The sequence below is a fragment of the Homo sapiens genome, chromosome 3, assembly GCF_000001405.40.
Source record: "Homo sapiens chromosome 3, GRCh38.p14 Primary Assembly".
Classification (NCBI taxonomy): domain Eukaryota; kingdom Metazoa; phylum Chordata; class Mammalia; order Primates; family Hominidae; genus Homo; species Homo sapiens.
The window spans coordinates 102358275-102482426 of record NC_000003.12 but is presented as its reverse complement, the minus strand read 5'-3'; the positions used below and the strand labels follow the sequence as shown (position 1 = coordinate 102482426).

Here is a 124152-nt window from a genome sequence, read left to right as displayed (position 1 = left end):
AACTTACATGCAAATTTTTTTATAGATCTGAAACAATTAAAAAAATGCATATTTGTCAATCCAAGATGGTAAAACTTCTGTGGTTGTTACATTGCTGTCTGCAGTTTTCTATAAGTTTGAAAGTTTCAGGAATCAAAAAAAGAAGAAAATTATGGAAATTAGGGAAGACAAGTTTGAGGAGAATTCCTATGGGTCTGTGGAAATACCATCCTTGGGGAGTAGGCCACATGGATTTGGAAACCACTGCGATGGTAACCAGGCAAAGTTCTTTACACATCCAGCTGTGAATCCAAGGCCAAATGTGTGCACACTTCTTCAGCCTGGCATATCTTTGTAAAAATTACCATAGCTCCTACTGGTTTAATCACAATATTCATGGTAACTTTCAAAAGAGTTTCTGATCAAGTCTTAGAGGCACGAATCATCCATGTTGATGATTAATTTGTGAAATAAGAGAAACTCTCAATATATATCCATTGACAAGGTAGAAAGAATTACAGTTTTTCTTAATTTTTAAATTTTTAAAATTTTTAAATAGACACAGGGTCTCACTATGCTGCCCAGGCTGATCTTGAACTCCTGGGCTCAAGCATTCTGCCCACCTTGGCCTCCCAAAGTGCTGGGATTACAGGCATGAGCCACCATACCCAGCCTGCATTAAAGTTTTTAGTGAGCATTAGTGAATTGCCTTTGTTCCACATTGTATTTATAGAGTGAGATGAGATACCGAAGAAGCACCCATGTCTTATCTTTACAGGATTCAAAAGAAATCATTGGGTTCCATTTTCTTTACAATGAGAACCCTACATCATTTTCTGCCATCTCATTTTATCAGCCACAAAATATACATTAGCAAAACGATAGCTTTTAAATAAATGAGTTCTAATTTCCAAGTTGTAAATAATTGCTAAACACAACCATATTTCCTCTAGAGTAATTTTTCAGTTTAGCCAATTGTTCACTACTATAAAAATAAATAAATAAGTTAGAGAACTACATATAGGAGAAGAAATAGCTTCAGGACCCATATAACTTTGAGTCAGGGTTGCATGAAATTGTCAAACCACAGCTCTCCCAAGATCTTCTAGTGTTAGTTGATTAGTCAAACCAGCAGGATTATTCAGTAATGGATTTTGCTCTGGGCAATGCTAACACAGCTATGCTCCTGATGAAAACTAACCTAGAAATCGGGGCCGCATTGCCTTTGACTAAAGCTCCATGTAATGATTAGCACTGCTCGTTTTTACACTGAAAATGAAAGAGAAAATTGAAGTAATTACGTTGGCAGTTTAAGTAAAAAAGGAAATATCCAGATACTTGAGGCAAAGGGGAATTGGAGATTTAAACTAAGCAGATAACAATCTGAGTTCTCAATTTCACTTTGCCAAGAATATAAAGCATTTTATAAATGAAGATTACTGAGCAGAGATTTCTAAAGATTATGTCTAGTCCACATGAGCAGAAGTCCCCAAACGAATCCTCTTCTGGCTATCTCAGCAAAACACGGCATTCTTTTTCTCTGGGGAACACTGACTGACACCAACTCCAGCTCACTCTGATATTTGTTTTCTTTACTATCCAAGTATTTTTTAAATTTTTTTTCTAAATTATGACTTTAGATTATTTTATTTTAAATGTTTCCCCACTTGTAAATAATTGAAGAACCTCATTCCCAAAGGCAGTTGTTCTATAATCAGCTTTCTCTTTTTCTTATAAATATTAAATCAAAATAAATGTGAGCTGGCCCTCCAGCCTGTTGCAATTCTTCAAACTATTCTTCATACTATGTTCAAGACCCGTGTTCACAAAAAAGGGTCTCCCATGAACTTCTGCTCTATTCTAACTTCTGGAAGTTACTGTCTGTGAGGCTTCATAAAGTGGCCTTACATTTTCCACAGCTGACAATGTCCCTCATGAACCATCATGTCTTGTGACGCCCCCAAAGCTAATTGTCAATACTTAGGGTTCAGGGTAGTGCCCAGTTTTGTGAGATTGGATTATCTCTGGGTCAGGAAAAGGATTTTGCCTCAACACTGTGTCACTTTCCTACCAACCCTCCCCCAAGACAAAGGAGGACAGCCAGATCCTGCTGGCACTTAAGAGAGACTGTGAAATTCCGGGCAGAAGCCAAGTTCCTTGTCTTTCCAGTTTTTTTCTGTCCCTACCAAAGTTTTTAAAATTGTAAGTTCCATTTTAGTTAGAGCTCAAGCTCAAAGAAAAATGTACTTCCTTACCTTTAGCTGATATCAAGAATGTGTCTCCCAACACAGGGCTCAGTATTGAGAGGGCAGACTTCATCTACTTACAGAGATCACTGACCCCTGTTGCATTAGGCAGCTTATTTTAGACTAAATCTTTCTCAATACAGATGCTCCTCAATTTCCAATGGTGTTATGTCTCAAAAAACTTATCATAAATAAAAAAAATCACAGGTCAACAATGCATTTAATGGCCTGATAAACCCATCTTAAAGTCAAAAATTGTAAATGTAACCATCATAAGTTGGAGACCCTCTGTATTTGTGAAAGTAAGAATAGGATGTTGAGAGCAGGAAGGAGAAAATTAAAAAAAAAACAAAACAGGTAAACATTTTAAACAATTATTTTATTAAACGATCATCTTTTACATGTCATCAGACCTTACCCCTGAAGTGCAAAAAACAGTTTGAGGTATTAAAACTGAAGAAACATTTGCACATATTTTGTAAGGTTTTTCACACTATAATAACTGTAAAATTCAGTATAACTAAATACTCCATATAACTGCAGATTTATAAGAACAAAGTTGTAAAAAACAGACCTGGTTTATCTCATTATAACTCTGATTCTTCCATTTATGATGAAAGGGTGGCAAAAAATAATGTGATACTTACGTTGCTTCCCAAGTGACATGTGTCCATTATTCAATTCTATAAAATGGAGTATAGAATTGAAAAGGCCAACAGCTGAAACAGCAGCCGTTCCAAAAGCATAAAAATCAAATTGACAAAACAGCTTAAATGATATAATGTCCTATTCACAGAACTTAATCGTAGAATCAATGGCAATTCACTTAAAGTATCTGAAATAGATTTACCAGCATATTTCAATACTATCCATGTATATACAGGGTCACATTAGTAGTATGGTCAGTTAATCATGTTAACACAGATAAAGCTCAGAATAGTCACTTCAAAGTTATTTTAAAGTAACACAGGGAAGAGTAGATTGGCTTTTTATGTGATTTAAACTTTTTTTGTAAAGAAATTATCCAGAGACTTTCCAGATCCCACTTTACTTGGCAACTATACCTTGAAATAAAAAGTTGATGCAATTATATAGCTAATTATTATAATATAAACACTTCCTCCTGAAATATTCAGGCAAATTGGAGAAAAAGTGTTTTTCAACTTGAGGATTGATTTAATTATTAACTCACATTGTAGACATTTCCTTTGAAGCAATTGCTTGATGATTTGCATGCAGTATAGTAAATTAAGTCCGGACTAATGGGTCACAAATGTTGAATAGAAATTAGTGATTACAGCAATTGCTTATAGTTAACATGGCAATTCTAGTAACTTCACATGCTGGGTTTTGGTGTTGGCTATTAAATTGTTTTGTTTGTTCAGTGCATAGGTAGCTTAAACAAAGAGAATGTTGATTTTTTTTGTAAGAACATGGGCTGCTTAAAGCTTGCTTTTTTGCAAAACTGATAAAGGATCAGAAGCTTCTTGCAGTTTACTGTTAGAGGAAAATATTGTTTATTCATGGCAATTATGACACCTACAAGAAGATACCTTAAAAAGAAACCCTCTCCTGATTATTGCCTGGCATCGAAAATATGGGGGAAGGAATATCTTTTTATGTAGATTCCAACAATGTTCTGCAAACTACACTTAACCTAAGTTTCCTTTTTGTTTTAGGAAAAAGGGAATCTAAATTGTTAAAAACCCTTCTAGGAACTCTTTTCACAACTACAGCTTGTTTTCACATGTGATGATTCTTGAATTAAAAATAATCTTTGCATAGTTACCTCACTGCTGGAAGCACAGCTGCAACAGCAGCTGAACTGTTTACCTGGGAGGAGAGTTAACATGTGCTGGTGTTCTCACCTGAACCAGAAGAAGAAAACTGATCGCAGCCATTCCTATTCTAATGAATAATGATCTAGGGCCACTTAGCAGTAGCCTTGGAAGCTAACAACTATTTTCACTATCTTCTACACAAAAGGGTGCCCCAGGTTAAGAGATATGTCCCAAGAGTTTCTTTTAAAATGAATATGGTCAGACATGAAAATCGGCCAAAAACACAGGAGGTCATAGAATGAGTAGTTAAATCTCAGGTATCCAAATTGGCCAGTCCTATTAAAACACATCCTGAAGCTGGGAATATCCGGATTAAAACAAAAAGCAACATTTATTCTAGGACCACGTGTGCAAATCTAAATGCCATTAATGCTTAAGGGGGAAATGCAACACATTTCATTTTTTGTCTACTCCCACCTTTTATCTTTTAACCAACAATCAAAAGAAAACTGAAATAAAATGAAATATTACTGATCCTGTAAGCCCTAAGTCCTGAATATTTTTCACTTATTGTCAATATATTCACTGGTGGCATAAAAATACGGCTCGCCACGTACATAAGTGACAATAGCAATATAATAAACTTCTTTCACTATCATTATGCTGACAAGCTATACTGTGAAATTTATCAAACCTACAAATATTGAATGTGGACTGACATGAAATTCAGACGGAACACTGACTGCAGTCACACATAGTTTAGTCAGTGAAGCCTTCTCCAGAGAGCAGGAATCTGTTATAGTCAGTCAAAGACTGGGTTTCTTATGCCATTCAACACTAAACTTGTGGGTCCCTTCCTGTGCAGAAGGGCCAGTGAGCACAGAAGAAGAGAAAAGCTCGTAACTCCCAGAATGACCATTCCTGATATCAGTGCGCTGGTGATGGCGTTCAGCTGGAAGGGAGGCATACTTGGAGAACCTGCAAATAATAAAACACACCCGGTTGTAAAGGCCCCATATAATATTTATCTCACCTTGACCCAATTTTACCTGCAAAACATCTTTCATCAGCATCTCATAGAATAGCAGCATGGCACTGAATTGTGTTACAATCTATTTGACTGTAATTCAACCCAATACCAAAGGATTGTATGGTTTAGAGGCTGCCCATGGGCAGCCAAAATCAAAAATACCAAAAAGCTATCAAATGCTATAAAAATTGACCAATAGATCACATATGAGTTTGAAAACCCTCAGTGAACTGTTATCTAAAATGGACCAAACTTGGAAAACTCAAGCTCATTACACTTAGATGATTACAGCTTTGTAACTGATCACCAAAAATGTAAAAAACATTGCAAAATATGTTAATTATCTTACCAAGTTGCGAATTGTTGGTTGGAGTCTCATCTGAGGGGAAAAAACAGAAAAAGAGAAGTGACATCATCTCTCCAAATATTTACCTTTGTTTATTCTGATTAATAATTACATTGTACCTACATTTTTACCTGTTATCTCCTCTTACGTCCACCCATAATCTCCTTGAGTAAGGCAAAAATGAAAGTCCCCCTAAACCATTCTGCTTGTCCATGCCCTGTTTCATATGTCCTGGATTTCATCATCTTTCTATTCCCCAAGCCCACATCCTACCCCTGCCCTAGGTATACAAATGTAATAGAAAAAAATATACAGTGTGCTGTTTTCTTGCCTGACAACTTTGTTTCATCATTAGCTCTCCAGTCAGGCTGGTGGGGGCAGTAATCGTTAACAGCTATTACATTTTTTATGGCCCTATAACCTGCTATTTGTTATTCTGTTATACGGAATATTCATTATTTAGTGCCACTCTATTTTAAGTATTGCCAATTTGCCCAACGTAATCTGCAAACACATCATTTTAAGTTCCAAGAAGATAAATTTACACTTAATAACTATATGAAAGGAAAACATGACTCCTGAGCCTGAGTTGTAGTTTTATTTGCATCTGTTAAGTAAAAGATTGAAGCTGTTGATTTTTGACTTTTCCCTGCCAAACACAATAATAGATGCGATAAACATATTACTTGATTTCCCAATTTTTGTTGTCCAATTTGTCATCATGTTGCTATCAACCCTGGAGCTTGTACGAGCTCATATTTCATATTTGAAATAAGAGTAATTTCATATTTGTGTTTTAATATTTGTGTTTGTTATTTGAACCATATAATGCGTGCAATTGACTGTTTATTTCTGGAATATAAATATTATTACAATCAATATGTGTATAAAACCACATAGTTCATAAACTGCTGTTTCATATATTATCACATTTCATCCTCACAGAAGCCATATGGTTTGGATATTATTGCTACCCCCATTTTACAGATAAAGAAATTTCCATCTGTCACAGCCTTTATGACAGAGTAAACATGTGCTTAAAACAAAGCTCAGTTTCAGAGGCCTTTTTCTAAAATAATATAAACTGACCAATATGAAAAATATTTCTGGTTATGAAGATGAATATCTCAAGCTATGAATCTCTAGGATTAGTATTTTAAGCAAGTAATGGGAGAACCTGGTGAGATATTTATAAAATATCTGACACCATTTTTTTTCAGACACATGAATCTTGGCAGAAACGATGGTTCTGCTGTCTGATTCTGAAGTACAATGCTCAAAATTAATACAGCACTCATTCATAGGGTTCTTTAGAATGGTGCAATGCATCGCTATAGGACAAAAAGAAAAATAACACACATTTTTATTATACAACATTCAGAAAAATCCTAACCTCTAACCAACACTACTTTATAATAACACTTCCTTCTCATGGAAACAGGTGGGATGAATGGACTATGATCAATTCTTCCAAAATATCCATGTGCTCTTTTCCCAAGATGAGCTGCCTCACTGGAACATAGGAGGAGAATATATAATGCTAAAAATTTATTTTTGAAAGCTATTCTTTTTTTTAGAAATCACACTTAATTGCTTTAAAATATTTCAACTAAAAAATAGAAAGTTCCTTTCTAATAAGTGTTTCAAATAAGACAAGAGTGCTATGACTAGATGCCCTTTCTGCTATTTTCTGCATCCTAAGGTTAACAAAAGTCAGACTGTCCCCTGCACTCCCCGTATTACCACCAACACTTCCATAGAAACAGTATCTCAGTTGTCATTAATGAGGACTTCGCTGTGGACAAAAATCTCCGTGTGTGGGGAAAAGACACACCCTTTTCCAAATAAGACTGGAACGACAAAATCCAGGTTCCAGGACTCTGAAAAAATGAAAGCATACTACCTTTGGCAGGTGGTTGAAATCGAAACCTGTGATATTTGAATACTATTTGGAATTGTATTTGACAGTGAATAAAGGTAGAGAGAATTGCTTTATCTAGTTGCTATTTCTGGTAGCCTCCAATTTTTGTATTATTGCAAAGAAAACAAACAAACAAAAAAAATCAAAGCACTGTATAGCCTTGAAAGGGAAGGTAGACATTTTTTCAGGAGACTTTTATCCCACCACACTTTTTTATTCCTTGAACCCACTTGGTCTTGACATGTACATATATGCTAAAAGAAACACCTGAAGCCTTCTGGAATTAGAACTGATTGGAATACCAAACTTTTGGGGCTCTCCAAGAGTATATTTATCTATTTGAAAGCCTATAGGAGAAAGGTGATAGCAGCAATGCCACAGCCATTTGAAAGCCAGAAGTGGCAGACAAATTGTCATTCTCTGCTTTCTCATGTAAGTAGTTGAAATAATAATTTTAAAAATGACCACCAAAGATACATGCAGAATAATTTTTTTCTCTTAGTACTAGAAAAGTTTTTTTTTTAAAAAACTTTAATAACCTATGTAGTAAAATGGACCACACATCTCAAATTAATAAGCACCGACCTTTTTACTTTTCACAGTGTTACGTTCGTTCATAGTCTGTTTCTACCTCTGAACTCTAAGATCCCTGAGGACAAAGTCTGTGGCCTGTTCTCTACTATACTCCCAGTTCCTAGACGAGTGCCAGTCCCAAGAAGGGACAAACAAGTATGCTCAAATGAATTATTAACTACTCATAAAACTCAGCAATTCTAATCGAACAAGAATACGGCTTGGGTTTCTCCACAGGAATTTAAGTAAACAAAACAATTAGGTATTGTTTTCTGGTGTTGGTGCCTTTAGATTTCCAGAATTGTACTCTTTGATTAGCATTTCCCTATCCAAGCACTTTCAGCATTTTGAAGTTTTAAATAAGAACACTTCAGGAAATTTTTCTTGAGGGGTTGCATTATGAGGGTGTGAAGATTTTCCTAAGTCAAGTAACAAAACTATTAACTATGTTGGGTAAAAAATATCCAGAATGGATTTGATTTCATTAAAAAGCAAAACAAAACAGGAGTTCTCAGGTTTAACAACTTACTGAACTCTACCTAAGCTAGATGTCTAGGGAAAAGGAGTGGTTCAATGAGCAAATAGAGCAAAACTTCCAAGCATCAGAGAGCTTTGAAGAGAGCAAATCAAGCCTGAAATTGGATTTATCTATATAAAATTGGCCACAGGACCTGAAGAGATAAATTCTAGCTGACCTAAGGTAAAAATAAAGTGAAACTAAGGAAAAAAGGTAGTTCTGGTCATGAAGTTGAACATGAAGTTTGCACAGGATTTGCATGTGGATGGATATGGCTTGAGTTCTGAGTTCTGTGTTCATGTGGAATTTTTAAAAATATATATTTTCATGGATATCATAGTATTACAATGTAAACATCTTTATATGTATATGTTCCTTTAGGCAGTGAGACCACCATGATGATCAAAGAAGACCACGCCAAAATTGTATTTATCAAAATTATTTAAAAATAATTCGAGAGAGAATGAGAGAGGATTCAAGGGGACCCTGAAAGCATGAGTGTGCTCCTCTGGGGGCTCTGCTGGTGGAGAAACCTGAGGTGACCCTGAGAAAACTCTAGCATGTTGGGCAATAAGTGACATTCTTGAGGTGGAAACTGGTTGAAAATTGGAAAGAAATCCAGGCATGACATCAGAGGCATTGTGATAGCTCTTTGTGGTGTTAACATAGATATTTTGGGCAACTGGATGTGGGATGGATGAAACCTATAAACCTGGAGAGCTGGTTACTTATGTTAGAATTAGAGACTTCTACTTATTTATCTTTACTGGGATTTCGGGGGTCTTAGAATTTTTTTTGTATATTTAAAGATTATTTTACACTAACGATACGGTTTGCGTCCCCACCCAAATCTCATCTTGAATTATAGCTTCCATAATACCCACATGTTGTGGGAGGTAATTGAATCATGGGGATGGGTTTTTTTCCCATGCTGTTCTCATAATAGTGAATAAATCTCACAAGATCTCATGGTTTTATAAAGGGCGATTCCTCTGCACATGCCCTCTTGCCTGCCACCATTTAAGATACGACTTTGCTCTTCCTTTGCCTTCTGCCATGATTGTGAGGCCTCCCCACCCATGTGAAACTGTGAGTCCATTAAATCTCTTTTTCTTTATAAATTACACAGTCTCAGGTGTGTCTTTATTAGCAGCATGAGAATGGAGGAATACAGCTAAAAAATTATTTAAAATTTGTAATACTTAGTTTTGCATAGGCAAGAAGGAAGTAAGAAGGTAATTAAGGAGGAAAAGCCATCTACCCAAGATGAACAGAAGAAATGTCACTTTAAAAGTTCTTTTCTTATAGCAAACTGACTCTAGATATGCTCCATGGAAATAAAAATCTCTTTTATTGTGCCTACCCAAAAGCAATCCTAATTATTTGGCAACAAGAACTGAGTTTCCATTCAATGTAATTCTATGAGCCATTTCTGAAAGCTAGATAGAGATCAAAAATGGAACTTTCACAAGCTACAAACCAGTCTTTTTTTTTTTTTTTTTGAGACAGAGTCTCACTCTGTCAGCCAGGCTGGAGTGCAGTGGCACAATCTCGGTTCACTGCAACCTCTGCCTCCCTGGCTCAAGCAATTCTCCTGCCTCAGCCTCCCAAGTAGCTGTGATTACAGGCATATGCCACCACACCTGGCTAATTTCTGTATTTTTAGTAGAGACGGGTTTTCACCATGTTGGCCAGGCTGGTCTTGAACTCCTGACCTCAGGTTATCCACCCCCCTCAGCCTCCCAAAGTGCTGGGATTACAGGCGTGAGCCACCGCGCCCAGCCAAACCAGTCATTTTTAAGCCGGTCAAAGCACATACCAAAAATCTTCAGGGAGTATGGGCTAAGTTTGAAATTTCACATTTAATATATTTCTGCATTATTGAAAGGGCCTATTAGTTTGTTTTTAAATAATGTTAGGTCTACACAAACACAGGGAGGAAAGTAATTAAAGCAATTGTCTGAATTTTTTGGGCCAAAACCACTTTTTGCTGATTTGCCTATTTCAGGCAAAACTTTCTTTTGACTGTGGGATGGGCAGCATGGAGAAAAGATACCGAAAATGTAACTGAAACATAATAACAGCATTAAGGCTAATATAAAATGAAGAAAACATTATTAGCACATAGTCCAAATCAGAATTATTCTCTTTTTTGGGGGGAAATTTAGAACTACAGTGTTAGAAAAAATCTTAAAACTTTTATTTTAAAAATGAAGAAATATCTTAAAACTTTATAAACTTGTTAAAAACTTTTACTTTAAAAATGAAGAAACATTTTCCCAAAGAAATGAAATAAAGCCTCTAGTCGCATAGCATGTTAGAACAAAAGCTAAACCTAGAACCAGTTTTTCCGGCCTTAGTTTCAGAGTTTTTTATGCCACATCTCTGTTTTATCCAATGGACTCTGAAAGTCTCTGGGTTCACACTGACTTAAATCTACAAAATCTATATCCCTTTACATTGTGTGTGTGTATGTGTGTAGGTACATGTATGCACATATATTTGTATACATGAGGATATGTTTATAAAGAGTTATAAATAGTTGTGTCCATTAGATTATATGAATTCATGAGCACAAATGAATGCAGTAGATGAGAGTATGTAATATGCAGAATTCTGAAAGGAAACAAATGGTACTCAAACTGGGCCATGTACGGAGTGTTTAATAGGCTATTTATAAAGACGTGGAGAATTCACAAGAGAGAGTAGAGTTAAGGGATAAGGAGAGGGTTTTCAGAGTAGTTCTAGGGAGAGAATTGTCTGGGAGGAGCCCTGTGGACGCCACAATTTCTGTGCCCTCCCATCTGCTTACAGCACCACCTATTGGTCAAGCCCAACCAGAAACTAGAGGGCAAGGGAGCTAGAGGCTGCAGCGCACTCAAATTAGTAGTCATGGGCGACAGCAGGGCAGAGGACGGTGAAGCGGATCCACAGGGTATCCAAGCGGATACACACGTCCAGCATGAGCTGGGATCACGCCTGTAATCCCAGCACTTTGGGAGGCCAAGGTGGGTGGATTATGAGGTCAGGAGTTCGAGACCAGCCTGAGCAACATGGTGAAACCCCATCTCTACTAAAAATACAAAAATTAGCCAGGTATGGTGGCAGGCGCCTGTAATCTCAGCTACCCTGGAGGCTGAGGCAGGAGAATCTCTTGAACCCGGGAGGCGGAGGTTGCAGTGAGCCGAGATCACACCACTGCACCCCAGCCTGGACAACAGAGAGACACTCCGTCTCAAATAAATAAATAAATAAAACAGGTCCAGCATGGCCTACTCGTGTGTGCGTGTGTGTGTGTGTGTGTGTGTATGTGTGTGTGAAAACAGGAAACGTAGTAAAGACAATATTGCCCTTTGTGTGAAAGTTGAGTAAACAGGGAAACTACTGTGAAATTAAAGTTGCTTAGTAGTTTATCTTGTCTCACAATTAATTAGTGCTGTTTAGGAACCACTTTGAGTTCTCGTTAGAAGCCAAGTAACGAGGCATTTTGGAACCGTCTATTACTACATACAGAAGGAGGAGCACACTTACCACTCCGAGTAATGATGGGACCAGCAGAGAGCACCGCGCTGCCAGAAGAGCTCTGGGGGCTCCAAGTCGTCCTCCTCCCAGCATCTCTCCTTTCTCTGTGGCTGCAAATCTGAGGTGTTAATGAAAACAAATGAAATTCCACACCGGCGCAGAATTGTTTCTTTATGGCCATTTGGAAAGCAGATTCTTTTGGAAGAGATACCACATGTTTAATTTTATTCATTTCCTTCCGTGCATTTATTTAATTACTTTGCATGTAACTGCTACAGTGTTTCTTACCCTGGCTTGGGCCACATTTCTTATTTCCTCCCGCTGTAATTGTGCACTGCCTCATTAATTTACATAGCTCAATGGCTCTCTTGAAAAAGTGCTGTGTTTATCAAACTTTTCTACTTTTATTTCTCTCAAGCCTTTAATAAATCCTTCCCGGAAATGTTGGTCAGCATGGACTCAAGGTAATGTGGACTCTCCATTTACCCCCATCTGTCATAGCTTATTAGTCCAAAGGGATCAATGAGTATGAAGAAATAGCTTCCCATTTATGCATAAATTGAACATAAATATAAACATATTAATGGTATTTCAAATTAAAAAAGGGCATGCATTTTTCTCAGGTTAATAATGATGTGGCCCTAGAGAGCCGGTCAGAATAGAATTTTTTTTATTCACTACTTTAAATGGATCTTTATTTTAATGGTGGCTGTATGCAATACAGATGCACACCTTTCATTGCTTTTAACTTTTAAGCTCAGTGATTTCCCGACCATCTGGCCACAATCTACCTTTCCAGCACCAGCCCAGTCCACTCCCTGGGTTTTCCAATCATCTCTACTCTGCTCTACAACCCTACTGAAGAACTAGAAGCTCTCTGATCACACTAATTTATGTGTCTCTGTCTTTGACCATCGTTTGGCCAGCAATGTCTCTCACACTCTTGATTTTGGTTCTCTGGGGTTCAGTCCTCTTCGAAGTAACAGCTGGAGTTCATCTCTAACAATCCTCTCAACCTCTCCTGCTTCATCTCTCTCACAATGGTGAATACTGCCTGTTACTACAACCCATATATTTGTCTGCCTTTGCACCATAAGATTTTTGTCTTGATTTCTTCTGTGACTAGCTAATGATCCTAAAGAATAATCTAATTAAATTCAGAATTTGTGCACACCTCATCTCTGTATCCTCGGTATAATGCTTGGCACAAAGTAGGATATTTAGCAGATCTTTACTAGACAAATGAATAAATCCTACTTCAAACTATTTGATCTAACACATATCCACTTTCTATGCAGAACTTAGTTTCTGACATTTGATAACCTTTCAGCTTAGATCAATTCAACAACTTAAAATGAAGTTCCTTAAAAACATACCGGCATAAGGAAGGGGCAGTCATCTGCTCTGCAGAGCTTGGTAACGCAGTGCAAGAAGACAGTGGACATTTTCTGATTCTTGTGTTTCACAAATCGGAACACTTCAAAAGAAAACCGGCCCCGCTGGCTTCGGCCATTCTCAATGACGGTGGTCTGAGGGTCCTTGTCACAGCTAAATTTTAGGGAACGTGAAAACAGGACATCACTGGAAAGTACCAACCTACTGGGACTTGTAAATTAATTTCTACCGTATTAAGACTCCGCCATTACATTAAGAGCTAACAGAACCATGCCACGTTACAGATATTTAATCATAGCATAAGCTAATTCAACAGATATGACAATAAAACCTGGATCACAAAATTTAAACAGATCAGTTTCTGATTGCATTAATAGTTAGAAGAATTATACTTTCATGTAGTTCAAAAATCCAAATAATTTAAAATACATAGAAACCTGCCAGAGGTGATCTCACTTATTTTCATTCTCATTTATTTTCATTTATTTTCACATCATTCCCAGGGTATATGAAAATAGAAACAGAAGCAATGTATTCTTATTGTCCTCCCTCCTTAAACAAATGATAGCATATTGTCTACACTATGTGGTACCTCGCCTTTTAAAGATTTAGCAGTGTTAGAGATCTTTCCGTATCAATATTTAGAGAGCTTCCTCATTTTTTTCCACAGCTGTATAGTATTTCATCATGGACATGTTTCAGAGTTTATTTAATCAGTTTCCTATTTATGTACATGCATTGTTTTTGAATCTTTTGCTTTTTAAAAACTAATAATGAATAATCTTACAATATATCATGTTGAACATGTACAGGATTAACTACAGAATACATCCATATAATCATTTAATAGATATTGTCACTTTGCCCTATATAAATATTATTCAATTTTGGACTTCACAAGCAATATATGAAAACAATGCTTACTTCTCCAGAGCTACATCAGCGAAATGTATGGATCAAATTTTTTATTATTCCCTATTTGAGAGTAAAAATGAACTATCACCCTATAATTTTAACTTGTATTTTCTTATAATTAATGAGTTTGTGTATCTTCACATACCTTATAGTCATTTGCATTTCTTTATCTGAAAATGGTTTGTGTCTTTTGATCAATTCTGTTGTGTTCTTGGCCATTTTCTTTCTGATTCTTATGAGTTCTTTTATGTATTAAGAAAAGTGGTTACTGGTTGTTATATAAGTTGCAAATTGTTTCCCTTTGTTATTTGGCTTTGGACATTCCGTGTGTGTGTGTGTGTGTGTGTGTGTGTGTGTGTGTGTGTACAGTTTTATTCTTACGTAGTTAAATTTTCAATATGTTATTTTGTGGCTTCTAGTATTTACACTGAAGCCAGTTTCCTTACTCCAAAGTTTTAAAGGTATTTCTCTTGTTTTATTCTACCAGTTTTAAAGTTGTAGTTTTTACCTTTAAATTAATAATCTATTTAGGTTTTATTATGGTATATTGAGTGAAGTATAGGTCCAATACTATTTTTTATCTTACTGTTATCCATGTCCAACACTGTTTTAAAAAATCTACTTATCCCACTGATTTGTGGTACCACACTCTATCTTACACTAAATTCCCATATGTTTGGGGATCTATTTCTCAGTTTACTGTTCTGTGACTTTTGTCTATGTGTCTAGCTTTGCATAATATCACATTCCTTTAATAATTGTGACATTTTATTGATTGTGATATCTGATAGAACCATACTCTGCTCATTTCCATGTTGATTCCCGGCTTATCTTTTTGTATTTGTCATTTATCCCTTTTTTTCTTGACGTGATTAGCTTGTGATTCTCTATTAATGTATTTTTTCAAGGAACCAACTTTTTCTTAACTTCTTCCAAAACATTGGTTCATATTTTCATTTTTGATACAAGTCTTATTTATGGGTTTTACAACTTCCAAGTGGTGAGGACTTTCTGGTTTTTGATATCGTTATAAATTGCTGTCTCTCTGTATATAGCTTATTGCGTATGTCGTTTAGATTTTCTGTATCCTTACTTCCTTACTTACTTGTTGGCCACCAGAAGTAAGTTTTGTAAGAGGTAAAATTCTAATTTTTAAATTTTATTTCTATGTCTTTTTATATTTCCCCTGGTTTCCACTTAATGAAATCTTCAATTTCATCCAGGGCATCATTTCATTATATCAATGTAAGATTTTTTTTTAATTTAGGAAAGTGTTCCTGGATTATATTTTTAAACAATGTGTTCTATTATTTTGGCTTTTGGGGGGACAATTCTAATTATGCATATTATACATATATCGAATTCCCTTTCTCACCTTTTTATTTCTATCTTTCTTACTTAATCCTCTTTTTATTTTCCTTCATATTTGTTTATTTTTATTTGTATTTCTTATACTTATCTTTCATGTCCCACACTGTTTCTGCTGTGATCTGCACTCCTTTGAATGCCTTCTAATTACATGTCCCTTCCTCTCACACATTTTTTTGTATTTCTGTTTATTTTCACTTATCCCAGTTTCCTTTACACATTTCCATAGCCATGGCTTTTACTGTCCTATCCTTACTTACCTAAGTTCTCATAATTCTATCTTCATAACCATGATGCTTTTTGCTTTTTAAAAATTAATGTGGGAATGTATATATTATATATTCCATGGCAGCATTTTTCTGGTGAGTTTAATTCACCTTTAAATTTTCTTTTCTGCCATTTTCGATATTTTTCCTGTAGAATATTGGAACACTGCAAGAAATACCTGCATCTGTTTATCATTCAAGTTTGAAAGAGTTGGATTTCCCTAAACCTAAAATTTTTAGGACCCCTAAGGCAATGTGGAATGGTAAATACCTTCCTTAAGGGTTTCCCCAACTCAAGGGCTCCCTCCTCTGTTTTTCAATAACAACTTTCTTTGAATATAGCAGAACTGTGCAGCTGACTGAACTTAAAAGATATTCACAGGGTTCTACCATCAGCCCTGGGTTCCTGAGGTTTATTCACCAGCCTTGCCACCAAGGACAGAGCCCCTGCCTTCCCAGGCGATTCCTTTACCTTTAGAAGGTATACTTTTCCTGGTACTTTATGAGATCTGCCACTTCTGAGGCTCTGAGCATTCTCTACTGTTTTTTCTTCAGATTCCCCAGCCCTGGGGATAGCAGTTTCCATTCAAAGTAGTGCCCTTTCCTTCTAGGTGTGTATTTCTCCAGCTGCTTCTGGGAGCTGACTCCCTTAAGACCCCCTCAGCACCCACTTTTCTTCCTTGCCTTCCTTACCACCTCTTCTACACTGCTTTTTACAACATTTTCTCTTGATCTTAACTGTTTTCACCAACACTAGCATTTACTTTAGAATTTCTAGGTTTTCTTTTCCTCCTAGATTCACAAAAAAGGACATTTGGGAAATTTTTTTTCTTTAGTTATGCATTTCACTCTGAATGGTTTCCAATAAGAAAACTGAAAAGATTCAGAACTAAGCTGCTTCTATATTCACACTAGAAGTCTGATGATCATATTCCAGATTATCAATATATGAGGATTATAGAAGTTTGGGAAAATAAGAGAAATGTCAAAAAAAATCCATAACCCTACCAAGCATAAAAAACCACTGTGAGCCTTTTGCTGTTTCTCTTTACAGTCTTTTCTGTTATATAAATGAAGTTCATTATATACACAATTATATATTAGGTTCCTTTTCCTTGATATTTTAATACCTTTAAATGTTAAAGAATCAATTATTTTCAAAGATAGAAATACCAATAGGACAGAAAGGGAGAAGGTAGGAGAAAGCCAACCATTTTTTTCTATCTAATACATAACTTTATATGATTGTAGTGCCTGTATGGACTCTCAACTTACTGGTTGTCCATAATTCACCTAGCTATTTCCTTATTGCTGAATGTATAATTTGTTCCCATGTTTTACTATTTTAAATATCACTGATAGACCAGAATGTCATAAATATTTTAAACTATATTTCCCAATTTGTAAAGCTAGAATCAAAGAATATGAAATTTTTAAGTATTTTGATACATACTGACAATTTTTCCCAAAAATGTTGCTCAAATTAACATTTCCAGAAATAGGATATGTAAGAATAACAGTTTGACCATACCCTCTGAACATCATCTTGCCCTTGATTAGCCAATAAAGTGTATTCTTTTGGTTTCCCATTATATTACTTCCATCATGTGTCAATTAGCTGCAGTGAGCTGAGCCAATTGCAATTTATAAGCATGATTAGAAGACATTGCTTGACTCTCAAGTCTGTTCAGCTGTCAGATAAAAAATGCTGAAAAGGAACTGAGATGATTGAATGGTTTTATGATCAATGTCCTTTTTTCCCAGATATATATTACATTCACTCTATATCACTGTCTATTGGGGAAGGAGGATGAAGTTATTGGCTCTAATAAGAAAAGGAGTGGTAGGTTATATTATAGTTTTATACTAAATACTGATAAATGAACAAAAGTATTTTGGGGTCTAAATTATCCAGACCATTACTTTAATTTTACTCTCCTTTTGACATATGAGACAGTCTAGTTGCAGATAAATAGTAACCTCTATTGCATTTCTTTTCCTGCGAATAATATCCTAACTATGCGTTTCCTAAGACAGTGAAATATTCCCATATTCCTAAACATGAATAAAACATCTTTGGTGGACATAACTTACTTAGAACTCTGATTCAACAATAGCCTTATCAGCATTTTGTGTTGATAACTGCTCTCAAATTTTATACTTTCAGCTTTATAAGGACTCAAAGTTCAAAATGTAAAACTTGAAATTCAAAAGCTATAATAGTGCTTTATAATTTATCTGACTTAGATATTCCATTTCAATTATCTACAACTGGGTCATTGGTATCAATATAATACTTAGACAGCTAAGTCTTACCTAAGGAAAAGATCATATCGAATGTCATCATTTGGGTTTCCTGATGGGGTAGTATAGCAATAATCCATTAAAACATTCCATCTGAAAGAATGTAAGCAAACATAATCTAGAGTCAGAATTTCCTTTTGGATATTAGTTACTAATACAAGGGAAGTAAATATTGAGAAACTTCTTTTTCCTTCTTTCTTTCTTTTCTTTTTTTGAGACGGAGTCTTGTTCCGTTGCCCAGACTGGAGTGCAGTGGCACCACCTCGGCTCACTGCAAGCTCCGCCTCCTGGGTTCACGACATTCTCCTGCCTCAGCCTCCCGAGTAGCTGGGACTACAGGCGCCCGCCACCAAGCCCGGCTATTTTTTTTTTTTTTTTTTGTATTTTTAATAGAGACGGGGTTTCACCGGGTTAACCAGGATGGTCTCAATCTCTTGACCTCGTGATCCACCCTCCTCGGCCTCCCAAAGTGCTGGGATTACAGGCGTGAGCCACCGCGCTTGCCTGACAAACTTCTTATCTCATGGAATATAATTGTTTATTACTTGTTATTTGCGGAAGTTTATTGTTCATTAAAACTTTCTCTTATTCCATCCTGCTTATTTCACATGCATGCCTGTATCAAAACATCTCAAGTACCCCATAAATATATACACCTACTATGTACCCATACAAGTTTTTAAAAAGTAAGAACTTTCTCCTGAACTCAAAGTGTTTAAAAATCTGCACCAAATTGTCAATTTCACATTAAGGGGAGTCAAGTCTAATGCCATAAAATAATTGTGTACAAGACAACTGAATGGTCAAAGTCTGAGAAGTAAACTTTAAAATGAGCTACATAGATGCTTATATGTTCACTATAAACAATAGCTTTTTGTTTCTAGATATTACTGTCTCTAACAGAATCAGAGAATGTTATAATACCAAATACAACAAAGGAGTTTAGAGCATAAATTGTATATCAGAATCAGTGGTTTGGCGATTGTGGAGTCCACAATAGACACTGTGTTAGGGTGAAGAAAGCCATGAGGCACATACATATCCACAGCCTTCCTCCACAAGGTTAGATTTTGCTCACATTTATACATTAGTCCATTCCAACTCCGATGTTATAAAAAAAATACTAATCCATGGGAAGCGAATGCCAATGAAATGGAAAAAACTCCTGCATTATTAAAGGACAATTTTAAAGACTCATACAAGAATAGAAATATTCTTCAGGACAGGAAGGGAGAAGGTAAAGAAGAACTAAATTTATAGAGTATACCAATCTCTTCAGGATGCAAAGTTTAAATAGTAATACATAAGCAACCCAAAACAGGCCATTTTCACATTACATTTTTTTATAGGGCACGGTTAGAGCTTCAGCTTTTGAGCTCCATTTTAGTTTGATTGCTCTGAATTTTCTTAAGTATCATCTGAAATTTAATAGTTTTTTTATAGAGATGTTTCTGGAGATCATTTTATGTAATTTTGACACACTCTTATGCAGAGTCCTTTCATTCTTTAATAAATTCATATTGAAGAGTAACATACATATGGAAAAGCAAGCAAATCAAGTGTTCACAGAATGACTACATTTGGTTAATCATCTTTCTGATGAAGAGATACAACATTTCGGCATCCCAGATCTTCCCATGCCCCGTTCCAAGAACCACCCCCCTTCTTTATGGGAAGACTTGTTATTCTCCAATTAATGACAGAACATGAGTGTAACCTCTTAAACTTTGTAATCTGTTATTTCTTTTTAGTAGCATGCCTAAATGGTGTGGCAATGATAATATTTTCAAACTGAATTTAAAAATGAATGGCCCAACTTTATGACTCATGAGGATTTAGGCAGTCAAAGAGTTTTAACCTAAAAAAGACAAGAGTTTGAAATTACCTGCCATCCAAATTAGTGGCTTGGACAGCTGCAAATACTTTGGTTTTCAAAGGTAATCCTATACTGGGGATAATTAACTGCTGGTTGTAGGTTGAATCCTAATGATGAAACAATAAAAAATCTATTATTACCTCCCCAACAACAGCACACTTACTACTTAAAACAACAATATTAGAGAGAGAAAAAAGAAAGTAAATCAACATAAACCTACAGAATCAATCCAAAAAGGATTTACGTGACCCTCTGGTTTCTTGGCAGAACTGTTATTAAGCCATATCCATGTAACAAATTGATTCCATGTGTGAATCTTTTTGTTTCCATAGTTTACCATATATGGTGGCTAATGTTCACTGTATCTAAATTATATTCAGTGGTCACTAGTTAATATTCAGTTTGGTTAATATTCAATGGTCAATATTTAGTTTACTTAAATTAATGTTCCATTTATTTGATTATATTAGAGACTAATATTGAGTTTATTTAAATTATATCTGTTTAAATTTAAGCCCTTTACTGTAGGCACTGTAGTTCTTATACTTCTGATAATATTTTATTTACCAAAAATCACTTACCTGGCAAATTGAAATTGTTAAAGTTTAATTGAAAACCAAAGTAAGACCATTTTAAAGTCACAGAAGAATAGAAATTTTCTTCTAGGGAGAATAGAAGAAACTACAGGAGAACCAAATTTCTAGAATGTATCAATATCTTCAAGATGCAAGCTTTAAATAATAATACACAGAAAACCAAAATGAGACATTTACTCATTACATTTTTTATAGGGCAAGATTCAGCTTTTGAGACAAACACAGACTCCAAGCTGCTAAAATACATGCCATATGGTTCCTGCACAAATTCTTTAGAGGTCACTTATAGAAGGGTATCTCAGGACTTCATTTTTACTTTTCTACCCTTATTTTGGACCAGTTCTAGAGAGCTTATTTGTATCATTCTCAAATCCACAGTAGATTAAAGCATCGGATTAGAAATTAAGAAGTAGCAGGTATAATTTGATAATGAAGAAAACCAGAAAAAATAGAGTGCAAAAAACAAACCAAAAAAACCCTCCAAATTTAAGCAGTCACATCATTTAACAGAGGCCAATTGTTTCCCTAAACTTAGTAATTCTGAAGACATTGCTGTTTGGCAGAAAAGTTTTAATGTTCATTATAAAATCTTAAAATCATTGGGAAAGACAACATATCAACCATAATATCTTTAGAAGGCTTGGAAGAAAGCAAAATATTTTGAATTTTATAATTTAAGACAGTAATAGTTGGGATGCTTCATTTTTGGAAAAAAAGTTAATACGAAACATTTTATTGCCAAATAAAGCCAAATATATAAGAGATATACTTAAAAACTGATACTCTTCAGTCTTTTGTTTTCTATATTTTGGTGATAAATGATTAGCTCCTCTAACCATGTCTGATAGGTAGTATTTTTATGTGATTATCTTTCAGGCTCCCTTTTCCAACTTCTCCAAATAATCTACACTTCATTAACTATACAGCCCTTTCATCTTATATTTGCATCATTATTGTGCAGAAGAATGCTTACTTTCTTTACAACATTATATTGCTGAGTCATTTTGCAAATGACATATGATCCACCTGTGATTTAATTATGAATCATCAATTTTTTCCTACTGGAATTGCTTCTAAGAGGTAATTTTCTGACTTTAATTTGTATGGTGGCTTTTACTCATTAGTAATATATTGTCCCTAAAATCAATTATATCCATTTTAATTTTTCTCCAACATTTAAAAAATGTTCATAATTATAATAACCTTATTTAATATTTGCTGACTCTCCACACTCTCAGAAGAATCTAACATTTAGGTAGAATTCCAATACACAAAGGCATCCTTACTTTCCATTTCCACAATGAACAAAACTGACATATTTATATTGCACAAAATAAAGCCACAGTTCAACTGGTAATCTGCATATATGAAAATCACATAGCTGATAGAAGTCATTGGTTTTCTAAATATAATTTCCCCTCAGTATACTTACTGAATCCCAGAGCACATAAAAATAAACTATTGTGCTACATCGAACTGAGTGCAACTTTTCCTCTCCAAATAACAAATCAGAAAATGAAAGTAGTTGGGATGTAATATAAAATTTCATTATCCTCAAGGGTTAGAAATAAAAAACATTCCATGTGAAATAGGAATTAATGGCTTCAAAAGATTATAATATTTTATTTGGAATGCTACAATAAAATTACATCTGGCTAGCTACATGTTAATATTTCAAAAATAATAAGTATGATTTTGGATCAACTAATGAAAGTATATCAAAATTTTTTCTAGGGTAAATTACTAATTTTTAAAAATCCTGTAAAATGGCAAAATACTATGATGACACTGTGTTAAAAAATTTTTAGTTTGAGGCATTGAAACTCTTCTGTATTATACAGCAATGATGAGCAAATGCCACTTTATATTTGTCAAAACCCATAGAATGTACAAGAGGAAGAGTAACCTAAACATAAAAGAAATGTCAACTATGGACTTTGGTTAATAATGTATCAATATTGGTTTATTAATTGTAACAAATGTTTCACACTAACACAAGATGTAAATAATAGAAAAAAATATGTGCAAGGGGAGGGGGTATATGTGGGAACTCTGTACTTTCTAATCAACTTTTCTGCCAAACTAAAACTGCTCTATAACTGATTTAAAAAGAGAAGTATTTTGGCACCATCTATTTCACTTGTAGTCTAATATCAAAAAATTGGTTATCGTATAATTAAAATATTAAGGTTATCATCTAATTATAGGCTTTTTTAAGCATTACAATTTCAGAGATTCTTTTAAGGATTATACCTTGTTAGCAACAGAACTACAGTACCATCTCTTAATGATAAAAGAAAGACCTTAATAACAAAGCCTTCCTGAAATCCACACTTCAAAATTTTGATTTTCTGCTATTTCAGTGAGAGAATAGTTTAATTTCACAGAAAATAATAGTATCATTACATGTCATATGGATCATATTTTTCAGTTTTTTAGAATCAGGAATTCTCATCTTTGTCTCACTCAATTAGAACAAATAATATTAAATCCAACTAGTAATCTCAACTCAAGCTCAGACAGCTTATGCATATAAATTAACAGACGGGAATTTTCCAGTTTAAAGTTATATAAATATTGTTAACAACAATAGTAAATATCTGACCATATCAAAAGTGAATACTGGCACACGCTTGCTGAGTATTGTAGAACCAAGTATCTTGGCAGCTTCCTTTTTTTTTTTTTTTTTTTTTTTTTTTTTTGAGACGGAGTCTCGCTCTGTCTCCCAGGCTGGAGTGCAGTGGTGCTATCTCGGCTCCCTGCAACCTCCGCCTCCCGGGTTCACGCCATTCTCCTGCCTCAGCCTCCCGAGTAGCTGGGACTACAGGTGCCCGCCACCACGCCCGGCTAATTTTTTGTATTTTTTAGTAGAGACAGGGTTTCACCGTGTTAGCCAGGATGGTCTCGATCTCCTGACCTCGTGATCCACCCGCCTCGGCCTCCCAAAGTGCTGGGATTACAGGCGTGAGCCACAGCACCCGGCCGACAGCTTCTCTTTGCAGAAGAAAGTTTAGAAACGACAGAAAGGCAATCTTGATTCTAACACATTTTAATTTGTTGTTTAGAACTCTGTGGTGTCAGACTACAAACTTATAAACATGATTTTTTTAAATGCCTTTGGAAAATGTCCTACTACAATATTTATAGCTCATTATATTCAAAGTATAAAGCACTGACTTTTAAATCAGTTGCATGAATTATAACTCAGTGCCATGATGACATGAATAATAATGCAAAAATCCGATTCATAATTTACAGAAATGTTGGTTGATAGATTGAAAAATTGATATTTAAATCAGGCATTTAAAATGTATGAATAAAAATTTTTAATCAACATCAAAATATCATTTGGGGGATTAATGTCAGAGGTATAAATAGAAATCCATGTATTTTTCACGTTTTGCTGCCAATGTCGATATTTACATGACAAAAATTTAGATAATGCTATGTAGTCAATCCAAATTATTTCAGATGTGACAGAATTGTCATCAGCCAAAACCCATATTGAAAATATTAACACATTCATCACCAAGGATGCCTCCAAGGGAAACACCATTTGTACTGTTAAAATCTTTGTATCACACATAAAAAAAATATATATTTCCTAAATCTTGAAGCTAACTGTAGCTACTCACACACCCCTACCTAAATAAACAAATAAATACATGTAAATGTAGGTAGACATTTGAAGTAATTATTTAAAATCACACTTACGATATAAAATTTAAATCTTATATCAACTTTTAGAAAATTTAATGGAGATATTATTATACCTTTATCACTAAGATATATGAAAATGGTAGCAAAAATAGATAAATGTTACCAAGGCATAACAGGGTTAATGTGGCTTTCAGTAGATTTTTATATAAAAGCCATTCACATAAATGACTCCTCACAACAGTGAAAGAGAAAATAACATCCTTCACCCATCAACTTACGTTATAAAGGAGCAGGTTCAAAGTGCTGACAAATGTGCCATTGTTCTCTCTCACAGAAATAGCCGCTGAGGACCTAAAACACATTTAGAAAAAGGAAAGCACTGATGAGATTTTAGAGTAAAAGTGATACCTAGATGTTAGACTTAAAGCACTAAAACTCCTGAATAATTCTGACATACTGTTAATTATACCTGGAGTTGCTATACTGTTTAAATCTCTGAACAGATAAAATACTAAAAAAGCAAGAGGGAACAAGTAAAGACAAGCTATTCTTTATGATCATTTTATTTTTAAAGCAATCTTTTTTGTTTGTTTTGCATTACTTTTAACAGGCTTTTGGCAGATAAGGGCTTGAATCTAATGCAAATACACTTTCATCAATTCCATTAGAATAGAAGTTTCATGAGATCAGGGAATCTGGTTTACTTTGTTCATTGCTAGAACATTGGATGGTAAATAGTAGGTAAATGATAAATTGAATAATCAATGAATTTCCATGGAATTGAAACTCAAGAATGTGTTCAGTGTGTGGACTGGGGGCAGAGTGAGAGATGCTTCCCTGTACACCCATATTGTTTTGACTCGAGGCCTTTCCTTTCTCATTTTCCATGTCAAAGTCTTGCTTCTGACCAAGGTGCTTATCATTACTGTGCTATTAAAACCAGCTATGAATATTTTTTCAATGAAGTAGAATGTGGCCTCCACATTTCCTCATAACTAAGATTAAGCAATAACTAAGACTTAATAATAGCAAATCCTAAAATTGGAGAAAGCGTTCGCTTAATCATCCCATTTTGTCAAAAATATTCAACAAATCCAGGTGATTATATTTTAATGTGGGCATAGCCCTCTCCTGGAGTACGTGCTTTGGAAATAATGCATACGTGAATATAAACAGAAGGCTACACCCTCAGTCCGTATTTGGAGCTCCTTGCCTAAAGGCCATGCCATGTTTCTGGGAGAATCATGAGCACCCTTCCAGGTGACAGCTCAACAGAGGAATGGAGATCCCAGAATCTGGGGTAGCACAGCCCAGCAGTGAAAGCATATGGCCAAGAGGGAAGCCAAGCAAAATTCAGCAATGTAGTTACCAAATGTCGTACACACTGGAGACGCCACAGGGCCTCCAGGGCCATGAAACACCCAAGGCTCTTGGGCAAAGGGAGTGAAGAGAACCCAAGGCAGACAACTGGCTAGTTTGAGTCAGCTTGATTTGGGGGAAAAACTGGTTTGGGTCTGTTATGGATCATAACAATTAGAGATAGATAGATAGATAGATAGATAGATAGATAGATAGATAGATAGATATAATAGATAAACAGATAGAGGTAAATATATTAGACATAATATGTTTCCCATTACATTGTTTGAATTTAACTATTTTTAATAAATCCTGCTATCTTTCTAAGTCCCTGAAAGATACGAAATGCCTGAAGCAAAAATGCAATATGAGAAAGCAGGAATAAAATGCAAACTTACGAAGCAAGCTGGGTATTATTAACCAGGTATTCCAATGGATAACTACAACTAAATTTGTAAAGAAGCCCAGGTAGATAGCTGATGATTGTTGGTGGGTCTGGAGTATCAATATATCCTGAAATATTTCCTACTTGCACTGAAGTTGCATTTCCATAAGCACTGACTCCAGGAATTGTGGATACCTGTTAGAATGTTAGATGCAGTTTAATGATTAAATGGCTATATATACATCTAGGCACTTCATATGCAAAATAAAACATTAAGCAAAATCTATTCTAGAGTCTAGTTCAACTATAAAATGAGAAGGTTTTGAAATATCAAGTTTATAAGTGAGAAATGCAATTTATAAGTGACATGTAAGTAAATGAAACTTCATATTTACCAAAGACACTTTACTCATACTTTATAAAAAAGAAAGGAGATTATAGGTTCGAAGGGTTACAATAAGTAATTTGAAAACACTCATGGATGAAGCCAAAATTCTCTGGCATGGCTGAAAAAAACCCTGTTAATATGATCCTTTTCCCTTTAGCTTCATATCTCCAGGCTCCAACTCTTGATGATAATGCTGTCACTCTCCCCACTTTCCCATGATGTATCCTACTCCTCCCCAGGATCTCACCTTCCCTAAGAAATTCCCCTGACTCCCCATATGCAATGTTTATCTCCATCATATTAGTAGGCAGAGGAAGAGCAGCCTGCTCGCTGGGCAGTTCCCTCAGCCATCATCAACACCCTTTGTGGGCAGGGACCATCTTGTCCACCTTTGCAAACTCAGCATAGCACAGCGATCAGCATTTTGGGCCCCAGAAAGGATTTTCAAACAAATGAATGAAGATCATAAATTTTCTGAGGATTAATCTTCTCAGGGTCTTCCTCTCTAGTTCATAAAGATACTTATCTACTTCTAGGACAATAGCTTATAGATGGGTTTTGGGGGTTCAAGAACTTTCAGAAGTTATGTAAAAATGTTGTCCATGTGTATTTTCTAGGGTCTGCTTAGCTTTCCTTGAATTCTCCAGTCTTACTAAAATTTAAGATCCACCACTTTAGGAATAATCAATAATTTTTTGACCTTCATAATACCAGAGAGTTCTTCTAGCTTCTTCGACCTTGTCAAATACAAGAGAGCACTCAATAAATATTTGAGCAGATACTACTATATTACTAAGACCTGTGATAATTTTCAACAATAGAGTAAACTTTATGCATGAACCTAACAGCACATGGGCAAAGCTGTGGCAATTATCTAGTTAATTGATAAATGGGACAAGAATCTTTATGAATGAAAACATCATTATTCCAATCCAGAGACTTAGTAGCCAACTTAATTTTTTTCCCATGAAGGAATGATCTTAGAGCAGTTGCCAAAGCTGGTAGCACCTAAGGCAAAAATGAAAGATAAGCAAATCTTCCCCTCCTCCCACTACTTGCTTTATTTGATAGCTAAACCAACCAATTCTGTCTATGAAAATAAAATACATACATACATGTATATAGCAATTTTTTGTGTGTGTGTGAGACAAAGTCTCACTCTGTCACCCAGGCTGGAGTACAGTTGTGTAATCTCGGCTCACTGCAACCTCCGCCTCTTAAGTTCAAATGATTCTCCTGCCTCAGCCTCCCAAGTAGCTGGGATTAGAGGCACACGCCACCATGCCCAGCTAATTTTTGTATTTTTAGCAGAGGTGGGGTTTCACCGTGTTGGCCAGGCTGGTCTCGAACTCCTGACCTCAGGTGATCTGCCCACCTTGGCCCCACAAAGTGCTGGGATTACAGGAGTTAGCCACTGTGCCCAGCCTAGCAATTTTTATAGCGGACTTATTCAGCTTTTTAAAAAGGTAAACAGCACACACATTGCACACTTTTCCTGGCTTTTCTCCTGAATCATTTTCTAGGCAGCAGGGCAAGGTGACACATCCAGACAAGAAAGGGAAGGAAAGGCTTCAGGGCATGGTGGGAGACAGGGAAATGCTGCTCATCTCCACATAGGCTCTTTCCTTCCACACAGAACAGGGACTTGTAATAATCAACCTGCATCACTCTCCCTTAGGTCCACTTCATAACCTCTCTGCACACAACTCAGAGAGTTGAATAAACGTTTTTAATAAAAAGAGTCAACAATACTCAAGCTGCAGGCTTGGAAATGGTCACGGGCACAATATTCTAACTGCCCTCTGGGAAAAGATAAAGAACAAGATTCAAAGAAATCTATTTTCTCTGTCTTCCATCTCCCACTGAGTCTCAGAAACCCTGGCCTTGGAATAATCAATCCTTTCTCCTTAATACAAAATAATAATTTGTGAAGAGTAAAAGTCAATATCTCCTTCCCTGGGCTAAGTGGTTATGTTTATTGCACTTCCTTTTTATATTTGCAAATTTACCAATAAGATTATATTTAAATAAGCAAAATAAAAAATAGTACTAAGTGAATTTCAGTATAACTATTTAACTAATACTCCTGTCAAATCACAATATATTCACTTCTATTAATTTTAATTCACTGGAGAGTCAATTCCTTATTTAACTCTATTTTTGGTGTTCAATGCATTAGTAAACAAATGAATGCTACAAACTAGTATTTCTAATTCAGGGTGGAAATGTTTGAAGAGATGTTTCAATTTTCACAATGACTAGAGAGAGTGTGCTACTGGGATTTCATGGTAAGACTGGATATGATAAACATTTTGAAATTCAAAGGACAATCCCACACATTTAAGAATATTATACCAGAAATACTGACAGCCCCTTTTTACAAAGCACTAGTGTTGATCATTCAATGGTAAGCATGAAAGAAGATTACAAGCTTCCCATTCTATCTTTCGTCTTTCTTTACAAATGAGGTCACTGAAAGAACAGGCCAAGCGGTTCACTGCCAGACTCACTGGAACAAATATTGTTTGAATGGTCAGATATTTCTTATAAAGCCTGAGGAATATGGCTAATGCTAAACTGTAGAGACAGATCCGTCAGTGTCACTCACACAAAATAATGCTGCTTAGAGGGGCACAGCTGACCTCAGACCCTTTGACTGCCCCACTACTATAAACATAACCATTATTGGAAGATAGAATTGTATATTTGCTAGTGCATGCCTCAAACAGGCAAAGGAAAGTGATTTGTTCAATTTTATTTTTTTTCTCAAGAGATAGATTGGGCATCTTATTCTTTCATGAAATGGGGAGATTTTTATTTATGACCCCAGACCTAGCACACAATGTCACACTAATCTTACCACCAGGTTGTTTCCACAGCCCTCCAAGGTGCTGAGATTGATGATAAAAATGACCACTGCTGGAAAGGTGTTGTTATTGATGAACCCTCTGCAGTGGGAGTCCCCATGCCTTCCATTCAGTGCCAGATCTGTTTCCGAATAACCCGAGAAAAGTACCGTGCAAAAATTAATCTTCATCGTAATAGCCTGCACTCCACAATAGACACTGATGTCTCTTTCAGCTGAAATAAAAATATATAAAAAACAAACATAAGTCAGAAAAGCAGAAAGATAAATAACATTAACATCCTACTGATATATTTATTCATCTCCTTTGTCTGTTTAACTCATTTTTATATTTGATACACCATAATCCAATGTGCCAGCTATTAAGTAAAGTAGACAAGAAAAATAGCCTTTTATTTAGTTATTTAAGGAGAGATCTTTGAGTGTAGAGATTACAGTTCACCTCTGTTTCCTTGTGCTTGATGTCCAGTGGATGTACATTAAGTGTTGATCAAGTATTGCCAAATGACCAGAGAATTGAGTGGAAACCAATCAGGTTACTGAGGAAATTCAGACCTAGAGCAACTGGATTATTCAGATCACCTGTCAAGAGTAGTGAAAATCACTACAAATGATGCATTTTCCCAAGTATAAGGAGAAAGCAGTTGAAATCCACCCTAAACCAAATTGTCAAGTACTTTGGCATTTGGTAACCCATCTTATGGGTTGTATAAATAAAAGCCATCCATCAGATTTCAATTTTATTTTGCCTAAATTAAATAACACTAGAGAGAAAGGGAATAAAAAAATAGTGTTGATATTATGAACAAAAATGCACAGCTCACTGTAGGAAAATTTTGCCAATGACTATGCATGCCTCAGTAAAAAAAAAAAAAAAAATGACCTAAACATGGAAATGTAAAACACAATTTGCATGGTTCTCCATGACTCCATGGGTTATCTGTGACGAGGTCTAGTCCATGTCTATAGAAGTGAGCACACACACACACACACACACACACACACACACACACACACACGGTCTTCATATCTCTATTTGGTTATTTTTCTACATGTAATGTAGAAAATGTATAAAGGAAATGGGGAGAGTGGCTGGTAGGTAATTCCCTAGTGGTAGATTATTTTACATTCATCAGTTTTGGTAATTGCTATAGGTTGAATTATGTCCCCCCAAAAAAAGATATGCTGAAGCCCTAACCCTCAGTACCTTAGGCTTTATTTGGAAATAGGTTGTTGCAGATTAAATTAGGTAAGATGAGGTAATACTGGGGTAAAATGAACCTGTAATTCAATATGACTGGTGTCCTTATAAAAGAAACATCCAATGAAGAGACAGAGACACGGGGAGAAACCATGAGAAGGCAGAGGATTGGAGTGATGCATCTACAAGCCCAGGCACACCCAAGGTTGCTGGCAAACCACTGGAAGCTAGGAAGAGACAAGAAAGGATTCTTCCCAGACTTTCAGAGGGAGCATGGCCCTGCCTGGATTTTGAACTTCTGGCATCCAGAACTGAGAGGCAATGAATTTCTGTGTTTTAAATCACCCCAGGACACAAGTTTCTGTTGTCTCAAATCACATCATTTGTGATACTTTGTTACAGCAGCCCTAGAAAACTAAGAGAGTGACTTTACCATTTTTTATTACCTTATTATACCAATTAGATAAAAAGCCTGAAACAAGACTCAAGTTTTCAACATGTAGAAACAAACAAAAACTGATTATGCTTTTCAATGGGGAAATGACCTTGATTGTCCAAAAGAGGAAAACCAAACAAAATAACACATATTTTTGGTGAATGATGGCATGTTCACCTAAGTAGTATGTAAATTTCATTCAAGTTTTTTAGCATAGAATTAATTTGCTTAAATAATTCAGTCCTAATTTAACAGTAGAAATGTTCAATAGCATTATCTCTTTAGAGTGTTTATTCTATATACATACTGGGTTTTTTTCCTAGCAAAGTGAGTCATATTTGGGGAATGTGAATAAGCAATATGGAAATGTCTATGTTTTGTAATAAGTTTAAACTCATTAAAATTACCTATAAAGAAAGATGAAAAATCTTTTTCATGGCCAAAAGGCAAACGGCTAGGTGTTATAGGAAATTCGACGCAATATTTCCTTTGTTGGTGGAAAAATAATGAATTAATTATGAAGTATACTTTGCCAACCTAGAAAATAATAAACACTACTTAAAATCAAGTATCTTCATACTTCGGCAACATTAACTATTTAAATGCAAAGATAATTTCTAAATGATACTTTTTTCTAAAATAATACAGTTTATTTTAATAAATGTTTATGAGTATCTATGAACTATATCTTAAATCTACTGATTTTTCTCTATCTACATGCTATTCCTTTGCTCATGACATCATTATCTCTCCCCTGGACTATTGTACTAGTCCAGGAACCTAACTGGTTCCTTTATTTCCAGTCTTAATGTCCTTCAATTAGTACAGCTGTTAATATATTAATCCAGTCGTGTCATCCTCATGCTCAGATTTTCAACAGCTACTTTTTGACATAGGCCAAAAGACCAAATCTTGAACTAGGTGCTCAAGTCTCTCCATAATCTGTTACCTGCCTACCTCTGCATGCTCCTCCCTCTCTCTCTCTCTTCTATGAATCTTGCTTCCTAAATTTGAATCTGAACATTTTTCATGTCTTTAAATGCATCACCTTGAGTGATAGAAACCAGAAAAGTAGTTACCTCCTGGGGTGGAATTGCCTACAATAGGAGCACGAGAACAATTGGGGGAAAGATAAAAATGTTCTCTATCTTGATTTGGGTGGAGGATATATAAGTATGTACATGTGTTAACATTTCAAGCAGTACCCTGAAGATTGGCACATCTTATTATATGTAAATTATTCCTCAGTACGGCATTTTTAAAAACATAATACAGGAACACACACAAAGTACATGTATCAGTGCTCTTTCTTCTGTTTGGAATGCTCCGCCTACCCCAAAGCTTTGCCTAAGTAACTCCTACTCATTCTTCAGGTTTCAAATTTTATTTACCCAAATACTTGACCTGATCCCAAGTCTAAGGTATGCCACTCTGTTTTATGCTGTCGTATTGCCTTAGAATCATATATGTATTTGTATATTTTTCTTAATAAACTATAAGTCCCATAGGCAGGAAAGGTTTTATATTAACCAATGTACTCCAGTGAGTAACTAGCTAATTAATCATATAAGGTACTGGAGCAACAGAGTGCACTGAGGATTCAAAACATAGTGATCATATTCCCAAGCACAGGAGTCCTCTCTTGTCTTCTAGGGATACATTCCAGGACTCCCAGTGGGTGCCTGAAACCACAGATTATAATGAAACATATATAGTATGTTCTTTCCTATATATACATGCCTATGATAAAGTTGATTTTTTAAATTAGGCACAGTAAGAAATTAACAATAATGCTAATAATTATTATGAGTAAATATTATTAAGTAAAATCAGGATTACTTGAACACAGCAATGCAATGCTGAGACAGTCAATCTGATAACCAAGATGGCTCCCAGTGACTAGTAGATAATGGACCATGGATAAGCTGGACAAAGGGATGACTCACATCCTGGGCAGGATGGAGCTGAATCGCGTGAGATTTCTTTACACTACTCATAACGGCATACACTTTAAAATGTGTGAATTGTTTATATATGGAATTTTCCACTTAGTATTTTCTGAACACAGTTGATTGCAGTTAACTGAAACTATGAAAATGAAACTGCAGATAAAGGGAACTCCTGTGTATTACAGTCCATTAGAGGAGACAGACACATTAGCGTGACCCACATTGACAGAAAGATTGCGTGGAGAGCTATGGAGTAGCGTAGAAGGCCGGCTTTGCCCAGACCAGCTGGTTAGGAATGGCTTCCTGGAGAAGATGGCATTAGCTCAGTCTTGAAGTATCAGTAGGAGTTAGCTAGATAGAGGAGTGGAAATTTTATAACACAGAGGGGACAAATGTGAATAATGAAATATGCTCAGGCTGGCTGGGAGCCAGGTAGTTCCCATCCATTTGTAATTAAAATGCAAAAGAGGAAATAGCAGGCAATGAGGACATGTGTTAGGCACAGGTGAGATTGCAGGGAACCTTTATACATAAAATGGCCTAAGATACCATCTACCTGGATGTCAAATCAAATCCTCAGCTGTTAGAGAGTTCACTACAACTTCACTTTATGCTTGGTGAAATAGAACAAGTATCATTGCACTCCTTGATATACCATAAGTATACCAAAGTGAATACCTATTAATGAATATGTCACAAAAGAGAGGTATCATTCTTCTTAACATAAACCAACTAAAGACCAGTTTCCTCAGCTCTGTTTAAGGGGATTAATTAATGCTTAGAATATCTCAACAAATGGCAAATGATTACTGTGACCAGATGTAGTGCTCTTTTCTGTTTTCCTATAACCAATTTGTAACTCCTGCAATGAAACTGAATTTGCTACAGGCTTATCCCACTTTAAGATATGATGACAAACTAAAGGCTTTCTGCAGTGTAAGAAAAGAGATCTGTCCAAATCTTTCCTAACCCAGTTTTCTAAGGACTTTTCACTAGTGTTCAGAGAAACACATTCTTTTCCTGGTTGTAGGTACTAAAGACATCCATTCAGCACAACTTTACCATTTGTGAGGCTTTGAGAAGGAAAAAAGAAGGATACCTCAAGTTGCCAAAGGGCAATTTCTGCCAAAAGGAGAGAGAGTTTTTTCAGTCACTGAATAACAGTTGCTCTCAACAGCTACACTTTTTAAGCCTTTTACTGTCCAATCCCTGGCCTGAATTATGATGTTCAAGACTACTAAACAACCTAATGAGTAGATATCTTTAGGGGTTTGATTTTTAATGTTTTATGCTTAAAGATACTAAGTATGTCAAATGGCAGGCCTGCAGACAGAGTTTATGTGCAGTTACATTGCCAAAACAGCAATGTTTTTCCCCTGATATTAATCAAGCTAAGCTTTTCATAGAAATTAACAATAATTGAATATTCAACTGAATAGGGTAAAAATAATGTTCTGTACCCTGTCGTCCATCTATCGGGCAATGGTTTTATGTATCTCAGATTTTCTAAAATTTTGCAAATTTTAAATATCCTGTCACATTATCAGCCATCTGTCTCTCCGTGTATAAAATGTGTCCTGATTTGAGGTTCATAGAATGTGGTTACTATATAAATGGAAGTAAAGAAGGTATGGATCCAGTTCTATATATATAAATAAGGATTCATTCAACTTCTTTACCCCCTATAAAGTTCTATTCCTAGAACATTTAATTACACCTTTTCCTTTACATACAATTACTGAAAATATATTTGCATTGTATTATTTACATATCTAATAATATATCTAACTTTGTTCTTGTTTTAACAATTTTATACTGACCTTACTTAAATCTAACAGCATTCAACTGAGGCTCATGGTGAGGCTTTTGATAGACTGCATCATTTTCAGTTCATCTCAGTACTGTTGGAGCCTTCATTTCCCTTCACTAGCATCAGAATGCTTAATATTTTCCAGTTATTTTATAGAATAATGAGTACAGATTAATAAATTATTCAAAGAATTTGCACATATGTATTCTGCAATACAAAGATGGCAACACTCCAAAATTTGGCTGTAGGCTGGAACTCAGCACTGTAGTGCAATGACTCAAGATATTTCTTCATCATTGATCTGAAAAAGTAAACATCTGTATGAAACGAAATTCTGGAGGTCAGTGTATAGTGTAAAAGAAAAAGGATGGGGAGGCCAGGTGTGGTGGCTCACGCTTGTAATCCCAGCACTTAGGAAGGCCGAAGTGGGTGGATCACAAGGTCAAGAGATCAAGACCATCCTGGCCAACATGGTGAAACCCCATTTCTACTAAAAATACAAAAATTAGCCAGGTGTGGTCACGCATGTCTGTAATCCCAGCTACTTGGGAGGCTGAGGCACAAGAATGGCTTGAACCCAGGAGGCAGAGGTTGCAGTGAGCCGAGAGTGTGCCACTGCACTCCAGCCTGGCGACAGAGCGAGACTCTGTCTCAAAGGAAAAAAAAAGATGAGATGCACAAGAATCAAACATGAAAAATCAGTACCATAAATTTTCTACTAGTCTAGAGGCAATTGGTTTTACTTATTTTCAAGATCTAAACTACATGCCACTTCATATCAACAACGTGTTTCAGGAAAGCATTTATTGTGTACATATCATGTGCCAGTCTCTGTGCTAGACTTTGAGATAACAACATTAACAAAAGACCCTGTTTCTTCAAGGAGCTTACTGAATAAAGAAGACAGAAGAAAAGTAAGCAATTACAATACAGCCTGATAATGATATACTAGAGATTTGTAAACAACATTATAAACAAACTTGTCTTGGTAGCAAAGAGGTGTTTGAAAGGAATTGTTAGGAAGAAATAAAATAGTTCCAACTGGTTAGATTCTATAAGGAAGTGATTAGAAGACTGCATGAAGAAAAAGGGATGTCACTGATGTGTAGGTTTGTAGCTTTGATGAGTGGGTGGATTATGCCCTAAGATAAAAAAATTCAGGGAGAAAGATGATAAGCTCAGTCTTTGAGAGGCTGAGTTACATATGAGACATTCAAGCAGAAATGTACAGCAGATAGTTGGAAATATGAGTCTAATATTTGGGGACAGAAAACAAGAAATACAAATTTGAGAATCACCAAATATTCAGTATATCAATAATAATAGTAATAGCTGAAATTACCAATGAGAGTATTCAGATAAGAAGAGAAATAAACTTAAAACAGAAAAATAATTTCAAAGCTGACCTCTGATGAGCCTTTCTGTAATTTTCCCAATGGAGTGTAATCATCCCGTCATGTTCTATCCTATCTCACTTTAACTGTGGGTCTACTGTCTCACTTACATTATATCGGAGAGTGGATATTTACTTTCCTGTTAAATTATAAACTAATAGAGTGTTCTGGGTTTTCCTAGAGTGTATAACAAATACTCAGCAAATATTTATTAAAATACATTTATTTCAATGGTGTGTAAGTCTTTAATATCAAGTTCCAACATTTACAAACAAAATATGTATACAGTTGATATGGGTTCATCTTGAATGTTCATCTATCTGTATTCTGCCAACTGCCTGAGATGATGCCTCTGTTTTCAGTTTTCAATGAACATCAAAATCCTTAATGTCTACCTTCAAATTGAGAAAATGCAACTCATTAAATAATATAAAATTAATAGATTATTGCAATTTGTTTATTTGTATTTTATCTCTTTAAGTGTATTAGCCTTGGTGACTAGTTATCTTACCCCATTAAAAATGAATTTTTAACAGTGATAGGTTTGTTGATACCTATTACTATTAACAGCAAGCAAGTGCATGATGGCCAGCTGGGGCTAGTGTAAATACTGTGTGGTTTTGTAACAACATAAAGCTAGCAGACTATCATGGGTACCATGTTCTAACCAGCACTTCTTATACTTTACTGTGCAGATGAATCACCAAAGAATCTTATAAAAATACAGATTCTGATTCAGTGGATCTGAGCTGGGGCCTGAGTTTTGGCATTTCTTACAAGCCTCCAGGTGATGCTGATGTTACAACTTCTCAGTCAATTCAGGTGCTAAGTCACAGCTTTGTATTTTGACTGGACAGAAGATAGCTCATAGGTGGATTTCACCTGGTGAGTTTAAGCCTCTTAACAAATATCTATTTGTCTGATTTACATGCTTACAAGAGAGAAAAGTTTGGTTGTAAAAGGGACGGGAGGGAGAGAGACAAGAATCATGAAGGGGTTAGAACTGCATCTGACTCCCTCTCTCATCTGAAGAACTGACTGGTTTTGAATCTCAATGAAAGAAGGCTCATAAAATGCTCGGTAAGGCTAAGTCTAAGTAAGCCTCCTTTAGTGCTCCAGTGGCAGTGTGTGAAACAAAATTGGGAACAGGATCAGCCTCTTCTCTTACCCCCATCTCTGTCTCATTCTGTAAACCATAGCAGTTTAATACCCGGAGGAAGCAGAGCAGTCCACATCAAAAGGCAGCTACACCAAGCGGGGCAGTGTTTTCATAAAAAAGCATTTCTGGCAGTGGTGGTGCCTGTAGCACTGTGGTCAAGGAGTCCAGAGCAAAGAACCTAAGTGGACCTTTCCTGAGCATGTGTGACATGCAGTCTTGGGGAATCAGAAGCAACTGGAGAGGACGGGGGTAGAGTGGCTAGTCCACAGTGAGCAGGCAGGAGGCTCTGTACGGTTCAGATGCAGAGATTCCTGTGAATATCATCACATTAGTATTGATGTACTGGTTTGCATATACTTAAAAGTAGTATTGGTTTAAAACTGATAGTATAAACAGCAATCTGTTCAATATAGTGGGAGAAAACTTTTCTGTATGCTGCAGAGTGCTTTGTGGCATGGTAGAAAATCTCACCTGAAAATAATTTACATCCTGGGCTCCGATAAATATTCCAATACTAATTTATACCATCTTTTTAAACCATAATAATAATTTATATATCAGTTCTGCTTTTATCTCTAAAACAAGAGTGGTGATATTTGGCACTACATGGGCTTACAAATTGCCTAGAGAACAGATGCTACATATGTTGTTTTAATTCATTTTTGAAAGTTAAAATTTGCTCTTACCAAGTTTTTATATAAGATTGAGGTTTTGGTGCTAAAAGAGCTAGAAGTCCTAAAGGGGTATTGATATTTCATCTACACGAAATACCAACAGCTGATGAAGAACTTAAAGTGGATTAGGAATTCAAGTTTCCTCTGTATATTGAACAGGTTTTGTGCCACCTCAGTCTTTCATCACAACATCTGTTTCTCGTTAGCAAATGCAAGCTGTTGTTTCCAGTGCTCTAGGAAGTTCATAAGCAGTCTGAGGCAAACTTTGCAGACTTATAATCACACTTGCTGCTCCACATTCTTTGGAACCAGAAAAGTTTGGTCATCTTTTTCAGGCAGCAAAAAAAGCAAATGGGTTTTATTTATAAAAACAAAAAGTGAAAATTCATGCAATAAAGAATGCTGTTATTAAAATATGGGAGAATATGGACCCTGAATTACTCATTGAATTTGCTAATTGCTATCTTCTCCACTGCACTTTATCATTGTAAATTAATCAGAATGTGATCAGCAATAGCTGCCTGGATCTGTTCTTCTGCCTCATCTGTTGTAGTAATTGCTTTCACAGGTGCAAAGTGGAAAGCAGGCATCCTCTTGACAACTTGGAGACCAAAGCACTACCACTAAAAAGTAGGAATAAAGGAGAATTGGCCTTTCCTTTCTATACAGAGAACCAGAACATATTCCCTGGGATAACTATTCCACTAACCTCTCTTACTTTGTCTTTGGGCACAGAAAAATGCCATGGTTAAGCAAAGCCTAATATAAAATTAGACAGTTCATTTTACTGAACTCACTCATGAATTCTATTGATTAAATAATTGATTCTCAATTTTACCTCCTGTGGAACACTTGTGTTCATTGAATATTAAAATATTAAAAATATTACCGAATAAAAGATTTCCTTAGTCAAGCAGGTCTTGAAAAGACTAAACAAATTCCCCCAACACATGACTTTTCAGATCCTTAGACGTGGCAATTTCCATTGAGAATCTCCACACATACATCATTTTTAAAACTTACTATTCAAATTTCATTTTTAGACATCATTGTTTGATGGAAAGAATCTCTATTAATTTGCAGATTTGCAATATTTAACAAATGTATATCCTCAGTTTTCCTACTGTAAAGGGGGTATTTAAAAAGATTTTGTAAGTTTATTGTAAGAAATGAAAGAATTCTGTGAGGTGCCTGGTACTCAAAACATGGAACTTATTGCTTGTTTCCTTATTAGTATTATTTACAGCATAATACGAAATCACATGTTATGAAACACTGACTCATATTCAGTTTCCCATGACTACTTAGTTCACCATAAGACAGTGTCAAGCCATAAAGTTTATTGTGCTATAAGGCCATTTTCCTCTTTGGATGTGCCTTTATCATTAAAGATTTCTTTAGAGGCCAGAAAGTTTAGCCTAATCCTCATATACTTCCAAAGAAGGGGGCCTGGCTTCGGAAAATATACACTAGTCACAAAGGCCAAGTACATTCATCTGTATGTTTTACTTTAACCAAATAATTCCTTGGTACTCTAAATTCAACTATACTTTGAGTTTTATTCTAGAATCATCACAACTGTAATTTTAGTGGTTCATGAGTCTGCTTTTTGCTATTAGCTTGGATAACCAAGAGTTAACCACCTCTAAAATTAAATGGCATTCCTTTAAATTTAAATGAATTAGACCATGGTGCTTCTCTTGGTCCCAGGATAAATGCCATGGAAATTAAAGAAAATAGTTCTAATGTCATGAAACAGCAAAGGTCACATAGGGTGAGATGATTGCTCTCATCATTATTAACATTGCTTTGCATTTAGATAGCCCCTTTCCTTTGCCAGACTCATTCTCATTCCATCCCATTGCTTAGCCTCCGAGCAGCTTGTGGAGCTCCTGATGACATCAAGGGTGATCGTGATGTGGAAGAGATACTGAGAGTCAAGAGGGCAGTAAGCAATTAATCTTTAGGCTTTATTTGCTCACTCTGATCTTCTTTTTGCAAACAACCTCCAAAAAAATGGGTTAAATAATACCCATCTAAATATAAAGTCTCTCCCGGGACTTCAGCGTTATTTGGATTTTATTAATATTTGTGTTATTAAAATACAAATTTAGTGTTTTTTAAATACAAATTTTAAAATTGTAACTGTGTGTGTGTGTGTGTGTGTGTGTGTGTGTGTGTGTGTGTGTGTTTATGGGTGTATGTGTTTATGAATATATGTCTGGAAAGTTTGGGTGTTTGTTGCCTAAGCCAGATAGTACCTAAAGTGCTAATGTGTGTAAGAAAAAATACAAACAAAACACAAATATAATTGAAAATAGAGGAGGAGACTTCCTCCCTTTTTCTGACAGCATTTACTTTAGAAAACTTGTAATTAGAAGTACTTTCTCCTCTCTTTGAAGTGTGTATTAATCCTTTTGAAAACTAGATAGGATTCTTGTAAGCTTTGTGACCCAGGAATGTCTTTCTCAAGGATCTGAGAGTCATCTCTTTGAAATGTAAACATCAAGGGAGATGGTAGCCTTATGTCCCTGTTTCTGCGCTTAGGGTAGGAGCCTAATTTTGATGTGAGCCTTGCTCCAAATTGCAAAATTACCTCCTGTCATAAAGATATGAGAAGTTACTTTTTCCTCTGGATAAAACAAATCAGCTAACACAGATGGTCACCCTACTTACCAGGTAAAGTGAGGATTCATATGTGTGACAAATGGTCCTGTCAAGTCCTCTTACTTGAGGACTAGTTATTGTCTATATTGAAAACATATGTAATGAGTTGTCTCTGCTTGGCTATATATAAGGGCGAGGTTTCTTTCTGTTTTTGTAATCTCTTACTGATTACCTGTGATGTGAATCACATTCTGGTTTAATGCTTATTTAATGATAAAAGTGTTTTTATTTCTCTACTACCTAGGCAGAGAGGATTTCTAGGTTGGGAGAAGATTTTGTTTTTAGTTATATTTCCACAACAAATAATTGTGCTTTTAATTGGAATAATTGGCTCAAGAAAATGATAGAATACACTATCAGTTGTTCTTAACCATAAATGTACATTAGATTCATCTGCAGGGTTTAAGATACAGATTCCCAAGACCACATTCAGAGATTCTAACATCACTTATTTGAGGTGAAACAAGTTGAGTCCCCACTTTTAACAACTAGCCCATATGATTTTGATACAGGTGGTCAGTAGATGCCATTGTAAACAGACTTTTTAACATGATTTTTTAAAAATTCACCATATGATAAATACTTCGTTTTCCTGTCATAGTTATTTCATGGCTCTTTAACATGCCTTATTCACCTTTACAAGTATATAACTACCACACCAGTCAGATCTTCTCTGTTGAGCAATCATTTTATTACTTGGCCTTCTTATCCATCCATAACAGGGTCATGGCTTGATCACCCTTCCCAGGCCGCCAGCGACTCTGATGAGAGCCACTGCCTCCCACTACACTGAGGGACTGAACACAATTAGCATCTCTCACCTTCTCCAACTGTGGCTTTATCTCTCCTTCTCACTTAAATCAAACAAACAACTACACTTTTCCAAGGTTAACTCCTTCATCTGTACCATTGATTGCTTCGGTATTTTCTTTTCTCATTTCATCAATTATTCTTTATTTGAATTTCCATTTTTTTAATACTCTCCCTTTACTCATGTATGCTCAGGCCTCTATAGTCCCAGGAATTGATTTCAACTCCTGCCTCAGGTTGCTCCTTTCTTTTCTTTCAATTCCTGGCTCAGGTTGCTCCTTTCTTTTTTTTTTTTTTTTTTTCCCAATCACAAAAGTTATCTAAATAGTAGTCTATTTTCATACTTTTTATTTTCCTACTCCCTACTCATTGCTTATCCATTGCACAGGGAATAAACTCTCATACAGCAATCTTCAGTTTTGATCTTTCTTCTCAGACCCAGCTCTGTATTTCCTACTACTGAATAAAAGAAACTGCCACTATATATTCTAAAAATGCCTCAAGCCCATCATTTCCAAACTTGAACTTCCTTTCTAAAACATGCAAGTGTCCTATGTTTTTTTTGTCAGTTAACAGCATCAACATCCAGTTGTTCCAGTTAAAAACATCCTTTAATCTTCTCTTTCTCTCACCTCCCAAACCAAATCAATTCTCCATTTCTGCTGAGTCTACCACAAAAATATCTCTTAATAACTGTCCCCTTGTAATGCTTCCACTGCCACTGCCTTCAGGATATTTCTCTCTGCCTCTAGTCTATTCTAACTTGATTCTATCTTACACACTTGTCCTAATGTCTCTTCCTAAAACAAAATGTGACCACATCAAACCTCTTAAAAGATATGTTTAAAAAGACTCAGTGACTCTTGATTGCATTCAAAATTAAGAGAAAACACTTTTATTACACTACATAACACATGTTCTCACCAAAATAATTGACTTGAATTTACTTAAACTTCTAGCTCTCATTGGTTTACAGGATAGACAGGAAAAAGGAGCCTGTTCAATGACACCTCAGAGTTGCAGTTGGCCAAATCCGGTGTCAGAACTCTACAAGACAAATGACCAAACTGCTCAAAGAGATAAACAGCATTTTGTAAAAGCAAAGGACAGAGGAGAACTGTTATAAAACAAAATGAAATAAAAGATATATCAACAAATACTCTATGTGAAGATTTTAGAAGCAACTTGGCTGCATTTAATGATATTAAGAAATTACTGTTGGGCTTATTAGACGTATACGTAAAGGATAATGATTTTTAAGTTCTTTTCCATCACATATAAACACCAAAGCATGAATAATGCATTTATTTTAAATATGCCAGAGATGGGAGTGGTAAGGACAAAGATCAAACAAAATTTATAAATGTTGATAATTGATAACGCTAGATAATCAATATGAGTGCTCTTTCTACTAACCTCTACTTTTGTATGTTTGAAGTTTTCCATAATAATAAATGTAAAAAAAGCTCATTTTTGATATTCAAAGCCATTAACAACTCTGCCTTAGCAAATTTTTCTTGAATTCCTTTGGTCATTCCCACCGTGACCTTCATATTTTACTAACAAACCAAGCACTTACATCCTAGGTCTAAGTTCATGAAGACATTCAGACAATTTCTGATGTGGGCTCTGTTGTAGAAATCGCACTTTATCTATGTAACTACCTACTGATTGCTCTATGCAGGTTTGCTGTTTCATAGCATGCTCCAAACACAGGAGGACTGGCAGGTTTTGAGAATGTAAACCACGGCCAAAGAGATTCCATTTGCATGGCAGACTTGGAAAATTGTTTCCAATTACCTAATATTTATTTTGTAAATGTTGAACTGTGGTTCCATTACTTTAGCTAATATAAAATGATGAATACCTAGGTAAAACCTTGAGTAACTTATCATTGAATGCAGGTTTTAGAAACCTGTGGGACATGCCCATCAATGTTGCCAAATCTCGTATTTGTCACAACGTTGATGGGTTTCTGTGAAATTCATTCTGAAGCTCACCTGTGTCCTTTGTGGTAATCATCATTTCATTGAAATAGCATTTTTTTGTATTGTACAATATTTTACAATCATTTTCTTAAGATTATTCCTAAATAAATATTAGCATTTAAGAGCAGTTCTTTAAAGTCTAAATTAATTTATGAGAAAAAAAGACACAAATTTTGAATGAAATTAGTCTCTCCCAATTTTTTACACAGTAGGCAATATTTTTCATATCTGTGAGCAGCCATTATAATAATATTAACTATGATGAACACTTTGTATGTTAATATGGATATAAATTACAGCTCCAGAAAAATGTCTTGTCATTTGCCATTTGTTAATATCCACTTAATGTAAAGAGATAGCCCCCCGTTCTCCATATATATTTAAATGACTTGCTCTTCAAATATAATCACTCTTCCAGAAACAACTAGAGAATAGATTAGGCTTACACTTACCAGGAAATCTACTGTGGAGGTTGGCATCACAGTTGTAGCCGTTGAACTGAGCAGACCCCGGAAGCACTCTAATTGTTAGAAGCAGCAGCAACCATATTTGTTCCATTGCAAAACCTGGAAAAGAGATATCTATCATGTGGACACTCCCACTTAACTCCTTCACTCCTACTTACTGGAAAAACTGAGGCTGATCTCAGCTCACTGTTGGATAAGCAGTTTACATCCATGCAGCCAAAGCTCACGAAATAACTGAGGATTATCGGTAGTAAAGGCAGATATTTGGGTTACAACATTTCAATATTGTTTTCATCATTGCCTCCTGTTGGCTAAGGGTGACAAAGCTAGATTTTCATAGTAGAAGAGCTAAGGTATAAATCATAAAGTTTACAAAAGGAAACTTCTTTATTATGCATAGGAAGAACGCAAACCAAGTATCTAGCAGATTGGAATAGCATAACTAGGCAGACTAATTTGGAGATGAGTCTACTTTTTACAATACCAACAAGTATATAGTCAGAGGAATTTAAATGTTGGATACTTGATTCTAAGAGGAATCTCAATAATCTTAATGACCAAATAACAACTTTCCCTTAACAGAAAACAGAAAAAAGTCTCCCCCAACAGAAGAATTCCAGACTACTGCAACTTTTCAAAATCAATGGTTTGTGTGTCATTTTCTTAGGAAACATAGTGATAAAGCAAAAGGAAGAACAGGAAAATACTCTGTGTGTGAACAACATTGCAGTTCCTCCCACAACTGCTCCTTGGTGGGTAGTAAGGACTGATACAGACATAAGAAAACGTTGAATTCTTAGGATAAAGTAATGGAAGATTTTTTTAAATGTATCAGTGTGGGTTGAACAGTTAAATAGAAATGGACTTTTACTTAAACACCAGTCAGTTTTGCGTTTAATAATTCTTTTTCCTGGATGCCCATTCATTGGCCTGATAGAGTTAAAACATCTTTCAGGAATACCTAACTTATTCTCAGAGCATAGTTTGTACACTGAAAAGAATCTTTTGGGTTGGTGGTCTTGGTCTACGCATAAAAAGCAAAAAGAAAATAAAATTGCAAGTGGTTTACTCAAATAATTTAGTGGATTTTAAAAGCTTGGGTTTTGGAAGGAAAATGGTGTTTTAGCTGTCCTTAAAAATCTACCCTTAGATAATTAATCAAGTCTTTAGGAAAAGGAAGGAAACACATCTTGCTTTTGAATCATCATTTCAGAATAACAAGTTTACAGTGAATAAAGTCACTTTGGTGAGGATGTGGGAAAGAAAGTCATGCTCACTCTCAAAAATCGACTGAAAAAAAATATTAATTCAGCAGGAACTTCCTTCCTTTGGCACTATCACACAGTACTCGGGCACAGATCTAAAGACTTTGGAGAGAACAGCCATATGCCTAGTTAGTTCTGATTGCCTGTGACAGTCCATAAGCAAAAGGCTCACACCAGTGGCTGACCCAGACCCTAGGAGCTCTTGGCCATACCTGCGCCATCATTATCTAGCTCCTCAAGATACTTCAACTAGAATAAGACAGTCTTGCTCTTTTGGAGTCTTTGGAAGACACTAGAAAAGAAAGAAGCCTGAATAAGCAATACACTCCACTGCACCCACATTTATTCCATGCTCCATGCTCCACCACTTCCTTCTCATGATGGGTCCCAAGAACTCCTGGAAGACATTGGAAACTCTAGACCCACACTGTTGTCCCCAACACAGAGGTGTATCCTAAGAAATTACAGAATCAGGAATTTAAGTTGGTGAGTTATTTTGTGGTTCTGAAATGCTTTCTAGCTAACATATATTTTTCACAGGAGAAAATAACATTTACTGAATGTACACTTTGCACAAAGAAGGCACTTTGTGCCAGATAACTTTCCTATAGCTGCTCATTTATATTTTTTATAATGATGGGTGAGGTTACAATTATTACTGCATGTACAGAGAAAAGAATGAGTCTCAGAAGGTTTAAATGACGTGAAAATGAAGTGGAGGAACTAGAATTCAACCCTAAGTCTTTCTGATAGTAAAGTTTGTTGAACAAGCTACCTAAATTTCATCTGTTATTAAATTTAAGATTTTCTTTATTGCCATTTATCATCAGCTGTTTTCTTTAGCTTTTTACTTTGTGTATCTTTTAATAGATCTGTTCATTTATAATGAGTAAACAATTTTGATGTAATTAATACAATTTTCTTTATAGATATATTTTATAATGGGGCATTATGAGAAATAAAATTATTTTTAAAAAAGAGACAGAGAGAATTGTTTATTTCTCATTGTGAAAACAGCAAAAAAATTATTATTGACTAAACTAGACACATTTGTGTTGGCCAAAAATAAATGAAAAACTCATGTTAATTGAAACAGCTCACTGAGAACAAGTAGTAAACTCTTAGCCTTAAAGCTTTAAATCACATCTCAGGTTGTCCCAAAAAGGCATGACACTGTCCTACTCTCCTTAACAAAACCTACAGCACTTTCATAGTGATTAATACCCTAACCATTTTTTAATGAATACGAGGTGGAAGTAGAAGGCAGCTTTCTTTAACAGAAAATATATTGATTTTTATGTTAGCAGGTATAGATTCAGATAAATCCCTTCTCAGCCATTCTGTAGATTTGTCATTTAAAAATCAAGATAATGGCCAGGCGTGGTGGCTCACGCCCGTAATCCCAGCACTCTGGGAGGCCGAGGCGGGTGGATCATGAGGTCAGGAGATCGAGATCATCCTGGCTAATACGGTGAAACACCGTCTCTAGTAAAAATACAAAAAATTAGCCGGGCGTGGTGGCGGGAGCCTGTAGTCCCAGCTACTCGGGAGGCTGAGGCAGGAGAATGGGGTGAACCCAGGAGGCGGAGCTTACAGTGAGCTGAGATCTCGCCACTGCACTCCAGCCTGGGCTACAGAGCAAGACTCCGTCTCAGAAAAAAAAAAAAAAAAAAAAATCAAGATGATGATCATAGACTTTACAAAGTATAAGTGCATAAAGTATAGTATAGTTTGGACATACAGAAGGCATTGAAAACTTAGTTTCAAGGCCACCACATATTGATGTGCAGGTCGTACCCTCCACAAGGGCATCCAATGCAGGAAAACAATGTCTAGGTCTGAACTTCTTTGGACTAGCCATGTACTCTAGAGCTAAGCTACAATACAAAGTGTCTCATGGGCTAGTGACATCCCTAATTGGTTGAATCTCTATTTGAGTTACAATGATATTTGTGCTGATCTGTGTTTTAATATTAAGGCACATTAGGCAAGGAATTTTAAAAGGACACCCATATCTCTTATAAAGGCAGTATCCCTATTTTGAATCTCTATAGTCTTGGCAGGGCTTACGACATTTTCAAGCCTTCTTTATAGTTCAACTGTAAGTTAAAACAAACTGATGAACTATTATCTTGCAAATTTCCCATCCTCAACCTTACCTTCATCATTTCCCCTGCACATGGAAAACCTGAGCATCATCTTGCCATAGCAAGCTTGGAGATGCTATTTTAGCACAGTCCCTAAATACTTTTCTGAAATTGAATTGTATGGGATTGGGGGATTATGTTAACACCCTTTACATTCCTCAAAAACATATCATCCTGGCTGCTCAGGCTCCCTAGATCTTAGGCAGGTGCAATTCCAGACATGTGTATTTTAGCTCTGATCTGGTTATAAAGGTTTAGTGGAGTTTCTTTTCAGAATGTAGAACCTGATTCTGTGGTTTACTCTGGAATAATCTAAGGTGCTTGCTGTCCCACTGTGGCTCCAGCAAACTCTTGACAGAGAATCTGAGCAGAAGCATTTTTCACCTTCTCCACCACATCTAAGTGCAGCAACCAATGTCTCTGCTTGGATTTTAATAGTGGTTTACAAGAATGCCTTGTCTAATACATCCAATAATACAAAATATTAATACCACAGTCTGAGATGATAATGGCCTTGAAGATATGTGTGCAAAAGAGTTTTGTATGTGTTTCTTATTTAGAATCTTCATAAGTTTAAATTGATGGGAATGGGGAGGAGAAGGAGGATTATAAGTAAAATGTTGAATTTTAAGAAATTCAGAAGTGTTTGTGTAAAAAAAGAGACATCTGTATCTCATAAACTGTTACTAATAGAAAAGGAAGTCATATGCTAAGTGATTTGCTGTCAAATATGTCAATATTTCTCATACTAAATTTTCTTTTTAAAATGACTTCTTCCAACATATAAATCTCTAATTTCTTTGCTTAGAATTAAATTTGGAGTCAGAAAAATATAATGCACTTTTAATTCCTCCTCAATTTTATATTAATTGGTATAGTTCTGTCACAAACATTGGTCTTTAGATTTTAATATAAAATAATCTTTGTTTAATCTTTTTATTGAGATCTGTTACTGTATGTACCAGGCACTGTGCTATGTTTAATATTCAACTAATTACATAGATTTAATTTTTACTCATGTTAAAAATGTGAAAACCAAAGCTTAAATATTTTAATTGACTCGCACAGGGTCACAGACATAGTAAATGGCAATGCAGAATTCAAAAATGAGCTTGACATTTGGAATTATTACATTATTCTCTTTGACTTGATTGGAGGTTTTCAAATAAAATTAATGTCCTACTAATTTTCAGAAAGTAAATTATATTAATAATGTATGCTTAAGATATGCTCTGAATTAAATAATTCAGATGATTGAGACAAAATATTTTTTAATATCTACATAATTTTCATGACTCTATTTCATTAGGCAGTGAGTGCATAAAGAACATTGTTCTTGGCCAGGCGCGGTGGCTCACGCCTATAATCTCAGCACTTTGGGAGGCCGAGGCGGGTGTATCACGAGGTCAGGAGATCGAGACCATCCTGGCTAACACGGTGAAACCACGTCTCTTCTAAAAAAATACAAAAAAATTAGCCGGGCGTGGTGGCGGGTGCCTTAGTCCCAGTTACTCGGGAGGCTGAGTCAGAAGAATGCCTTGAACCCGGGAGGCGGAGCTTGCAGTGAGCCGAGATCACGCCACTGCACTCCAGCCTGGGTGACAGAGCGAGACTCCGTCTCAAGACAAAAAGAAAAAGAATATTGTTCTTTTCAAAAATTGATTTAATGTAATACTTATAAGTTTTAAGAGCTGACTGTGTACCAGAGTGTTTTAAATACTTTTATATGTGTTTTCTAACTATGAGATAGGCAATTTATTCTCCCTATACTGGGGAATGAGAAAACTAAGGCACAGTAATCTGAAGTAATTTGCCCAATGCTAAGCAGACAGCCACTGTTAGAATCAGGATTCACGCCCGGAGCAATGACTACAGAAACAACCCTCAACTATTATGTGGCACCGCCTTCCAGAAAATGATGCATATAATGCTAAATCAAATGGAAATTTGGCAATTTCTTGGTAAATTTGATCAGTATTGCTTTATTCTTGTGTATACTGATCAAATAATTATTGAATGTTTATATGTGTCTGGTACTCTCCAGGGAGTGGGGGGATGCTGAGGTACAGCAATCAGAAAAATTTTTATTGCATATCTGCATAGAACTTACATTCTAACTTCTAAGTCAGAAGGAACCAAAATCTACAAGTAAAATATAGAGTATATTTGTGATAAGTGCTATGGAGATGAATAAAGCAAGAAGAATAGTAGGAAGTTCTAAGGTGGAAGGAAGAAATATTGAAGTTTTAAATAAAGTGGTCAGAGATATATAACTAACCCATATAAATGAAGCTTGCTGGGGGGAACATTGATTATGAACAACCCAGATCTATGTGTCTATAATGTATACCTCACTTGCTTTTTTTTTCTTGCCATTTAGCTACTTCTCAAATAAAATAGACTTTCCTAGTGCACAAATTACTCTTTGGGAATAACTTGGACACTTTAAAAATCTGCATTAACCTTTTCAGATGAATAAAGGTGGCTCTTAGTGCCTGAGAAAAGTAATTTATTAAATAGCACCCCTGTGACCTGAAAAAAAAAGTGAACATGTTCGAAAGTGCCTTTATCTGCTCTCAAGAAATAACTTTTGCAGAGACAAATGACCTCAACAATTTATCAAACTTTTAAATTTCCTTAATTTCATTGCCTTGATATAGGCTGATCTGTTGTTATAGTTGGAAAGAAAAATAGAAAATTCAAACTAAATATCATCTCTTCAAATGTTAAACATCAATCTGAGATTTATGCACTTTTCCCCACTAAACTAAAGCTAGTTTTTTATCATACAGATTCACAAAAATGTGAAATGAGTTCTTTGGCATCGGTGAGGCCCCAGTCCTCTAATTCTTGGCTCTCCACTGCATTTACTGAGCAGCTACTCTCCACAGGCTGCCATTCCTGTAGGGGCATGGCCTCATACCCAGTGCTTCTGCATCACTCACTCAAACCTGCTCTGCAGAAAAGATCACAACAGTTCATTAAGGTTTAAATTACTGGAAACATTAAAAGATCTCAGGAAAAAAGGAGAAAAAAATGTGTGTATTTTAACAGAGATCAAAGTTTAAGTTAAAGGATGAAACTCTACTCCAGCATTGGACAACTAATAGATCCTAGGTAAACGGGCACTAAAGCCACACAGGTAGGCAACTGTATTGCCCAGCTAAGAATCATGATGTTACACAGTCTTCTCTCCAGGAAAAGTACATATTAACTCGCCCTTCAAAATCATTATTGTTTTTTGTTTGTTTGTTTGTGAGACAGAGTTTCATTCTTGTCACCCAGGCTGGAGTGCAATGGCACAATCTGGGCTCACTGCAGCCTCTGCCTCTTGAGTTCAAGTGATTCTCCTGCCTCAGCCTCCTGAGTAGCTGGGATTACAGGCAACCGCCACCACGTCCAGCTAATTTTTGTATTTTGAATAGAGACGGGGTTTCACCATGTTGGCCAGGCTGGTTGCGAACTCCTGACCTCAGGTGATCCACACACCCCGGCCTCCCAAAATTCTGGGATTACAGGCATGAGCCATCATGCCCGGCCCTAAATCATTAGTTTTAAAGTGCTAAGGATCACAACTCCTTAATAAAGAAACATGTTCTCTGATGGGGTGTCTAGACTGAAGCTCTATATTCTTTATCTTTATCTTGCACTTGCACATTAGAGTCAACATATATATTAAAAGAAAAATGAAAATATATGACCTTCATTGGAAATATTCATTATTATGTACATATACATTCATTAATGTAGAATGTCCTTGTCTTGCTAAATAAAGAAAAAAACACACCATGTACTTTCAGAATAATGCCTCAAACAAAGAAGGAAATATGTTGAGCCAACAAGAAGACATTCAGAAATTTTATGGCTCTTAAGATGCTGATGTATACCATAAGGAAATATGAATGCTAAAGGCTGCTCCTAAGAGAAAAACCTACTCCAATTTTCTCTGACACAAAGTGAGTGTTCATTTATTTCCCTTTGCCTGCCTTCCTCATTTGTCTTTCTGTTGAGGGTTTTCTTAAGTAATCTACAGCATTTAAATGATCTACAGTGTTTAGTTTAGAACATTTATTGTACAATCTGAGTTTTGGGGGAGTAAGTGAAATGATAGGTGGAACTAAGTCACTTTAAAAGCTTTCCCTTAATAATTCACCAGGTTCCTTTTCAAGATATTTGCACATTTTATTCTTCTGAAGCAGCTTTGAAGATATGCTAGCATATTGACTTCCTTCCTCCTTTCATGAAGTGTAATCATAACAAATTAATAATAAAATAATAATTTTACTAGTTATCTTAATTGCTCATTTCCCTCCAATGAAAACTTGACTATTGGTATTATTACATCAGAATAAAAATATTTCTTTCTCAATAGAGATGATAGGCAAAATATTTATGAGAAGGCACAGCACAGGAATCAATCACAAGGGACAAAATGCCAGTATCTTTTGGCTGAATATAAACCCACTCCCCGATATTCAAATGTATGTTCATGGGTACCAACAATGAATAATGGCAATATAATTTCACATCTTTGTCAACCCTTTCCTAAGAATAAAACAGCTCTTTTTCCTATAGTACTCCTCTCTTTGAGATTTCTGTTAATTAATTATTTATTTCACATATTTTTGGTGAGCAGTTTCTAAGCATTGGACTCAAGGTCTTGGGAAGTCAGAAGTAAGCAAAACAAACATAAGCTTTACCCACACAGAGCTTATAGACTATAGACAGAGGGAGTTATTAAATTAATAATCAAGCACATTAAAAAATGTTTGCAAAATATGTTAGGAAAGTGCTATGAAAGAAAAGTAAAGCACAGTAGATCCTAATTTAGATGGCAGGTGTCAGGAAAAGACTTTCTGAGAAATGCAACAGTTGAAAAGTATTGAAGGACTGAGTCAAGTTAGTCAGATGAAGGCTGGAGCAAGGTGAACTAGGTAGCATTCATCGCATGACCACAGATCCTCAAATGTCAAAACAGTCAATACTTTGTGAAACTTTTTTGGAAGAAAGTCCATCATCCTGAGCTAGGAGGAGAGGGCCAGAAGTTGTCTCCCTGTAGGCAGCAGGGCCGGGCTACACCTTTTCTCCTAAGTGGAATGGAAAATCATTGAAGACTTTTGAATTGAGTGCTACTGTTATAATACTAGGGGTGCATTAAAGTAAACATATTTAAAATATTATTTTGAAAAGGAAATAACAGGACTTGTTGCATTCTAGGTGCAGAGTGAGTACGAAAAAGGAATCAAGAATGACTCACAAGTTACATTCTCAGAAACTAGGACTATAACAGAGTCTAATACAGCCTTGAGATGTGGAGATTCCAATTAGATATTGCATTTCTCATCTTTTTTATCTATGTATTTATCCAAACATATGTACATCTATCTATCTATCCATCCATCTATCTGTTGTGGTGGTGGTGGATACTGAGTCATTTGGAAGTTAGTTTTAGACATTTTGATCCATATTCCAGCACACATCTCAAGAATAAGGGCCTTCTCCACATAACCACAATGGCATTATCAATCGCAAGAAAGTTACAATTAATTCATAAGAGCATCCAATATCAAGTCATAGTCAAACTTTCTCAATTCATAAAAAATATATTATATAACTTTCCCCCCCAATCCAGTAAACCCTAAAAAGAGTCCAAGGAGATAATACAACTAAGTGAAAAGGATGATGTATTACATTTGGTTGTTATATTCCATTAGTCTCTTGTAATATAGAAATTCCCCCTCGTCAGATAACATTTTAAATCTGTAAGAATTCCATGGTCCTACCAGACCAGAAGAATGGGAGAAAATGCAAGATTCTGTCAAATCAGAAATAAAGTGGCATGACAAGTTATTCAAATATGTTAAGAATCAAGAAATGCAAAATTTTAATCAAATATTAAAAGCTGCATGGTTGCAGAGAGAATTGGGTAATGTGTCATTTGCATCTAAGGGATGTTAAACACTTAGATTACATGAGTTAGATGAGTTGTGTGGGCTATAACAACAATGACATGAACTTCCCTAATTTATTAAGCCCTTACATAGACTATAAATAGGATTATGTTGCATGATGGCTGCAAATAAGAATCTAGCCATAGTCCCAGCCAAAACCTTTGACTAATAAGTAATTTCAGTTAGTTTAGAAGACAAATGTGTTTCAAGTGGATAAGTATCACTTAAGCCCAGGCATATATAAGCACATGTTTAAAATAATCAACAATTAGGTAAATGTCTTAATGTTAAAGAATCTATGCGTGTTGGTTTTTTTAGCAGTTCTAATGTGTTAAAGAATTTGACCTACTTAAGTAACCGGTTAGTCTTTTTATTATGACTTAAAATGTGTAACAAGTAAACAATGGAAACTTCTTATGTAAAACTGAAATGCTACCAAGGTTTTATATACATATATATATATATACACACACACATATATATAACATATATATACATATATGTTATTTAATAAACCTAAGATTGAACAAATTTATTTTTTTAATTTTTAAGCATTAAATGCTTGAGATTTTTTAATAGCAGATAATTAAACTCCTGTAAACATATGAAACTGCCCCTACTAAAAATGTAGTATATTTGATTTCTTTTCAGTACATCAATCAAATGCTTTTGCATATAAGATGAAACATTTTTCAAAGGCCACTTAAAAATTATTATTGAATTTTTTAAGTCAGAATTTAAGTTAGAATTTAAACTTAAAATCTTGAGGAATGACTAGATTTGAGCCTAGCTATTTTATTTGAATATTAATTCTTAAAACTCTAGAATATATTTTTAAACAATTCAATTTAGGGAATCAAAAACATCATAGTGAACACAAAGAAAAGTGGTTGCTTTGCTTCAGAAGCCATGTTAGATGCAAGATTCACGTCTTTAAACCGTAAAATCATAGACTACAAGGTGAGATGCTCACACTGAGTTATATAGGAACTAAAACCAATGGAAGAAAGTCAGTTTGATATTGTCTCTCACGTTTATACAGGGTAATAAATAAAGTCATTGACCGAAACAATAGAAAGACTACACATACTATTTTTATTAATTGCACTTCCCTCTTTTTTTCTGAGACTATATAGTTGAGTTTGTTAATAAAAATGCCAGTTTGATGTGACTTTACTAATTGCATAGAATATCTGTTTCTTCCTCAAAAACTTTTTAATCAAAAGGAAGCACTTCAGCTTTATAATAATTGCATTAAAAACAGTAAAACTTACAGAAGTTAATATGGGAAACTATCTTTATGATCTAGGGGTAGTGAAAGTTTTTTAAGAAAAAAAAATGCTTTACCACCATAAGTAGTGGGCTGAGCCTGCCAACAACTTCTGGAGCCTCACGGAGATATTTGTGTCTTCATGTTGTCTGTGTATTTCATGTAACATGTCATTTATGCCACATAGTAGGGCTGACCCTTGAATAAATATAACTGTAGGTTTGGGCTCTGGTTCTCATTCTGTCACGAATTGTGTGTGTGCTCTTGGGGATGTCATATGCTGGGCCTTACTGCCAACTACTTCATATGTGAAATGAAGTATTGCCCTAGAGATAAAGTACCTATGAAACTGTGATGTTTTAACAACTGGGGGATAAAATAGTAATACACTCCCTGGGACCTGCCTTCAAATATCACCTCCTTTATCAGAATGTAGGCTTTACTATTCCAAAAGGATTTAGAGATCTTCCATTGTCTTCTTGCTTTATCCATGACAATTGAAGAGGTGGCAAGTGATGCATCCCCAAAACCCTCATATCTACCTCTGGTCATTGTATAAGAGATAAAATCAGCAAGAGATCTTACAGCCTAATCTCCATGTTGCTAAAGAAAAACATTAGCCCTTCCACTTTTGGATGATTTTGTCCTTCCTTCCAGACAAAAATGGTAAAATTAAAATTACATGAAAAAAATAAGTCGCTATTGGTGGTATACTTTTATTTTATTTCTTTTTGAGTCTACATTTTTGTTTCTCAATGGCCTTTAGGAAGCAATAATCACGAAATAAAATAGGCTGCTGGTAATTTATAATAGTACTTTATTCTGTCCAAAACACATTTTCACCCCTGTTCTCGTTAACGTTCATGATTTTTTAAAATTATTTATTGACCTGTTTGGGAGGATGTAATATTAAACTTCATGACATTACTCAGGAAGGTGTTGAAGCAAACAGAGCTGCCTTTGCTCTTTAGATCTGGAAATTGATGTCAAGTGGCTGAGTGTTTTTCTTAGATAGTTGCATTATTGCCATAAGTAATATAAAAGGACAACTAAAAACATCTCCTGAAATAATAATTTCTAAAATTTATAGCTTAGCTGCTTGTGAACAATAAAACTACATCCACAAAATATGATACTTTTGGACATGATGAAATCACATCCACAAAAGTTTTAGCCAGTTGGATCAAGTAGCATATATACTCAAAAGTATTACTTAACAATCAATATTGAAATCTAGGAGAACCTAAAATTTAAGCCCTTACATTTAAACACTTCAATTAGCACCATATTAATTGCTTCTATTTTATGGATTTCATAAAATTACTCATAGACAAATGAAGATAACCATTATACAAATCTTTACATTGGAAATTAATAATTAAAAGGAAAGAATTAAGCAAGAATTCTGAATTTTTTTTTTTTTTTTTGAGATGGAGTTTCACTCTTGTTGCCCAGGCTGGAGTGCAGTGGCACAATCTTGGCTCACTGCAACCTCTGCCTCCTGGGTTCAAGCGATTCTCCTGCCTCAGCCTGTTGACTAGCTGGGATTATAGGCATGCACCACCACACCTGGCTAATTTTTGTATTTTTAGTAGAGACAGGGTTTCACCATGTTGGCCAGGCTGGTCTCAAACTACTGACCTCAGGCGAACTACCTGCCTCAGCCTCCCAAAGTGCTGGGATTACAGGCGTGAGCCACCGCACCCGGCCCAATTCTAACTTTTAAGTAGTGGCAGTATTTCTGTTTTGAAATGGCTCTTTAAAAAATGTTCGTGTGTGTGTGTGCATGTGTGTGTGTGTGTGTGTGTGTGTGCATGTGTGTGTGTGTGTGTGTAGGAAATATGTCAAAATGTTAAAGATTATACTAATTATACTATTTCAATGTTTGTATATTTGAAATTTATCATAGTAGAAATTTAAAAACAGGTGACCTATAGATAATTTATTCTGTGGTATCTTGAATAACTCACTTTACCTCCCTTGCTATCTGTAAAATAAGGACCTACATCATCTAAGTGACTAAATAACTATAACTATAACTAAGTTATAGAACTTTGCAAAGGATATTTCATCTAGTAGGCTTAAGGCATAGAAGTAAAAATAAGACTAACTTATTTAAAGGATCAAAGTAAATGTTGTCAAGATATTGGAGAATGAAAGCATTGAAAGGAAGGAAAATTATTACTTAAGAAGTTAACACGCTTTTGTGTCCCGGATGAGATGAACATAATCTAAGAAAATTATATCCCTACCATAGTCAAAGTTGGGGATGTAAGACATAACGCTAAACACAACTTTCAGCTCCTATCTCAATAACCAAAATGTTCTTTGGGATCTGAAACACCAGGCAAGCTCTAGAAATAGCTGTGAGCCACAGTAGGCAAAGTAAGCTGTTCTAGCAATGATCTCTGTCAAAAGAAAAGTTGCTTTAGTGAGGCTGGGACCAGGGACAGGGAGGAGGTGAGCAGAAGGATGTATTATTTTGGTTGAGATTGCAGATAATGTTGCATTATAACTAATAAATCAGGATTTTTGGCAAATTTGAACATAAACATTTACGGGCATGAAGACCCCCACCTTTTCTGTATATTATAATATATAATACATTTCATAGTATTTTGGTAAAAGTTCTATCAAGAATAGTATGAAAACCAAGATTCATCATGGCAAAACTGTCTCTACCCAAAGACTTATACAAAAGATGTCACCCAGAAATACATAACTAGTTGCCAATTGAATGACAATAGCTGTTTAGTTTGGTCTATTCCTTGGTCAGTGCCATAAAACAAAGATGAAATATAAATGAGGCTTGAAGAAGAGCAGAGATTAGGTATTTGAAAAATATAAAATAGTTGCATTTCCTCCTGTATGTAATATTTGAACTTCTAAATAAATTAGCTTTCTTCACTAAAAAGAAATCAAAGTAATGGAACAACAACAAAAAAAAAAACCCCAGCTATTTTTCAAACTACCTACACAGCCTTGGAGAGTTTTACTAATTCCTTGTTCCACAGGCCCTGCTGAAAATCATGGGTTTAGATTAGAACAATAATTTGCAACAAATAATGTGCTAGAATATTGGTTAATGAGTCAAGAGCAGCATTTTTCATGAAATAGAATAGGATTGCATAGTATAGGAGCAAATAGAAAGTATTGGAATGGAAGGGAACATCTTAGAGAGCACTGTGTATGTACTGTACTCGTAAAATGTATATGTGTTTTGTATGCATTTATAGGTGTGTATATATTAGATCACTATGTAACATATCTTACTGTGAGTCATAGTCAAAAAGTATAAAAGCTACCAGTTTAGAACAAGACAGCAACATGGTACCCATGGGCCGAATCTCCCCACCCACAGACAAGTTTTGATTGGGTTCGCAGAAGTAGCAAACAAGAGGAAATTGGCATTCCAAGACAACACTCGCAAGAACAATGTTGAGAGAAAATGTATTTCCCAAGTTCTAGGTAAAGACCCAAAGTTAGATTATAGAGTTTGATTAATTCTTCATTTGTGTGTGTCTTGGGAGGATGCTTGTTATAAATATATAGTATGGTAAGGAATTAGAGGGAATAGATATAGGACATTCATTTGTGAATGAAAGGAGAAAAATATGAAGATACCTAGAAGGAAATTTGTATCTAGAGGAAATTTTTTCACAAAGGGAAAACTTGATGGCAGAGAAAGGAAATGCAAAAAATATGTATATTCAAGAGACTGGAGAGACGAGGACAATTTATAACAATAGTGTTTTCTCTTTTGCTCATTGATGCAATGTTGTAATTAATTCATAAGGAACAAAGACTGAGCCATCGTTTCCTTTCTGTTTCCTGATGGATAAAAGAAAATCATTCCCTTACATAGAGCAGTAATTAATGACTATTTGTAAACAAAGGATTAAGACTGACATCTTTGGTTCCTTTTTACAAGGATGAATTAGCATTGGTACACAGTTTCTCCTGTAGCACTCTAGTAAGAAAACCCCCATTTCCAAAGCAGCTACCTGGAATGGAGTATGTGATCTACAGCTGAAGAGTAGAGAATGGGCTACAGGAAAAGCAAACTCCTAGCCTTTCCATGGCTAGCACGCTGCTTATTGGTCATGTTAACCAATCAATTACAGAGCTGAGCAGCACAAAATAAGACCTTTTAAGACTATGCATGCCACCATTGAAAAACTCCACGTTGAAATCTCTAGTTATCTCTCTGCTTCTTGAGGGAGACTCACCTAACTCATGAACATTAGGTGAGAAATCATAGTCGAGGTCCCTCTTGTACTGTAATAATGTCAGAAAGCTACTCTTTGAAAGTTAGTGTATGCTTAGAAAATGCAAATTTATTTTAATTTTTAATGGAAATTAGAAGGTAAATTTACTGGAGAAAAAATATTTTTAAAAATCATTATGGAGCCAAAATAAAATTGTAAGATTAATATTCTGTGTTTATAGGAGAGTTCCTTGAGTTAAGATAATATAATGGTCTGCATCCTAACTGCTAATTTGAATTACTTGAGGAGTTTTAAGAAATATGAATGTCCAAATTTCTCCTACAGTGATTCTAATAAGCTTTTGAGATTACGAACCACTGAGATAGAGGAATAAGGTTTTGCTATACTTGAGATTCCATTTCTAGTTGTCTTTTGTCATTGGTAAGCATATTTTCTTTTTCCTCACCATGACTCCAGAGCTGGAATCTGAAAACAGAACTTCCAAGAAAGGATAATGCTCCCTGATGCTACAACATGGCAGTTTAAGCCTGAAAGAGTCAGCTAATCAGCAACATAATGCATTTGTCAACCCAATGAAAATGAATTCAGTTTGTATTTCTTTGATAGAGTCCTTACAAATGAAGTGAAAAGTTTTGGACCAAAAGTAAAACAATTGTAGGGAAAAAAGGAGGGATCCTTCTTCCCACTGACAGACTTGTTCTCCCTGTGGCTCTTTCCTGATCAAATGATATAAAATTTTATGCTTTCTTAAATAACCATGACATTTCACACCAAGGTTGATGAATCCTATAAATAGACTGCCTGATCATGTCATGTCCCTGCTTGAAACCCTTTGTTAATGTCAACACCACTCAGGAGAAAGCTCCAATTCCATGACACGGCAAAACAACAACAACAACAAAAAGTTCCTATCTGCCCAATCACATGTTTCTATTCCCTATGCCCATCATATCCACTCTAGACTTGCTACAGTTCCCAAATTCAATAAGTTGTTTTATATATCCATATCTTTTCTCACTTCACTGCTTCCAGCTATAAAGCAGCTCTTCCCAAGCCCACCAACCCTCCACAAAGACATCTCTCCATTCAGCTTTTCAAAAACCTTCCCATGCTCTTCTTTCAAGACACTCTTCTATCAAAACAACCCCTTCGTGCTCATAGAATTCACTACTTCTTCTGTATTTTCCTCAGAGTCTATGCATCATTCTATAATAGCAGTTCTAAAAATGCTATGCATTTAGATCAGCATTTCTCAAAGCTGGCACTATTGATGTTTTGGGCCAGATAATTCTTTGTTGTAGGATGCCATAACAACATTGTAGGATATTTAACAGCATCCTTGGCTTCTATCCACTATATACCAGGAATAGTTCCCCACAAGTCATGACACCCCAAAATATCTTCAGACATTGCCAAATGTCTCCTAGGGGGCAAAATCACCCTTTGGAGATACAACTTTGTTCTTTCCTAGTAAACCTCTAAGCTTCATGACAGCAAGAGTATGATATTCATCTTCGTATTTAGGAGCTACTAGAGTGCAGATCCACTGCAGATTTTCAAGTAATGTTTGTTAAATGAATGATTATCTTGCTACAAAGGGGATAGTGCCATATCATCAAAATGTAGAAAATTAAGTGTGTCAACATTTAGTCCTCAAGATAATGCTTTACTGTTTAAACATTCCATTACTAATTAAACTTTTCAATTTCATCTAAACATCAATCAAACTAAAATCATCAAATCAATCTATCCATCACTAGAAATAATTTATATTTATTTTTGTATGTTTTTAATACAAAAGAAAATGGGACTTGGGGGTCTAGAAATTGATTTGAAATTATACCTAGATATATAAAACTCACAATAAAAATTGCTTGAATTTAGTGAGTTCATTGGTTCAGTTTTTTTTTAAGTCTCACTAGTATTTTTATGTTCTGTAACTAGCTTTAATTAATTGGTTCACTTTCTAAAACAAGGTTCAGCTGTACTTTTTATGCCCTGTAATTAACTTTGATTTTTATAAACTAAAAAAAGCAAAACAATACAATCTTTTACCAAGTCTCCTTTTCACTTCACTGACAGTGATGGCACACATTTTAATAGAATTGATAAATAATTTTAGAAAATAGAAATATATTACCTTCATTTTAAATATTTATTCAAGAGATTTCTAATTAGAATTTCTCTGCCAGAATTCAAATACATGAGCACAAATACATAATACACAAATGCACCAAAGTTTTTAAATGTGTGTACCTATGGATAACAATTTTAAATCTCTAAAAGATGAGTAGTTTTTAAAAATTATTCAATTATTATAACTTATTACATGAAAATCATGATAAATTACATTTGAAATAGAAAAGTTGGTCACAAATTATTTCCAATTCCACAATATTTATTATATAAAGAAAAATGATTTAATTTCAAAGTACAACTCATGTAATATAAACAAGATTTATATTCTGTCATGTAATGATGGTGTGTTCAACTGAGAGATAGTGTAGTTGTAACTCTGGCTTTTCTCAGATAAGCACATATGAGCAAATATAATACTTTAAATTCTAATAGATGACAATAAGCGGTCTTCAGTCTCTCTTACTTTTTGAATGGTTAAATTTTAGATTCAAGAACTTACAATGTTAGTGAAAGGTTCAAGTTAATCTCATTTTATAGAGAATCCTAACTTTACAAACAAAGCCATTGACATTTTCATTTGGCCTTAGGTGACTTTTATCAAACTAAATATACTTTTTGAATTTAGCATCTGTATTTTTCACAGATACAGCAGTAGAAATAACAAAATTATTATATTAGTATAACTTTACTCTTCTTGTGGCTTAGCCACTTTAAAATATTTTGGTTTCATAATTTTTAAAATATTTTTGTCACTTTCCAAGAACAAATCCATAAAGCTCCATGTACAAAATTTGTTTTTTAAATATATTTCTTCATGTTCTAGGATATCTTATTGTGAGTTCCAGAAAATTAAAATGTAAACCAAGGGATTGGTAAACTACAGCCGGCAAGCCAAATTCTGCCAATCACCTATTTTTGTATGGTCCACGTGCTAAAAATAGTTTTCACATTTTTCAAATGGTTGAAAAAAAATCAAAGGAAGAATAACCTTGCGTGAAAAGTGAAAATTATAGGAAATTCAAAGTATAGTATCTATAAATGAAATGTTATTTTAACCCAGCTTATCTGTGTTCAAATTTTCTTTGGCTGCTTTTGAGATACAGTGACGTATTTTAGTAATTATAACAGAGACCAACAAAAACTAAGATATTTGTGATCTGGCCCTTTACGGAAAAGTTTGCTCACCCTGCTATAAACAATTAGAATATGACTATAAACCACAAAACATATAAATCTGGGGGACAGGACACAATGTATTTCTAAGGAAATTCAGCAAATATTGTCTTTCAGTACTTTCTCATTAATATATTTTTCTGCAAGCCTTGACAAAGGCCATTTTCCATTAGCAATAAAAAACCATGTTCATTCAAACTGGTGGAATTGATCAGCTGCTTTTTTAAGGTGTACCTTTCTTTGCCTCATCATTGAGGTCTTGAGAGTTTGAAATTCCTATAATTTCCCACTTGAAATCAACTTAGACATCTAATAATAATCAGCAGTGACTCTGAATCTGTAATACTCAGTCTAGTGCTTTATCATATCTTGGTAAAGCTGTTGTGTCTGGCTTCCAGCTACACCATTTTACAATGAAGACAAACACAGCAAACCAGATCAAGCTTAATTAATAGCCTTGACCTACTTTACATTCCAGCTTAAATACAGAAAAAAAAAAAGGACAAATTTGGTAAATTAACCAAAAAAAAAAAAATGAGTTCCTTGCAAGCAAACATTTCTAATAGGTACTTAAATGAGACAAAAGATTATCATTCTCTACTCATGAACTTAAAGTTATTCAAGCTATTGAAAAAGCTATGAAAACATGTATCTTTAGTCATTTACTGTTTGATATCATAACTGAATAGATTACAATATGAGCATCTGCTCACAGTTCAGTGGTTCAAAAGTTACGTTTAGAAAGAGATTCCTTGCAAAAAAAAAAAAATCAGTCGTTTATTACCTCTGCATTATTATAGGCCCTTTTAAGGGGAAAAGAAGCTTTAAATGTCTTGAAAGAAATGTAGAATTTTCCCTTAGTTCCCAGAATCATGAAAAACAAGAGAGAGAGAAACAAAGAAATGTAGAATTTGTTGTAATGTCTACCATGATCTTGTTACTATGTTATGAGGCTATTAACAATAATGATAACTTTTTTTGAGGATGTTTCTGAAAATCTCTAAAACAAAAATATATACAACACATTTTTAGATTTTTATATTTAGCTAAGTATTATAATAGTAAAGAAAAATAAAAACTTACATAGGGAAACTTAAAAATACAAAACTAGGCACAATTATTCAAATGAAAGTTCTGAAATGTGTCACATGAGAGAAAGCTAGTGACTGAAAAATGAAATAATAGAGATTTTCAATTATGTATTAAGATAAATATTAGATGTTTAACTAAATTCAACCTCTTTGTTGTTGCTACCTAATTTATTTAAACTGACAGTTTAGAACTGTTTCTGATTTTCCTTTTTATTTGACCCTTAAAGTGAATTATAAGAATCCAATTCAAAGGAGCAAAATGAATAATGTCATAACCCTGAAAACCAAAAAGATTATTATCTCAAATACATGAACATAGTCTCTTCCTTAACACCAAAAAGTAACTGGCTTCACCAAAGGCAAAATAGAAGAAGCCATTAGAATGGAAGGAAACTTAGAGATCACCCAAGAAATGGAAATCACAGTGTTTCCCCTTATTCACAGATAACTTCTCCCAGGTTATGGGAGATTCTGTGTCAATTTTAACAATACTAGGCCAATCATTAGAATAATTTTTATTTAAAAGAAAATCACACCATAATTATTTTCAATTATCATATCATCATTGTAATTAGAGATGATGCCACACATATCTAGCCAGCTTCTCTGGTGCAATAGAACCCTGATAAGAAATCTAAAATATACACTGTTTGCTTCCATTCATGAAGCATCTGTGAGCTGTAGCCGGCTGGCAAAGTCTGTGGCTGGAATTCATGTCTGAAGCACAACGATGTGGCAAATCCTGCACAACTTTTGACCTCAAGTCTGAACCTCAAGATTGAAGAAACTGCCAAAAGACTCGGTCCTTTCTCCAAATATAATAAAAATATTTGGGATAAATTGAAGTTTACAAAATACAATTTTGTTTCTATCTTCCTGCACCCAAGTAGGGGAAGATGTTTTTAACCTCCTTTTGCTATATTTAAGATACTTCCCAGGCCAAACATTACCCATCACTGGAACCACAACAACAACTACAGGAGTTTTGCGGGAGGTTGTCTTGTGTGTTAAAAAGAAAACATTATTAAATTAAACTGAGTCTTCCATGCTTAGTAAAAAGGCAGCATTTTTAGTCACTTCAGGTGGCTTCAGTGCTGGGCACTTACCCAAATCCCTGGTTCTGTGGAGTCAGCTGTCCTCCATGTGCTAGGTTCTGCCGCATGTGACTGAGTGTTCAAATGCCTGACCTTACCAAACTTTTTCAGAAAAGAGTCAAGGCTTCAAATGAGAGAAGAGCTGCTCTTTTTGAAATGTCTTTAAAAAAAAAAGAAAGAAAAAACTGAATTTTAGACAAGCAAATGCTTCCACAGGTCTCACAAGGTTTTACAAAACTAATCATCACCACCATGAAATCTGAGCTCATCTTTTAGGGACCTTTGTTTCCTTCTATTTCTCTTTGTTTTCATTTCATTCCCTTTCTCTTTTTTTCCCCTACCTGCGTTTGATCTTGTATTTTATACTGTACAGATGTCGTGAGTGGTATATGTGAAGTGAGCTATCATCAGCCTGATGAGGGAAAGCCTGCTGGAAAAAAAATCATAAAGTAAGAAACAAGGCCTGGGATTGGAAGGGGAGCTAATCTGCACAGTTATCAATGTCCTGTTGTGCTTCGTGAAAGATGCCGGGCCCTTTCAATACTACATTTCATGCAGTGATGAAAACGGGATATGGAATATCACCGTGAAAACTTGTTTGATTGGAATAATAATAACTAAGAGGCTGACAATGCAAGCAAACCCAACAGGACCCAATTGTCAAGAGGAAGCTAGACACTGAAACTGCTTCATAACCTCGGCTTTTGTTTAGGGGCCTCCAAGCACCTCCCACCTCCACCAGCCTTTGGAGCCTGGGACCCAATTTGGAAGTCATCTAAGCATTCCACTCCATAAGCTATTATGATTCCTCTTTGGAAAGAAGAGTGGGAACCTGCGACACAGGCACCACAGCGAACACTTTTCAAGATGTTTTGGCCGTAGTGAAGTAGTGAAATACTTTGCTACTATTTTAGTACTGAAATGCACTACTGTGCTTAGGGATAACTGTGTGGAAGATTGAAGCCTTTTGTATTGATTTATATTACTCCGTCTGCCATTTAATAATGATGGCTACCCTGAAAAAAGCACATTGCGCTAACGGTAATTCCACTGGCCTACACCTTTATAAGATTTCATTTTATTCTATTGGCTCAGGGTACTTTAACAACATTTACGTTCTCAATTACCTCTGGGATAGAGGCAAGTTGCCTATGGTTACTGCGAACTGAGATTAAAATCTAAGAGTTCGGCCTCTTAAAATTTCTAGTCAACCCCCTGGACCAAACTCTTTCCCTAAATGGTAAGTGATTTTAAATCTAATGTAACCACTAAAAATATAATAGCCAGAAGCAATTCACATTGCCTTCTATCTTCTGTTTAGTGTTGAGTGAGAGCTTGGTACTTTCTACACCAAACAAATCCAGGCTCATATTCTGCAGGGAAGTGTCAGCTTCACGAAAAAGCATATTTATAATACTATTCTACCCACGAATAGTGAAGTGCATGAGTCCACTGATTTTTCAAATACCTTTAATATAATCTGTCTTGTATTTGAGGGGGTTAAGCACTCATTAAAAACATAAATCATTAATGTATCAAATTATTGCATGTACCCCCAAATATGTACATTTATTATGTATCAATAATAGATAAGTAATTTAAGTGATCATGATAAACTTTTTTTAGGTCTTCCTAATTATGTTGACAGTAACTGCAACTTTTTCTCATTCTCCAGAGACTCATGTGTGTTTTACTCTATAATGAAGCATCAAGCTAGATGTTTTCAAGCAATGTTTCAGGTTTCGCTTTGAACGCATATCCATCATGTCTTCTACTATTTTAAAATTTAAAATGAAAATGCAACAGGTTCAAGTAGGAATTAATAAATTCTGTCATTTATAGAAAAAATCAGTAGCTCTGTCCTATAAGAAAATGAGCATTTCATAAATATTGAATACCACTACCCATATACCCTACAAGTTGGTTAGCTAAAAAGACAGTAGTAATTCCATTACAGGCTTTCAGCAAGGAAAATATAAAATAGTTGAGATAAAGTAGCTGACATTATTTGTTACTATTTTGCTTTTAAAATGTGATGAACAACAATGTCATACATCCCACAAAATTTCAAAGGAAATTTTACCAGTTATTGGAAAACATTGAGCCCCTTATCAGGGAGATTTCTTGTCTTACAAGCTGGGTGACTTGGCTGAATATTTGATTAGTTGTACAAGTAGCATATGCTTCTATCAGGGAATAATTTTAGGCATATAAAATATTCATCAGTATCTGATAGCACCAGAAGTGGAAAGCTGAGGAGTTATCCTGTGCAGAAAAGGACTTAATGTTTCATAATCAGAGAAAAGTGACCAGTGCCCTTTAGTTCCTAAAGAAGGTTGAATTTAGATTAAGGCAGTCTGACTGGTAACTATTTCTTCAAACTAAATGGTTCATTCCTGTCATCCTTTAAAAGTCATATAACTAAACTCTCAATGACTGAATTACTCCAGTTAGAAAATGAAAGTAAAAAGCCCTCCTTGTCACAGGGAGCTGTAAATTAAGCATCGTTAGTAAGTCAGTACTTTAGGATCTTGCTTATGGGAGAATTATGTCCTTTATATTATTCAGTATAAGCACCTTTTCAATATGGGAAAAGCAGATTACATTTTTTCTTTAAAGCAAAGTTTTAGCTTCACGCTAAAACATTTCATTATAAAACAAACATAAGAAATTTTTATCTCTAAACCCCTATGCTTCATGAAGTTTGTAGCATCCATCCAAATGTTTGGCCTCATTTTCAGAGCTCCTTTTTTTGCTTTACAATGGGCCTAAACTCAGCAACATAAATACATATGTACATTGATTTTTCACTTGGATTGAAATAATCAGTTAATCCAGCAGCCAGAAAATAGTTTTGAACATCAGAGATCTCACCCTCATCCCCCACCCTGGCCCAGATCACTTTACCTTTTATTTTTAACTAGTATGTTGGTATCTCATAGACACAGTGTAATGGCTTTCTTACTGCAGAGCTAAATTATAGGAGAGCTATAGGCTTTTCAGTTACTTACAAAATGAGTTGTAGTCGAGATACTCTTATTATACACAAATAAATTGGCTCTATGTCCTAATGGGATTTCAGGCCACATAGCATTGTAGACGAATTATAAGAACAGACTCAGCCACACTTGAAAGAAGGCCCAAACAAGCTTCATACATAAGTACAATCGATTTCCCAGCTCAACAAGTAATTTACCCAAATATTTCTAATCTCAGGAGTCTAAAAGCTGAATAAATTAGCCTTACTTTTGATCAGCATGAATTGTTAGTTGATAAGTTAGCAAGCAGCTATGAGGCTAAAGTTTTATTGTATTGTACATATTATTTTACCACAAAAAGAGAAAATGTTATTTTGAAAATGCTGAATTTATTACTTTAAGACCATTACTGGAAATACTGATATATTGTTCATATATGGCATGATACTTAAACATCTGTTTGTTTTTTTTGGGTATTTTCAAATAATTCCCCTTATATATAAGATTTACTGATACATTCTCGATGGTTTCAATGAAGAATTAATGGTGAATACAGTATTTATTGTACTATAATTTCTTCGCAGTTATTTATTTACACATGATCAATTCCAGGAACTAGCTTTACTAGGTAACTGATATTGAATAACTTTAAGAAAGCTTTTAAATCATCCCCAGATTTGTAAGGCATTTCCTTATTTCTTGGATTACTTAAGCTTACTTATTTCTGGAAATGCCTAATCAAAGCATTAAATTTAAAATAATTGTAAATTGGAGTGCTGATGGCTATTAAAGCGCAATTACTGTATCAGCTCACCAATACTGTCCTATTTGACAATAAAAGCACTGAAATTGTGGTTTGTATTTCCAGCAAATCTTTGTTGAAAGCCACAAACTGGATAATGGTAGGAAAAATTGTTCTAATCATATTTCTATTGTCATAGATAGTGCTATTCCTTTTAAAACCAACAATTCTAAGCAACATGCAAGCTAGAAATAGGCTACTGCTATACTTTCAATACACATTATAGAATTGTGGGAGTTTGTCCTGAACCCAGTAGTTAAATTGAGAATCCCTTCTTCTCTAGAACAGGAAACAAACTTCAAGGACCACCAAGGCTGGAAGGTGATATAAATAAGTGATAAGAGCCACCTGGTGAATGGGCATGTGAACACATTCAGCAAGTAACAGGAATCATGTCCAACTGGAAAGCACACAGCTCGCCTCCTCTCCTCAAGGCAGCAATGGTTGGCTACACTCTTCCAGAAGATTACTGACATCCAGGAATACATTATCCAACATTGCCAGAAACTTCATTTTTTTTACAAAAAAAAAGCAATCAAGGTTTTTATTTGAAATCACCCAAATTTTATATGAATTTTATATTGAAATCACCCAAATTTTATATGCTGCTCATGTTTTTTAATCATTTGCACATATTTGGACTGGATTAAACCTTTGAGCTTCCAGTTTTCCACCTTATCTAGAAGTCTGACAAGTCAATAATATGTTCTTACTATGGGATCATTTTCTACTAAAATCTCATTGCTTTTGGACAGCACTACCCAGCTGGTCAGTACTGGCATTCTCCTGAGTTAAAGAGTAGGTTTTGTATGCCCATTTATAGGGAATGTCCATTGGGCCCAGCATCAAAGTTGCATGTATATATTTTCAGCATATAAAAAGCACCATATACTTAATTTTTGTTTCAGGATAGTCATTGTCTAACAGATTTTATAAAACCATTGTCCATAAAGGAGTTTTCTAAAAAATTAAAATACAGACTTTTCATAAGAAAGAAAAATCATTTAATAATGTAAAATAAGCACTACCCTATTGATAAGTAGCAATGAGGCTACTAAATAAATATGAATAAGTTTCCAACACAAATAATTAACTTTTCAAATTGATTTGGAGAAAGTGTCTATGACCATCTTAAGATCATTGCCTGCACTGTGAACCCACTCCCAGAAACAAACACAACATGGTCTTAGTAATTTAATTTTACTGTTAAAAAAATAGTCTTTTTAAAAATTTTATGACTTAGTGTGAACTGTAGAATGACATTTAATTTTAATCATTAATTAATATTTATTTGTTTGTTTCTATATATATTCTTGATAAAAACTAAGTGTAATACACACCAAAGGACAGATGACTGAGGTGTAGTCTAGCAGAAGTCAAACCAGTTTCTATTCTAGCTCTGCATAGCCATGTAAAATCATTATAGGCTTCAAATTTTTCAAATGTCAAATAAAATTCATAGAATTATTTCAAAAATCATTTGAATAATGATAGCGGCCATATAATTAATCCAATACGCCCTCAATGCTTGAATCTCTTCTAACCATTCATGTACATAGTCTTATAGTGTCTCTCCCTCTCTTGCACACACACACACTCATATATATACACATATGTGTGTATATATAGGGATATATACATATGTCCCTGTCAAATGAAACCAGTCAATCTGTGCTTGTAAACCTGCTACAGAGCTCACAGTTCTTGATAAGGGGTAGTCCATTTTATCTTTGGAGCAACTATGACTATCAGCAAATTCATCCTTATGTTGAAGTAAACTCTATCTTTCTGTTATAGTTACTTATTCTTCCTCCTTGGAACAATACAAATTATGTGTGACAGCACTATATATTTCAATACAGTAAACTGAATACAGCTAATACATCATCTCCAAGTTTTCCATTTTTCAGGCAAAACAACTTAAGTTCCTTCAATCATTCTTATAATAGGTTAAATCCTCCCTAATATCATGTTCACTTCTAAATACCCTACAGCTAGTGTAGCAGCATCCTCTTCTCTATGTCTGGTTCTAGAATCAAATATAATCCTCTAGGTGGGAGTTAGTGAGCACACTGCACAGAATTGAAAAGAACTACTACTTAAGTATTCCAGATCCTATGCCTCCCAAAACATATTTTTGTTAAGCAAGTATGACGATTAATTTTATGTGTCAACTTGGCTAGGCTATAATGCCCAGCTGTTTGTTCAAACACCAATCTAGATGTTGCTATGAAGATGGTTTTTAGATATGATTGTTATTTACAATCAGTAGACTTTGAGTGAAGCAGATTGCCCTCCATTATGTAAATAGGCCTCATCCAATGTGAACGCCTTAAGAATAAAGACAGAGGTTTCCCAAGAAAGAAGCAATTCTGCAACATAGAAGCCCTACCTGAGGTTCCCACCTGCTGCAATTTCAAGCTCAGGAATACATCAACCCCTCACTGGATTTCTAGCCTGCCAGTCCGCCCTACAGATTTTGGACTTCCCCACAATTGCATAAGCCAATTTCTTTCTTAAAACATTCCCTAGATAGATATATAAATTGATAGAGAGACATTAAGACATTGAGATCGACAGAGATATACCCTATTGGTTCTGTTTTTCTGGAGAATCCTGACCAATACAGCAAGCCAGTTTTATACATGCTGCTGCTAAACTCCATCTCTCCTATCCTATAATTAATTTTATTTTTAGTTTTTATTTGTCCATACCCAAAATGAAAGAAATTATATTTATTCACAATAAACTTCATTCTATTTGAGTTGACTCATTATTCTTGGGGGAAGGATTCTTTTGGAGACCTAAATCTGGTCTCCCACGTATTCACTATCTGTCCAGCTTTATCTCAAATACAGATGATAGAATCATACTTGCTTCACCAAGCCCAGTTCCAGAAGTTCAATCCATATAAGAGTTACCTCTGTAAGAAAATAGTTTAACACCAGCAATAACCAATGTGAGTGTTATTCTTGTTTTTCCAAAGCATAAATAACTATTTTTAAATCACACTAGAAAAATTATAAAGCTCAAATTTAGTAATACAGTTTATTCCTACCCAGCTTACTAAATTTTCAGAAGAGATCATACCCTTTGAATGAATAATCCCAAATAAGTATTGAATTGAGCCTGTGTACCCCAAGGGGATTTAGACCATCTGCTAATTTTGCTGGGCAAAGGGTTTTTTGGTACAGTTTTACATACTTTCAGCTTTGGAAAAATAGAATCCAATTTGCCTCCAGCTCTCATCTTTTTTTCCCACAGTTAAATACTTTGTCTATTTAAAACAAACTTTTGAAACCACTTCGTGTTATTTAAAACCCAATGTATTTCTTCCCCACAATGAACACAGCTGGGGATATTAAGGCCACTAAAAGACTATTTTGCAAGCAGACACAATTCTTTCTTAGAAACTGGTGTCCTTTAAAAATTATTTCCTGAAACATTTTTAACCTTTACATAAACAATTATTAGGTCAAATAATATTTTTATTTGGTCCAATAAATATTTTGGAAGGTGAACAATATTACATTTTGAAGCATGACACAAATCTGTTGGAATTTTTATCTGACCACCATTCCCATCTCCCTACCCTCTCTGTGAACACAGGCATGTGTAGCAAGCCTTTCATGAACAAGAAATCCATTCAAGATTTGGATTCCTGGGCCAGTTCTCAGTCAGCAGGTTTCCTATGCACTTGTAGGTGCCAAACAGCAACTCTCCTGTTTCTCCAAAAGAATTCTTAATAGAGGGGGGAATAAACTTTAAATGGCTTCCTGATTTCACCATTTCTAAAGACCAATGTTAGGTTGCTGAAAGACTACCTCATTTGTGCCTTCAGGTGTCTAACAAGCTTTAGAACAGAGTAAATGATGTAATGATTTTTTTCTTTCTTTTTTGGTGGAATAAATATTAGAGTAGCTAGCAATCTGTTGCATTTTTGTGCATATAAATTTTTGAGCAATGTTTTTTTGAAAACAGCACTTCTATGGTGTTCTAGTTTTCAGAATTTCAGGCTTTCATGAGAAATTAAAGATTAACATTATAGTAATTCTAATAATAATCTGTGTAGTAATAGAAAAACAAAAGTAAAGTAATGCATGTGTTTGCCCCATACTGATTCTGAACTCCACTCCAAGCAAATATTTGCTCATTATCTGAATACAAAAAGTAAAATGTCCTCAGGGTGGGAGTGCATCCATAAACTCCTAGTCTACAGATGTGAAAAGCCAGTTTGCAGCAATAGTTCCACATATTCATGTCCAATCAGATCAATATGCAATCAAGATGAAAAAGGAAATAAAATTCACACTGAAAGGAAGACTCTCCAATTGATCAAATATGAAATTAAAACAGGAGGTAAAACACTAAAACTATTACTTTTATGAATATGATCAGTAGTCTGGAAAATGAGTTTCATACAGATATAATGACCCCTCAAGAATAATTTGTGCAAAACCTAATCAATGTTGTTAGCCTTGTGTAAATCATGCCTCTTGGTTATGATTTCTTCTCCTAAAGAATGTCCATTATCCCCTATGCTTTCTGAGGCACAAGACTACCAAATAGCCACACTTGAACCATGTGATCCTGCAAGTTTATTTGTGAAGATTTATTTGACTTCGATCCACAGTGGAGCTCTAACCTTGAAATCAAGGTAAGGCATTACTAAAATAAACAGCTTTATGGAAGTCAGCTTTTAATCACTGTTTCAGCAAAAAATGGAAACTCCATAGGTAATTGTGTTTACTGATATTCATCCTAAGGAATTTTCCTTCTTTTCAGAGGAGGTGTTCCTTCCTCAAGTTTTAAGAAATATAAGCCAAAAGGATTTAGAAGGATTTGGAAACAAATACTCCATATAATCTGAAATTAAGGAATTAGATTATATCTTTGATAGTTTAACATGTTTTTAACATAATTTTATTTTGTATAATTCCTACATTACACAGGAAATATTCTGGGCAGTGATATGTGTGGGTATGTGCTATGGTTTGAATGTCTCCTCCAAAACCCATGTTGAAATTTAATTGCCACTGTAACAGTATTAAGAGGTGGTGTTTATCAGAGGTGACCAAGCCATGAGGGATCTGCCCTCATAAATAGATTAATGCCATTATCTCGAGAACAAGGAGTGTCCTCCTACACTTTATCTTAGCCAAATGGTGGAAAAACGATGGAGTACTCTCCTGATAAACACATAAATCTGACCCCTATTTTTCTCTCTGTCTCTTGCACCTGCTCTTCCTCACCATGTGATTGTCCTTCTGCCATGTTATGATGCAGCCAGAAGGCCTTCACCAGATATGACTCCTTGATCTTGAACTTTCCAGCCTCCAGAATGATAAGCCAAGTAAACTCCTATTGTGTATAAATTGACCTGTCTGCCATATTCTGTTGTAGCAGCAGAAAACAAAGACAGTATGTTTTTGTCAACATTTGTGTATTCTGTTTATTGAGGATCTCAGGGTCCATTGTACTAGATATCTGGTTAATAAAATATTTTAAGAATCAAGTATGTTTCCTCAAGCTCACTATGCTATCACATTTGTTTGTTTAGATTATTATTATACTTCCAGACTGATTTAAAGGATCTTATAAATAAGAAGAGTAGATATAATAAAGGTTTTGTGACAAATTTAAAGGACAAACGTCAAACAGTGAAAAGGGGATTTAGTGTATAAGAGTGTATAAGGGACCATTGACTAAGATATGAACAGTGTTTTTAATAGCAACTCACAGAAAACAAAGAACACAGCCATTCTTTTTTTAGACTGTTTCTTATCATTGCTTCTTTAAAAAAAAAGTTGAGAAGCAAAGTTAAATTGCAAGAAATCTCTCTTTCCTGTAAGTCTCTAGATGGTCTGCTGATAATTTTTCTTTCTTTCATTCTCAGTTTCTGCAGAAATCATCCCTGTGCTAGACATTTTTAAGTGCCCTCCTAATATCTATTCGCTAAATTTTTCTTTCTAATAGAATAGAAATTAACTTAATGGCTAATGTTTCTGTTTGAAAATACTTAGCTTTCCACAATCCCATGAATCTGAGGATGGGCGTGTGATCCAGTTCTGACAAATAAGTGTAAATGGCAACTACAGGGTTGGGCTTTTCAGTGTTACTGTCTTCCTGAGAAATGGAGCAAACCTACTCAGTGTATCTTTTGCCCTTCATTTTTTCCCTTTTTCTCCTTCTAGAATTGAAACATAAGGTCTAGAAGGGTAATAGGTTTTTTGTGCTTGTGAGCATGAGGAAAACAACATTGGTGTAAGGATGGCAAAACTAAAAGCTAGAGGGCATCTGGGACATCGATGTGATCATATCACCATAACAACCCTGGACTTTCTGCCTGCAGACTATTACATAAAGAATAAGATAAAATAATAACATAAAGCACTTTCTTTAAGTTTCTGTGACATACAGCAAAAAACAAACTTAATTCTTGAACTTCCTTTATGTGTCCCAGTCCCAGTCTGGTTTAGGTGCTCCTCCTTGCCTCTGTGACATTTCATACAAACCCAGTATATTTAGAGTGGCACCTGAGCCTCATTGCATCGTGCTGAAAGGTGGATACTGGAGGATAGGAAAAACAGCATTTTATTATTTGCTATAAATAAATAATCATAACTCTGCTCTGTTCCAGAACCCTTATGTTGGCATTCAGGACAATAAACACAGTATTAAAAACGATGTCTCTCTTATTTTTCATAGCTCTGATCATTGCCTGATGGTACTGGGTATCTGTGTCACTCTGTGGCAGTCCATGAGTACAGAGCCATGACTGTGTTCATGACTACTGCCTAAAAGAGTTTCTAGTAAATAGCAAAATATCAATAAATACTAGTCAAATATATAAATTAATCAATCATTGAAATGAAATTTTTTGAGAACTGAATATTGTAGCTTTCTACTGATTTAATTTAAAGCAGAGAATAGATTGTAAATTTTAAAAAATTGATTGTTTATCCCAGTGGACTCATAAAGGATGGCATATGTGTGTATATATATATATATATATATATATATATATATATATATATATATATATATTTGAAAATCAAGGCTTCTATAAATACCTGAAATAAAAATTTTAAATGACTTACCTATTAGTTATAGAGTTGGTGAGATTTGAGATTTATTTTATATAAATATTGAATAACTTATCTGTATTCCTACCCAGCTGCAAAACAATAGAGTTGGGAAGAATGAAGACTTTTCAGCAATTTTAGTTCTTTCCAAGGTATGTTCAATAATGCAGTTAAACCCCTGGAGCACAGCTTCATCCATTAACTAAAAAACAACTTTAAGAGTATGCTTTAATAATTTTCAATCTCTAACATGTGAGTGCTGAGAAAAACTTAAATTTGAGGAGAATCACACCTTAATGGCATTTCAAGATGAGCTACTCCCACAGAACCTGCAGAATAAACTTGTTAAGCATCATCCACTTGGATATGTAATCACAACTTCAAAAATGATAACTTTCATTTTGTTGAAGTTGATATTGAGCTCTTACTTCTGATAACATTTGCACGATATGTTCAAGCTGACCACCTCATTGTATAAATAAAAGAAACATGTTGACACCATAAATAATTGGAAAATGCAATTCTGAACGATTTCACTCAAAGAGAAAGATAGGCTCTGAATTACAGCAGTGGATTAGAGGATGGCTAGAGGTAGTCATTCTTTTTAAAACATTTTAAACTGTGGTTTAGAATAAAAATCATTCATTTTTTAAGAACTTCTGAATGTAGCAGGTATTTTTAAAGTTCTAACATAAGAAATTAGTAAAAATTACCTAGAATTTGAGGAGAAAGTAAGCAAAATATAAACTTCTACAAGTGAAGTTAACCATAATCGATATATTTGATCAACCATTTAGAGAAGTGTCCATCCTAAAAACTTGTATATAAATGTCTTGGTACTGAGGATAAGGGTGTATAGACAAATTCCACAGAGGAAAGGACCCCAAAACTATAAGCAATAGAAGATCAATTACATATCTAAAGTTGCAATACCCAAGGTCTTCAGAAGGGTGAAATCCTGGTAAACAAGAGTTGAGAATTACATATTGCAATTACAGGTTGAGATGAGGGTAACTTGTGTAGTTGTGTGTCAAGCTTATGCCATAGAAAAGGGTGCCCTTCTAGGTTTAGAAACCTAGCCTTCTCAGCAGGTTTATTTCTATAGTGAAGAAGGATGCACAGCAATCTATTAGCATGGTTTCAAAGTTAATTTAGACTTTTCTCTGAGTTTTCTGAGAATTATCTGATTTTCCAAATGGACATCTCTTCTGTGAAGAGATCCTTAGTGTACAACTGTATGACTGCCATGCCTGGTCATATTAATTATAAAAGCAATATATTTTGAAAGCAAGCGTTTCTGTCAGATCCCATCACAGACTTACATTTCCAAAGACAGTTAATTGTCATTGATTAGTATTATATAATTAAATAAAAACAAAATAGCTTTTAAGTGATGTAGAATAGAGAATTTTAGAGCTGGGAGGAATCTCGGGAAGCATACAGCCCAACTCTTTCACTTAACAAAGAGAAAACCAAGGCCCAAACGGGCGAAAGATCCAAGGTCACCGGCTGGTTAGCCCAAGGGCAAGAAATGGAGCCAAAACCATCTCACCCCCAATCCAGGCCTCTTTTAAAGAAATTGAACAGGACAAAGAAGAATAAATTTTCTTTTACCAATGATTCAGACATTTAAAAAAATCAGAATTAGAAACAACTGGTCTATCTGGTTATAGCTGACACTGATGGAACATGCTAGTATAAGTTTAGAAGATAATTTGGCACCACAATGAGTAAGCAGTTACCACTTTGATGGTCTCATTTAACACACTTTACATTCATGCATTTGAATTCAAAGCCACCTGGAAGAGGTGGACCTGTTCCTCCCAAATTTTAGGTTCTTGTTCCTTATACCACATGACCTCAAGCCTTCTGTTAGTTATCTTGCTTTCCTTTCTGCTATTGATAGTCAACATGTCTATCTGATTTAAATGAAATATTTAAGCAACTAAAACATTCTACTTTTATGAGGCATAGATTTGGAACAATAAAAATTGAGAAATCACCCTTCTCTTTAGATTCTTAGGTAAGTATAAATAGGGCAAGGTAACTCAAAATGGAATCTTGTGGGTGTTGGGTAAAGAAAAGGTAAGGAACTTCATCTTTTCCCTGCAAATCAGAGAATGAACCAAATGTGTAACTCTCAACAATCTACTTATTTGGAGAAATGTATGGATTATTAAGTGCACTTATTATGACTCTTGCTTTGGGATTATCATAAAACAAACGCTTTTCTCATGACTCTACTCCACTTTACAATACTTGTAATATAGCAAATAGTCATCTATTAATCATAATTTTCAGTTAAAGGAATATCACAGCAGCTGTTACAAGCTCAAAGATACTAATATCTTCCTAAAAATATGTTGTTGTTTCAAGGACTGGAAAAGTGTATAGTACTATGCTGAGTAACTCTGTGGGGAATGTCTCTGAGAATATTACAGCTTTGATATGGCTTTTCTGTTATATAATACGTAACCTTGTGTCCCAGTAAACCACTTGGCTGATGGAGTTATTCTCATCTGCACATTTTGATCCTGAGTGCTGTCTCTAGGAAGAAAATAAGTAGAGAACAACTTTCTAGTGTCCAAGCACTTAGAGTTGAACTGGAAATACAGACCATACACAAGAGATAGCCGAAGAGTTAATACATCTTGCTCTGCATTGGCTCTGGCCTCTACTTACAGTTGTGCTGCTTAGAACTAGATCAATTGAGTTTTGTTTATACTGGAAGGGAAAAATTCACCATCATATGTTACATCGAATCCTAATAGAAACACCTGGAGCACAAAAGCAAAAGGAGATTTGCTATTCACTGACTCTCACCCGAAACATTCATCTCAATTCGAACTTAGGTTAACATATAGGCACTGGTTGTGTCCTCTGGGACAATTCACACATCCTCTAAAATTTAGAATTTTGAAATGAATGTTTAGGTGAAGGCAGAGTATCCAGGCAGCCTACATTTTAAAGGCTCAAAATGAAAAAAGGCACAGAAAAATAAATCAGCGGGACAACTTAGTGGTAAATACCTCATTTTCTTGTTGTGTTTACCCTTCTGATCCAAAAGAACAGTAATGTATATCCTCTTATTGCATTCTTAATAAGGTTATTTACACGCATATCCAATGAGTTTATGCTGCATGCAATAAATTCTCGGCTCTGAAATGTGGGTGAGATTGTAGACATCATTATTGGAGGAATTAACCTTGTAAATAAGGAGCACTCTTATTGAAGCTCTGGATTTTGATTATTCAAGAGTGACACGGGAATATAGGCAGTTTTCTGCAGAATTATAATGATCAGCCTCACATAATACCACTCACTATGAATAAGTAATACCATCTGGGCAACTAGTGAAGAATTCTGACTTCATTTTTTAAATGTCTAGGTACTACTTTGCAATTTTCCATGCCAACAGAGGAAAGAAATACTGTGAATATCTCTGATACATGGAATTAAGGTCTTGTTCATCTGTAGTGATCTGTATCATCAACTGGTTGGGCTTGACAAAGTTAGGAAGAGGAAATCTAAGTAGAGTAGAACCTTCTCAATTCACACCGCCTGTTACTCACATCCTCCAATATGCCCCAGAGATTCCTTTATGGCCCACCTACCACTCAACCATACCTATGTGACTTCAACTTCCACAGTTAAGACACATCAGGATAAACTAGAAGTTTATTAATTTCCTGATTTGTGAAGAAGTTATAGGAATCTAAGGGTATGATTAAGCTATTGAATTAAAGCCCAAAAATGGGTTACTGAGATCAAAAGGAAAAATTAATATTTTCTCACTTAGGTAAAAGCCTCAGATAATGTTATGTGAATTTAACTCCAGCCAGTTTTCTAACAAAGAAAAGCCTCTGAGGATTAACATGGGACTGAAGATTCTTCCACTGATTCTTTCTCCACCAATTCATGATAGTTACATATATGTTGAAGAGGTACAAGAAGAGGATATGTCAGAGAGTCTATAATTCGGATGAATATTAAATTTTTTCCTAGTAACTTGGAAACAAAAGCTCATCTATCTGTTGTCTTTTGAGCCCATGTATAAAACCTAACCACCATGCCTAAGAATCAGGGAGTAGATGGATGGAGAATTTTTTTTTCTCTCTCTCTCATATGAATACATACAGAATATATCGCATCCACAATAGTAAATATAAATCCCATTGCACATTATGGTATAGGCAGGGTTACAGAATGAACGTATTTGTGAAAATTGTAAAGCTGCTATTTGTGCACTTTAATATCTGTAAATTATATCTCACAAAATAGAACTGTAAATAATAATAATAAAGTAGGGGTGGGAAGTGGGCAGAAGCAAATATAAAACAAGAATGGCTGAATATTGATACATTTTGAAGCAGGATGATGGGTGCATAGGGGTACATTATGCTATTTTGTTTACTTTGAATAGGTTTGAGATTTCCCATAAGAAAAGGTTTTAAAAACACTAATAGTTTTAGTTTCATTATCCCACAGTCACAGCTTTTATCGATATAAGGACCATGATTAAAATCCACTAATATCTTTGACATTTAACAATGCAGACTGAAGACATCACCTTCACACAGCCCTACCTGAAGGAAACAGCTTGACATTTTCTAACCTCTGGGTTTTTGCTTGAATAAAGATGGGACATTTAAAAAGCATTCTCATTGTCATCAAATATTGTTCTATTGCCTTGGAAAGTCAGGGATACCCAAGCAACTCTACACAGTTAGGATTTTTAGGCCTGCAATGTTGTCGCCATTTCTTTCCACTACCTTAAATAGACTGAGCTACTTGGACTTACCAATGTCCTCTCACTACCGACTTAGCCTTTATTAATTCTACTACTGTATTTCTGAGATCCTCAGATTAAAAATACTCTGTACTATTACACAGCATCCTACTTAAATTACTGATATATCAATACTGAAGTCTTTATAAAAAAGTTTAGTTGATGTTCAAGCTTTGGTACAATTAAAAGTGAAGGTAAAACTGCTTTACAAGCACAGATATCTTGAAATTATTATGTAAGAAATGGTTAGTGCCCAATAAATGTTTAGTGAATGAGTGAATGGTAGAAGAGAGATATTTAAGTGATTTAAAATTTTTTCTAATTGACTTTGAAGACAGAAGTAAAAAAAGAGCAGTAAAATACTTAAACTAAAAAAGAGCATTTCAAAGATTTCATATTTAGTGTCACTGGGAAGCATTTATGGACTTCTTGTGGGCTAAGAAATGCCTCATTTTACTGAGGCATTTTTAAAAATACATATAGCATTTTTTAATTATAGAAAGGACTATTGGTCTAATAACTGCTAAGAGAAGCAGTCAAATCTCTAGGGGAAAAAAATGCCTTTACTTACAACGCATTTATTATGAGGATAGCCTTAGTTTGCTAAGTTTAACTTTGGTGAAAACTGGTTTTAAAAGATCTAACCATTGAAACCTAAAATGAGACAAAAAGCTTTGTGGAGTCTAAATTAGCTGAATAGTTACTTTTTCTCTCTTCTTTGCTACAGTTTTTGTGCCAAATACTAAGTAGCAACAGCTTAAGAATTTAAATAATCCTAACCACTCTTCAACAAAGGGGCTATACTAAATCTGCACTAAGCATTCTACACAATGGTTTTCTTTTTGTAACAAAGAGTAGCAAGTCAATCATTATCAACATCAAAAGCCAAAACTAGTAAATTAAAATTTAGACAAAATCAGCTGGTTTTGCTCCTGCCATATTGCAGTGCCTAAGTGCCCAATCCTTCATTTCAAAGAACATTAGACAGTGAATGCTCTTCTTTCTAGAAGCAAGCCAAAAGAAGTATATGCAAACTTCTAAGGTATCGTGTGAAGACAAAGCACCAATCCAATGGACTGAGTGCCCATAATCTGTGAGAAATTCAGAGGAGATGAGAACAAAAGCTTCACATTGTATGCACTTCATACACAGCCTTTGAAACACTAAGCTTTGCAGCAGCAAAAGCACAAAATTGTGCAGTCCTGTCAAATGTTACATTGCCAGAGGACGAAAATATCAGTAAGGACTGCATCTAGAAATTGCATTTTAGCAGTCTTTTGAGATGCACACAATGCACATAAACACACACATACATATATATGTGTGTCTATATGAGAGAGAAAGAGATCTCTCTGCATAGCTCATTATAGAGCAGGAATATTGTAGCTGACATGTCATTCATATGACTAACGATATAATCCTAATTTTCTCTCACTGGCAAGTTTTTGATGCTTTTTTCCTTCAGGGCTACACCTTGTTTTCTTCTTAGAGTCAGCTTAACAATGAGTTGTGATGGAAATTTTGTCCTAAAAATGTTTAGTCATGGGTGCAATGGGTTAGAAAATGCTAAGAAAGCAGAGGAAATGACTCATATTGGTTTGAAATTCATGTGGAATGAAAATATTCCACACCTGTGGTCAGCTCCTGGTCTGGGTTAGTAGCCTCATGCTGAATATCATAGGCCAAAGGGAGACTAGTTTGAAGAGTGGTGAGAGGTCCATTGCTACGGGCAGTAATGGAAAGTCAGCAGGATGACCATTCTTCCTCTTTGTATTTTTTTTATTAGTGTATGGGTTGCTGCATCAGGTGTGGAAATAGGAAGAAGTGTGGGACAATATCTCTACCCTTGAGCATCACACTATCCCAATGAGGGAAACAAGACACATAAATTAAATAAATAATAAATGATAAAGTACAGTATATTTCAAGGACCAAGTAAATAGTGCAGTCAGTAAGTGTGGAAAGAGTAAAGAAAAGGGAGAGATATAGTCAGGGGAAACTTCTGAAAGAGACAACCATGGTGCTAGCCCTTCTGAGCATGGAGAAGGCAGAGGGTGGGTATTCGGCAAAGGGACCCCCGGCTTATCCCCATAGAGAAGCCTGGGACCCTCCAGCCAGGGAAAAACACAGCTCAGACTTTCCAATGTGCGTAGCAGGAGGTCAACTCTTGTTTTTATTCCAGTACCTCTAAGCCTACGACTCATCCTTTAGTTAGCGACAGGAAATGTGAGAGACTGTGTTCAACATAAAATTTCCTACATAAAACCCTGCTGAGAAAAGTGCACATCAAGGAAAATCATTCAAGACATTTACTCCTCAAGGATTTCTAAGCTCTATGCTTGCATCAGGTTAGAGCTTCATAAAGCTACACATCATGACTACCTTAGCTTGGACTAAAAGGACTAAAAACTTTCTTTACTGAGTTATGCTTTAAAATTAAACTCTCTGGCCAGGCGTGGTGGCTCACTCCTGTAATCCCAGCATTTTGGAAGGCTGAGGTGGGTGAATCACTTGAGCCCAGGAGTTCAAGACCAGTCTGTCCAACATGGCAAAACCCCATCTCTACTAAAAATACAAAAATTAGCAGGGCATGGTGGTGCACACCTGTAATCCCAGCTACTCAGGATACTGAGGCACGAGAATTGCTTGAACCTGGGATGTAAAGGTTGCAGTGAACCGAGATCACACCACTGCATTCCAGCCTGGGCGACAGACAGAGACTCTATCACAAAATAAATAAATAAACAAACAAACAAACAAACTCTCTGACTTGGAAAAATCTATCAAAAATAATAATCCCATAGTCTTTGATCCAGTAATTCTAATTCAAAAAATGGTTCCTAAAAACAATTTCCCTCGAGTATATTAATGTGTATACATGATCGTTTCGGTATTTTTTATTTTTTTCTTTGTAGTTGAGAAAGACTGGGCAAATAGATACACCTTAATGCAGTTAACCCATCCTCTGAAAATATGTATTTACCATGCAGACATTTAAAAAAGAATAATTTATCTGTCCATATACTGACCGAGAACTAGCAAACTAGGAGCCGATATCTACATGATGAGAAGGAATCATACATACGATGATCTTGGATTAGAACATAAAAGCCTTAGGTGACAACAAAAGCAAAACTCTGTAGACAAGATGTCCTGAAGGATCATAATGAAGGCCACCCATGACTGAAGTGAGGTGGATAAGGAATGAGAGGCGATGAAGACTGATATCTGGGCATGGAGAAGATTACATATAGCCCTGAAGATTGTGGCAAAGAATGACATTGTAACCTAAAAATAATGGAGCCAGCACAGTATTTTAAGCAGATACATGGTTTATCTTTTAAAATAGTCACTCTACCCTCTGTATGAACATGAAGTATACAGGTGTAACAGCAGGGTGGGGATACAAGATAGGTGGCCATTGCAGCAGTCCACGCAAGAAACAGTGTGATCACAGGGCAAATGTGGTGGAGTAAATGGTGTGGGGAAAGATTCTGGAGATAAAATGCTTGCTTCCTCTTCCTTTTCATAGTTCTTGTTTTGCTTCATTACTAATGTACTAGCGTTGTTATACATGTGAATTTTATTGTTCCATCTTGTATCCTTTTGGAAAACAAGTGGGGCATGAATATAAAGTTATAAATAAAAGTGTGTGCGTGCATATGTGTGTGTGTGTGTGTGTGTGTGCGTGCGCACGCATAAAAGCACAAGCTAAGTAGCAGCAGTATAAATATGCATGTGGGAAGAGCATGAGCCAAGAATCCAATAGACATGCCTTCAAACTTGTGTTTTTAAAGATTTTATTTTCTTTACATTTAAAAGGCATGATCTTTACTAAATATGCTCATGGTGGTGTGAAGATTAAGAGTTAATATTAAAAATGCACAGCACAGGCCACATTGAAGATGGTCAGTAATTGCTTGGGATTAAAAATGGGAAGAACCCTGGATATTATGCCACAGAAAAGATCTAGGGATTTTTGCACAGAGGGCTACAGTGCAAAACAGTGTTTTAGGAAGATGTCTCTGGAGGTAGTATATAAAGGGGAAAGGCCAGTTAGGAGATTATTGCATTCTTCACAACATCTATATTAGAAAGAGAAGGAAGAGATCTCATTATCACCCTTGACAGACAAAGAAGAGAATGACTCACCTTAGGTCAAACAACAAATCAGGGGTAGAAATGAGACTGGGCTGGAACTCACACTTCCTGATCTAAGTACGCTAATTCCCTAGACCTCTGCTGCCTACATTATTCAAATATGGTATGTGAATTTGGCTATTCATATGACCTTCTTCAAATATTAAAGCTAGCTGCAACCCACTAGATAAATAATATACCAAAGGTCAAGAGTATATAGGAAATAGTGGTTTTCCCTAAGTTCAAAAAAAATCCCCTTCCTTGAGAATTGTCTCTATTAATTTTCAATTTTTTCTAAAATCAAAGCTTTTATTTAAATGGCATCAAACCTCCTCTTTGCTACTGCTGAATCTATATGTATATATGAGTGTATATTATGTGGGTGTGCATTCACACACACATTTATCTTAAGTGTTAAAGTGATCTGTCTCCATTAACTCAACTGTGCAGAAAACACTTTTAAAGAGAAATTATTACTTAGTTCACCACATCTTTAGAACAAGTAAAGGTTTTGCAAATACCTCAAGGAAGTATTATACTCAGTAAATGTGGGAATTTGAAAGCCCTGATGATTAGTGAAGGCAGCGGCCTAGACTATGAGAACAAAGCACAAAGTCACGTAAGATCCTTCATTAGTAATAAACTGCGATAATTGCATTAAGATCCAGTGTATATTCAGAACAGGGAAAGGTGAGTGAGGTGGTATCCTGAACAGGTGGCAGATAATGTCATCTTCTAAATTCGTGCAGGAGTAGCAATGCACAGGACTCCCTGTCCTAGAGAGGCACCTTCTGAAATAGAATACAAGAGACTGACATAACACAGACCAAATATCACTACTTGTCAAAATTTAAGGCTTTAATTTTTAAAATGCTTCATCAGAGTTCTCCTACTCACTTCCAATTTATAGCTGAGAAAGGCACCTAGATTATTTTTGAGCAGCGGGGCAGTACTGGTTGACTTGTTGATTGAAGAGTCTCCCATCAATCCTCCTTCTCCAAGCAACATTCAGTGGCAAAGATGGGGCTTTACTAAGTCTACCCAATTAAGATATTCCAAAAATATTACGTTAACTGAAGCAGTAGGAGGAAAGAGAGAGCAAGAAAAACAGGACCATTGCTCACAGTCTGTCTGCCATTGATTCTGGTGTGGGAGCTCTCCCCATTGCACAGCATTCTTACATATCTTGTAATCCCTTAATTCCCTTGATAGTGAAGCTGGCACTGGGTATGCACAAAGTAGATGATCCAAAAATTTTTTTCTGACTGTAATCAAATTGAAGGATATGAAAAATTTTCTGTGAGGAGTGGTGGAATTTATTCAAAAGCAACTAACATAAGCATCAGTCCTTATTTTCTTCCTCTCCTCCTTTTTATTAAGTAGAATTTATTGTGTGCCTGTAATTAATACTAAGCACTTTACCTGCATTATTTCATACAATCCTCACTGCAAACCTATGCCATAGGTACCAAGAAATCTGCATTTTAGAAATGAGGATACCGAGGCATGGTTAGTAAGTAGTGGGGCCAGGGCTCTAATCATTTAACTTTTGAGTACATATTTTTAACCACTCTGTTTAGAGAAATTGCCAGATGTGGAAATTGAGGCTAGAAAGAGAACAGCATGTTCATAGACCACCGAGCTGTTCAGTATAGCTGGTGGAAAGAGGAAAGAGCGTAACAGAGTGCCGTGGTCAAAGGCTCAGGCTTTAGCCAGCACCACTCCATCTGAATGCTGCCTCTGCCACCGGCTAACCCTGCAATCTCAGAAAAGTTACTTATCTTCTCCCAGCCTTAGTGTCCTCATCGGGACTGTGCTGTATTAGCTATTATTCACAGTATTACCACATCTCCTTGATGCTGATGGGCACGTTTTTTCACAGTTTTATGTAGCTAAAAATCAGGATGTATTATGTAATCAATACCAAATAATCTTTTCAGCTGAAAGATGTAACCCATTAGTTTTTGTTCTGAGTGTAGAAAACTAGTCTGCGTGAAAGGTGTTTGTTCATTAACTTGTCTGAGTTCGGTGCGTTGGTAGCATCACATGCAATTTAATTTTCACTGAAATATGAATACCCAATTGTCACTTAAACGTCTTCAAAAAAGATTACTCTATGAGGCCTATGAAGCAGCTTGCATGTGAAGACTGTTACAAACAGGTAATGCAATTAGAGGCAAAAGATATAGACAATGTTTTAGAATAAATCATAAGACTTTTAAAAGTAGTGAAGCACAGCACGGCTGATTCATGCATTGCGATGGACTATCACTGAGGCACCAACATCTGCCTGACAAATGCTTCTCCTAGGTTTTCAAGAGAAACTATTAAACTTCCAACAACATGTAATTCAATTAAAGAAAAAATTGAACCATGAATTAACAAGTAGGAAATGCAAACAAAACATCTTGAAATGACAATATCTGTCTCTAAAGAAATCATGAACATGCATTATTAAAAGCAGCATGTCAAGACCAAAATACATAATTTCTAATAGCCTGAAGAAAGTCAGAAGAATCATTAAACTTTGACTGTAAAGGAAACTTGAGCTCCAAGTTTAATTATGCTATTTAAAAGGATAGGAATATACAATTGATACAAATTATTATTAGTTCATAGAAGAAATGGTTGTGTTTTGCACCCACCTCCAAGTCTTATGAAATTAGTTTTGTGTCTTAAAATAGATGACACCTTGGAGACAAAGTAATATGATGCAACTGTTATGAATGTGCACAGGTGCATTGGTTTTCTGTTACGAATTACTCCAAATATCGTAGCTTAAAACAACACAAATTTGTTCTTACAGTTCTAGAGTTCAGAAGCCCAAATTGATCTTATGGGGCTAAAATCAAGGTGTCAGCAACGACTGCATTCCTTCAGGAGGCTCTGGGACAGAATTCATTCCTTGCCTTTTCCAGCCCCCAGAGGCTGCCTACATTCCTTAGCTTGTGGCCCCTTTCCATCATCAAAGCCAGCATTCACATAACTCCAACCTCTTCGTCTTTCATCAGGTATCCTCTCTGATTCTCCTTATCAAGACCCATATGACTACATTGGACCTACTGGGATATTCCAAAATCATCTCCCTATGTCAAGATTTTTAAATGAATCACATCTGCTAATTATTTACATATACGTATATATATTTTTATATATGTGTGTGTATATATATATATTTGGTAAGTAAAGCAACATAGTCATAGGTTATGGGGATTAGGACATGGACGTTTTTGGAGTCTGTTATTTGCCTACCACTGGAGATAAACAGGTGGTAAATTGGGGTAGGGAGATTTTGTCTGCCTTGTCAAGCATTTAGACCTTAAGCAATGAAGGGTCAGTAAAGGTTATCATCTACTTCCTGATCCCTCCTTCTACTACCCCACTGATGCCATCTTCAAATCTCTGATTTAAGTTTATACTCAGTTTCTAATCTCAAAACCCATGTATATTTTTGCTGCTGTGCTTTGCACCTATAATGGCTTTACCTTTTTCCTTCCTTTTAATTGCCCTAATTAAGAATAATCTTTTGAAAAGGAGAGTCTACCCTCTTAAAAAGCCTTCTTCAAATCAAAATTTATCAGATGTGGTTACATCACCACTCTCAATTTCTTTCCATATTGTACTTTGTAGGACTGAGAAATTTGCAAATGTGACACCAAATCAATTTGTTTAGGGAAGACAGTTCCATGCTTAAATGAAAGGGTCAAACCACAGCACCAGGTGATGTTCAGAGACACAGATGACCGCATCCTAAGGAATGTAGGCCATAATTCTGGCTAATTTTACCAGCCCCATTTTAAAATAACTTCTTTGGAAAGCTATATGGAGGCTGAGGGTAATTCTTAACACTGTTAACATCAGTGATCAATGGAAACTTTTTTTTTCATTTTTTTAAATAAAGGAAGGAAACAAAAAAAGAAAATCTATGTCAATGAAACTTTTAAAGTTACCAATTTAAACATAAAAGCCAGGACATTTAAGTATCCTAAGGGAACATTAGCTTGTTCATATTTCATGTGCTTCATTTTAAGGCATAACACTTAACAGTATAATTAGCAATCAAAAATATTTTATCTGTGTACTGTGGGTGTTTGATGTTATTATGAGATCCTTGAATTTTGCATTTCCTGACTTCTATGTTTAAATGTATAACCTTAATGTTGCATTATTGTCATGTCTTACATTAGTTATTGATAGCTTCTAAATGAAATAGATGCCCTAGCAGGTCTTTTCTACCTCTAACTTCCGTAGGTAATTTCTGCAGACACACATTTTATGAACCAATGTTACAGAAGCTCTATAAAAACTGTAATGGAAAACAACACAATTCTTGCTGAAATGTATGGGGGGTTCTAAAAGGTTTTTCACTTTGTAACAATTATGTTGAATATCTTTGAAAGGTTGTTACTTGTTTTGCTTCTTTATGTCATTACATCAATTTTACCTTGCACTGAAAACCTATTTCAAAAAATTAAAGCTCCACAGCAATTTTCAACCTATCAAAGATTTAATGTAGCTTTATAAAGCCTGCATTATGTTGTTTTCTCTAAAAATCACGAAGATCTCAGGTAAAGGACAGAGTGAGTCAGTACTCAAATGTATTCTAATTGTGAAAGTCATTTCTTTCTTTGATATTCAGGATTTTCCATTGCCACATTTCACTGGCAATTGGCAAAGTGATAGTAGCTTAAATGCCAAAGATATTTCTAATAAAATTTTTACCAACTCAAAACTAGCTTTCAAACCTAAGTGTTTTATCCAGAGTTTTTTTTTTTTTAATCTACAAAGCAAATGTAATGTGGGAGTATGAATCAATCTCAGCATACATCAGGTTAGGTAGATTTCTGCCATGCCTTCTTGCCCTCAGAATGTCACCCCATTCCCCAATTCACTGACAAGTAAGCAGAATTCAAAATTGCAAACTCTGTTAGTTCCCTGTCTAAATCCAAACACAATTATACCAAAATACTCTTATTCTTTTTACTGCACTGGTAAAAGTTTGGATATCCGGAGTTGTTGAATCTGCAATTGAAGATAAGATTTTTTAAAATCTGTTTAATGGAAGAACGACTTGAGAAAGTGACTTTTCTAGACAAAAGCCTGTGATTTCACTGGTACAATGAACACACGTAATAGCACAGTTAAGCGCTTAATATACTTCTGGGCCGGTAGTTGGCTTTGACGTGGTGTCTTAAAATTTAACCAATTCAGTCACCTAAGGAAAAAGAAATGCTAAAATTTTTGGTGTTGTATCTTCACACCCTCTAGCTCAATTTCCACCTTGGAAAACTTTAGTTCCAATATATAATTACAACATACATTACATATGAATACAAAATATTTGTGTTGACAAATTCATATTGTTTAGGCCTTAGATAAGAAATTATAGACGTACCAGATACATGTGTTTGAAGGAAGAGGAAAGAAGATAGTATGCATGTAAACAGATATCAAGAAAATGTTTTCAAATTTCAATTTCCTGCTATTATTTTTGATTCTGAGTTATATAACATCCAAAATATATTTTCTTGAACTATAGTCTATTACATCTTAATGGGGAAATCAACATGTTTGCATGAAGGTACCCAATAAAAAGTGCAACTGTTTTTGAAACTCAGTTTGGTTGCTACGGTTTGAATATTTGTCCCCTCCAAAATTTATGTTGTAAATTAATCCCCAATGTGGCAATATTGAGAGGTGGGACCTTTAACAGGTAATTAGATTATGAGGACTCTGCCCTCTTAAATGGATTAAACCATTCATAGATTGATGGATTTACAGGTTAAGGAATTAAATGAGTTATCATGGCAGGGGAACTGATGGCAGAAGAAGAAGAAAGAAGGAAGGGGGAAGGAGGAAGGAGGAAGGAGGAAGGAAGGGAGGGAGGGAGGAAGGAAGGAAGGAAGGAAGGAAGAAAGAAAGGAAGGGAGATCCACCTGAGGTAACATATTAGCACATGTGATACCCTGCACCACCTTGGAACTCTATAGAGGGTTCCCACCAGCAAGAAGGTTCTCATCATTTATGGTCCCTTGACCTTGGACTTCCTAGCCTCCAGAACAGTAAGAAATGAATCCCTTTTCTTTACAAATTACCTGGTTTCAGTTATTTTGTTGCAAGCAACAGAAAATGTATTAACACAGTGGTGGTAGAAGGACAGTTATGATAAGGCCTTAAGAAAAAGACCTGAGAGTTCTTACCGTTGCTAAGCTTGTCTTCCAGCACAAAACCAGTTGCATCGGTTTATACTAAGTGCCTAAAAGAAGAGGGTATTGTGGAACAACACCATTATAAAGCAGAAGTCAGCAAACTTTTTCTGTAAAGGGCCAGATTAAAAAAATATTTTCGTCTTTGTAAGCCACATATAGTTTCTGTCACATATTCTTTGTTGTTTGTTTGGTTGATTGGTTTGTTGGTTGGTTGGTTGGTTAGTTGATTAGGGTTTTTCTTTTCAATGGCCCTTTAGAAATGTAAAACTTATTCTTAGCTATGAGCTCGAAAAAGCAGGTTGCAGAGACTATTTAGCCTGCACATTGCCCAGCCCTGTTACAGAGGAATGGAAAACACTACCAAATTGAGTGCCCATAAGGTTGTCTGATTCCCTGATACAGTTATCCCTTGCTGCCTAACAAAGCACTCCAAACCTTGAAACTACAATTATAATCACTTATTTTGCTCGCAAATCTGCAATTTGTACAGGTCTCAGTGGGGATATCTGACTGCTGCATCATAAAATAGTCAGTTGGAGTGGTTCAGCTGGGGCTGGAAATCAACTTCCCAGATGGCTCACTTAGGGCTAGTAAGAAGGTTCTGGCTATTGGATCCTTCCCAGTGGCTCCTCCACGGGGTTGCTTTGGCTTCCTTATAACATGTTCCCAATAACATGACTGTGTTCTCTCCCAAGAAAACCAAGCAGAAACTGTATCACTTTTTATACCGAGATTCAGAAATCACATCATATCATTTCTGCTATTATCACAATCTCATTCAGATTCAAGAGGAAGGAACACAGACACCCCACATCTTGATAACAGGAACATCAAGGAAGGGAATGGGAGATGGGAGACATTGTTGTGGCAATTTGGAGGATATACAATCTGCCACCCAAAAATTAAGTTTTCTCTCTTTGCTTTTAGTCTGGGGCAGGTTTGATCAGAGTTTAGTAGATAAAGTATACTTTTATAGTTTAGCCTTAGAGAATCTTTTTAAATACTTCATAAAACTTTCTGCAAGTGTGATGTATTTAGTTGCAGAATTTAAGTTTAGAAGCTAGAATCCATAAGCTCTCTCTCCAAAGAAACTGGCAGGAGGTCGGCTCTTTGGGTTGTATAAAATGAGTTAAGAAAGCCAAAATATATCAGCATACCAAAAGCAAAGCATGTGTTAAACATATCATTTCCCTTTCTGGATAATTTTCTAAGGAGACTAAAAATTTACTTAGTCTATAACTTAAAAAGGACATGGGGTCCTTTTCTGACATTTTTTTTTTCTTGGGAGCCTAGAATATCACTGGGCTTACATGCTAATTATTTGAGGTGCTTTCCAATGTCAGCAGCTTAAACCTACCTTGAAATTGTTTCAGTTTGCAACATTCCAATAATCTCTCACATGTTGGGATATTGGTCTAGACACATGGCTATGAGTGGCCAGTTAAGCAACGTGTGGCAAGGAAAAGACAGGCTGTGGTGTGCACCACTGCTCATCTCAGCAATCAATTTCAAATGCCACAACTTTATCAGTTGTTTAGAGATCTATAATCATTGTGAAGACTCACAGCAGCAAACCATGCACTTCATGTTTGTCGAGCTTTGATTTGATTTTCTCTGTTCTGTAGAGGAACTGACAGGCTTAATAGAGGCATCTGCATCATGTTGAATTGATAGGGTGAGGCAATACCTTCAAAACATACTCTTTGCTCTAAATACCTGAGTAAGCCAGATTTAACTGAATAAAATATTTTAGGATATGTTTTTATGGATTTTAAAGCACATATGCCCTATTTCTCAGTAAATCTTGTGAACGCAGATAGAAGTATAAAATGTGGTTACATGCTGTTTTCATATTTCCATTGATAGTATGGTGGTACTAAGACAGATTCTAAAACGGAGAAACTTAAGGGTAGAAATCCGGTTGGGGGTAAAAGTTGGGAAGCTGCTTTGAAGTTAGTTAGAGTAGAAAGCACGCTGTGTGTTTATTTGTTAGGGCCTAAAATTATCTTTTTGAGTAAAGCACATGGTTTTAATATAGATTGTACGTTTATTTGAGGTGCCTTGGAGAAATCTCACAGAAACTACTGAGACCTAACTCTCTTGCCTCCATCAAGTTATATCTGGTTATTAACTCTGATAAACTCACCAAAATCATAAGGAGGGTGTAACACATTAAGTATTTCTTTTTAGCCTACTTTACAAGTATCCCTTCAAAGGTCTTCCTCCAGTCCAAAAATACACTTATATTTTTTCAATATCCAATATGCTATCAACCCTACCACCATCACATATCCAAAGCAAATAATTCTTAGTAATTCTTCTTTCAATCAGCATCAGAAAACCATGACACTCAGGATCCATCTGAGAATAAGATCATTAACTCTCTGTTGCATTAGCTAATGGCCTGAAAAGAGAAATGATATTAAAAGTGACCATCTAAGAATATGCCATCCATCGGATCCTCAGGTTATATATTATAACTCAGCCCTATCTTTGGATAAAGCTATACAACCAGAAAGCTATATAAATGAACCACGTTAACCTAGACCCATACAAAATCACTTTCTCTGAGTTATGTCTCAATATTCAGCCCTAAATTTATATCTAGGGTCCAAATGAGAAAGAAACATGAAACATGCTGCCATGGTACTACAAAATCAAGGTAGAATTACTGCCTTTTAGATTATTCAGGGCCTTCTACATTGAAGTTTTTTTAATAAAAAATAAATGTTTCATTTTTGGTATGCCTTGAGGTTGCCTGTGCATGGCAAATACATACTTTTACCTAGAACCTTTGTTCATTTAAGGTAGCTTAGAGGAGTCTGACAGAAAGTAATGACTTAAAGCCCTCCCACTAAGAAGTAATGAATTCATTTTAGAGTTTAGCACTTAGCACAACTCCTGAGTCAAGATGACATGTCAACCATATGTGTTGATCTTTTTTGCCTCTGAAAATTTCACCAAATTAATTGTAAAAGAATAAATCATAGTTGAAACAAGTAGTAGCACTCTCTCCAGCACCAGGGCATACTTAGTCCATTTTTATTTTTTAAGGACCAGCCTTCCTCATTTACTTAATTACCTGCCTGGGCCATATGGGCATTTGAGTGTGCAAACATTATCCACATCCTTGAAGTGAACAACAAAGGAAAGATAGTACAACAAAAATGATGATGTGGGGATAAAGAAGAAACAGCCCAGAAGAGTTAAACTGAAGTTATACAACTGAGGGTGAAGGTTGGGGTTTCTTAACACCAACACAAGAGAAAAATTGAGTGAAAAATAGGAATATTGATTAAAAGTCAAACTCTTGCCTTTCTGTATCACATTGTAGCACCCAGACATCTATCACTTGGACAAAAAAATCAGAAGTCTCTTCTCTAAAGGATTTCCTGATTCCTCACCCCCCCAGAAATATTTTTTAACTGTGATATTTTTAACAGTTGTAATAGTCACATGCCTGCCCAATTGCTCTAAAATAAACCTATCAAAAACCACTGTGCAGAGAACTACTGATGTGCTTAATATTGCTTTATTTTTAAATATATTAAGTAGCAAAACATCATAAGGTATTGGAGGCAAGACTGCACCACGGAATAGAGAAACTAGTGGTAAACAGGAAAATGTCATTCCGGAGGAAACTGACATAATTTAGGGAGTAGAGGAGAACATTAAAATAATGAAAATAACATCCTCAGAGATAAATTAGTATTATATACATATAACAGAAAGACACACACACACACACACACACACACACAGACAGAGAGAGAGAGAGAGAGAGAGACTCCAGGAGAGAAAATCCAATAATATAGCTTAATACGTTTTAAAAATTATAGCCCAAATAATAAGTTATAAAATAATTGAAGATAAAGATTGTAAAACATTGCCAAAAATTACAAATATGAGAGAAAATATACAAGAGAGAGTATACTCTCTCAGTATATCCTCCAGGAGGTCCAATAACTAACCTACAGTAGTTCGGATGATCAGAGCAGAGTGGAAAAAGATGTGAAAATCACGACAGAAAAAACGAGAAAGAATTTCTCAGAACTGAGGCCGGGCATGGTGGCTCACGCCTGTAATCCCAGCACTTTGGGAGGCCGAGGCGGGCGGATCACGAGGTCAGGAAATCGAGACCATCCTGGCTAACACGGTGAAACCCCGTCTCTACTAAAAATACAAAAAATTAGCTGGGCGTGGTGGCGGGCGCCTGTAGTTCCAGCTACTTGGGAGGCTGAGGCAGGAGAATGGCGTGAGCCCAGGAGGCGGAGCTTGCAGTGAGCGGAGATCGCACCACTGCACTCCAGCCTGGGCGACAGAGAGAGAGACTCCGTCTCACAAAAAAAAAAAAAAAAAAAAAAAAGAATTTCTCAGAACTGAAGGACATGAATCTTAAGATTGAAATAGTGGGTGAGTGCTTAGGATAATTAATGAAAAATTACAACTAGACACTTTATTGTAAAATTTTGTAGTGCCAAATATAAAAAAGAAAATTCAAAAAGTTTCAGAAGGGATTAAAATTTACCAGGTCAGAAAAAATGACCAACAGAAGACTTAACCATAAATACTGGATGCTAAAAAGCAATACAATAATGCCTTTGAAATATGAGAGAAAATGATTCTTAACCTAGAAGGAAGTCCCAGGATTTCAACTTTGATCCAAGAGCCAGTCCTGATTGTTAAGAGTATGAAAAAGGGCCCATGATTGAGTGTAGTGGTCTCTGACAAAGAAAGTCAAGAAAAAATACCTAATATAAATTTTTTTAAATGATGACAGAATACAAAAGAGGTGAAGAAATGGGAGAGCATCTCAATATACAAATGTCTGATAGGCTTTACTATGTGTAATTCTCTATAGTCAGATGAATGTGAAAACTATATATTAGCTATCACATTTTAAAACTAATCTATAGGTAAAATACAGAAGACATGTAAAATGGAATGTGTTTTTATCAACTGTGATGATGCAAAAGTAAAAATGGTAGATTTGGGGAGACTTGGGACAGTGGAAGAGAAGGCCACAGGCAGTCACATCCTCATCTTATAAAGTGAAGAGTCAAGAGACCCAGCTCACAGTTAATTTACAGGAAAGAATGATGGAGCTATATAATTAAAATCAGAAGTAACCAGTACACAACTGAAAAATAATAATGTAATTTAATGGAAGGATGGAGGAAATTATGGAGGAGAATAGATAGCTAAATCTTTGCTATCATAGCAGAAAAGAAATAGACATCAAAAAATATTCCATCAAGAAATAACAGCATAAACATCTTATTAAAAATGCTAAGATAACAACTGGGACAGCCAAAAGGATTAAAAATGGATACTTCTGGAGAGGGAGTCTAGGGTTGGTAAGTTTTGTTTTTATTATAAATAATTGTTCATGACTTGACTTTCTAAATTGGCATATATATTTCTTTAATAACTAAAAATATGTTTGAGTAAAACCTATAACTACCAAAATGTAATAATAAATGTACTAATATTTAATATACTAACCTCCTAAATATTATGATTTCAATTTGTCTTTAATATATTCACTTGCTTCAGAAGCCTAACTTTGGGGTGATGAGACACATACACTATTTTTAGATAACATTTTATCTTATTTATTTTCAAAATATCTGGGAAGCCACAAACAACCTCTTAGGTTCTGAAATTACTAATCAAATTTGGAAATTACTGGTTAAGAATACATTTTCAAAAGTAAATTAATTTTCCCATAAAAACTTACAAACTATTTAGAAGAATACAAAAATAAATTTGCCTGTGATGAAAGAATTAAAAAACGCTTTTAAGTGTATTCTTAGAAATGTAGAATTTATAGAATGGAGAGTAACCCACTGGGGCATTCCTGGAGGAAAAGTTCTCAAACATGGCTACACAACAGAGCCACCTGTATTTGGAAAAAAAAAAAAAAAAAGACCCCACTTACATCAATTTTCTGGGGGTGGAGGCCCAGGCATAGGTATTTTTTAAAAGTATCCAGGTGAATCTGAAGTGACACCAAGGGTTGAAAACTACTGTCCTAAATGAAGCTATTTCCTAGTATCATGAGGAATCTCTTTCCAGCATTTCTTGGGTAATTTATGTGTTTTGCATTGGGAGAAAAAAAATCAGTCAAGGAGTGGAGAAAATGAGATGTGATGATTTCTTGCAAGAGATAAAAACATAACAATCAACACAGAGACACTACCGGTTCGAAGAAACCCACTAGTCAAGTTTACTAGTCCAGTGGAGAGCAGAGAGGTTGAAGTTGACATTTCTGGGAACCAGACAAGAGGAAGGAGGAGAGAAGTTTCATGATCTAATCAGGTGTCTTGCTTGTAGCTATTGCCCTGTTTTAAGTGTATGCTCATGGCCCTGTCTACTACTAAAACTAAATCATGCTTGCAACTAAAATTTATATTAATAAATTTAATGCATAGCATAATTCAAACAAATCCTGTGAGTGATGTCCCAAGAAATAAGTTTAGACAGCAAAATAAATCTTAACATTGGCGATTTTGGCACATGATTCTGTGTAGTGCTGTTAACTTTGTTAAGGTTCAGAATATTACATTATTTAGCTATAACTCAGTAGTCTTCACTGGTGTATACACAAGTATTTAAATATGCACCATAAGCTACAGCCCTTTGTAAATATATAAAATGTAACATTTCACTTATCTTTGTAATAATGTGTTTAGATATTCATAAATACTACAAGGAATGTATTTCAAGGATTATTTATGTTTTGTAGAATTCCTGAAAATCTCCAGGAATTCCAATTACTCATTGGAAAAATCCAAAGATTAATGTATGTCAGAAAGTTTAAAACATTACACCTTTCTTTATAATTGTAGTACCAGTTGTGGGTGAGTGCTGTCAAAATCAAAAGTCTTCACACTTACTTATTTCAGGTGAAGAGGACTCCATGACTGATGCAGGCTTTTGGAAGAGGCAGAATGGGGGTGGCAATAGCATTGACGGAGCGTTGGCATTGGACCAAGGAGGAAACAACTGGACAAATGTGGAGACTTTTAGAAAAAGGTCTATGTGGGTGCAGTCACTAATGGAGTTACTGAGTCCCGAATTCACTGAACTGAAAGAAAACAAGCATCAGCTGGTCATATGTTCTTCATTTAGTCAGCTTTTCTTTTTCTATCGTTTCTACAATAGAATAAGCTTCAGTGCAAACCTTGCAAACATCTTCTACCAAGATTCCCTTTATTTGCTAGCAGTGCCTTTTTTAAAGAAAGAGGTGCGGACAGTGCAGTGGCTCACGCCTGTAATCCTAGCACTTTGGGAGGCTGAGGCGAGCAGATTGCCTGAGCTCAGGAGTTTGAGACCAGCCTGGACAACATGGCAAAACCCCGTCTCTACTAAAAATGTAAAAAAAAAAAAAAAAAATAGCCAGGCCTGGTGGTACACGCCGGTAGTCCAAACTACTCAGGAGGCTGAGGCACAAGAATCGCTTGAAACCAGGAGGCGGAGGTTGCAGTGAGCTGAGATCGAGCCACTCACCGCACTCCAGCCTGGGTGACAGAGCGAGACTCTATCTCGGAAAAAAAAAAAAAAAAAGAGGTGGCCATATTTGTATCACAGGAATATCCATCTTCAACTTTTAAGTAAAAACTTAATGAAATCTGAGATACAGAATAAAAGTAAAAGTACTTAATACTGAATTTTAAATATGTTGGTCCAGAAAAAAAAAATCTGTCTTTTTTTTTCTCAGCTAGTGGCAATAATATAACCTAGTGTGTTTCTCTTGTCCCCTTGTCCATTAAGAACCTGATAGCTAAGTACTACAATTAGTCACAGTAAAAAAGATTAGGCATTTCTTTAGCCTAATTGTTTTATCTTCCTTTGTATTATTCTTATTTTGATAGTTCTGCTGCAATGTTATTTTTTTTCATATTCCTGTGTTTGTGGTAAGCCACCACAATGGAATACAAAGAAGCAGAAGAGAACACAACTTATTACAAGCATATAATATTCCATATACTTTATATACTTAATATTTACAACAACCCTCTGAGGTTTGTATTATTCCCATTTTACAGATGAGAAAACAAATTCAGATAGGTTTAGTGAATTTGCAAAGCAAATAAAAGTTAATTATCTGTGAATCCACAGCTGGAATTTTAACTCAAATGTTCTCAATACCAAGCCCATATCCTTTTTACTATAGCACAACACCGTTTTCCCTTCTACAGGAACTGCAGTTACTCTATGAAAGCTGGTGAAGGATGTTTTACTTGGTCGTGATTATAATATAATTACAGTACACACATACACACACACACACGCACACACACACATGCACACACCTACCCTCATTTGATGAAAAAACACAAGGCAAGAAAAACTTGAAAATATTCACATGACTAGGTTCTAAGCCCCTTCTTGACTCCTGTTACAGTGACTTTTTTTTTCACCCTGAAATCAACCAAGGAAAGTTGCACAAATAAATATCAGCTCCAAGGGACCATCCAAAGCAAGAGAGAAAGTGAGGGCTGTCCCCATTTATAACCTCTGAAACCAGAGCTGGAAGACTGGGATCCCAGGTCAGCTCAGAGGTTTCCCCAACATTCTTGTATGTGAGAAGACTGAAATCTTTTAAAATTATCTCTACACTGCAGTGGATTTACCAAAAAAGAAGAAAAAATTGAAAATTTATCTCTACTGCTATACTGCCAAAGAAAAGTGTAATCATTAAAATTTGTGAGGGAGCAATTAGAATGGGTGGACGTGTAATATTAAACTGTTAATAGATAAATCTTAAATGTTTTGAGTGGGGTAAGGTACTTATGAAATATAAATTTTCTACAAGTGGAACTTCTCCAGATTTCTGACTATTATGATCTCCTCCTAGGGACAGAAAAGAAAAGCACATTCACATAGATCCAATTATCCTTCACATTACTGGGAAGATACTGTAAGGTAGATATTGGAGCAACTTGTTAATTGTGATAATGATACAATCAAAACAAATGCTATTAAACAAAATGAAACATTATCAGCCATTGTAATTAGAGAGCACAATTTAAATAATCCATAAAATTTTTTTGAATAATAAAGCTGTTCTTATAGGATTTACAGTTTCATCTGCTCCTTTTCCCTCCTAGCTGGTAAATTCATCTAGCTATCATTTATTTATTAAAGTGCTTTAATCAAGGGAACTGCTCTATCGTCACATTTTATTACAGTTGGTCCTGAGCTGAGCACAACAGGAGGTTATAATTGTGCTATGGAGCACCCCTACAATTAGACACTAAAGTAAAATCACTCTATTGCTGATTAAATTGATTTTTATAATTAAATAGTCTTTACTTAAAATAGTAAAACTGACACAAAAATATGTTCTGCCTTGTTCAGCATTAGCAGGTCCCTATTTGCATCCTGAGTTTTTCATCCAGTTATGCTTAAACATGTCTTTAGAATTTGTTATTTGCTTTGCCTATATCCAAAGCAATTATATATTTTAAGGTACTCTATAAGGCTCAATTAATCTTTTTTTTTTTTTGAGACATAGTTTCACTCTTGTCATCCAGGCTGGAGTGCAATGGCTTATTCTTGGCTCACTGCAAGATCTGCCTCCCGGGTTCAAATAATTCTCCTGATTCAGCCTCCTGAGTAGCTGGGATTACAGGCGTGTGCCGCCACACTCGGCTGATTTTCTTTTTTTTTTTTTTTTTTTTTTTTGTATTTTTAGTAGAGATGGGGTTTCACCATGTTGGCCAGGCTAGTCTCTAACTCCTGACCTCAGGTGATCCGCCCTCCTCGGCCTCCCAAAGTGCTGAGATTACAGGCATGAGCCACTGCACCTGGCCTCAATTAATCATTTTTGTTGACTCCTCTGGAAAGTGGATCGAGACTGTCACTTCATTTGCAAGTGGAGAAGAGGGCACAGTAAGCATAAGTGAATTATCAAGGTCAAATCCCAAGAATAATTATAAGTACTGTCTTAAAGTTTTAACATATTCATCTTAACATTTGTCTTTAAATTTTAAGTGGTATCAAAGTGTTTAAAAGTAAGAACTGTGTAAAATGAAGCCATTTCATTATTCTTTTAATGAACGTGGTTAGCATGATGTCTCAGAACCAAGAAGTTGAAGATGGCCAAAATGTATAAACATTTAACAAGTTATAGGATTAATAATCAAATCAAGTTTTATGATTAATTAGTTTAGGATTGAGTTATAGGATTAATAATCAACCAAATACCGAGATCAGAACTAAAATACAGTTTGTACCACATGGCCATGGTTTGGTTGAGGAGTCACAGACTAGCATGACTTTCATATGTACTACTCATTAAGTAGCTTTGCAACTCACCCTATGAGCATATTTCATGTAACTCACATAGTTCCATCAGTGTTGTCAGCTTTGACAACATACAAGAGATTATTTTTTGAAATTATTCTCACTGCAAGAAATAATTTAAAAAATAGTATACAGTAAAGAACCTTACAGAAGCAGTGAAAATTATGACTCATCCAGCTAGATATGGATTCCACATTTCAATGTGCCCCTAATTACACACCTTAGAGGAGTCTGGTTGATGATATCCCATAAGGAAAATACCCTCTTAATTGATTCATTACCCAACCAACCCCAATCCGCTGTTGGCAATGACAGCCACAGAAGGCTGTGTGAGTTATTGACAAGGATTATTAAATTACTCTAATCCAGATACTTTTCAGTTCTTTACAGTAAATTAAAATAAGCTCACACGAGTTGACAAGAACAAGACAAATAAAAAAAAGAATGAAGGTCACATAAGAAAAAGCAACTAAAAGTTTTTACATCATTCATTCATCTCACAAATATTTATAGAGTGTGTGTTTTGTACTAGAGGTAGACTAGGTGTCTCAGATACCATGGAGAGAGTAAACAGGCATGACCTTTGTGCTGGTTAGCATTATCATTTGAATGAGAGAGAAATATTTTTTAATTCTACTTATCTGCTTTTGAAAGTAACACTAGAGAACAAAATAAAATGAAGGCAAACTTCACTCCTCTTCTTTCCCCTTTCTTGCTAGTCATCAGACGCTGAGGCTCTGAATCTAGTTAGTGTGAGCTTGAACTCATTATTTAATTTCCGTGTGCCCGTGTCTTCGTTAGTAAAATGAGGGAAATAATGGTACCCATGTTAAAAAATTATTGCAAAGATTAAATGAGTTAATCAATGTAAAATGCAATGTAGAACCATGTAGGGCCTACAATAGGAAAACAAACGTTAGCATTTGCTATTATAATAAAATTTTTGTTACAATTTATCTGACTTGTAGCCTTAAGTGGTTAAAGTAAAAATCTTCATAGGTAGTGACAATGTTGATGTTACAAAGCCATGGTAAGTAAAGAGCTAGCTTATTAATGGAAACCACTATATCAAGGGTCAGGTTGTTTTGTCCAGGATTAGGCATGTCTGCTCCAGATTACTGGTGGTACAGAACAGCCAAGGTTCAGATTGAGGACATTTGTCCAGGGCGTTGAGAAGTCCTTTCAGGGAGAAGAAGTAACTCATCAGTAAAAGATCAAAGCTATGAATCCAGGATGAGGATGGCAAGGTGAGGCTGAGCATTGAAAATGTCACTCAAATTGATGTTCAGCCTAGTCCTTGTGCTCTTGCTCCAGGCCTAGAATGGGGCATTACCAAAGAAAGAATGCAAAGTAAGTTTTCTTCCTCCCAACAGAATCTCCTTAAGAAGTTTAAGGTGTCAGCAATGGCAATGTCAGCAATCCCTGTGAGACTTGAGCGAGCACTAGGGACAGTAGCCAGGCACTCCACAGACTTGACTGGTCCAGCTGCCACTTTTGCTTCTAGCACGCATAGAAGCTTTCCCACAAGAAGCCAGAGCTGGACAGGACACCAATAACAGGTACCACAGGATGATCAAGAGCACTAATTTACAAAGGCTATATGAAACATCCTTGTTAGGAAATTGAATACATTTGGGTGAAGAAAGTGAGAATTTTTAGATTTTTGGCAAAATGGGCATTAGCTTATCCAGAGAAATACTGGTTGTGTGTCTTACTTTGACACTGTTGTTAACTCTCAATTTGTGCTTTTTAGGGTATTCTAGTTCTGCTACTCTAAAAAGCACTTTAGAATTTTTTAATGGGTAAACATTTTTTAGATGTGTTGTTAAAGTGTTTAATCCTACCTGTAGTTTGGAAGCAGCAATATTTTTCTTATTTTCAACAGAGAATAAACCTGACTTCCTTTCCTGGGAAGTAAAAAGTGCTCAGTATCATTTTAATAAAAGATTAGGTTTACTCTCATGAGCAATCATTGCATCCTGCAATGATTTTTGGCACACTGATACTACTTTTAATTTGAGTTGAAGTTTACTAACTATAAGCACAAAAGATGTTGTTGCTTTCTAACACATAGCTCCAGGGTAATATGAATTAATTCAGGAAACAGATTTCATCCCTGAGCAAAACATCACTAGTTCTAGATTAGGGAAAGTTTGAAAGTTCGTATCAGACAGCCTCAGCTCAATGTCTAACTTTTGGTTTCCTGCTACACTGAATAATTTTTAGGTAAGTGAGTTTTTAGCAAACATACTGAAAAATGGTTCTCAGTGAGTGCTGTTCTTCAAAAATGAATTCATATATCTGAGAACTAACAACTCATTCCAATGAAGGTTGCTGTTACTCAAAACTTGATTAGAATTCATTCTGGAAATTTTTTTCAGAGCTACTTTACAAACTGTACAAAACACCAGATCTATCAGTATAAATTATATGGTCCCATCTATCCTGATCCTCAATTTAATATCAGGTTTGGTTCAGAATTCCTTCTGTCCTCTTCCAAAGCATCAAACCCAACAAAATGAAAATAACCTCTGCTGAAGTTTTTCAGGAGGAAATTCTCTAAAGGTTATATCTCATGAGAGTTGTAACAGCATCTTGAGCAATAATAGGGTAGTTACAATATGTTTATAATCTCCTCAAAAGCTGTAAGAGGAAAGATTTTTATTTGTATACAATTAAAAATGTGCATTGTGGAATACATGTAATTTGCATACTTCCACCCAAAACATGAGTTTCAGCAAGGCTGAAGCAAAAAATTGTATTTTGGAGTTGGTCATTTTGAAAATTGAGTAGCAAGCAATTACCTAATACCAGTTCTTCATAAATTATTTTCTATGATTAAGTTTTATTTTGGGGTATTTTCTGATTTTTTTTTAAACAGGTTAAATCAGTGCCATTCCACTACATCTAAGCTCATCTCTGCATTCCCCCAGGACTTCAGGTTTGCTATGCTGTATTTTACTAGTGTATGGTGTATACATGGTGGTCTGTGTATGGATGAAATTGTTGTTATTTCCTGGATAGCTCGATTTAGTTTTATGTTTGAAAGTTTTTGTTTACTTTCAAAAACCTTGACACAAATCGACCTAAGTAGGTTAAAAAGCTGACTGTGGAAGTTATATTTTCTCAATATCTTAGATCAACAACTGAATCACTCTTAAAGGTAAAATGATTTCCTCAACTCCTGGAACACAATATATGTACTGACCTGTGTCAGTCAGGAAATTCAGAATGCCAGATTTCTGATGAAAGGCACGTTTTCTTAGAAAGGGGCCCGCCCATTCCTATATAATGGGGGCAGGGAATAATAGCATGAGCATCTGGTACAGTCTGTAGATCAGTTTTTTTGGCCCAGAGATCTGATGCATAATAGCATTATCGCAAATCCCAGACTCACCACCATTTGCCCATGAATGTTAGTGGATTCTGGCTGCACAAACAAAAACAAAAGCAGAGGATGGCCATGTCAGGACCTGTCGACTATTGACATACAGAAGATGTATGAATGCAGCCTCTTGATGATCAAGACGGAAGGAAGCAAGCATTGGAAGACTACCAAAAGTAAACAGTTTTCCTTGTCCCTGCAGGCATACGTGCAAAATAAATCATTCCTGAGATGGTGATTAATGTTTTATACTTTCTACTTCTCCTTCCAATTAAATTAAATTAAGGTACATCTAGTTACTTATGAGACTGAGTTCTTATGGCCTTCTCGAAGGCTAGTTTACTATTAATGAATGTGGTTTGCTGTTGTGCTTTTCACATCCCTTTAATGGCCTTGATAATGGTGAAGACATTCAATGTTATTGTGTTTCCTCCATTTAGTGGGTTTTATCTTAGACTCCCCTGGGTTGGGGTGAATTGTGATTTAGCAAATAGACCCATTTTTTGTGCTCCCCGCTGGGTTTTCTTCCAATGTCTGGTAGGTGCATAATTGCTGCTGCTTTTGACACAGCAGCCCCATGTGAACTGTAATGTTTGTGGGCTGATGCTTTGATCTGGAGTGAAATTTTATGAGATTTAGTGCTGTGTTATTGGATATTCTTCCTCATACCTTTATGTAGCTTCATATGCTGTCATTTTACCTATTTGATACTCGTATTGATTGATAAATCACTTCCATTGAATACTTAACCAGGATTGGATCCTGTTTGCATATTTCTAACATGAACTGGTGTTGTGTAGGTGTCCTAAATGTTAATGAGCTATCAGCAACACTTCCTTCTTGGCTCTGTGTTTAGAATGTTCAAGGTCCACATGATGTGAAAATCGTAGGAGTCAATGTCCAGCACCCCTGAAAAGATCTGGGGGATCCGTTCAAGATCTTCAATCTCTCTAAGTTTCAATTTCCTCACCTGCAAAATATTTTATTAATGGCTTATTTTATTAATTTTATTAATGGCTTACTTTTAATATTTATATTGATATGTAATATTTGTACATATTTGTGGGGTACATGGACTATATTGATATATGTACACAATGTGTAATAATCAAATTGGGGTAATTAAGGTATCCATTATCTCAAACATTTATCTTTGTGTTGGGAACATTGCAATTCTTCTAGCTATTTTGAAACATATAATAATAAACAATATATTGTTAATTAGAATTCTCCCCCATACGATTAAATACTAGAACTTATTCCTTCTATCTGACTATATTTTTGTATCCATAAACCAAGCTCTCTTCATCCTCTCCTCCCCCTTTCCCTGCCCTTCCTGTGATAACCACCATTCTAATCCTCACTTCCATGACATGCACTTATTTAGCTCCCACCTGTGAGTGAGAACATGCAATCATTGTCTTTCTGTGCTTGGCTTATTTCACTTAATATAATGACCTCCAGTTTCATCCATGTTGCTGCAAATGACATGATTTCTTTCTTTTTCACAACTGAATTGTAGTCCATTGTGTATACATATCACATTTTCTTTATTCATTCTTCCATTGATGGACACTTACGTTGCTTCTGTATCTTGACTATTGTAAATAGTGCTGCAGTAAACATAGGAGTGCAGATATCTCTTTGATATGTTGCTTTTCTTTCTTTTCATATATATACAGCAATAAGACCGCTGGAACATATCGTAGTTCTATTCATACATTTCTGAGGACCCTCCATACTGTCTTTCACAGTGGCTGAACAACTTTACATTCCCACCAACAGTGTATGATCATTCCCCTTTTTCCATATTCTCAACAACATTTTTTTGTCTTTTTGATAACAGCCATGTAAAGTACTTAAAGTAATTGATTGTCTCATAGTGTGGTCGTAGAAATGAAACAAGTTTATGGAGCTAAAACACCTAATGCCTGTTAAACACTTAAAAAATGCTAGCCACCATTAAATATTTTTAATTTGAATTTTACAAGTATTGATATAAAAATGTTGACAAATTCTATACAATTAATTTTAGAATTACTAACAATTGATTTATTAGTAAACCTTATAACTTTTATTCTTTACCTGATTACATATATATGATATATGAATTTATTATATGATTCCTTAACATTTATCTAGCTCAAATAATGCATAAATATGATTGCATATTCTTGAATGTACTTTTAGAAGATTGCTGGTGATAAGTATAATGTAGAAGAGAATAGAAATAGTTCAGATTAGATGTAGGTCACAGATATGTCTAAGTGTTATCAACACATTAATCCCACAAATTTTCAATTTTATAAAAGATCAACCATAGCTTAGAACCCATTATAGTGACAATACAGACTAGAGGGGATCAAGCTTCTAATTTCAGAATATGTTTACTTCTGTAACTTCTTAAATACCATTATGTTTTCAGGTATCAAATTTCATTTCTGTGTCACTTTAAGAAATACTACTATATTTTCAGGTATCGGGTTTCAATATAAATATAAATATGAATATGAATATATGAATTTACATATAAATATATAAATATATAAACTTATATAAATATATAAATTTATATATAAATATATAAATTTATATAAATATATAAATTTATATATAAATATATAAATTTATATAACATATATATATTTATATATATAACATAAATATATAGATTTTTATATATAACATAAATATATAGATTTATATATAATTATATATAATATAAATATATACATTTATATATATTTATATTTATATAATAAATGCATCTAATAATAAATGCAGTCTAATAAATGCATCCCAGGTAATTTCCATGAATTTACTTTTTAAAATTACAAGAAATAATATCCCTCATACAAAAAAAGGAGTAAGTAGATTGGTATTCCAATTCCCTCTGCTGCATAGTCTCAGGGTTTTCTGAACAGTAGATTGTAGTATCTTTCTGGAAAGGGGGACAGTTTTCCTCCAACCTAGGCAGCAACTTAGGCAGCTAAGAAAGATAAGACCGTGGGCTTGGATGTGAAGAATATCAGCTTAGTAACTAAACAGCCTGAGATGATGCTCAGGAAGACAGGCAGTTCTTCTATTTCATATGACTTCATTCTACTGAACTACATTTCATTAGAGGAAGAGTACAAGGTCTTCTCCACCCAGTAATTGAGCATCTTTGGTTAAAGACAGTAGCTACTGATACTTAGGCACTGTACATTTTCAGAGGTGGGGGCTTTGGGAACAAATACCTGCTGGATTAAAAAGACAAGGGAGACACAATAGTGGCAGGAAAGGGCAAAGTGGCCCTTCTTGATAATTCCATTCTTTGATGACTTTCATAAAAAAGAAGTTTGTCTCTTCCTCATAATACATTCAAATTTCTAGGAAATAGGATCAGTCTTTCCAGCATATGAACTAAGATGTATATTCTCATGTCTAGGGCCTAAGTGGCTTGTTAGTCTTTTACTCTCAGTAAGACAGTCAAGTGAGAAATGGTGATGATGAAACCTAACACAAAACCCACAGAGCTGGGCAGGCACAGGAACAAGCTTTAAGGGGCAACAGAGTCTGGGAAAGCAAACCCAGATTGGCAATAGGCATCAGCGAGGGCTGCTGGATGTTAGGAGTTGGTTTCCATCCCTATAAGGAAGCAAGCCTCCCAGGTTATAAATAATCTCTGGAGAAAATGCAGGATTTCAGTGCAAAACATGAAATGATGATCAGTCCAAAAGCCCATACTATGAATTGAGGCACACAGAATGATGCTGAACTCAGGAAATTAGATGCAATTGACCTATCCTATTCTCTATTACCGGAAACTGTAATGTAAAAGCAATATGAGAGCTCCAGTGATCAGAGGAAGGACAGTATGTTCCAGACGGGTTTTGCAGTAAGAGTGGCTCAGTGACGCTATCCTCAATCAGAACAGCAAGGAGGATGGCCCACTGTGAATACTTGGCCATACTGGGATGTATAGACTGGAGCTCCTTAAATGTCCTATTAAATCAAATTTCCTGTCAAAACATGCATTTATCAAGGAACCAAAATATGGCTTATCTGGGAAATAAGGCATGATATCAAGGGACTGAGCAGTCTGAGATGCACTGAAGTAAATAATCACTCTGAAATGGCAAGATCCTGTAAGTGGTGAGATCCACAAGTTCATCTATGGAGGAGCTGGGCCAGGAAGAGGCATGGGGACTGAGATGTGAGTCAGTGTAGATGGAGAGATAGAACTGACTCAACTGTTTAGAGACACTGTATGCAGATTCAGTGGGGAATATGCTATATTGGCTGAAAATTCTGGATAGGACAATGTCTTGGTATAAGTTGGGAAAAGAAAACTCAAAGGAAACTGAGTACATGAAAGAGAAATAGAGCTTCAGATCGCTGAAATGAGTATGTGAGTATATAACATGTGCATAAATACATTCCCAGAGTTTTGTGTAAGAGCTGTGAATTGCAGATATTATTGTCACTTCCCTTATAGGAACATCTTACTAACTGCCCAAAGACTGCTTCTGTTGGGATACACTAGTGCTATCACCTCCCCCTCATACAATGAACATAGAGGTTTGCCAGCTTCTCAAGATTTCCTTAGTATGACGTTGTGTGTGTGTGTGTAAAGCTAGAGAGAGAAGCAAAGAAAGTCTGAGTGAATTAGAATGCCATTATATGTAGCATTTTATCTTCCATAATTTTTGACAATACATAAATCCTATTTATAGAAGTAAGCTTGTGTATTAATGATTGCATGTCAATATTAATGATTAGAGCAACAAAACAATGCCTTTGGGTGGAGACTGAGAGACTGAGATGAAATCAAAGCGGGCACCATGGAAACATTTCAGAAGGAAGAGAGCTTCATTGTATTTCACTGGAGTGTTTATCTTATTTGGCACTTCTAATTAATGCACTAAGAGAAAAGGGCAATTTTTTTATTCAGATTGCCAAATCCTTGTAAACAACAATGCCATGTTAACCATTATTTTAAAAGATGGAAAAACATTCAAAATTCAGTGCTTTTGTTTCCGAACTTAAATGTACCATTTTGCCCAATGACTTCTTTATCTACTTTGATATTTATTTTTGACATCTTATGTCCTTCCTCAAAAATCCCAAATTTTTAAATGTGTTTGTTAGCCACTTGTATGTCCTCTTTTGAGAAGTGTCTGTTCAATCGTACTCCAAACCCCAGCATCACACACTCTACCTTTGTAACAAACCTGCACATGTACCTCTGGAATCTAAAATAAAAGAATATCATTATTCTTAATGTTATTAATGTGTTATCAACACATTAAGATCAGGAAATTACTTCAAGTTCATGTACTTATAGAGGCCATTCTTTAGAACATACAGGGTGTCATTAAAAAGTTTTTTTTTAACAACAGATTTGTGCAAATGTAACAAAAAGAGATTAAGTCAAGTTTAGAAAGGATGGTAAAACGTAAAAGGAGATGGGGCCACGTGCGGTGGCTCGTGGCTGTAATCCCAACATCTTGGGAGGCCAAGGTGGGAAGATCATTTGAAATTAGGAGTTCAAGACAAGCCTGGTCAACATGGTGAAACCTCGTCTCTACTAAAAACACAAAAATTAGCCATGTGTGGTGGTGCATGCCTGTCGTCCCAGCTACTCAAGAGGCTGAGGCAGGAGCATCGCTTGAACTTGGGAGGCGGAGGTACAATGAGCAGAGATCATGCCACTACACTCCAGCCTGGGTGACGGAGCAAGACTCTGTCTCAAAAAAAAAAAAAGTAAAGGGAGATGGGAAAATTAATGAATGAGGTGATGACATACAGGAAGCTATTATAATCCTTTAATTTAAAGTACATAAACATGCATTTAGTCAGAGTGCAATCTGGAATAAGAGAATTTTAGGAAATAAACAGGAGCCAATATTATACATTTATTTTAAATAAACTTTTTAATAAATACTAAAATACTGCAGTGGAATTACACACCAGATAAGGATCCCTAAATTTCCTGGTATTGGAGGCAAAGTCTCTTGTAACACCTTCAAAGAGAAGAATAAAAACGAAAATACACTAGAAAAAGTGTATAGCTTAATTTACACTAAAGTATCAGGACAATAAAAACGTGAGCAGAGAATAAAGGAATAATTACAGGAAAAGCACTACTAAGAAATAGGCAAATTGAAATTGTATATGAAGGCAAATTTCACCCACCCTATAACTTTGCCCTGGGCTGGACTAGATGACCTGGAGCACAGGGACCTTGAGGAACATATTGCAGTAAGTGTAGACACATTTGGAAATAACTGCATTTCTTAAATGCAAATGAGTAGTGCTGTTTCTGTCCACATATTTATTATTCATTGTCACTTAACCATGAACAAGTGTAAGATCCCTTTCTGGCATGAAAATATACTTGCTTACTTTATTTTTCAGTCAATACTTCTTATTCAGGTTTATAAAAGGAATTCAAGCTTGAGTAATTATTAGGCTAGAACTTGTAGAAATATAGAACTTGAATATGTAGCAATCATATTTTTGTAAGTGATCTTGGCATTAAGAGAAATGTATCATGGTTTCTCAAAGCAAGATACCTTATGGTTGCCCCATGGCAGGAACATGAAGATAAATTAGGTTGAACTAAGTAATTAGTTGAAAAATAAGAATGCAAGTAAATATGGAATATATGACTTATAAAAGTCTTAATCTTGTTTTCCAAAGTGCATGGTAACTGTTTCACTTGGAATAATTGGCCAAGGAATTTGTTAGCTAATAGATTTTGTTAGAATGATAAAGTAATTATAATTACATGAAATTTTATAATAGTCCTCTTTTTGTTGGCATATATAAGCAACAAAAAGGGAGTCTTTATTTATTTATGTTACCCTGAATAATTCTTTCTCTTGAACCTCTTTGCTGCAGAAGTTTGCATGGAATTAGCTAGGTTGCTGTACCCTCTACAGAAAGCCTCTGAGAGTTGCACAACAAAAAGCATGTGTGAGATTCAGAAAGTTATTCTGATTTCTGACTACAAGCACACTGAATCTGGCTTAGCTGTATACAGACTGAATTCCAACAGACAATCTCTTGGAAGGCATTAAAGATTCTTAGCTCTCTGCTGAGCATGGGTTCTGCATCTCCTAAGGACATTAAGAAACTCTGTTACCCAAGCTCGTTGATTTTGTTTTTTTCATTTAAGAAATGCCTCTTGATTGAAAAGAAGAAATTAGGTTTATCCACCAAAGAAGAATGAAGTGAAGAGTGGCCTTCAGTTGATCTAAGTCCCCACTCAGATGAAATGTGCCACTCTCCCTGAAGAAGTGGGAGGCAGTATGGTTGGTGAATGGATGTGGACAACAGGGCAATCCTAATGGTAATGTCAAGTTGAGTCAAGTCTTCTGACATAAGGGGTATTTGAAAAAATTAATAATATTATTTATGAAACTGGACAACTTACATTATATCTTTAATCCTCAGCTTTTTTATCTGGAAAATGGGAATAATGATAGAGTTATTATGAGGCTTAGAAAGATTGTAATCAATGGTAGGTATTCATGTGGCAACCTATACAGATATACCACAAATAGTAGTAAAAAGGAAAAAATTATGTAAAATGCATGAATTCAAAGACAATATTATTAATAAAATATAGAACTAGTGGTTACAGAGAATTAAAAAAGTCTGAAAATGCAGTTTTTCATGTTAAATTAAATTTTCTTTATTTCTGATCTCAAGCCCAGATTCACAAGAATACATTAGGTTGGAAGATACATGGTAGTGAAAAACTGAGTGGCATAAACTTATGTGAAAGAGCCAGGGACGAAACTCCGGATGATGTATTATTTGTCTGTTTCTCGAACTGCAATAATGGAGGTCAATTAATTAAATACTCAACATATATTAAATAAATACTCACTGTGCATTCAGCAGTGCAAATTACCACTCCAGTACCTGCTTTAAACATAACTCACACTTTATTGAGAGGAAAATAAAACTCTTTTTTTGTTGGCTTTGAATGAATTTATATACTGATATCTGCAGAAAAAAATGAAATCAGAAGTTGCATTCTTTCTTCAGCCCACATCTGATGGGATTTAGCATATGCGTTGTCTCTTTGAATTAAAAGTCCACATTACACAGTGTGCCTTAATTACCTTATGGTTAGTGGAAAGTGTGCATTTATTCAATATAGAAAAATCTATTTATGATTCAAGAATAAACCTAACATTAGACTTCAGTGTGTTTTTTTTTTAGCTTTGCTATAACAACACTTAATCCGGAAAATAAAATTAAAATTCAAAAAATTATCTTGCTGAATTATAAATTAGAAAAATTGATTTGCTGTTATCTAGTTTTTGAATTGTGTGGCTTCTAAAAAAGAACTAAAGTTGTCCACTTGGCTTACTTTAGCTATTGATCAATCAAATAGGTTCATTTCAGGATAGATTTTCCTATAATACTAGTTAGGAACAATGCAAATCTGCCTGCTAAGTGGTCACTAAGATTTTAAATAGAAGAAAAGTCATCTATAGCATGAAATAATGGTTCTCAAAATGCAAAAGTTAAACGTAATTTCTAAAAACATTCTAAAGTTGAAGCAAAATTGAAGAACATGGTATGTTCTTAAACAAAAACAAAAATTAACAGTTGGTCATTAAATGGATGTTTCCAGTGGGACATTGTTAATAGAGAGGATTGATTAAAGGCAGGTTAGAAGAGACATTGTCTCTTTTGTAGACTCAGAGCATCCTCAGGTTAGTTAAAAAGCAATGAAGAGATAAAAAGAAGAATCTCAAAAATGACCCCATGATGAATACTTAAATGCACACCTCACCCTTCCTTAAGCTTCCTATTCTCCGACACTTCAACCAAGTTTCTTCAATTAGAATAAAGCTTTGTGCTGAGGCAATTAACAGAAAATTAAAACTGCAAACATATGTTTTATTATAAATATTTGGAAAAAGTTAAGGACAAAGTAGAATTTTCTTGACCATTCTAAGGAGTAATTAGCTTACATTAAACTTGGACCCAGGCTAAATCTAGAGAAATTTAATCAAGTAGACAATAAGCCATATATTACACTTTGATATCATCCATACCTCCTGCAAGTCTTTAATAAAATCTCATTTTCACCACAAGACCACTGGTGAACATTCAATTAAACACTGTAACCTGCCCCCTCTGTGGCATCCCAGTCTCCTTACCCTGATGTTCTACATTTTCTTTCTTCCATAGTATTTGAGAATTGAGGCCATGTGATTCCATAACCTTATCTATCAGGACTGAGATACAGGAGGTGCAAGTATCAATGTAACACAGGACATTTTTGCCCCAGAAGATAATGCTGCAATCCAATAAAATACATCAATCTTTGCTTCAGAAATACTCACTTATCCATACAGTCTACTCATCTAAGCAATCAGCTCTCCTAGCAGGCAATCAACTGTTCACACTTATCAAGCAAGCATTCACTTTGCAAGACTTTCTCTACCAATCAGATAATGTCACAAAATCTGGCCAATCCTAATCAACTACCCATCTTGAAACACACATCTTAAGCCACTTGATCCCAGGCTACGAACATCAGAAACACTCTTCAGCAATCTGCTAGCCTTTTATGGACTTCTTTTGGCTGTGGATTTTTTTTTCAAAATTTATTGAATATGGGGGATCATGGCAGATGGGAAGCAGGACTAGATTGCAGCTCCAGACAGAGCAGCATGCAGAGGCTTGCATTGTGAATTTTAGCTCCAGACCAACTGCAAAAACAAACCAGCAATCCCAAGAGGACCTACAGACTCTCTGAAGGAAGCAGACTGCTCCTACAGGACCTGGGAGACACCTGAAATACTGTGAGTGCCCCAGCTGTGGAAGTGGGAAAGGGAAGAAGCTGAAGATCTGTTTGTGGGAGAAGTTTCTGACTTTACCTGGAGCTGAGTCAAGTTAACTTTCTGGCTTTTGTGGATTACAGGTGGTGGGCACCTGTAATCAGCTACTCGGGAGGCTGAGACATGAGGATCGCTTGAACCCGGGAGGTGGAGCCTGCAGCAAGCCCTGATAGCACCACTGCACTCCAGCCTGGGTGATAAAGCGAGACTCTGTCAAAAAAAAAAAAAACCTTTGGTTACAGCTAAGGCTGTGCTAAGAGGAAAGTTCACAGCCTTAAACACTGACATCAAAAAGTCTGAAAGAGCATAAAAAGAGCATAAACAGACAATCTAAGGTCATGCCTCAACAAACTAGAGAAACAAGAACAAACCAAACCCAAACCCAGAAGAATAAAGGAAGTAACAAATATCAGAGCAGAACTAAATGAAATTGAAACAAACAAACAAAAAAATACAAAAGATAAATGAAACAAAAAGTTGGTTCTTTGAAAAGATTTTAAAAAATTGATAGACCATTAGCAAGATTAACCAAGAAAAGAAGAGAGAAAATCCAAATAATCTCACTAGGAAATGAAACAGGAGATATTACAACTGACACCGCTGAAATACAAAAGATCATTCAAGGCTACTATGAACACCTTTATGCACATAAACTTGAAAACCTAGAAGAGATGGATAAATTCCTAGAAAAATACAACCCTTCTAGCTTAAATTAGGAAGAATTAGATACCCTGAACAGACCCAATAACAAGCAGTGAAATTGAAATGGTAATTTTAAAATTACCAACAAAAAAATGTCTAGGACCAGACGGATTCACAGCAGAATTCTACCAGACATTCAAAGAATTGGTACCAATCCTTTGACACTATTCCACAAGATATAGAACAAAGGAACCCTCCCTAATTTATCCTATGAAGCCAGCATCATCCTAATACTAAAACCAGGAAAGGACACAACCAAAAAAGAAAACTTCAGACCAATATCCTTGATGAACATAGATGCTAAAATCCTTAACAGAATAATAGTTAACCAAATCCAACAACATATCAAAAAGATAATCCACCATGATCAAGTGGGTTTATACCAGGGATTCAGGGATGGTTTAACATATGCAAGTCAATAAATGTGATACACCACACAAACAGAAACAAAAATCACATGATCATCTCAATAGATGCAGAAAAAACATTTGACGAAGTTTAACATCCCTTTATGATTAAAATCCTCAGCAAAATCGCCATACAAGGGACATACCTTAATGCTTAATGTAATAAAAGCCATCTATGACGAACCCACAGCCAACATAATACTGAAAGTTGAAAGCATTCCTCCTGAGAACGAGAACAAGACAAGGATGGCCACTCACCACTCTTCTTCAACATAGTACTGGAAGTCCTAGCCAGAGCAATCAGAAATAAAGAGAATCCAAATTGGTAAAGAGGAAGTCAAACTGTCCCTGTTTGCTGACGATATAATCATTTACCTTGAAAATTCTGAGGACTATTCCAGAAAGCTCCTGGAACTGATAGAAGAATTCAGCAAAGTTTCTGGATGCAAGATTAATGTACACAAATCAGTAGCTCTTCTACACATCAACAATGACCAAGCTGAGAATCAAATCAAGAACTAAACCCCTTTTACAATAGCTGCAAAACAAAAAAATTAAAAACTTAGGAATATACCTAACAAAGGAGTCAAAAGACCTCTACAAGGAAAACCACAAAACACTACTGAAAGAAATCATAGATGAAACAAACAAATGGAAACATATCCCATGCTCATGGATGGGTAGAATCAATATTGTGAAAATGACCATACTCCCAAAAGCAATCTACAAATTCGATGCAATCCCCATCAAAATACCACCATCATTCTTCACAAAGTTGGAAAAAAAAAATTCTAAAATTCATACAAAACCAAAAAAGAACATGCATAGCCAAAGCAAGACTAAGCAAAAAGAACAAATCTGGAGGCATCACACTACCTGATTTCAGACTATACTATAAGGCCATAGTCACCAAAACAGCCTGGTACTGGTATAAAAATAGGCATATAGACCAATGGAACACAATAGAGAACCCAGAAATAAACCCAAATACTTACAGCCAACTGATCTTCGACAAAGCAAACAAAAACATAAAGTGGGAAAATAACACCCTTTTCAACAAATGGTGCTGGGATAATTGGCAAGCCACATGTAGGAGAATGAAACTGGATCCTCATCTCTTTATAAACAAATCAACTCAAGATGGATTAAGGACTGAAAACTAAGACTTGAAACTATAAAAATTCTAGAAGATAACATTGGAAAAACCCTTCTAGACATTGACTTAGGCAAGGATTTCATGACCAAGAACCCAAAAGCAAATGTAATAAAAACAAAGATAAATAGCTGGGATCTAATTAAACTAAAAAGCTTTTGCATGGCAAAAGGAACAGTCAGCAGAGTAAACAGACAACCCCAGAGTGGGAGAAAATCTTCACAATCTATACATCTGGCAAAAGACTAATATCCAGAATTTACAACGAACTCAAACAAATCAGAAAAAAAAAATCAAAAAGCAGGCAAAGGACACGAATAGACAATTCTCAAAAAAGGATATACAAATGGCCAAAAAAAGATGAAAAAATGGTCAACATCACTAATGATCAGGGAAATGCAAATCAAAACCACAATGAGATACCACCTTACTCCTGCAAGAATGACCATAATCAAAAAATTAAAAAACAGTAGATGTTGGCATGGATGCTGTTATGAGGGAACACTTCTAAACTGCTGGTGGGAATGTAAATGAGGACAGCTGCTATGGAAAACAGTGTGGAGATTCCTTAAAGAACCAAATGTAGAACCACAATTTGATCCAGCAATCCCACTACTGGGTATCTACCCAGAGGAAAAGAAGTCATTATTCAAAAAAAGATACTTGCACACCCATGTTTATAGCAGCACAATTCACAGTTGCAAAATTGTGGAACCAATCCAAATGCCCATCAATCGACGAGTAGAAAAAGACACTATATAGTATATATAAGACACTATATATATATATATATATATATATATATATATATATATATATATATATATATATATATTTGCAGTGACCTGGATGAGATTGGAGACTATTATTCCAAGTTAAGTAACTTAGGAATGGAAAACCAAATATCATATGTTCTCACTGATATGTGGGAGGTAAGCTATGAGGATGTAAAGGCATAAGAATGATATAATGAACTTCAGGGACTTGGAGGAAAGAGTGGGAGGGGGGTGAGGGATAAAAGACTACAAATTTTGTGCAGTGTATACTGCTCGGGTGATGGGTGCACCAAAATCTCACAAATCACCACTAAAGAACTTATTCATGTAACCAAATACCACCTGTACCCCAATAACTTGTGGAAAAATAAAATTAAAAATTAAAATAAAAAAAATTTAAATATGATGTGTCTCACTATATTGCTTAGGCTGGTCTCAAACTCCCAGTCTCAACAGATCCTCCCACCTCAGCTCCCAAAGCATTGTATAGATGTTTGCAACAATCTCTAATATTTCCTTATATCATTGTGGTCTCAGTTGTTATGTCTCCTTTTTCATTTCTGATTTTATTTATTTGGATCTTTATTTTTCTTAGTCTAGCTAATGGTTTTTCAATTTTGTTTATCTTTTCAAAAAAGCAACTTTTCTTTTCATTGATCTTCTGTATTTTTTAGGCTCAATTTTGCCTATTTATGCTCTGATCATTATTTATTTCTTTCTACTACTAAATTTGGGTTTGGTTTGCTCTTGCTTTCCTAATTCCTTGAACCTAGTGCATTGTTAGGTTATTTGAAGTCTTTCTACTTTTTTGAAAAAGGTGTTCATTGCTATAAACTTCCCTCTCAGTACTGCTTTTGTTGAATCCCATAGATTTGATATGTTGTATTTTTATTTTCCTTTTGACAGTTTGACTATAATGTATCTAGGAGAGGACCTGTTTGGATTGAATCTATTTGGGGTTCTTTGAGCTTCCTGGATCTACACCTCTCTCTCTTTCCCAATACTTGGGAAGTTTTCAATTATTACTTCATTAAATATGTTTTCTACACCTCTACCCTTCTCTTGTCTTTCTGAAATATCCATAATGCAAGTATTTGTTGACTTAATGTTGTCCTGTATATCCTGTAGGCTTTCTTCATTCTTTTTTTTTTTCTTTTTTTTTTTTCGCTTGCCGGTGTTATTTCAATAATTCTGTCTTCAAATTCAGACATTCTTTCTTCAACTTCTTGTCTGTTGTTGAAGTTCTTGATTGTATTTTTCATTTCATTCATTGAGTTCTTCAACTGTATGATTCCTGTTTGGTTCTTTTTTATACTTCTTTGTTGATTGTTTAAATCATTAATACTTTCCAATTTCATTGGATTGTCTATCTATCTTATCTGTAGCTCATTGAATTTCCTTAAGATTATTGTTTTGAAATCTTTTTCTGGCATTTTGTATATAGTCTTATAATTGGTGTCTGTTACTGAAGAATTATCACATTCCTTTGAATGTGTCCTTTTTTTTTTTCATGTTTGATGTGTCCCTATGTTGTCTTCTGTGCATCTGGTAGAACAGTTGCCTCTTCTAATTTTATGGAGTAGGCTTCATAGAAAAAACACACTAATTTAACAGGGTCTTGGTATGTCTGTTGAGTGGGTTGCATTGGCTTTGTTTCTAGGGGAATGCAGTAATGTAGTCTCCATATAGTTTCTCCAGCTATAATCCATACTAGTGACATTCACGAGTGTCTCATGGCCTAGGCTGAGAGAGTTTGCAATGGTGGTGTGTGGCTTTGCCAGGGATAGACTCCTCAGGATGTTTCTTAGATCAGGGGTGCATGCATGCACATTGTGGGTCAGCCAACTTGGGGTCTGGCTCACTGGGGCTGGAACCACAGGCTGTTACTCTAGCCAGGGGCATGGGTGGAAAGTTGTTGTTGGGGTAGCCCATCATGCTGTTTCTCAGGCCCAGGACATGGGCACATGGTTGCTAGCTGACCTGGGCTGTGCTTACCAGGGGCATCCCATTAGGCTGTTTCTCAGACCCAAGATGTGGGCATCCTGCTGCCTTGCAGGCCTAGGACATGGCTACAAGGCTTCTTGGTTCACCTGGGTGTGTATCTGCTGAGGGTGGCCCCCAAAGATGTTTCCTAGGTCTGGGATGTTAGTGCAAGGCTGCTCAAGTATCCTGGTGGCATGCCTATCAGGAACAGTTCATGGGACTGTTTCTCAGGCCCAGAACATGGATGCAAGACTACTCAGTTGGTCTGAGGGGGTGTGTCTGCCAGGAGTGACCATGAGTCTGTTTCTTAGGTCCTGATTGCAGGTGCACAGCTACTTAGCTGGCCTAGAGGCATATCTGCTAGTGGTAAGCCACACAACACTGTTTCTAAAGTTTTGGCTGTGAGCACACAGTTTGTTCCACCAGCCTGTGGGCATGTGGCCTGCTCAGTGGCTCAAGGACTTCTCTCCCTTGGGAGATGTTTCGAGCAGTTTGACTGGCTCAAGGGCAAGTTCACCTTGGGCAGTACAGCCAGACTGTTCCTCCAGCTGGAAGTGCAAGTGGTGTGAGTTGGTTTTCCTGCTGTGCAGGACCAGTGTCACATTTGATCCAGCAATCCCACTTCTGCGTATATATCCAGAGGAACTGAAGTCAGGATCTGGAAGAGATTAGCACTCTTATGTTCGTTGCAGCACCATTCACAATAGCCAAGATGTAGAAGTAATCTAAATGTCCATCAATAAATAAATGGATAAATAAAAATGTGTTCTTTATATGTATACATGTATATACATATGACATGAATTTGATCATATGATGCATATTGATATAAATTTTCCTGATGATTAGTGATACATATATACATGTATATATGATATTATCCATTTTTAAAAAAGAAGAAAATTTTGCAACATATAATAACATGATAAAACTTGAGGACATTATGCTAGGTAAAACAAGCCAGTCAACGGGCAAATACTAAATGACTCCACTTATATGAGATTTCTTTTTTTTTTTTTTTTTGAGACGGAGTCTCGCTCTGTCGCCCAGGCTGGAGTGCAGTGGCGCAATCTCGGCTGACTGCAAGCTCCGCCTCCCGGGTTCACGCCATTCTCCTGCCTCAGCCTCCCGAGTACCTGGGAACTACAGGTGCCCGCCACCACGCCCGGCTAATTTTTTTTGTTTTTTGTATTTTTTTAGTAGAGACGGGGTTTCACTGGTTTAGCCAGGATGTTCTCGATCTCCTGACCTCGTGATCCGCCCACCTCGGCCTCCCAAAGTGCTGGGATTACAGGTGTGAGCCAACACGCGTGGCCGATAAGTTACTATTTATTTATAATAAGAGAGAGTTACTATCTATTTACAATAAGAGGAATATGGACAGTGCTTAATAGGCACTTGGTACTATCCTAAACATCAATATATATCAACTCGTTTAATCCAAAAGAACCCTATAAAGAGAATAATATTAAAAACCTTTATTAACACGTGCAACATGGGCACTAACCTCTGAGGACAGATGCTAAACATAATGCTGAAGCAGCATCCTGTAGACCCTCTCCTGAGCAAATAATTTCTTGTTGAATCACTGTGGTGGGCAAAGGTGCTTTGAGGCAGTGAGGTGAAGGGGAAGCATTCAGGGATCTTGAGGCTGCAACTACTTACCAAATAGTATGGAAGAATTTCAGTGTTTTAACAACTGGCACACAGGTTTATATCAACTGAATACCGCTAATATTACAAATGGTAATATTACTATGCCCATTTCACAGATAAAGAAATGAGGCTCCAGAGAATCCCAAGTCACACAACCATTGAGTGGAGGAGGTAATATTTGAACCCAGGGAGTCTGACTCCAGATCCTGGGCTCTTAACTACTATGCTATACAGTTTCATATTTACAAAGAAAATAATTAGCTACAAACAATAAAATGTTATCTAGCAACTAAAGTATGTCAGGCACTGTGGGATACAAGATGTAGAGAGATTCAAACATAAATTAAGTAGAATTCCAAAAAAAATAATGGTTCTAGCAAGAAGTACTAAAAGTCAGGGAAGACTTTAACCCAGAGATTGAGATTTTTCTTCAGTGAACTGAGCTTGAAAATTTACTGTTTGCACATATTATCTGAATAATTGCTCCAATTTTCCATTATGTCGTATCAGAAGACAGTAGTTTGGAAACAGGAATTTGTTAAATTTCCAGTAACATCCCCAGGGATGCAGCAGAAGTAGTTCCAACTGCATCTCAGCCAAATCTCTTTTCATTTTGGAAGTAGATGATTAACCATGATTGGCAACGATTGCTAATGACAGCAGGGGAAAACCGAATCAGTCATGCCAGGAATTATCCTAAATGCATGATAGAGGAAAGCAGAACAACACTTTTTCCCTCCCTTTCTTCATTTCTTAATGCTCCCCCACAATGGCATTCTTCCTGGTGCAGTCTCCAACCACTTGGGATTTGTTCACTGCACAGCATGGCCAGGAATTTGTGTGTTCAAAGCTCTTGCAAACAATGTTCACCTTAAATGGATCAGCATCAGCTTTTGGAAATAAAATGTGGTCACTACTTCCTATTGCTGGGTTAACCTTTCTTTATAATTAAAGTAGCGATTTGGGTTCAGACTACCTCCCGTGAAAAAATTTTAAAGTGATGATACACTTAAGATGCTGATGATACTGACTTCCACTGAACCTAAAGAGACTAAAAACTACAGACATAATTATTTTAGTATTTCTATGACATTTTAAAAAGAATATCATAGTAACTAAAAGTTTTAAAGGTTTATATTGTGTTTCCCAAATAGTAAATAACACAAAAATTAGAATAATAATTTTAATACAGTGAGCAATTTGATTAACATTTAATAATCTAGAAAATAATAGCAACTGGAGCTGAAAAACCAAATCCCTTAACACCAGCTTTCATTTCAAATGATCTCCAGGTGGCTGCTAGCCAATTTGCCACATGAAAAAAAGCCTGACACTATTGGAAAACAGACTCCAACTATTTTTTTAAAAAAAAAGAAAGAAAAGAACAATCAGTAGAGAATAGACAATGTTGTGCTAAAAGGCTATGTTATGTTGCCAAAAAAAAATTCAATCTGTGCACAAAATACCTCTTCCCATGTCTTTTGATCTGATGTAGCACTTGTCCAAATGGATGGGCTCCCTAAAGGGAAAACCCATTTCAAACATTGAGGAGCTCTAACAAATGCGAAGCACTCAACCTGGGGCTTACATATCCCAAATGGTCTCTTGCTGGTAACATGAGAACAAAATCAGTGTTCTACTCAGAGAACAGCTTTCCTGGCTTTTATCTTCTGTTCCATTTGTGCATTGATATGAAGATCAGAGTCATTGACTTGAATGTGATTTAGAATCTTGATACAAACAATGAGACATTAAACACTTTCTAGCCCTCTAAAATTTGTATTCAGACTCTTCTTTTTTCAGGATAGAATCACAGTCCCATCAGTATTCGAGGGATTTGTGCACACAGACTGCCTCTGTCAAAATTGTAGCAAGTTAATGCATTCCAGTATAGCTTGGAATTTTCTAAGGCAAATTATTACCTTAGAAAAAGAATGTAACTTGGTATTTTGACATACGTTATTTTATAGAGGGTACACTTTTTTTAATCTTTTGGTTTCGACTTCTTCACTTAAAGATTTGGAAAATAAAATTAAACTTTTAAAAAAAAAGAAAAAGAAAGCATGGAAATAATGATCTAAAGTCACAAAGAAAGGAAGGCAAAATCCAAAATCACCATCACACTATGGCCAAGCAAGAGGAGTGAAGACTACTGGAGGTGCAAAGTCTTTGGGCTTTAACTTCTTGTCTGTTCAAACCAATAAATAATGTTGCAGCATTTATTTATTCGCCAAGACTTAACAACATGTATTGCTTTTTTCATCACTTTGCCAATTTTCTTCAAAGAAATTTACTATTTCAAGCTGTTCATAAATCCTGTAACCTCTATGAGATTAGTTTCCTCATGGGTAAAATGGGAATGAATAACAATGCCTAGCTTGTGGAGTTGGTATGAGGGTAGAAATAATATATTAAAATCACCTAATAGTGCCTGGAACATAATGGAAGCCATCACTATTATCATTTCCCAAAAGCTATATCTGGACATGTAAATTGGAATAAAACTCTGAGGCCATTTTCAGACTAATTCAAACATAGGAACGCATTTTCTTGCAGATTCAAAGTAATTGAGGTAAATGTTAGAACATTTATTTGAATTATCAAGATGCATAAATTGTTTCAATTTTCCACTTTACATGTTCAGATATGGCTTTTGTGCATAGCCCTAGAGTAGCCCATTATTGAAAGCCCTCACAACTAAGTTTAACCAACCTTGATATGTAGTTGCCAATATATTGCCGGACAAGCTCCATTCATTAGTAAGGTTGCTGCTTCAGGTATCAAAAAACAAAGCTAATCCAAATATGAAGTTCCAATAACTATCCTCCATGTAATTTAAATTGGTAAAATTGAAACTTGCCTGAAAGGAGAGTAACAGAATAATGGGCCGTTTTCAGAAAATATCCCTGCCTTAAGTCATTATAATATAATCCTTTAGAACATTCTAGGAAAATTCTCAGGGAAGAAAATAAAATCTGCATCAAACTAAGGGCAGAAATTAACTTGCCTACCTAAAATTACAAACAACAACAACAAAATCTTTCATTTTTGTCTGTTGACACACAATCTTAACAACAGTTGCTCAGGGAAAGGGAAATTATAGTTTGAGATTTGAAAGTTACCAACTCTATATTTATATCATAAAAACAATATCAAAGTAGCAGTATGATATTAGAGAGTTTGCAGTGAGCCAAAATCAGGATGTTTTCCCATTAGTTACTAATAGGGCACTAAACAATTGTGAAGGTCTCATAATTTTCATCTGTAAAATGAGAGAATCACACTAGATTGGACCCTTCTTGTCCCTTGCAGCTATAACATTATGCAATTTCATTGTAAAGCCTCTATCATGTAATTCACCTTTGGTCCCTGACACATAATCATAATACCAATTTAATTGTAGAAGCAGTTATTTTCATTACTAGATTGGGCTGTACTGAAACTCCCTGGATTATGTCACATGACATAAAACAAGTGAGGGGGAAGCTCAGCTACACAAACACTGAGATTAAGAATTAAGAGAACTAGAAAAGCTCTTAGAGAAAAAAGAGCTCAAAAGGTAAGGGGACTGATTGGAGCAGGTCATGCAGAAACCACCAAAAAAAAAGAGTATGTCTATTGTTCAGAGGCTAATCAGCTAGAAAAGGCATATAAGAGGGAAGCAGATAGCTTTTTTTGTCCAGGTGGATCATATTAGTCTCAAAAAGGGGTT

At 35.5% G+C, this 124152-nt stretch overlaps 1 protein-coding gene across 4 annotated transcripts; it reads right to left on the bottom strand.

Moving 5' to 3' along the window:
- Window positions 1-2585: 2585 nt before the first annotated feature.
- Window positions 2586-97283, bottom strand: ZPLD1 (zona pellucida like domain containing 1). Of its 4 annotated transcripts, none has more exons than XM_017005703.1 (12): window positions 97110-97283; window positions 64220-64367; window positions 43834-43947; window positions 29288-29508; window positions 26053-26234; window positions 24574-24646; window positions 20049-20146; window positions 18176-18256; window positions 13292-13463; window positions 11925-12033; window positions 5386-5415; window positions 2586-4984 (listed from the first exon to the last, which is right to left on the bottom strand). In XM_017005703.1, exons 3-12 carry the CDS (start codon window positions 43937-43939, stop codon window positions 4809-4811), a joined length of 1248 nt encoding a protein of 415 aa, XP_016861192.1. In that variant the 5' UTR covers window positions 43940-43947; window positions 64220-64367; window positions 97110-97283; the 3' UTR covers window positions 2586-4808. The 4 variants fall into 4 exon arrangements, with proteins under 4 accessions (XP_016861192.1, NP_001316717.1, XP_016861193.1 ...); NM_001329788.2 differs by lacking the exons at window positions 64220-64367; window positions 97110-97283 and adding exons at window positions 45454-45567; window positions 47273-47412; XM_017005704.1 differs by lacking the exon at window positions 97110-97283 and having other exon boundaries at window positions 64220-64397.
- Window positions 97284-124152: the final 26869 nt, after the last annotated feature.

Excerpts from the sequence above, each read along its gene's own strand:
- ZPLD1 (NM_175056.2), bottom strand. The coding sequence starts at position 47,312 with ATGATGCTCAGGTTTTCCATGTGCAGGGGAAATGATGAAG. Across the intron at positions 29,509-43,833 it reads CCTCCACAGTAGATTTCCTG|CTGAAAGAGACATCAGTGTC; the intron begins GTAAGTGTAAGC and ends TTTTTATTTCAG. Across the intron at positions 5,416-11,924 it reads TCCCATCATTACTCGGAGTG|ATGAGACTCCAACCAACAAT; the intron begins GTAAGTGTGCTC and ends TTTTCCCCTCAG.